The following is a 138,314-nucleotide window of genomic DNA, read 5'->3' as shown; positions in this document are numbered from 1 at the left end:
AGCTAGGGTGTATAATAAGTACGCAAAGGTCAGGTCATTTCAACCCGGTGACCGAGTGTTAGTGCTGGTGCCGACGGTTGAAAGCAAATTTTTGGCAAAGTGGCAAGGCCCCTATGAGATTAGGGAAAAACTAAATGAGGTAAACTATAGGGTGTATCAACCAGGGAAAAGAAAGCCACTCCAAATTTACCATGTGAACTTGCTTAAGCCTTGGAAAGACAGAGAGGTGCTTACTGCTGGAAGTTGGCCTAGAGATTCACCTAGTCATGAACTACCATCAGTCCACATATCAGGGACCTCGTCTGGTGTACAGGTACAGGAGGTCAAGGAGTTCCTACAGAGAAATAGAGAGACTTTTTCTGACCTGCCAGGATAGACCAATGTCATACAGCACGACATGGTGACAGAGCCAGGCCAAAAGGTTAGGTTGAGACCTTATAGGGTACCAGAGGCTCAAAGACAGACTATTTCAGAAGAGGTGGGAAAAATGTTGTCTCTGGGGGTTATAGAGAAGTCTAACAGTGGTTGGTCAAGCCCCATAGTTACGATTCCCAAACCTGATGGCAGTCTTAGGTTCTGCAAAGACTTTAGAAAGTTAAATGAAGTTTCAAGATTTGACGCCTACCCTATGCCACGAGTAGGCAAACTGATTGAAAGATTAGGCCCAGCAAGATACATTACCACTTTGGATCTGACCAAAGGCTATTGGCAAGTGCAACTTATTGAAGCGGCGAAGGAGAAAACAGCATTTTCCACGCCTGATGGTCATTTCCAATATGTAGTTCTCCCGTTTGGTCTGCATGGTGCGCCGGCTACATTTCAAAGACTGATGGACCTTATTTTACAGCCCCACAAGGAGTATGTGTCTGCATATTTGGATGATGTGGTTATCTTTGGCCCAGACTGGGAGTCGCATTTAAAAAAGGTCCAAGGGGTGTTCGACTCAATTCGAGAGGCGGGCTTGACAGCCAACCCATAAAAATGTGCCATAGCTCTGGAAGAAGCTAGATATTTGGGATATACCATTGGGCGAGGTGTCATTAAGCCCCAAATGGATATGGTTGAGGCTATAAGGAATTGGCCTAAACCTGTTTCAAAAAAACAGGTAAAGGCTTTTTTTAGGAATAGCAGGGTATTAGAGAAGGTTTGTGCCAAACTTTGCCACAATTGCAGCACCCCTCACAGACCTTACCAAAGGGTCAAAATCTGCTATGGTCAAGTGGGATGAGAAAGCAGACAAAGCGTTCCAACAGTTAAAGGAGGTGTTGTGCAAAAGGCCAGTGTTGATAGCCCCAAATTTCAGAGAAGAATTTGTGGTCCAGGCAGATGCCTCTAATGTCGGTTTGGGAGCTGTCCTCTCACAGATAAAAAACAGGATGTTCTTCTCCATTGACTGAGTAGGAAATTGTCCTCTGCAGAAAAGAATTATGCCATCATTGAGAGGGAAAGTCTTGCGCTTAAGTGGGCCATTGAGTCCCTAAGATATTACCTACTAGGGAGACAGTTCAGGTTGGTGACAGATCATTCTCCCTTAAAATGGATGGCCCAGAATAAAGGGAAAAATGCCAGGGTAACCAGCTGGTTTTTAGCCTTGCAGGACTATAAGTTCTATGTGGAACACCGCCCAGGGTCTAAGCAAGGCTGATGCGTTGTCCCGTGTCCACTCTCTAGGGGCACAAAGTGCTCCTCCCCACAGGTCTGAGCAGAGGGGGAGGGTATGTAAGACAGCGGCTGGAAAGGTAATAGATGGCGTATATATTCCTTTCAGGTTACTTCCTTACCTGGGGTAAAGGGTTAATGCACTGACCAGAGACTGCACAGCCCTAATTACCAAGTGCAGCTGGGAAAAGGGGTTATAACCCAGAGCTGCATCCTGGGCTGGAGCACTGTGTGAGAGATATTGCTCTGGAAGGCTTGCCAGCCGTGTGTCACTAGCTGCTGTGAGTACGCTGTTTTGCTAGAGAGGGACCTGCTGATGTACAGGTAGTGCTCAGACGAGCCCGCTTTTGTTTTCCGCTTTGTTTTATTTTACATGCCTGTAAAGCTGCATTGTTTTGGCTGCCAATAAAAGTCGCAAGGAAACCGCATTTCTGCCGTCAAGCCTGTCTGTGTCTCTGGACTTTATCACATTAAAACTGACCCCGCTACAGGAGGCAGTATGAGTCTCTTTCTCTGCGCTGTACATGTTGATTTAGACCATCTATAAACAGTTGGTGTGGAGTATAGTAACTACACCCACATCACAGGGTCACGCCTACTTGTTTTGACCCTGCCCACAGAATGGGGCCACTTTTACATTTTTTTTCAAGTGCCACTTTAAATTCCCAGTCCGCCCCTGGCTATACAGGTTTTGAGTTTATGTATAGTGCATCCCACATAATTGTAGATTCACAATTAAGGTATTTGTTGATAAAAAAAAGTAGAGTTGGTAACACATAATCTAAAAGAGAAGGTTTTTGACATGTAGCGACAGTTATTAAACCTTTTATCTCCACAGCACACATTACCTTTATATACTAGCACGGTCAGACTGGGGTGCCTGGGGCCCACCAGAGAAATTTATTCTGGGGGCCCACCATACTGCTACCTGGAAATATTACATATTTCACAGGCGTTAACAGTGGCTGCATTGATGAATTTATGCCAAGGCTTAAATATTAGGGATGTAATTGTCAGTGCTCAGCACTAACTTACCAATAAGAATAACTAACAATAACCCTTCATCTTCCCCGTATTCTCGCTGTACCACATAAAGAAGACTAGTCACTGACACTAAGGAAATAGTCTAGATAGTTAGTCAGTAATTACAGTTATTAGACTAAGAAGTGGGATTCAGTACCTTACATGTCACAAGTCTTCTTCTTTGGGTACTGAACTGCAGGACGACTTCTCCCTGTTTTTACTTATCTTCAGATATCTTCAGCTTCGTGTGGCATATCTCCACACTGTGCAACTAAAAGTATCACAGTCACTACAATATAAAGTCGCCTGGATAACAATGTCCCACACTATGCTCCTAAATAATATTTACCCATTACAACACAACTGACCACACGCCCACAAATATACCCCCATAACAAAACCATACTGCCCCCTTTTCCATAAATCAAATATTACATTGCAACTTCTCAGTATACTACAATACACACTATAGCCCTTGAGTAAATAATACTGTAATATCTAATTTCCAATTAAACATTTATACAGTCTTTTAGGGCTCCTACTTATTAATTGTGTTTTATATAATGCCCTCTTTAGTTATTTTTCTTCTTTTGTGTTTCCCTCTTATGAAATATTTTATATATTATATATTGTTTGTAATTAGAGATGAGCGAACATACTCGTCCGAGCTTGATGCTCGTTCGAGCATTAGCGTACTCGAAACTGCTCGTTGCTCGGACGAATACTTTGCCCGCTGAAGAAAATGGCATCTCCCGACGTTTTGCTTTTTGGCGGCCAGAAACAGAGCCAATCACAAGCCAAGAGACTCTGCACTCCACAAAGCATGACGTGGTACCCTTACACGTCGATAGCAGTGGTTGGCTGGCCAGATCAGGTGACCCTGGAATAGACTAGCCCCTGCCTGCGCTGCTCGGATCATTCTGTGTCTGGATGCCGCTAGGGAGAGAGCTGCTGCTGGTCAGGGAAAGCGTTAGGGTGTTCTATTAGAATAGTGTTAGGCAGGAGTGATTCTACAAGAACCCAACAGCCCTTCTTAGGGCTACAATAACGTTATACTTTTTTTTTTTTTAATTTGCTTGTGGCTGGGCTTGCTGGCACTAGTAGTGCAGCTAGTACCATACTGTGAGGAATTTGCTGGGAGACCTGCGACCGTTGTGTTTAGCTCTTAGTGACATGCATATCCACCTCAAACACCAAAGTGGGACAATTTATTAGGGGTTTGAGTAGAATTAGGCAGAGTCTGCTGATTTTTTTTTTTTTTTTTAGCTGTATTTCATTTTATAGCTCAAACTCATCTTGCAAAGCAGTGTGCTTTCATTGTAGGCTACAAAATAGCCATAGGAGAACCCCAACGGCTTACTTAGGCCTACAATAGCGTTTTATTTTCCTTTTTTTGGTTTGCTTGTGGCTGGGCTTGCTGGCACTAGTAGTGCAGCTAGTACCATACTGTGAGGAATTTGCTGGGAGACCTGCGACCGTTGTGTTTAGCTCTTAGTGACACGCATATCCACCTCAAACACCGAAGTGGGACAATTTATTAGGGGTTTGAGAAGAATTAGGCAGAGTCTGCTGATTTTTTTTTTTTTACCTTTATTTCATTTTATAGCTCAAACTCATCTTGCAAAGCACAAAATCCAGTTGTGTGCTGTCAGTGTAGGTTAGAAACTAGCCATAGCAATAGGATAGCTTCGTTTTGTTAAAAAAAAATAAAAAAATAAAAAAAAATAAACACAAATTTTTTTTTTTTTCAAGTTTACACTTTAATTTGGAAAATGTTTAACCCGAGGGCTAGGGGTAGAGGACGAGGGCGTGGACGTGGGCGTCCAACTACTGCAGGGGTCAGAGGCCGTGGTCCTGGGCGGGGTGAGACACCACCTGCTGATGGGGGAGCAGGGGAACGCCGCAGAGGTACACTCCCTAGGTTCATCATGTCTCAAGTTACTGGGACTCGTGGTAGAGCACTGTTGAGGCCAGAACAGTGCGAAGAGGTGATGTCGTGGATTGCGGACAATGCTTCTAGCCATTTGTCCACCAGTCAGTCTTCCACGCAGTCCACCCATGTCACCGAAATCGGCACTCCTCCAGCTCCTCCAGCTCCTCCACCTCAGCCTCCTTCCCCCAGTCTGCCCCCTCCCACCAAAATTTGGCATTTGAACCGGCATACTCTGAGGAACTGTTTTCTGGACCCTTCCCACAGTCACAAATCACTTGTCCTGCTGCTGCTGAGCTATTTTCCGATGCCCAGGTTTTCCACCAGTCGCAGTCTGTGGGTGATGATGACATTATTCACGTAGTGGAAGAAGTGTGTAAAGAGGTGTCGGACGATGAGGAGACACGGTTGTCAGACAGTGGTGAAGTTGTTGTCAGGGCAGGAAGTCCGAGGGGGGAGCAGACTGAGGGATCGGAGGATGATGAGGTGACAGACCCAAGCTGGGTTGATAGGCCGGGTGAACACAGTGCTTCCGAGACGGAGGCGAGTCCTATAGCAGAACAGGTTGGAAGAGGCAGTGGTGGGGCCAGACGGAGAGGCAGGGCCAGAGCTGGTGCATCAGCGCCAAATGTTGCCCGTAGTCAAGCTCCCGTGGCGAGGGCTAGATTTTCAGAAGTCTGGAGGTTCTTTAAAGAAACACCGGATGACCGACGGACTGTGGTGTGCAACCTTTGCCAAACCAGGATCAGCAGGGGTTCCACCACTACTAGCTTAACTACCACCAGTATGCGCAGGCATCTGAATGCTAAACACCCCACTCAATGGCACCAAGCCCGTTCACCTCCGGCCGGGCACACCACTGCTCCTTCCCCTGTGTCATCTGCTAGTCAGCCCCCTGCCCAGGACCCCGGCCCAAACACCTCCCGTGCGAAAACCCCATCTTCGCCTCCACGATCCTCTACAGCATCCACCAGCATTCAGCTCTCCATACCCCAGACGCTGGAGCGCAAAAGGAGGTATAGCGCAACCCACCAACACGCCCAAGCCCTCAACGTCCACATCTCCAAGTTGCTTAGCCTGGAGATGCTGCCCTATAGGCTGGTAGAGACCGAGGACTTTCGAAACCTCATGGCGGCGGCCGCCCCTTGGTATTCGGTCCCCAGCCGCCACTACTTTTCCCGATGTGCCGTCCCAGCCCTGCACAAGCACGTGTCAGAGAACATCCTCCGTGCCCTGACCAACGCCGTTTCTGACAAGGTCCACCTGACCACGGACACGTGGACGAGTGCTGCCGGGCAGGGCCACTATATATCGCTGACGGCACATGGGGTTAACTTGGTGGAGACTGGGACCGAGTCTGACCCTGGGGCTGGTCAAATACTGCCGACGCCGAGGATTGCAGGGCCTACCTCGGTCCAGGTCTCAAAGGCCTACTATGCCTCCTCCTCCTCCCACCCCTCCTCCACCTCCTCCTCTGAATTACCATCCGTGGGCATGGCGCCATCAGTCGGTAGCTCTAGGCACAGCAGCAGTGCCATCGCTAAGCGACAGCAGGCGGTGCTCAAACTGCTGAGATAGGGCGATAAAAGGCACACCGCCCAAGAGTTATTACAGGGCATCACGGCGCAGACTGATCTGTGGCTGGCACCGCTGAACCTGAAGCCAGGCATGGTTGTGTGTGACAATGGCTGTAACCTGGTGACAGCTCTGCAACTCGGCAGACTGACACATGTGCCATGCCTGGCCCATGTGTTAAATCTCATAGTTCAGCGTTTCCTCAAGACATACCCCAATCTGTCTGATTTGCTCACGAAGGTGCGCCACATCTGTGCGCATTTCAGGAGGTCCAGCACAGATGCTGCCACTCTCAGGGCAGCGCAGCGCCGCCTCCAACTGCCCGCTCACCGACTGTTGTGCGACGTGCCCACGAGGTGGAATTCAACACTAACCATGTTATCCAGAGTTTACCAGCAGCGCCGAGCGATTGTAGACTGCCAGATGTCAACTTCCACCAGAACTGGTAGTCAGGTCAGTCAGCTTCCTCAAGTCTACAATGAGGAGTGGACGTGGATGTCTGATATCTGTCAGGTGCTGAGTAACTTTGAGGAGTCAACACAGATGGTCAGTGGTGATGCCGCCATCATCAGCCTCACCATCCCGCTGCTTGGCCTGTTGAAAAACTCTCTGGTCAGCATGAAGTCGGAAGCTTTGCGCTCTTCACAAGAGACGGGGGAAGAAGATTCCCTTGTTGATAGCCAAAGCACCCTTAGGTCTGTTTCTCAGCGCATATCGGAGGAGGTGGAGGTGGAGGAGGATGAGGAGGAAGAGGAGGAGAATGTTGGCGAGACAGAAGAGGGGACCATTGTTCAGTCCTTCACTGTTCAGCGTTAGAGATGAGCGAACACTAAAATGCTCGGGTACTCGTTATTCGAGACGAACTTTTCCCGATGCTCGAGTGCTCGTCTCGAATAACGAACCCCATTGAAGTCAATGGGAGACTCGAGCATTTTTCAAGGGGACCAAGGCTCTGCACAGGGAAGCTTGGCCAAACACCTGGGAACCTCAGAAAAGGATGGAAACACCACGGAAATGGACAGGAAACAGCAGGGGCAGCATGCATGGATGCCTCTGAGGCTGCTTAATCGCACCATTATGCCGAAATTATGGGCAACAGCATGGCCATGACAGAGTGACAGAATGAAGCTAGATAGCATGTAAAACATCCAATAATTGACCCTGACACTATAGGGGACGGCATGCAGAGGCAGAGGCAGCGGCAGCAGGCTAGAGAGTGGCATGGCGACATACCCTAATTGGACTCAGGCTTCAAACCAATGGGTGTCAGAGAGGAACCAAAGGAGGTGAGCAAGAAGCGCTCAAATAATATCGGTACATGATAAAAGTTTGCCAGTATATTTTGTGGATTACACAGCAGGGTGGCGACAAAGTTAACATGGAAGCCATGAAAACAACCCAAAATTCTGCCTGACACAGCTCGTTTGATAAGGGGACCATGTATGCTTACAGTTCATGCCAGTCGCTGCACTGGCTGCCAGTCTCCTTTCGAATACAGTTTAAAATAATAATAACCCTCATCCATAAAGCTCTGTATAATGCTGCACCCCCCTACCTCTCCTCTCTTATCTCAGTCTATCGCCCAACCCGTGCTCTTAGATCCGCCAGTGATCTTAGATTAACCTCTACCCTAGTGCGGACCTCCCACTCGCGTCTCCAAGACTTCTCTAGAGCTGCACCAATTCTATGGAATGCTCTGCCCTGGACTATCAGACTAATACCTAACCTCCAAAGTTTCAAACGTGCTCTTAAAACCCATTTCTTTAGGCAAGCCTATAACACTCATTAACTGCATGAAGTTTTAACTCTTCTACTAACCCGTCCTGTGTCGTCCTCCCATCTGTTATCCAGCAACCAACAGGCACCAGACTTCTCTGCAGTCCCATTCACCCTGGACCTGGTATATAAGATGACGGCTGAGTGGTTCAAGCGACAGCAATTCCATTTATTATATTTTGTTCTATTCCCTAAGAAGAATGGCTTGACCGTTAAATATTCTTTTACCTCGTGTTACCCCATCATCTTCATAAACCGTAAGCTCTGGCGAGCAGGGACCTCACTACTGTTGTTCCATACAAATGTTGTGCTCTGTTACAATACATTTGTATTTGTTTCCTATGATTTGTAAAGCGCTACGGAATATGATGGCGCTATATAAATAAAGATTATTATTATTATTATTATGGAGGCAGTGAACTAGTAGTAGATTAAAGGTGCTGCAACTATGTTAGTTGGATCTTGGGATGGAGCTGGCGCTCTGCAGCCAGGCGAGCTTTTGCCAATCCAAGCCCCTGTCTCTAGGCTACTCCCCAAACAGCACTTCTAAGAACCTTTTGTATAAGATCAAGTGTAGTAGCGTTCTTATAAGTTTAGGATATGGCGGGTGAGGGGAATGTAAACAGATGCGCAAGAAGCGCTGAAATAATATCCCTAAATGGTAAAAGTTTGCAAGTATATTTTGTGGATTACACAGCAGGGTGGCGACAAAGTTAACAACTTTGATGTGGAATGCCCTGTAATAGCTCTTGGGCGGTGTGCCTTTTATCGCCTAGGCTCAGCAGTTTCAGCACCGCCTGCTGTCGCTTAGCGACGGCACTGCTGCTGTGCCTAGAGCTACCGACTGATGGCGCCATGCCCACGGATGGTAATTCGGAGGAGGAGGAGGTGGAGGAGGGGTGGGAGGAGGTATAGTAGGCCTTTGAGACCTGGACCGAGGTAGGCCCCGCAATTCTCTGCGTCGGCAGTATATGACCAGCCCCAGGGTCAGACTCGGTCCCAGCCTGCACCAAGTTAAGTGTAGTAGCGTTCTTATAAGTTTGGGATATGGCGGGTGAGGGGAATGTAAACAGATGCGCAAGAAGCGCATGATGCGCATGGAGCTGGCGCTCCGCTGCCAGGCGAGCTTTCGCCAATTCAAGCCCCTGTCTCTAGGCTACTCCCCAAACAGCACTTCTAAGAACCTTTTGTATAAGATCAAGTGTAGTAGCGTTCTTATAAGTTTAGGATATGGCGGGTGAGGGGAATGTAAACAGATGCGCAAGAAGCGCTGAAATAATATCCCTAAATGGTAAAAGTTTGCCAGTATATTTTGTGGATAACACAGCAGGGTGGCGACAAAGTTAACAACTTTGATGTGTAATCCATGAAAACAACCCAAATTTCTGCCTGACACACCTCGTTTGATAAAGGGACGATGTATGGAGGCAGCTATATGGACGACTTTTGGAGGTAGCAATGGAGACAACGTGTGGAGGCTGCTATGGAGACAATTTAATTTGGATAGTGCCTGTATGTGGCAGTCCCAAACATTTTTCAAACCAGAGGAGCAGGTAGGTGGCCCTCCAGTAAAATGGAATAGATTGAGTGCCTGTATGTGGCAGTCCCAAAAATGTTTCAAACCAGAGGAGCAGGTAGGTGGCCCTGCAGTAAAATGGAATAGATTGAGTGCCTGTATGTGGCAGTCCCAAAAATTTTTCAAACCAGAGGAGCAGGTAGGTGGCCCTCCAGTAAAATGGAATAGATTGAGTGCCTGTATGTGGCAGTCCCAAAAATGTTTCAAACCAGAGGAGCAGGTAGGTGGCCCTGCAGTAAAATGGAATAGATTGAGTGCCTGTATGTGGCAGTCCCAAAAATGTTTCAAACCAGAGGAGCAGGTAGGTGGCCCTGCAGTAAAATGGAATAGATTGAGTGCCTGTATGTGGCAGTCCCAAAAATGTTTCAAACCAGAGGAGCAGGTAGGTGGCCCTGCAGTAAAATGGAATAGATTGAGTGCCTGTATGTGGCAGTCCCAAAAATTTTTCAAACCAGAGGAGCAGGTAGGTGGCCCTCCAGTAAAATGGAATAGATTGAGTGCCTGTATGTGGCAGTCCCAAAAATGTTTCAAACCAGAGGAGCAGGTAGGTGGCCCTGCAGTAAAATGGAATAGATTGAGTGCCTGTATGTGGCAGTCCCAAAAATTTTTCAAACCAGAGGAGCAGGTAGGTGGCCCTCCAGTAAAATGGAATAGATTGAGTGCCTGTATGTGGCAGTCCCAAAAATGTTTCAAACCAGAGGAGCAGGTAGGTGGCCCTGCAGTAAAATGGAATAGATTGAGTGCCTGTATGTGGCACTCACAAAAATTGTTTCAAACAGAGGACCGGGTAGGTGGCCCTCCAGAAAAATTAAATGCATGAAGTACTATAGCAAGAGCCAGTGGGCCCTGTCAAAAAATAGCCATTTTCCTCTGCTTTACTGTACAAAGAGGAGGAGAAGGAGGAAAATGAGGAGGAGGAGGAGTGGATCAATTATTCAGGTTGAGCTTCCTTCACCTGGTGGAGATTGGAAATTCTGAGAAATCCAGCCTTTATTCATTTTAATAAGCGTCAGCCTGTCAGCGCTGTCAGTCGACAGGCGTGTACGCTTATCGGTGATGATGCCACCAGCTGCACTGAAAACCCGCTCGGACAAGACGCTAGCGGCAGGGCAGGCAAGAACCTCCAAGGCGTACAGCGCCAGTTCGTGCCACATGTCCAGCTTTGAAACCCAGTAGTTGTAGGGAGCTGTGTGATCATTTAGGACGATGGTATGGTCAGCTACGTACTCCCTCACCATCTTTCTGTAAAGATCAGCCCTACTCTGCCGAGACTGGGGACAGGTGTCAGTGTCTTGCTGGGGTGACATAAAGCTGGCAAAAGCCTTGTAAAGCGTACCCTTGCCAGTGCTGGACAAGCTGCCTGCTCGCCTACTCTCCCTCGCTACTTGTCCCGCAGAACTACGCACTCTGCCGCTAGCGCTGTCAGAAGGGAAATACTGTTTCAGCTTGTGCACCAGGGCCTGCTGGTATTCATGCATTCTCACACTCCTTTCCTCTGCAGGGATGAGAGTGGAAAGATTTTGCTTGTACCGTGGGTCCAGGAGAGTGAACACCCAGTAATCGGTGCTGGAATAAATTCTTTGAACGCGAGGGTCACGGGATAGGCAGCCTAGCATGAAATCTGCCATATGCGCCAGAGTACCAACGCGTAAGAATTCACTCCCCTCACTGGCCTGACTGTCCATTTCCTCCTCCTCCAACTCCTCCAACTCCTCTTCTTCTGCCCATACACGCTGAACAGTAAAGGACTCAACAATGGTCCCCTCTTGTGTCTCACCAACATTCTCCTCCTCTTCCTCCTCATCCTCCTCCACCTCCACCTCCTCCGATATGCGCTGAGAAACAGACCTGAGGGTGCTTTGGCTATCAACAAGGGAATATTCTTCCCCTGTCTCTTGTGACGAGCGCAAAGCTTCCGACTTCATGCTGACCAGAGAGTTTTTCAACAGGCCAAGCAGCGGGATGGTGAGGCTGATGATGGCGGCATCGCCACTGACCATCTGTGTTGACTCCTCAAAGTTACTCAGCACCTGACAGATATCAGACATCCACGTCCACTCCTCATTGTAGACTTGAGGAAGCTGACTGACCTGACTACCAGTTCTGGTGGAAGTTGACATCTGGCAGTCTACAATCGCTCTGCGCTGCTGGTAAACTCTGGATAACATGGTCAGTGTTGAATTCCACCTCGTGGGCACGTCGCACAACAGTCGGTGAGCGGGCAGTTGGAGGCGGCGCTGCGCTGCCCTGAGAGTGGCAGCATCTGGGCTGGACTTCCTGAAATGCGCACAGATGCGGCGCACCTTCGTGAGCAAATCAGACAGATTGGGGTATGTCTTGAGGAAACGCTGAACTATCAGATTTAACACATGGGCCAGGCATGGCACATGTGTCAGTCTGCCGAGTTGCAGAGCCGCCACCAGGTTACGGCCGTTGTCACATACAACCATTCCCGGCTTGAGGTTCAGCGGTGCCAGCCACAGATCAGTCTGCGCCGTGATGCCCTGTAATAGCTCTTGGGCGGTGTGCCTTTTGTCGCCTAGGCTCAGCAGTTTGAGCACCGCCTGCTGTCGCTTAGCGACGGCACTGCTGCTGTGCCTAGAGCTACCGACTGATGGCGCCGTGCCCACGGATGGTAGTTCGGAGGAGGAGGTGGAGGAGGGGTGGGAGGAGGAGGAGGCATAGTAGGCCTGAAACACCTGGACCGAGGTAGGCCCCGCAATCCTCGGCGTCGGCAGTATATGAGCAGCCCCAGTGTCAGGCTCGGTCCCAGCCTCCACCAAGTTAACCCAATGTGCCGTCAGCGATATATAGTGGCCCTGCCCGGCAGCACTCGTCCACGTGTCCGTGGTCAGGTGGACCTTGTCAGAAACGGCGTTGGTCAGGGCACGGATGATGTTGTCTGACACGTGCTGGTGCAGGGCTGGGACGGCACATCGGGAAAAGTAGTGGCGGCTGGGGACCGAATACCGAGGGGCGGCCGCCGCCATGAGGTTGCGAAAGGCCTCGGTCTCTACTAGCCTATAGGGCAGCATCTCCAGGCTAAGCAATCTGGAGATGTGCACATTAAGGGCTTGGGCGTGCGGGTGGGTTGCACTATATTTGCGTTTCCGCTCCAGCGTCTGGGGTATGGAGAGCTGAACGCTGGTGGATGCTGTGGAGGATCGTGGAGGCGACGATGGGGTTTTTGTGGCAGGGTCCTGGGCAGGGGGCTGACTAGCAGCTGACACAGGGGAAGGAGCAGTGGTGTGCACGGCCGGAGGTGAACGGGCTTGTTGCCACTGAGTGGGGTGTTTAGCATTCATATGCCTGCGCATACTGGTGGTAGTTAAGCTAGTAGTGGTGGAACCCCTGCTGAGCCTGGTTTGGCAAATGTTGCACACCACAGTCCGTCGGTCATCCGGTGTTTCCTTAAAGAACCTCCAGACTTCTGAAGATCTAGCCCTCGCCGCAGGAGCCCTCGCCACGGGAGCTTCACTAGTTGACACATTTGGCGCTGATGCACCAGCTCTGGCCCTGCCTCTCCGTCTGGCCCCACCACTGCCTCTTCCAACCTGTTCTGGTCGAGGACTCTCCTCCGTCTCAGAAGCACTGTGTTCACCCGGCCTCTCAACCCAGCTTGGGTCTGTCACCTCATCATCCTCCGATCCCTCAGTCTGCTCCCCCCTCGGACTTCCTGCCCTGACAACAACTTCCCCACTGTCTGACAACCGTGTCTCCTCATCGTCGGACACCTCTTTACACACTTCCACTACGTCAAGAAGGTCATCATCACCCACAGACTGTGACTGTTGGAAAACCTGGGCATCGGAAAATTGCTCAGCAGCAACCGGACAAGTGGTTTGTGACTGTGGGAAGGGTCCAGAAAACAGTTCCTCAGAGTATGCCGGTTCAAATGCCAAATTTTCCTGGGAGGGGGCAGACTGGGGGGGAGGAGGCTGAGGTGCAGGAGCTGGAGGAGTGGCGATTTCGGTGACATGGGTGGACTGCGTGGAAGACTGACTGGTGGTGGACAAATTGCTCGAAGCATTGTCAGCAATCCACGACATCACCTGTTCGCACTGTTCTGGCCTCAACAGTGCTCTACCACGAGTCCCAGTAACTTCAGACATGAACCTAGGGAGTGTAGCTCTGCGGCGTTCCCCTGCTCCCTCATCAGCAGGTGGTGTCTCACCCCGCCCAGGACCACGGCCTCTGACCCCTGCAGTAGTTGGACGCCCACGTCCCCGCCCTCGTCCTCTACCCCTAGCCCTCGGGTTAAACATTTTTAAAATGAGAGTTATAACTTTATTTTTTTTTTTACTTTTTTTTGTTTTTTTTTGTGTGTTTTTTTTTTTTTGTGTTTTTTGTTTTTTTTTGAGTTTTTAAAACCAAACAATGCTATCCTATTGCTATGGCTATTTTCTAGCCAAGTATCAAAGCACACTACTGTCAGATGAGATGACACTGAGTTAGTGCCTAATTGAAATCCAACCCCTACTAAATTTTCCCACTTCGGTCTTTGCTATGGATATGTGCGTCACTAAGCGCAGAACACAGCGGTCGCAAGTCTCACTAAAAATTGCTCAGAATTGGCTAGTACATGCACTGCAGAAAGTACAGCCACCAGCAGATCAACCAGAAATCAAATATATAGAACGCTACTGTATGCGTAAGTAAGCTCTTTGTATTCTCCTATGGCTATTTTCTAGCCAAGTATCAAAGCACACTACTGTCAGATGAGATGACACTGAGTTAGTGCCTAATTGAAATCCAACCCCTACTAAATTTTCCCACTTCGGTCTTTGCTATGGATATGTGCGTCACTAAGCGCAGAACACAGCGGTCGCAAGTCTCACTACAAATTGCTCAGAATTGGTTAGTACATGCACTGCAGAAAGTACAGCCACCAGCAGATCAACCAGAAATCAAATATATAGAACGCTACTGTATGCGTAAGTAAGCTCTTTGTATTCTCCTATGGCTATTTTCTAGCCAAGTATCAAAGCACACTACTGTCAGATGAGATGACACTGAGTTAGTGCCTAATTGAAATCCAACCCCTACTAAATTTTCCCACTTCGGTCTTTGCTATGGATATGTGCGTCACTAAGCGCAGAACACAGCGGTCGCAAGTCTCACTACAAATTGCTCAGAATTGGCTAGTACATGCACTGCAGAAAGTACAGCCACCAGCAGATCAACCAGAAATCAAATATATAGAACGCTACTGTATGCGTAAGTAAGCTCTTTGTATTCTCCTATGGCTATTTTCTAGCCAAGTATCAAAGCACACTACTGTCAGATGAGATGACACTGAGTTAGTGCCTAATTGAAATCCAACCCCTACTAAATTTTCCCACTTCGGTCTTTGCTATGGATATGTGCGTCACTAAGCGCAGAACACAGCGGTCGCAAGTCTCACTACAAATTGCTCAGAATTGGCTAGTACATGCACTGCAGAAAGTACAGCCACCAGCAGATCAACCAGAAATCAAATATATAGAACGCTACTGTATGCGTAAGTAAGCTCTTTGTATTCTCCTATGGCTATTTTCTAGCCAAGTATCAAAGCACACTACTGTCAGATGAGATGACACTGAGTTAGTGCCTAATTGAAATCCAACCCCTACTAAATTTTCCCACTTCGGTCTTTGCTATGGATATGTGCGTCACTAAGCGCAGAACACAGCGGTCGCAAGTCTCACTACAAATTGCTCAGAATTGGCTAGTACATGCACTGCAGAAAGTACAGCCACCAGCAGATCAACCAGAAATCAAATATATAGAACGCTACTGTATGCGTAAGTAAGCTCTTTGTATTCTCCTATGGCTATTTTCTAGCCAAGTATCAAAGCACACTACTGTCAGATGAGATGACACTGAGTTAGTGCCTAATTGAAATCCAACCCCTACTAAATTTTCCCACTTCGGTCTTTGCTATGGATATGTGCGTCACTAAGCGCAGAACACAGCGGTCGCAAGTCTCACTACAAATTGCTCAGAATTGGCTAGTACATGCACTGCAGAAAGTACAGCCACCAGCAGATCAACCAGAAATCAAATATATAGAACGCTACTGTATGCGTAAGTAAGCTCTTTGTATTCTCCTATGGCTATTTTCTAGCCAAGTATCAAAGCACACTACTGTCAGATGAGATGACACTGAGTTAGTGCCTAATTGAAATCCAACCCCTACTAAATTTTCCCACTTCGGTCTTTGCTATGGATATGTGCGTCACTAAGCGCAGAACACAGCGGTCGCAAGTCTCACTACAAATTGCTCAGAATTGGCTAGTACATGCACTGCAGAAAGTACAGCCACCAGCAGATCAACCAGAAATCAAATATATAGAACGCTACTGTATGCGTAAGTAAGCTCTTTGTATTCTCCTATGGCTATTTTCTAGCCAAGTATCAAAGCACACTACTGTCAGATGAGATGACACTGAGTTAGTGCCTAATTGAAATCCAACCCCTACTAAATTTTCCCACTTCGGTCTTTGCTATGGATATGTGCGTCACTAAGCGCAGAACACAGCGGTCGCAAGTCTCACTACAAATTGCTCAGAATTGGCTAGTACATGCACTGCAGAAAGTACAGCCACCAGCAGATCAACCAGAAATCAAATATATAGAACGCTACTGTATGCGTAAGTAAGCTCTTTGTATTCTCCTATGGCTATTTTCTAGCCAAGTATCAAAGCACACTACTGTCAGATGAGATGACACTGAGTTAGTGCCTAATTGAAATCCAACCCCTACTAAATTTTCCCACTTCGGTCTTTGCTATGGATATGTGTGCCACTAAGAGCTAAACACAACGGTAGCAAGTCCCCCTGCTAATTCCTCACAAAATGGTACTAGATGCAAATTAAAATAAAAAAAGTAGAACGTTATTGTAGCCCTAAGAAGGGCTGTTGGGTTCTTTGAGAATCACTCCTGCCTAACAGTAAGCTAATAGAACACCCTAACGCTTTCCCTGACCAGCAGCAGCTCTCTCCCTAGCGGCATCCAGACACAGAATGATCCGAGCAGCGCGGGCAGCGGCTAGTCTATCCCAGGGTCACCTGATCTGGCCAGCCAACCACTGCTATCGACGTGTAAGGGTACCACGTCATGCTGGGTGGAGTGCAGAGTCTCCTGGCTTGTGATTGGCTCTGTTTCTGGCCGCCAAAAAGCAAAACGGCGGGAGCTGCCATTTTCTCGAGCGGGCGAAGTATTCGTCCGAGCAACGAGCAGTTTCGAGTACCCTAATGCTCGACCGAGCATCAAGCTCGGACGAGCATGTTCGCTCATCTCTATTCAGCGTGTATGGGCAGAAGAAGAGGAGTTGGAGGAGTTGGAGGAGGAGGAAATGGACAATCAGGCCAGTGAGGGGAGTGAATTCTTGCACGTTGGGACTCTGGCGCATATTGCAGATTTCATGCTAAGCTGCCTATCCCGTGACCCTCGCGTTCAAAGAATTTATTCCAGCACCGATTACTGGGTATTCACTCTCCTGGACCCACGGCACAAGCAAAATCTTTCCACTCTCATCCCTGGAGAGGAAAGGAGTGTGAGAATGCATGAATACCAGCAGGCCCTGGTGCACAAGCTGAAACAGTATTTCCCTTCTGACAGCGCTAGCGGCAGAGGGCGTACTTCTGCGGGACAAGTAGCGAGGGAGAGTAGGCGACCAGGCAGCTTGGCCAGCACTGGCAGGGGTACGCTTTACAAGGCCTTTGCCAGTTTTATGTCACCCCAGCAAGACACTGTCACCTGTCCCCACTCTCGGCAGAGTAGGGCTGATCTTTACAGAAAGATGGTGAGGGAGTACGTAGCTGACCATACCATCGTCCTAAATGATCACACAGCTCCCTACAACTACTGGGTTTCAAAGCTGGACATGTGGCACGAACTGGCGCTGTACGCCTTGGAGGTTCTTGCCTGCCCTGCCGCTAGGGTGTTGTCCGAGCGGGTTTTCAGTGCAGCTGGTGGCATCATCACCGATAAGCGTACACGCCTGTCGACTGACAGCGCTGACAGGCTGACGCTTATCAAAATAAATAAAGCCTGGATTTCTCCGCATTTCCATTCTCCACCAGGTGAAAGAAGCTGAACCTGAATAATGTATGCACTCCTCCTCCTCATTGTCCTCCTTCTCCTCCTCTTTGTACACTAAAGCAGAGGAAACTGGCTATTTTTTTGCCAGGGCCAACTGGCTCTGGCTATAGTACTCTATGTATTTAATTTTTCTGGAGGGCCAACTACCCTGTCCTCTGTTTTAAACAATTTTTGGGAGTGCCACATACAGGCACTCAATCTATGTAATTTTTCTGGAGGACCAGCTACCTGCTCCTCTGGTTTGAAAACTTTTTTGGACTGCCACATACAGACACTCAATTTATTTAATCTTTTTGGAGGACCAGCTACCTGCTCCTCTGCTTTGAAAACTTTTTTGGACTGCCACATACAGGCACTCAATCTATGTAATTTTTCTGGAGGACCAGCTACCTGCTCCTCTGGTTTGAAAACTTTTTTGGACTGCCACATACAGGCACTCAATTTATTTAATCTTTTTGGAGGACCAGCTACCTGCTCCTCTGGTTTGAAAACTTTTTTGGACTGCCACATACAGGCACTCAATCTATGTAATTTTTCTGGAGGACCAGCTACCTGCTCCTCTGGTTTGAAAACTTTTTTGGACTGCCACATACAGGCACTATCCAAATTAAATTGTCTCCATAGCAGCCTCCACACGTCGTCTTTTTAGCTGCCTTCACACGTTGTCTCCATTGCTACCTCCACACGTCATCGCCATAGCTGCCTCCAAAAGTAGTCCATATAGCTGCCTCCATACATGGTCCCCTTATCAAACGAGCTGAGTCAGGCAGAATTTTGGATTGTTTTCATGGCTTCCATGTTAACTTTGTCGCCACCCTGCTGTGTAACCCACAAAATATACTGGCAAACTCTTATCATTTACCAATATTATTTCAGCGCTTCTTGCGCATCTGTTTACATTCCCCTCACCCGCCAGAACCCAAACTTATAAGAACGCTACTACACTTGATCTTATACAAAAGGTTCTTAGAAGTGCTGTTTGGGGAGTAGCCTAGAGACAGGGGCTTGGATTGGCGAAAGCTCGCCTGGCAGCGGAGCGCCAGCTTTATCCCAAGATCCAACTAACATAGTTTTAACTGCAGCACCTTTAATCTACTACTAGTTCACTGCCTCCATACATGGTCCCCTTATCAAACGAGCTGTGTCAGGCAGAATTTTGGGTTGTTTTCATGGCTTCCTCATCAAACTTGTTAACTTTGTCGCCACCCTGCTGTGTAATCCACAAAATATACTGGCAAACTTTTATCATTTACCGATATTATTTGAGCGCTTCTTGCTCACCTCCTTTGGTTCCTCTCTGCCACCCATTGGTTTTAGCCTGAGTCCATTTGGGGTATGTTGCCAAGACACTCTCTAGCCTGCCGCTGCTGCCGCTGCCTCTGCATAGTCCCCTATAGTGTCAGGGTCAATTATTGGATGTTTTAGATGCTATCTAGCCTCATTCGGTCACTCTGTCATTGCCATGCTGTTGCCCATAGTTTTGGCATAATAGTGCGATTAAGCAGCCTCAGAGGCATCCATGCATGCTGCCCCTGCTGTTTCCTGTCCATTTCCGTGGTGTTTCCATCCTTTTTTGAGGTTCCCAGGTGCTTGGCCAAGCTTCCCTGTGCAGATCCTTGGTCCCCTTGAAAAATGCTCGAGTCTCCCATTGACTTCAATGGGGCTCGTTATTCGAGACGAGCACTCGAGCATCGGGAAAAGTTCGTCTCGAATAACGAGTACCCGAGCATTTTAGTGCTCGCTCATCTCTATTTGTAATACCCCTGTTCTGTATATATGGGACCAGCACAGTACTACTACCCCTATCCTGTATCTATCATTATAGTAGACTTCTACTACTCCTATCCTGTATATATGAGACCAGCACAATACTACTACTCCTATCCTGTTAATATCAGTATAGTACACTACTACTACTCCTATCCTGTATATATTGGTACAGTACATACTACTACTCCTATCCTGTACATATGGGCACAGCACTTTACTACTACTCCTATCCTTTATATATGAGACCAGCACAGCACTTTACTACTACTCCTATCCTTGATATATGAGACCAGCACAGTACTACTACTCCTATCCTGTATATATGAGACCAGCACAATACTACTACTACTCCTATGCTGTTAATATCGGTAATGTACACTACTACTCCTATCCTGTATATATTGGTACAGTACATACTACTACTCCTACCCTTTACATATGGGCACAGCACTAATACTCCTATCCTGTATATATGGACACAACACGGTACTACTACTCCTATCCTGTATATATGGACACAACACAGTACTACTGTTCCTATCCTATATATATGGGCACAGCACAGTACTAATACTCCTATCCTGTATATATAGGCACAGCACAGGATTTCTACTCCTAACTTGTATATATGGACACAGGACAATACTACTACTACTATTCTGTATCTATGGGCTCAGCACAGTACTACTATTCCTATCCTATATATATGGGCACAGCACAGTACTAATACTCCTATCCTGTATATATAGGCACAGCACAGGATTTCTATTCCTATCCTGTATATATGGACACAGCACAGTACTATACTCCTATCCTTTATATATGGGCACAGCACTACTACTCCTATCTTTCATATATGGACTTTTATATACATTCCTCCTTAATATAAACAATCCTGCAATGGTTTCCCTTATAATTTATAGTACTGTAGTGCCCCCCTTAGTATATATAGTCCTGTTTTGACCCTTTACTAGTATTTATACAATCCTGCCATCCTTATTAAAAGTAGCGCCCCTTTTGTAATTTGTAGTCATCATATAAAGGCCCCACATATTGGCACATTTCGAAACCTATAGCAGCACTCCCATGTCCTTCGCTTCTCTTCTCCCTGCTGCACTGGGACTGTTCACTGAACAAGAGTGCATCATCACGCTGCCGCGCGTCAGGGGTCACAGTCCGACATGTGCTGGGGAAAGTTCCCGGCCGTGTCGCACGCACCGCTGTGCTACATCAGCATTAGGACTCAAGCGGCCGCTAATGCCCGTTTCGAGTACCAATGCTTTCACTGGCAGGGGCCTCTGCTGTAGCAGAGGTACCAGGGCCCACCGGAGGATGCACCGGTGCTCCGGCAGGCCAGTCCGAGTCTGTATACTAACCATGTGGTGTTATTATTCTTGTTTTCAAAACAGCTGAGTGATAATATTTTTCCCAAGGTGGGTGCTTTTTCTTTTTCTCATTATTTCATGTATTTTCATAAACTATAATACATATTTTCATGATTAGCATTAGTATTCTCATTATGGGGCACATTTACTAAGGGTCCGAACGCCGCATTTTCATCGGGTTTCGCAATTTTTTTTTCCGTTTTTCCATAAATTGCCCTGGGTTTTTGGGGCACACAATCGGATTGAGTCACATCGGCCCCGGCTTGCATGCGACACAAATCGGGGGTTTGGTCGTCGGACAAACCGACTGATTCGGACAAACTGCAGAATTTAAAAAACAAATTGGGGCAGATTTACTTACCCGGCCCATTCGCGATCCAGCGGCGCGTTCTCTGCGCTGGATTCGGGTCCGGCGGGGATTTATGATGGTAGTTCCTACGCCGTCCACCAGGTGGCGCTGCTGCGCTGAAGTCCGCTGGAATGCCTCGAAATTAACCAGCCTATCCTGGATGAAGGTGAGTGAAATTTGCGCGACACAATATTTTTTTTAAATGCGGCGGTTTTTCCGAATCAGTCGGGTTTTTGCTCGGCCACGCCCCCCGATTTCCGTCTCGTGCATGCAGGCGCCGATGCGCCACAATCCGATCGCGTGCGCCAAAATCCCGGGGCAATTCAGGTACAATCGGTGCAAATCGGAAATATTCGGGTAACATGTCGTGAACACGTGAATCGGGCCTTTAGTAAATGACTCCCATTGTGTCACAAGATCAGCACTCAAATGCACCGGGAAGAAGAAGGTGAACTCCAGCAGGCCTCAGCGGGGGAAGCGACAGATGCAGGAAATTGGACGCACGATCTTAGTGAATCGTGGCAGACCCAAATCCTTGTCGGACAACGCACGGCGGGGATAGCGTCATGACGGATAAGTAAATGTGCCCCTATGTTTCTTTATACAAACACACACTGTCAGGATTCGGGATGCGTGAATACACTGGACCACCACAGGTGGTGGTACTAGCCGACACCTGGGACCGGAGTCTAAGTGGCACCTGGTCTTCACCAGAGCCCGCCGCAAAGCGGTTTGGACTTGCTGCAGCAGGGTACCACCAGGTCGTTTCACGGGTGGGACTACCCCGTGGTGGCAGCCGAGGTCGAGGTACCTTAGCAGGAGTCTCATGGTTAGGTCCAGGCACAAGGTCAGGGCAGGCAGCAGAGATGCAACCAAGTCCAATCTGGGGTCAGCAACTGGAGGTCCAGGCAGATGGGAACGGGAACACAGGCACACGGGACACAGGACACAGGAACTCAAGAGCAGGAACACACGGGAGCAGGAACGCAGGATACACATTTTTTATAATTTGGCAGAAGGAGCATTTTGGGACGTGGTGTTATCTGACATGTTTATAATTTTTACTTTTTATTTATTTTTATTTATGTTCTAGAGAAAGGTGTTGAAATGTGGTGATTTAAACTTTATACTTTTTATTTATTTATTTTTTACAGTTTTTTTTTTTTTCAGGCAGTACCCCCCCCCCTAAATAAAATAAGTGGTCCCCAGTTATAAACAGCGCTTGTGGTAGCATCCCCATATGTAGTGGCAGGGAAGGAAAGTGGCCCCCAATTATAAATTACAATCACAGTTGTGTCCCACTAAATAGTGGCAATAAAGGAAAGTGGTCCCCAATTCTAAATAGCATTCATTGTAGTGTACCCCTAAGTAGTTAGAGGGAAGGAAAATGCCCGCCAATTACAATATAGGACCCATGGTGACTACCTAAGTTGTGTCAGGGAAGGAATAAAAAAAATAAAATCACTTACCTTCAATGTCGATCCAGCGGCCGCTTCCTCCTACCAGGAGCTTGGGAGCTTCTTCAGCCCACGCAGCACAGCAATCACAGCCTGCAGTGACATCCTGGGGCTTCTCTCCTCTGTACAGGCGGCTGCGCAATGATGATCTAACAGCGAGGTGGATGGTATTTAACCCCTTATCACCGACACTAGTTTTCAGCTCAATGACCAGACTCGATTTTTCAAATCTGACATGTCTCACGATAATTGGTTATAACTTCGGAACGCTTTAACATATCCTGGTGATTTTGAGAATGTTTTCTCGTGACACATTGTACTTCATGTTGGTTATAAAATGTAAGTGATAAGTTTTGCGTTTCGTTCTGAAAAAAAAGTGAAAATTTGGCAAAAGTTTGTAAAAATTCTTCATTTTCCAAGTTTGAAATGTTCTGGTTTCCAGACAGGAAGTAAAACTACCCAAAAAGTTTGATAATTAACATTTACAGAATATCTGCTTTATGTTGGGATGATAATTTATGCTTCCGGTCATTTTTCTAGGATGTTATGAGGTGCAGAACTTTAGGTGCGATTTTTCTTATTTTCATGAAAATTGCCAAAAAGCCATTTTGAGGGACAACTCAGCTTTCAGGTGACTTTGAGAGGCCTAAATAATAGTAAAACCCCATAAATTACCCCACTATAGAAACTTCACCCCTCAACGTATGTAAAACAACTTCTATTAAGTCCATTAACCCTTTAAGTGTTTCACATGGGTTAAAAAATATGGACCTGCGATTTAGAAACTAGAATTTTTTTGGAAATACATTCATTTAGGCCAAAACTGACATTTTCAGAATAAATTAAATGATGAAACGCACTGCAACGTTTGATGCCCAATTCCTCCCGAGTGTACTGATACCCCATATGTGGTGGTGACTGCTGTACGGGCGCACGGCCGGGCATAGAATGAAAGGAGGCGCCATTCACAGCAGATTTGTATTGTCACATTGTACGACCTATAAATTTTTTTTTTTTTTTTTGGTAATGCGATCATATGAGGGCTTATTTTTTATGGGATGAGATACAATGTATAAATAATTTATTTTGGGAGTCTAAAGCTTATTCATGAGATTTTATTAACTATTTCAAGGGGGACACAAACAAAATCATCAATTTTTATTTTGGATTGTTAGCATTTTTCCCCCCCGCTCACTGTAATGTAAAAATAATATTTTATCTTTATTCTCTGGTTCACTACGATTGCGGTGATACCTCATTTATATAGTTTTTCTTATTTTTGCTCAATTTTCCTGAGCAAAACCAATATTGGAGAAAATCGCATTGTTTTTACTATTGACAACTTTTCAGGGCCATAACTTCTGTATTTTTCTGTTGTCAGAACTGGTTGAGGGCTTATTTTTTGCGAAAACAGTTGTTCTTTTCAGTCGTATCATATTAGCGTAACTTTTTTTGATCACTTTTTAGAACATTTTTTGTGATGGTGTTTGATGAAAAATTGTATATTATGGGAAGTTTTTCGAGTTTTTTTTTTACGTAGTTCACCGAGCGGGTTCAATATAGATTTAGATTTATTGTACAGATTAATACGGACGCGGTGATACCACATATGTACGTGTTTTTGTGTTTTATTTACTTTATTTGCATGTTATGTGTTACTGGGGAGATTATGGGACTTTTATTTTATTTATTTATTTAATTATATTATAAAAAGATTAAATTTTTTTTTTTTTACTTTTTTACATTTTCTACTTCTTGGCTTGAATAAGCGATCATCCGATCGCTTATTCAAGCCTTTACACTGCAATACACTTGTATTGCAGTGTATAGTGAAAGTAAGGCCCCTTCCACACTAGCGAGTGTGATGCGATGAACTCGCATCACACTCACAACGCAAGCTGCCGGGAACGCACGGCCCGAACCCTGCACCGCGGGAGTGAACTGACATGCTGAGTTCACTCCCGCGGTGCAGCGTTCGGGCCGTGCGTTCCCGGCAGCTTGCGTTGCGAGTGTGATGCGAGTTCATCGCATCACACTCGCTAGTGTGGAAGGGGCCTAACTGAGCATGCAGCGTGCAAGGGGTTAAACACCCGGGATCGGAGTTTTTCCGATCCCGGGTGTTAGTGCCGGGTCTGGGCTGTGATATCACAGCCCGACACCGGCACCAGCGAGACCCGGTGTCCCGAAAACTTCTTCTGATGCGCCGCCGTAGAAAGGCGTCGCATCAGAAGAAGTACCCTTAATGACCGCCGTAAAAACCCGATAGGGCGGTCATTAAGGGGTTAATAGAGAGGTCACAGCATATAGCTAATACAGGGTGCACAGTATAAATTAAAAAGGGGGACTGCATGTATTCATTCATTATGGGGGTACTGTATACATGTAAATTAGACGGCTCTGTACTTATGTAAAATCATTTGGGGGAACTGTATATATATATACATGGACCGGGAATTGATTCTGCTGTGTTTCTGTACAAAGCTCAGATCTAGTACTGTATTTATGTATTGAACTCCATACTGGTGCTGTATTTATGTACTAAGCTTTGTTCTGATTAAGTATATCGCTATAATAATAATTCATTACATGCACAATATTTGAAAGACATTATACATTTTAAATAAAGGGGGAGACTGTCTATGTTACAATTAATTGGGGGGAGCAATGTATTGTCACAGGTGCTCCTGCGACCCATGTCTCTGGTCACAGGCGCACCAGGGGTCCCTCACTGCGGAAACTGCAGGGTAACTCACCTCGTCCCACTCCAGCAACGGCTCCTGTGGTCTGGGTTGTGTCCCCGCGAAAACTTTGTGAAATTTAAAGGCCCAACCAGCCACTATTTTGAGCTGGTCGGGTGCTTCCTTGATATATAGCCTGCCTCTTCCTTTGTTCCCTGCCAGATTTTTGTGCCCTGTTGCCAGAGAGAAAGCATGTATTGAGACTATTGTGATTTCTCCGTTGTGACCTCTGCTTAGTTTCCTGACCTCGATTCTCTGCTGCCTGTTTTGACCCGCTGCTACATCCCGGACTCTGATAATGTGCTGCCTGTCCTTACCTCCTGCCTGACTACGACTCTAATTGTGCCTGTCGTTTCTGTACTTCTCCTTGGCCACTAACGCAAACAAGTTGTGCCTGTGGAGCGACCTGGTGGTATCCCGCTGCAGAAAGTCCATCCCGCTTTGTGGCGGGCTCTGGTGAATACCGGGTGCCACTTAGACTCTGCTCCCAGGCATCAGCTTACGTCATTGCTCTCAGTGGTCAGTGAGTCCACCACCTCTGATCCTGACATGTATAACCTAACATAGTGGGATAGTGTGGCATATACTATAATCCATACATAACTGCATGTCTCTAATATTAAGTTTAAAGGGGTATTCCCATTTCAACAAGTAATTGATATTTTTTAAATAATGAAAAGTTCTACAAATTTCCAATATACTTTCTGTATCAGTTTAGTTTCTGTGTCACCTTAGGGTTTTCTAGATCTCTGCTTACTGTTCATACTATAGAAAGCTTAATTTTTATTTATTGTTATTCCCAGTGGACAGAAAACTGACCATTGGTCACGCAGCTGCAAGTCTCGTTATAACACACAGCTCTGATTACTCTCTATTATACTAACAAACTGTGCACCTGTGTGACCATGGTCACATTTCTGTCCACTGGAAGTAAACAAGCTGTCAGAACTGGCAAATTGTTCTGATGGGATCAGATTTCAGGCTTCTGTGCTGGAAAACCGCCAGTGTTCCCTAGTGCTCTTGCTATTCTGTGTATTGACCTCTGCTTTGCCTACCGACCATTCTATTTGCCATACGATCCTGTACCTTTTCCACCATCTTGGTTTTGACCCGGTTTGTTTGACCCCGCTGGATTGTCTGAATCTGTTGTTTGTCCCTCGGTGTCATTTATCTCCCAGTTTTACCCCACTTCACTGTCTCAGACTTGTGTTGGTTCTGTGTATCAGTGTGAACACTGGTCTATTTCTGTATTCCGCTTACCTGTCCACTCCACCATCCAGCAGCTGCCAGACGAAGTAAGTCTTCCCTGTCACCTTGTAGGGTAACTCAGGGACCACAAGTTTCCTGATAGCGGGGTCGCCCTTATCAGGGAGGTATCTGCTTTAGGCAGGGCCTTAGCCCGCAGGGATGTCGCAGGGTGAGTTTGCCTCCATTTACCTAGTCTGACTGCTAGCGCTAAGCCTGGTTGTGGTTGCACGGTTGCTGGACAGGTTCTGACAGAAGCTTTCTATGGGAGGACAGGAAGCAGGGATATAGATACAGAGAAAGTATATTGGAAAATTGTAGTATTTTTCATATAAACAATAACATTAATTTGCAGAGTGGGAATTCTCCTTTAGGACGCAGCCAATTTATAGCTCAATCCCATTTTTTGTAATTTGAAATGTGTCACTTTATATGGTTATAACGTTTGAACACTTTAATGTATCAAAGTGAATTTTGAGTTTTTTCCACATGTTGTACATGTAAAAAAATTTTAAAATTGAAAATTTTTGGAAAAATTTGCCATTTTGAGTATTCTAATTTATCTCATTTTCAGACAGATAGTTGTACCACCAAAATTAGTAACGAAATAACATTTCATATATATACATTCATAATTTTTTAAATGTTATGGATTATTTTGATGTTACACCGCTTACAAATCGATCATTGGTTTTCTGTATTTTCAAACTATCAGAAACAGCTTTTACAACTTCATAGTAATTAAAACAAAATGCTGGTGTAACTTAGAATCATCCAATTTTGTTGGTAATATATTCATTTAGCCCTACAATTTACACACAAACGCTAAAAAGAGAAAACCCATCTCAGAATTTGTTATGCAACTTTTTCCGAATTCAGAGCCACTCCACATGTGGATGTTACTTGCTGTATGGGCGCACAAAAAGGTGCAGAAGGGAAGAAGGACCATGCATTAGCCAGTTTTGCCCTATAGAATTTAGTGGTTTTTAGTTGGTTCATGGGCGCACTTTGGTGAGCTATAAAACAATGTGCTTTATTTCATTAATGTTGCCAGGTAAGAACTTATTATTTACGGAATGAGATGAATTTTTCAGTGGTTTTATAATAGGGTGGCTATGCCCTATTTCTGAAAATGTATTAACTTCTTTTTGTGTGTTTGGGGGAAGAGGGGCTGTAGAGAAAACATAAATTCTGTAATAGATTTTTGACTTTTTTTTTTTTTTTTGGTGTTCGCTATTTACTCTAAGTAACATTAACAGTATTTATTCTATGGGTCAGTACAATTACCGCAATACCAAATTTATGTATTTTTGCTTACATTTTACTATAATTTTTGCATCACCAATTTCCAAGTAGCATACCTCTTTTAATTTTTGGTCTATATAGCTGGATGAGAGTATGTTATTTGCAGGACATGTTCTGCTTTACAACAGTGCTATGTTTGTATTTATCCCTTTTTATTGCGTTTTATGTGGAACAAAAAAATCATAATCCATAATTGTATGGTAATTTTCAACTTTTTGAAACTATATGTAAGTGTAATATGTGACGGGCTGACTCTCTGCCTGTAATGTCTCGGCATTTACGAGGGCTGTTCAATAAGTACCCATGTTTGAGGACAGAGGGCGTTCCTGAGGGAAGTTGGTGTTATCATCTTGTGCTGCCATCTATCAAACGACGGCAAAACAAATTGCAGACTGATTGATTGGTTAATTTGGATTTGGCAGCCATTTGAGTAAGACGTGTTTCTAGATTTTCGCTAAGATGGAAATAGACCAGTAGTGTTCGGTAATTCGCTTTTTGTTTTTGAATGGGAAAAAATGCAAGGACATAAAAGCAAAGTTGGATGCTGTTTATGGGGACACTTCCTGATCTATGACCACAGTTAAATAGTAGATAGGTAGTCTCAGCACAAGCCTCCCAGTAGATAGGTAGCCCCAGCACATACCCCCAGTAGATAGGTAGCTACAGCACATACTCCCAGTAAATAGGTAGCCACAGCACATGCCCCCAAGTAAATAGGTAGCCACAGCACATGCCCCCCAGTATATAGGTAGCCACAGCACATGCCCCCCAGTATATAGGTAGCCACAGCACATGCCTCCCAGTAGATAGGTAGCCCAGCACATACCCCCAGTAGATAGGTAGCCACAGCACATACTCCCAGTAGATAGGTAGCCACAGCACATGCCCCCGAGTGGACAGGTAGCCACAGCACATGCACCCAAGTGGACAGGTAGCCACATCACATGCCCCCAAGTGGACAGGTAGCCACAGCACATGCCCCCAAGTGGACAGGTAGCCACAGCACATGCACCCATGTGGACAGGTAGCCACAGCACATGCACCCATGTGGACAGGTAGCCACAGCACATGCCCCCAAGTGGACAGGTAGCCACAGCACATGCCCCCAAGTGGACAGGTAGCCACAGCACATGACCCCAAGTGGACAGGTAGCCACAGCACATGCCCCCCCAGTGGATAGGTAGTCACTAGAGATGAGCGAGCACTAAAATGCTCGAGTGCTCGTCTCGAATAATGAACCCCATTGAAGTCAATGGGAGACTCGAGCATTTTTTAAGGGGACCAAGGGTCTGCACAGGGAAGCTTGGCCAAACACCTGGAAACCTCAGAAAATGATGGAAACACCACGGAAATGGACAGGAAACAGCAGGGCAGCATGCATGGATGCCTCTGAGGCTGCTTAATCGCACCATTATGCCAAAATTATGGGCAACAGCATGGCGATGACAGAGTGACCGAATGAGGCTAGATAGCATCTAAAACATCCAATAATTGAACCTGACACTATAGAAGACGGCAAGCAGCGGTAGCAGCGGCAGGCTAGAGAGTGGCATGGCGACATACCCCAAAAAATTCCTTTTGGCGAGGATAACGTGTAGCACTGTATGTATCAGTATTTTGCCTAGTTAAGGCAGCAGAGAGGAACCAAAGGAGGTGAGCAAGAAGCGCTGAAATGATTTCCTATGTGAACAAAAGGTTGACGGTATATTTAGTCGATAACACAGCATGGTGGCGACATAGTGACCAAGTTCCATAACGTATCTGATGACACAGCTTGTTTGATCAAGGGGACAACATGTGGAGGCAGCCATGGAGACGACTTCCATGACTAAGAGTGACAGTATGGGGCATCCATATTGCGCTGCTATGATTGAAACTTCAGGTCTCCAGCATGGCGGCGACAGATGGGCCGAGTCCATTATGTATCTGGTGAAACACCTAAAAATTCTGCCTGACACAGCTTGTTTGATAAGGGGATGATGTGCTGTATATCCTCTCGCGCTCCAGCGTCTGGGGTATAGACAGTTGAAAGTTGCGCATGGAGACATTGGTGGACGCTATGGAGGATAGTGGAGGCGAAATGGACAGGAAACAGCAGGGGCAGTATGCATGGATGCCTCTGAGGCTGCCTAATCTTGGGATGGAGCTGGCGGTCCGCTGCCAGGCGAGCTTTCGCCTGTCCAAGCCCCTGTCTCTCGGCTCCTCCCCACCCAAAATGGGTCTGGGGGGCAGAAGCGTTTACTTTGAAAAAAATTATCATTTTCAAAGCAGACGGGGGCTACAAACAGCACTTCTAAGAACCTTTTGGATAAGATCAAGTGTAGTACTGTTCTTATAAGTTTTGGTTATGGCGGGTGAGGGGAATGTAAACAGATGCGCAAGAAGCGCTGAAATAATATCGGTAAATGATAAAAGTTTGCCTGTATATTTTGTGGATAACACAGCAGGGTGGCGACAAAGTTAACATGTGGAAGCCATGAAAACAACCCAAAATTCTGCCTGACACAGCTCGTTTGCTAAGGGGGCGATGTATCGAGGCAGCTATATGGACGACTTTGGGAGGCAGCTATGATGTTTGGAGGTAGCAAATGTGTGGAGGCAACTATAAAGACGACGTGTGGAGGCTGCTATGGAGACAATTAAATTTGGATAGTGCCTGTATGTGGCAGTCCCAAAAAGTTTTCAAACCAGAGAAACAGGTAGGTGGCCCTCCAGAAAAAATTAATACATAGAGTACCTGTATGTGGCACTCCCAAAAATTGTTTAAAACAGAGGACCAGGTAGGTGGCCCTACAGAAAAATTAAATACATAGAGTACTATACCTAGAGCCAGTTGGCCCTGGCAAAAAATAGCCAGATTCCTCTGCTTTAGTGTACAAAGAGGAGGAGAAGGAGGAAAATGAGGAGGAGGAGTGCATACATTATTCAGATTGAGCTTCTTTCACCTGGTGGAGAATGGAAATCCTGAGAAATCCAGGCTTTATTCATCTTGATAAGCGTCAGCCTGTCAGCGCTGTCAGTCGACAGGTGTGTATGCTTATCGGTGATGATGCCACCAGCTGCTCTGAAAACCTGCTCAGACAACACGCTAGCGGCAGGGCAGGCAAGAACCTCCAAGGTGTACAGCGCCAGTTCGTGCCACATGTCCAGCTTTGAGACCCAGTAGCTGTAGGGAGCTGTGTGATCATTTAGGACGATGGTATGGTCAGCTACGTACTCCTTCACCATCTTTCTGTAAAGATCAGCCCTACTCTGCCGAGGCTGGGGACAGGTGACAGTGTCTTGCTGAGGTGACATAAAACTGGCAAAGGCCTTGTAAACCGTATCCCTGCCAGTGCTGGACAAGCTGCCTGCTCACCTACTCTCCCTCGCTACTTGTCCCGCAGAAGTACGCCCTCTGCCGCTAGCGCTGTTAGAAGGGAAATACTGTTTCAGCTTGTGCACCAGGGCCTGCTGGTATTCATGCATTCTCACACTCCTTTCCTCTCCAGGGATGAGAGTGGAAAGATTTTGCTTGTACCGTGGGTCCAGGAGAGTGAATACCCAGTAATCGGTGCTGGAATAAATTCTTTGAACGCGAGGGTCATGGGATAGGCAGCCTAGCATGAAATCTGCCATATGCGTTAGAGTCCCAACGCGCAAGAATTCACTCCCCTCACTGACCTGACTGTCCATTTCCTCCTCCAATTCCTCCAAATTCTCTTCTTCTGCCCATACACGCTGAACAGTGAAGGACTGAGCAATGCTCGCCTCATCCTCCTCCGATATGCGCTGAGAAACAGACCTGAGGGTGCTTTGGCTATCAACAAGGGAATCTTCTTCCCCCGTCTCTTGTGACGAGCGCAAAGCTTCCGACTTCATGCTGACCAGAGAGTTTTTCAACAGGCCAAGCAGCGGGATGGTGAGGCTGATGATGGTGGCATCGCCGTTGACCATCTGTGTTGACTCCTCAAAGTTACTCAGAACCTGACAGATATCAGACATTCCCGTCCACTCCTGGAAGCTAACGGACCTGACTACCAGTTCTGGTGGAAGTTGACATCTGGCAGTCTACAATCGCTCTGCGCTACTGGTAAACTCTGGATAACATGGTTAATGTTGAATTCCACCTCGTGAGCAAGTCGCACAATAGTCGGTGAGCGGGCAGTTGGAGGCGGCTCTGCGCTGTCCTGAGAGTGGCAGCATCTGTGCTGGACTTCCTGAAATGCGCACAGATGCGGCGCACCTTCGTGAGCAAATCAGACAGATTGGGGTATGTCTTGAGGAACCACTGAATTATGAGATTTAACACATGGGCCAGGCATGGCACATGTGTCAGTCTGCCGAGCTGCAGAGCCGCCACCAGGTTACGGCCGTTGTCACACACAACCATGCCTGGCTTCAGGTTCAGCGGTGCCAGCCACAGATCAGTCTGCACCGTGATGCCCTGTAATAGCTCTTAGGCGGTGTGCCTTTTATCACCTAGGCTCAGCAGTTTGAGCACCCCCTGCTGTCGCATAGCGATGGCACTGCTGCTGTGCCTAGAGCTACCGACTGATGGTGCCATGCCCATGGATGGTAATTCGGAGGAGAAGGTGGAGGAGGGGTGGGAGGAGGAGGAGTCATAGTAGGCCTGAGAGACCTGGACTGAGGTAGGCCCCGCAATCCTCGGCGTCGAAAGTATATGAGCAGCCCCAGGGTCAGACTCGGTCCCAGCCTCCACCAAGTTAACCCAATGTGCCATCAGCGATATATAGTGGCCCTGCCCGGCAGCACTCGTCCACGTGTCCGTGGTCAGGTGGACCTTGTCAGAAACGGCGTTGGTCAGGGCACGGATGATGTTGTCTGACACGTGCTAGTGCAGGCCTGGGACGGAACATCGGGAAAAGTAGTGGCGGCTGGGGACCGAATACCGAGGGGCAGCCGCGGCCATGAGTTTGCGAAAGGCCTCAGTCTCTACCAGCCTATAGGGCAGCATCTCCAGGCTAAGTAGTTTGGAGATGTGGACGTTGAGGGCTTGGGCGTGTGGGTGGGTTGCACTGTACTTCCTCTTGCGCTCCAGCGTCTGGGGTATGGAGAGCTGAACACTGCACATGGAGACATTGCTGGATGCTATGGAGGATCGTGGAGGCGAAGATGTGGTTTTCGCACGGGAGGTGTTTGGGCTGGGGTCCTGGGCAGGGGGCTGACTAGCACAGGCAGCAGATGACACAAGGGAAAGAGCAGTGGTGTGCCCGGCCGGAGGTGAACGGCCTTGGTTCCATTGAGTGGGGTGTTTAGCATTCATATGCCTGTGCATACTGGTGCTGGTTAAGCTGGTAGTGGTGGAACCCCTGCTGATCCTGGTGTGGCACAGATTGCACACCACAGTCCGTCGGTCATCCGGTGTTTCTTTAAAGAACCTCCAGACTTCCGAAAATCTAGCCCTCGCCACGGGAGCTTCACTACGTGAAACATTTGGCGCTGATGCACCAGTTCTGGCCCTGCCTCTCCGTCTGGCCCCGCCACTGCCTCTTCCAACCTGCTCTCGTCGAGGACTCGCCTCTGTCTCAGAAGCACTGTGTTCACCCGGCCTATCAACCCAGCTTTGGTCTGTCACCTCATCATCCTCCGATCCCTCAGTCTGCTCCCCCCTCGGACTTCCTGCCCTGACAAAAACTTCACCACTGTCTGACAACCGTGTCTCCTCATCTTCCGACACCTCTTTACACACTTCTTCCACTACGTCAACAATGTCATCATCACCCACAGACTGCGACCGGTGGAAAACCTGGACATCGGGAAAGAGCTCAGCAGCAACCAGACAAGTGGTTTGTGACTCTAGGAAGGGTCCAGAAAACAGTTTGGCCGGTTCAAATGCCAAATTTTCCTGGGAGGGGGCAGACTGGGGGGAAGGAGGCTGAGGTGGAAGAGCTGGAGGAGTGCTGATTTCGGTGACATGGATGGACTGCGTGGAAGACTGACTGGTGGACAAATGGCTAGAAGCATTGTCCCCAATCCACAACATCACCTGTTCGCACTGTTCTGGCCTCAACAGTGCTCTACCACGAGTCCCAGTAACTTGAGACATGAACCTAGGGAGTGTAGCTCTGCGGTGTCCCCCTGCTCCCTCATCAGCAGGTGGTGTCTCACCCCGCCCAGGACCACGGCCTCTGAACCCTGCAGTAGTTGGACACCCACGTCCTCGTCCTCTACCCCTAGCCCTCGGGTTCAACATTTTCAAAATTAAAGTGTAAACTGTAATTTTTTTGTGTGTTTTTGTGTGTGTTTTTTTGTGTTTTTGTTTTTTTAACAAAACAATGCTATCCTATTGCTATGGCTAGTTTCTAACCTACACTGAAAGCACACAACAGGATTTTGTGCTGTGCCTGATGACTTTTAGTTTTGAAAAAAAAAAAAAAAAGAAAAGAAAAAGCAGACTATGCCTATTTCAATCAAACCCCTAATAAATTGTCCCACTTAGGTGTTTGAGATGGATATGTGTGTCACTAAATATAACGTTCGCAAGTCTCCCTGCAAATTCGTCACAATATGGTACTAGCTGCACTACTAGTGCCAGCAAGGCCAGCCACAAACAAACAAAAAAAAAATATATAATTCTATCCCTAACAAGGGCTGTTGGGTTCTTGTAGACTCACTCCTGCCTAACAGTAAGCTAATATAACAGCCTAACGCTATCCCTGCAGCAGCAGCAGCAGCTTTCTCCCTAACAGCATCCAGACAGAGAATGATGCGAGCAGCGCGGGCTAGTCTATTCCAGGGTCACCTGATCAGGCCAGCCAACCACTGCTATCGACTATCTGCTGGCTTGTGATTGGCTCTGTTTCTGGCCGCCAAAAATCAAAACAGCGGGAGATGCTATTCTCTCGAGCTGGCAAAGTATTCGTCCGAGCAACGAGCAGTTACGAGTACGCTAATGCTCGAACGAGCATCAAGCTCGGACGAGTGTGTTCGCTCATCTCTACTAGTCACAAAAAAAAAAAATGAATATTCACTTACCAGCGCTCCCTGCAGCCAGCTCCTCATCGCTCCCACGCTCTTCTCTTTGACCCAAGCTTAGACGATGGCGGCGATAGCACCTGGGTCGTACAAAGGAGGTAGGCAGCGATAACATCGCTGCTTGTGTCCAGTGATCAGTCTAAGAGACACACAGCAGCCATCATTATTTATTAAAGATCTGTCTGAAAGCCATATGCAGCCAACAAAAGAGCCATATCTGGCTCCCGAGCCATAGGTTCCCTACCCCTGGTGTAGCACATCCTAAAGTAGTATAGTGTACTGTATATGTCCCCTGTAATTCCACTAGGAAATCACTTTTTTTACATGAAAAGTACAGGCTTCTCACACATACAGCACAGCTTTAATATGTTCCTGTGGCTATTGGAATAATATAGAATGGATTTTTGTCCAAGAGTTGATTCTGTATGTTATCTGTAGCTTCACGTTAGGCAGTTCCATTTTTGGAACATTTCTAATATTGGAAGAAAAACCTTGCACAGCTCAATACATACAAATTATTTCCAAGATGTGAAAAGGCCCACACACAATGCTAGCAATTAGTAGAAAAAAGGAAAAAAAGGGACGTGTGTATAAGGCCAAAAAGATATACAAAGTTTATTTAACTCCTCTCGGACCGCCCGCTGACTTTAGACGTCAGCGGGTGCAGGTCCGGAGTCTGCAGTGACGTCTTTAGACGTTTCTGCTGCTCCCACGCTCAGAGGCACCCGGAGACCCTAGGGAGAAGGGAGATGCGGTTCGTTACTGAATGAGCGCGATGCATAGAGGAGCTGAGCGGCGCGGCTGCTGGCTCCATAGACTCGGCTGTCACGTGACCACCAGGTCTAAAAGGGTTAATCAGAGCTGCTGGGTCTAGACCCAGTAGACCCAGTACAGCTCTGATCACCTGTCCCCAGTGACAGGTGGGCATTTACCCTATAACTGAGGCTCTTATAGATGCCTCAGTTACAGGGGAAAACTTGTAATAGAAAAAAAAGTTAAATGTGAAAAAAAAAAAAAAAAGTGAAAATGTCCCCCAGGGGTCTTTTATGACCTCATGGGGGACATAAAGTAAAAACACACTCACACACACACACACACAAAAATTATCCCCTTCACGCTCTGCATCCGATATATCTGACGCTGAGTGCAGTGACTTAACGCTCAGCGTCCGATATATCGGATGCGAGCGCTACTTGCATGGCATGGCAGCAGGCGTAGTGTGGAGGAGCAGGCGTAGCGTGGAGGAGCAGGCGTAGCGTGGGGGAGCAGGCGTAGCGTGGGGGAGCAGGCGTAGGCGTGGGGGAGTAGGGGTTCTGTGGAAGAGTAGTAATAGGATGGAGGAGTAAGCGTTCTGTGCACGAGTAGGTGTTCTGTGGTGGAGCAGGCGTAGCGTGGTGAGCAGGCGTTCTGTGGTGGAGCAGGCGTAGCGTGGAGGAGTAGGCGTTCTGTTGAGGAGTAGTAATAGTGTGGAGGAGCAGGCGTAGCGTGGAGGAGCAGGCGTAGCGTGGAGGAGCAGGCGTAGCGTGGAGGAGCAGTAATAGCATGGAGGAGTAAGCGTTCTGTGCAGGAGTAAGCGTTCTGTGGTGGTGCAGGCGTTGCGTGGGGGAGCAGGCGTTGCGTGGGGGAGCAGGTGTTGCGTGGGGGAGCAGGCGTTCTGTGGTGGAGCAGGCGTAGCGTGGAGGAGTAGGCGTTCTGTGGAGGAGTAGTAATAGTATGGAGGAGTAAGCGTTCTGTGCAGGAGTAAGCGTTCTGTGGTGGAGCAGGCGTTCTGTGGTGGAGCAGGCGTAGCATGGAGGAGTAGGCGTTCTGTGGAGGAGTAGTAATAGCATGGGGAGTAGACGTTGTGTGGAGGGGCAGGCGTTGTGTGGAGGGGCAGGCGTTGTGTGGAGGAGTAGGTGTTGTTCTGTGTTGTTCTGCATAGGTTGTGTACTACCCCCCCCCCCATGTCCCAGAAGTCATACACTGACTTGGAGGTATATAATTATATGGCCTCCGATATGGAGTCTGCTAGTGGGGACGAGTGTGGGGACGTTTTGTTTGTGTACCTCTGAGGAACCCCCGAGAAGTCGCTTTCGTAGTAGTGCTGAAGTACCTAGGTACAAGGACAAGAGAGAGGTTGCATCATGATTCTTGGGGTGTTTGTCTCCCGTGGCAGGAGCTGGGCACAAGATGACATAATAGATATTTAGTACTATCCATTATGCATCATCCTTGGGGTCCACCTGTGGGGTTAAAATGCTCACTACACCCCTAGATTCATTCATGGAGGGATGTCGTTTTCAAATAGGGTCAGTTCTCAGGGGTTCCTACTGTACTGATCCATAAGGGCATCTACAAATGTTTCATGGTGCCAAAAAAAATGTAAATGTCGGTACTCCAAATGCCATTCTCTTCCGAGCCCTGCCCTGTCTCTATCTTTTAGATTATTGGCATGTAGCCGGGAGAACTTGCATGATGATTTTTGGGGTGTTTGCCTCCAGTTGCATGAATTGGGTAAAATACTTTTAACAATACAATTACAAATTTAGAGTAATTGCAAATTTTCAATTTGTGTTACATTTGAGCCAGGATCTTATGGGTTAAAATGCTCATACAACCCTAAATAAATTCTTTGAGGGTTGCTCTTTCCTAAAATGGGGTCACTACACTGGGGTTTCCATTGTACTGGTACCTCAGGGGCACCCCAACACCAGTCTAGTGAAATGGGTGCTCCAAAAGCTAGATTTTGCTTGTCCCTTCTCCGGCCTGCTGTGTTCCCAGCCTATAGACTATTCCTACACATGGGGCATTGCCATACCCGAAGTAACCCACTGAATGATTTTTAGGGTGTTTATCCACAGTGGGATGAGTTTGGGCTGAATACATTTCTTCCTATTTTGGCACATTTGAGAAAACAATGCAATTTTTACACTGCCCCCATCATTTTGTATTACATTTGACCCAGCATCTCAGGGGTTGAAATGTTCAAACAACCCTAGATAAATTCTTTGAAGGGTGCCCTTTCCTAAAATGGGGTCACTACTTGGGGGTTTCTATTGTACTGGTACACCCCAACACTAGTCTAGTGACAAGGGTGCTCCAAAAGCAAAATTTCGCTCCTTCCCTTCTCAGCCCTGCTGTGTGCCCAGCCTGTCAATTTTTGGCACATGTGTGGTATTACCGTGCTCGGAACAACCCAAAGAATTATTTTTGTGGTGCTTGTCTGAAGTATACAGTATATTAGGTGCTAAAATGACATTTTTGAGATAAAAACTCAATTTTAAAATGCACCATTTACTTTGCATTAAATTTTGACCATCATGTTGGGGGTTAAAATGCTCACCACACCCCAAGATAAATTAAATTCTTTGAGGGGTGTAGTTTCTAAAATGGTATAATTTCTTGGGGGTTTCTATTGCACTGGTACCTCACGGGCCCTGCGAACATGACATGACCCTCTAAATCCAAACGTGTGAAAGCGGAGCTGCAAAATCAAAATTTCGCTCCTTCCCTTCTCTGCCCTCCCGTGTGCCCAGCCTGTCATTTTTTTGGCACATGTGTGGTATTGCCATACTCGGGACAACCCAAAGAATGATTTTTGGGGTGTTTGTCTAAAGTGGCATGGGTTGGGCACAGTATATTAAGTGCTAAAATGACATTTTTGAGATAAATACGCAATTTTTAATATGTACCATTTACTTTACATTCAATTTTGACCATCATGTTGGGAGTTAAAATGCTCACCACACCCCAAGATAAATTCTTTGAGGGGTCTAGTTTCCAAAATGGTATAATTTCTCAGGGGTTTCTATTGCACTGGCACCTCACGGGCCCTGCGAACATGACATGGCACTCCAAATCCAGACAGGTGAAAATGGAGCTTCAAAAGCAAAATCTTGCTCCTTCCCTTCTCATCCCTGCTGTGTACCCAGCCTGTCAATTTTTGGCACATGTGTGGTATTGCCGTACTCGGGACGACCCGTATGATAATTTTTGGGGTGTTTGTCTAAAGTGGCATGGGTGGGATACAATATATTAGGCAGTAAAATTACATTTTTTAAAAACACATTTTTTACTCTGCACCATTTACTTTGCATTAGATTTTGGCCAGCATGTTGGGGGTTAAAATGCTCACCACCAACCCCAGATAAGTCTTTGAGGGGTGTAGTTTCCAAAATGGTATAATTTCTCGGGGGTTTCTATTGCACTGGTAACTCACAGGCCCTGCGAACATGACATGGCACTCTAAATCCAAACGTGTAAAAAACTGAGCTGCAAAAGCAAAATTTCGCTCCTTCCCTTCTCAGCCCTGACGTGTGCCCAGCCTGTCAATTATTGGCACATATGTGGTATTGCCATACTCGGGACAACCTGCAGAATGACTTTTGGGGTGTTTGTCTAAAGTGGCATGGGTTGGGCACAATATATTAGGCACTAAAATGACATTTTTGAGATAAAAATGCATCTTTTACTCTGCACCATTTATTTTGCATTAGATTTTGGCCAGCATGTTGGGGGTTAAAATGCTCCCCCCCCCCCAACCCCAGATAAATTCTTTGAGGGGTCTAGTTGCAAGAAAAGATGCTGAAAAATAACATATAACTACATGATAGGAATGAAAGAGATGGGCTAAATAGGTAGAAGGCAATGTGTAGGAATACCCCACGCATTCCGTCGCAAGCAGCAATTGCGTTCTACCTATTTAGCCCTTTTTGGCCCCATGGACCTTACGTTTTTGATGTGGTAATTACAATCCAAAGCGAAGTGCTAGATCTTTTTAGGTTGTGCCATCTCTATCATTCCTATCATGTAGTTATATGTTGTTATTTTTCAGCATCTCCTCTTGCACATTTATGGGGCTTGTGGCAATATCTATTGAATCAGTTATTATTCATGCAATGTGATGTGTCTACTTATCATGGTGAGATACACTGATCTTTGTAACATGTACTTATGTACTTTTTAGATGGTTTTAACTGTGTTTTGTTTGGTACTGTGTTATGTAATTAAATAAACTTTGTATATCTTTTGGCCCTTATACACACGTCCCTTTTTTTTCCATTTTTCTACTATTTTTGGAACATTTGTCGTTAAGCCTCCAGCGAGGGTTCGTCTACTTTCTTTATCTCAACAGTGTGCCACACAGAATCAATGAAGTGATGACTTTCTTTCTGCACGCCAGAATCATCCCTTTATCTATTTGTGTATTAGCTCTTTGAGGCCATGGCATTTCCCACACATGGCGTTGCAATTGGGTTTTTAAATGCAGTTGAAAGGCTCCATCCCCCATCAGACATGGAATTAACATTGTGTTTCCTGCATGTTCACTAAATGTTTAAAAACGCAAAGCCCCATATGTGAATGCAGCCATAGGGGCAGGCATCTCTAGTACAACACCTATAGGGGCACATTTACTAAGCTGCATTTTTCTGTCACACTTTGCACGTTCCTTCTAGTGCAAGCTGCTTGCACAGGTATTTAAGTGCCTGTGCCACACGTGTCGCACGCAACCGTTTAGTGGTACAGATGCACTAGGAATCATGCAACACAAATTAGAGGACATTCCGGTGCTCAGTCTAACCGTGCGCCAGATTTAACATGTAAAGTCCGATAGAATTGCGTTGCACACCCCATGTTAAAGGTGCACCAAAAAAAATGTTATGCACTTTGTCGGAGTTATGTCGGAGCAGTGCAAGGAGCGCCAGATTCATGAAGAACTTTCTCCAGAAATCCTGAATCTGTGCAGTTTGCCCTGTTAGTCAATGTGCCCCACTATGTACATAAGGTTGTAGTATTGAATGCAGTACTGCAGCTCTGACACCAGAAGCTTTTGGTTTTATGTAGGCTATTGCAATTGTTCTATATATAGTCTTAAATGGTAGACAAGAATTGTATTCCCATTCTGTCACACAGCCCCAACCCAATGAATTCGCAGTAGAAATAAGACATAATAAATGAGATAATTGAAAGTTCTTGGTTTATTACACGAGCAGCAAAATATAATTGTAGAAGGCAATAACTGACAGAACTCGGCCCACACGCTGATCTGCCCTCCTCCACTACGAGCAGCCCCTCTTCCCCCGCCCGGTCATGTGACTTCGAGGCAGATTGAGGAAGTGGACAACATGCAGAGGAGATTCAGTCTGTGAGCACAGTGCGGCTATGGCAGCTGTCAGGCTCCTGCTCCTCTCAGAGCTGCTGCTCAGTGCCTACGGGACTCCATGGTCAAACCTCACGAACGTCTTTGTGTTTAGTCTGAACGGGCAATGGACTCTCCGTAACTCGAACAGCTCTATACAGCTGCACAGTGCAGTGCCTGGATGTGTGCACACCGCTCTATTCACCTGCGGCATCATAAAGGTATAGTATCTATCATGGGTGCCATTAGGGTCCCTATGGGAATTGATACATGTGCCCAATCTCATACCTTCTCAAAATGGTTTCTTTTAATAAGGTTTTCTGGAAATACACGTTTTTATTGAGGGTTTATGAACATTGTATATAATTATTATATTTCTGCTGTTCTTATTTGAGCCACACACTTTGTTGTTAGAGAGACTCATACTGCCTCCCTTGTACAGGAATAAAGCCATTTTTACTGACATATATATTACTACAATACCTTCTCTGATAAACAAGAATCTAACTGCTATAATACTGCCACTACGTTAAATATACTATGATACTACATTTTATGTACAAGAATATAATACTGTCCCCTATATAGAAGTATACAACTACTATAATACTGCCCCGTGTACAACAATAGAACTGATTATATTACTGCCCCCTATGTACAAGAATATAACTACTATAATACTGCCTCCTATGTACAGGAATAGAACTACTATAATACTGCCTCCTATGTACAGGAATAGAACTACTATAATACTGCCTCCTATGTACAGGAATAGAACTACTATAATACTGCCTCCTATGTACAGGAATAGAACTACTATAATACTGCCCCCTATGTACAGGAATAGAACTACTATAATACTACCCCCTATGTACAGGAATAGAACTACTATAATACCGCCCCCTATGTACAAGAATAGAACTACTATAATACCGCCCCCTATGTACAAGAATAGAACTACTATAATACCGCCCCCTATGTACAAGAATAGAACTACTATAATACCGCCCCCTATGTACAGGAATAGAACTACTATAATACCGCCCCCTATGTACAGGAATAGAACTACTATAATACCGCCCCCTATGTACAGGAATAGAACTACTATAATACCGCCCCCTATGTACAGGAATAGAACTACTATAATACCGCCCCCTATGTACAGGAATAGAACTACTATAATACCGCCCCCTATGTACAGGAATAGAACTACTATAATACCGCCCCCTATGTACAGGAATAGAACTACTATAATACCGCCCCCTATGTACAAGAATAGAACTACTATAATACCGCCCCCTATGTACAAGAATAGAACTACTATAATACCGCCCCCTATGTACAGGAATAGAACTACTATAATACCGCCCCCTATGTACAGGAATAGAACTACTATAATACCGCCCCCTATGTACAGGAATAGAACTACTATAATACCGCCCCCTATGTACAGGAATAGAACTACTATAATACCGCCCCCTATGTACAGGAATAGAACTACTATAATACCGCCCCCTATGTACAGGAATAGAACTACTATAATACCGCCCCCTATGTACAGGAATAGAACTACTATAATACCGCCCCCTATGTACAGGAATAGAACTACTATAATACCGCCCCCTATGTACAGGAATAGAACTACTATAATACCGCCCCCTATGTACAAGAATATAACTACTATAATACTGCCCCTATATACAAGAATATACCGTATATTCCGGCGTATGAGCATATTGCAGCAAAGGCTTACCGGTAACACCCGCAATCGGTGCTAGCAAAGCTGCCGGCCTCAAAAAGATAGCGGTGCCAATTTTTGTGTCTCGCACTGCTTGCTTTCTTGTGCCCATGTCAATGCACAAGCACTTTTTAACTTTGAAGAATAAAAATTTTGCAATTACTTTTTAAACAGTCGTCTACCTTGAATTCTCTGTGTACGGATGCTGGATTCCCCGCTTTTCTTTTTGCTTTTTAAGCCTCTTGCCAGAACTACTGTAATACTGCCCCCTATGTACAAGAATATAACTACTGTAATACTGCCCCCTATGTACAAGAATAGAGCTACTGTAATACTGCCCCCTATGTACAAGAATATAACTACTATAATACTGCCCCCTATGTACAAGAATAGAGCTACTGTAATACTGCCCCCTATGTACAAGAATAGAGCTACTGTAATGCTCTCCCACCATGTACAAGAATAGAGCTACTGTAATGCTCTCCCCCCATGTACAAGAATAGAGCTACTGTAATACTTCCCCCTATATACATGTATACAGCCAGCCAGCCCCTCTAGTATATTACCAGTGTTGGAAAGGTGAATACATTGTTTATTATTTTCAGACCAGCCCCAGACAAGTTGGCCCACCGTTATATGGTCAGTCCGCCCTTGACAGTTTGCCCACAGCAGTGTCGGTGAACATTTTAAAGAATCACTGCCCAATGCCCACACTGAACAGAAATCAAGCTTTTCATAGGTTGCCAATGAACCATGCCTCCTTCTTTTGACTGTCGGCTCTGTGACTCTTTAAATCTCTTCCTGGAAGTCTGTCTCTTTCTGTCTTTTCCAGAATGCTGTCACTCTCACTTGCATGGTGAATTTAGCAGTGAGCGCTAAAGATCCTCAGGTGATGGTGAGGTCCTCAGGTGGCCATGGCAAACATAGACTAAGGCAAAAAAAAGTTTGGGGAACAATTTAATTAAGAATAGTTTACCACTAGTTCCACTCATAAATGCATATCTGATTATAGTCCGCTTACAGAAAAAACTGTATAGTAGTTTTTGCACAAATACCATGTTTTCCCATAAATAAGACGTTGTCTTGTATTAATTTTTGCTCCCAGAGATGTACTCGGTCTTTTTTCAGAAGATGTCTTACTTTTTCATCAACAAAAATGTAAATTGGACAAAAGCAAAACTTGAGTTAATCAGCTCACTTGCGTATCTTCATTCACAATCAATGGCGTGGTGGAGGTTGCACGGGAAGCGATGAAGCTGTGGCGATCAGCTGAAATAATCCAAAGGAAGGGAGAAACTAACTTGGCATCCAGCACTCCAAAGAAAAATATTAGTTAAAAAGTAATTTTTATTCCATCCATTAAAAGAGGTAAGATCGTCAGATGCGTCCTTCTGTAATGACCTACATGTTTCGAACGAACCTATCTAGTTCTTAGTCATGGTCTGACTAAGGACACATCTGGAATAAAAATTACTTTTTAACTAATATAGGAATTTTTCTTTGGAGTGCTGGATCCCAAGTTCGTTTCTCCCTTCCTTTGAATAATTGTAAATTGTTACGTTTTTTTATACTTGAACTAAAGAAACCACAATATTTGTTTATATATAGTAGTCAGTCACCACATAAAGTGGATAAGGAAAGTTTTCAGACCCCTTTACATTTTTCACTCTTTGCAGCCAGTTGGTAAGGTCAAAAAAATCAAACAAGAAAAACTGAAATAGTAGGTATTCTCCTTAAGGAGACATTGCCAACTAAGGCCACCTTAAAGGCATGTGGAGACTTAAAGCCATAGATGCCCCACTAGGGAATTCTGGGAAGAATGCAAATAAGTTTTCCAAGGTGTTGAATGGAAAACCATACCTCCTTTTGCTACCTTGAAAGGCAGCCCCCTTAACATCAATTATGATTTACAAGAAGTCTAAAAACATGATGTGGGATTAAGCCAAACCAGTAGACTGCCTTTCAAGGTAGCAAAAGGAGGTATTGTTTTCCATTTAACACCTTGGAAAACTTATTTGCATTCTTCCCAGAAATCCCTAGTGGAGCATCTATGGCTTAAAGTCTCCACACGCCTTTAAGGTGGCCTTAATTGGCAATGTCTCCTTAAGGAGAACACCTAGTCTGACCCTAGTCAATAGCCTCCCACATAGCCAAATCAGTTTCCTACGCTGTACTGACGAGACCCAACCAGGTTGAAACAGTGCTGTCTACAGTTGGGAGTCTGTGTTTTTTTTTATGGAATAGATATACTGGTTTGGCTAAATCCCACATCACGTTTTTAGACTTCTTGTAGGTCATACTTGATGTTAAGGGGTTGCCTTTCAAGGTAGCAAAAGGAGGTATTGTTTTCCATTTAACACCTTGGAAAACGTATTTGCATTCTTCATAGTCATAAGTATTCAGACTGTATGCTATGACACTTGTATTTAACCCACATGCTGTCCATTTCCTTCTGATCCTCCTTGAGATTGTTCTACTCCTTCTTTGCAGCTGATTGGACTTGATTCAGGAAAGCACACGTCTGTCTATAAAAACCTGAGAGCTTACAGTGCATGTCAGAGCACATGAGAATCATAAGGTCAATGGAACTGTCCAAGGACCTCAGAGGCAGAATTCTGGCAAAGCACAGATCTGGCCATGGTTAAAAGAATTTCTGCAGCACTCAAGGTTCCTAAGAGCACAGGGGCCTCCATAATCCTTAAATGGAAGAAGTTTGGGACGACCACAGCTCTTCCTTTACCTGGCCGTCCAGCCAAACTAGGCAATCATGGAAGAAGAGTCTCGTTGAGAGAGGTAAAGAAACCCCAAGATTACTGTGGCTGAGCTCCAGAGATGCCATAGGGAGATAAGATAAAGTTCCACAAAGTAAATTATCACTGCAGCCCTCCACCAGATGGGGCTTTATGGCAGAGTGTGCAGACGGAAGCCTCTCCTCCGTGCAAGACATATGAAAGCCCACAGACAATCTTCAAGAAAACGTATGAAGGACTCCCAGACTATGAGAAATAAGATTCTCTGGTCTAATGGGACAAAATGAACTTTTTTGGTGTTTATTCTCAGCAGTATGTGTGGAGAAAACAGGCATTGCTAATAGCCTGCCAAATACAATCCCAACAATGAAACATGGTGGTGGCAGCTTCAAGGTATAGGGGCAAGAACAGATTGGCTGGTTGCAATTGAAAGAAAGCTGAATGCAGTCAAGTATAGAGAGATCCTTCTTCCAGAGTGCTCTGGACCTCTGTCTTCATCAAAGGTTTAGCTTCTAACAAGACAAAGACCCTAAACACATAGCTAAAATATCAAAACAGTGGCGTAAGAACATCTCTGTGACCATTCTTGACTGCCCAACCAAAGTCCAAAGCATAATTGAGCTGTTTACCAACGTTCAACTGAAGAGGAACTTGAGAGGATCTGCAAGGGAGAATGGCAGAGGATCCCCCAAATCCAGGTGTGAAAAACTTGTTGCATCATTTGCAAGGAGACTCATGGCTGTACTAGCTCAAAAGGTGCTTCTACTCAATACCGAGCAAAGGGACTTAATACTTATTACCATGTGATATTTCAGTTTTTATTGTTTAAAAAATTTGCAAAGATATTTACATTTCACTTTTTTTCTGTCAAGATGGGGGTGCAGAGTGTACATTAATGATCAAAAAAATGAACATTTTTGATCTTACCAATGGCCTTCAATGAAAGAGAGTGAAAAATGTTAAGGTGTCTGAATACTTTCTGTACCCACTGTACATCAGCATTATCATCTTAATTCCATCAAGAATGTCTTGTGACTCTATTTTCATGTACAACAATCTATGGTACATTTAATAATCCTGGTACCGTGTTTCCCCGAAAATAAGACAGTGTCTTATATTAATTTTTGATCCTAAAGAGGCACTAGGTCTTATTTTCAGGGGATGTCTTATTTTTCCATGAACAAAAAGTAACATTTATTAGCGATTAAATCTGGTTCTGTATCTGTGGTGCTGCTGCAGCACATATGTACTGTGTCACCTCCCGCTGCCCTATCGCTAAACTTGGTGGCTGGATCTGCTGCACAGATCACTGGCGCGGTGGTCATGGAGGACTGCCGGCAATGCTTTTCACCCGTGCAGTGTCGATCCGTAACGGGAGCTGCTCCCACACGGCGTCCACCTGAAGCAGCCGCGACATTAGAGCTGCCAGCAGTTCAATTTTCCCGGGCAGCCACTGGGAGGGGAGGAAGTGTCAGCTCCCCCTTACAGTAGCAGGCACACAGACACCGGGGAACTTTCTGGGAGATGTGGCAGCTGCCCGAACATCTCCTGCAGCGGGTCACTTCAGTGGCAGCTGCCTCCAACAAAAGGTAACAGACATACGGGGATGGTGGGGGCGGGTGGTCGACGGGGGACAAGGTTTGGGAGGCGGATCGGTATCTGACTGCCACTAGGTCTTACTTTCAGGGGAGGCCTTATATTTGCAAACCTACTAAAAACGGCAGTAGGTCTTCTTTTCGGGACATGTTCTATTTTCGGGGAAACGTTATTTATGAAGAAATGTCACCATTTTTTATGTAACTCATTTCCGTTCTAGGACGTACTATTATGACAGGGAGAGTGTCAGGTCACGCTCAATGTCATGTTAAGTACGTAATGGACCCGATGACGGATCAGTTCTGAACCTTGGTAATCTAAACCTGACTTTCCTGTGTAACACCCACAGTCGGAGAAAGCTCCAATTACGGGTGTTAACCTCAGGGCCGATTCTTGCATTGAAAATGCTGCCCCCCCCCCCACCCCGGTGCCCAATGATGCTACCTCACACACTAGTAGTCACTCAATAGACACAGACATTAGTGACCTCTAGTAGTATCAGGTATGATCTGCTCCATCAGAAAGAGGACTTCTTTACAATAACTCCCAGGTTTGGTTCATCTCTGTTGAATTCAGAAGCGTTCAGCCTCCACGTAGCACAACTCCACACTGCATCCATAAAAAAAAAACACAGTCACTTACAATATAATGGAGCGTGTCCCTAATATATATTATCCTCACAACACAACTGAACACACTATTTCCCACATAAAGCATCCGTTATATTCCGAATAATTTATATTATCTACAGCTCCCACAACTTGTTATGTATAACAGTGCATGAGAGGGCATGGAGGTCCCAGTGCATGGAGAGGGCTCGCGGGCCAAGGATCGTCACTCCCCGTGACGTCATCGGGGAGCGTCGATCCGTCGCCATGACAGCCTGGGGTCTTCAACATTCAATATTTCAATATTTGCAGATGATACTAAGCTGTGTAAAGTAATTACTACTGAGGCCCATTGTATAGCATTACAGAGGGATTTGTGGAAGTTTGAGGAGTTGGCGGAGAAGTGGTTGATTAAATTTAATGTACTGTAGATAGATATAAAGTTATGCACTTGGGCCATGGAAACAAAAAGTATAATTATGTTCTAAAAAGTCAATTAGTTACCTGCCCCGATGTCTCTATCCCGGTAGGCAGCCCGCTCTCGCGATGGAAACCTCGTGGTCACTGCACAGAGTATGTCAATACCAGTGAGATCTTGCGGTATGTGACATCACTTGCACGGGATTTTGATCCCGGTGCACTGAGTGATACTACCAGGACGCATGTGTTTTCCCAGGCATTATGCATTACAATTAATTTAATTTGGCTTTGTGATAGGTTGGTATGTACGTAAATTAGTGATGTACTGTTTACTTGGCACTCCCACAGAAGAAGCCTTGGTGGTGAAGCACATGTCGGGGTCCGTGTACATACTTTGGTCTATATTTGTTACTTGCGTTTTCTCTGGTTTTACCAGCATTATTTAACCCCTGCCAAACCTCCAACTACCTTGGGGTGTTTAGGTTTTTATGATGCTGCTACGCTCCATTATGTGATTTTTGTGCTGTAGTTAAATAATGTTTTGACTTATTGTAGTCCTTTATCTTAATTAGCACATTTTAATTCTCTTTTAGAGATTACGCAACTAATGATTATGTTTTACATCCGGGCATTGTATGTTAGTCTGTCTGTTGCTCCTGTGTTGTCTATTTTATCCCTATGGGAAGTTTTCAGTCACTCAATAAAGATCATTTATTTGTTACCCATTTGTATTACATTTTTTATACAAATTTAGTAGGTGTTTTATATTGAAGGGGGTGGTTGTGCTTAGCCCAACGCGGTCATCTCCACAATCTGTTGGTGCACAGCCAATTAGTTGGTAAAACTGATGCTGAAAAAGACTTTGGGGTATTGGTGGATGGTAAACTTAATTTTAGCCAGGCAGCTGCCGCTAAAGCAAATAAAATTATGGGATGTATCAGGAGAAATAGATTCTAATGATAAGGACATAGTTTTGCCCTAATTTAAATCACTGGTCAGACCACACATGGAATATTGGGGCATATTTATCAAGCAGTCTGAAAGTCAGAATATTTCCAGTTGCCCATGGCAACCAATCACAGCTCCCCTTTAAAATACTCATGAGTACTGGTGAAATGAAAGCTGAGCTGTGATTGGTTGCCATGGGCAACTGGAAATATTCTGACTTTCAGACTGCTTGATAAATATGCCCCATTGTGTAGAGTTTTGGGCACCAGTGTATTTACCGGTTAAGGACCCAGGCCCTTTCCTGTTTTTATTATTTCCATTTTTCACTCCCCACCTTCAGAAATCTATAACTGTTTTATTTTTACACATAAAGAAGTCTGTGACAGCTTATTTTCTGCGTATCAAATTGCACTTCATAGTGATGGTATTGAATATTCCATGCCATGTACTGGGAATAGGGAAAAAAATCCTAATGCACAACATTTTGATCACTTTTTATAGCTTTTTTTCGACTTTGTGCCATTTTCGACTTTGGGCACTATTTTCCGTTACGGGGTTAAATGCAGTGAAAAACTTTTATTATATTTTGAAAGATCGGGCATTTTCAGTGTCGATACCTAATGTGTTTATGATTTTTACTGTTTTTTTATTTATATTTAAATCTGTTCTAAAAAGGGAATTTTTAGGGGTTTTTTATTACAAAATTTTTTTTTCTACTTTTTTTTTCTTTTTAATATTTTTCAGGCATTCTAAAGTATAGCACTTTGTAATGAAAGGCTTAAAACGAGACAGCCTTGGGTGTTCGGAAGACCCGAGGCTGTCATGACGACAGATCGCCGCTCCCCGATGACCTCACAGGGAGCGACGATCACGGGTGTTACTGGTAAGTCTTAGCTGCAATATGCATCGGGACCCGATGGTCATGAACCCGTTAAAAGAAGATAGTAGAACTGGAACTGGTGCAGAGGAGAACAACAAATATTATTCGGAGAATGGGGGGACTAGAATACAATGATATATTACAAAATTTGGGATTATTCAGTTTGGAAAAAAGACGACTGAGGCGAGACCTCATTACAATATACAAATACCTGAAGGGGCAGTACAAGGATATCTGCAAAGATTTTTTTTTATACCTAGGCCTGTGACCAGGACAAGGGGACATCCTCTACGCCTAGAGGAGAGGTGATTCTACCATCGCCATCAACAAAGGTTCTTTACTGTAAGAGCAGTGAGACTATGGAACTCTCTGCCGCAGGAGGTTGTTATGGCGGACTCTATGTACATGTTCAAGAGAGGCCTGGATACCTTTCTGGAGAGCAAAAATTTCACGGGTTATGGGGAGAAAAAATTTGTTTAATTCTTAGATTGTACTTGATTGACTTGAGTCTTTTTCCAGCCTTATATACTATGATACAATGATCCTTATAACTGTCCAAACTCTGAATTTCATGCTGAATTTCTTGTGACTCCATTTATAGTACAAATATTGGCCCCAATCTCTCATGTTTGGCACTTTCTTTCAATGAGCACTTTTTGTCCGGGTAGCTTATTGTAGCCCATTTTCAGTGCAACTGTCAGTGATCCTGATGAGATTCTGATCTTAAATATCATACCTTAAAGGGCATCTACCACCAGGATGAAGGACTGGATGCAAATAAGCCTGAGGGGCTCCAGGCTACATTTGCATACAGTCTTTCATTCTGGTGGTAGATAGGGTGTCTAAAGTAAACCCCTTCAGCCTCTGAGAGTGACTCTTCTCAGGCAATGAAAATCTGCAATATGCTGAAGATCATGATTTTTTGAGATCTATGGTACTAAAGTAGTAGAAGCAGAGTTCAGGCAATTTTCATGTACAGCCTCCAGAAACTAGTCTTAATGTAGACAAAGGTCATGCATATTGTCTTGCTTGAACTTGATTGGAGTCTTTGCTTTGCCAGGGAATCCATGGCCTGAGCATACTGTTACGGGCAGTATGTCACCTTATAAGTTTGGCTTTAGGCTAACATACAAGTGTTTCACATCACTTTTAATCTGATCTTTGCTTTGATAAGAACACAAGGTTGCTAGATCTCCCCCCGAGAGTAGTCTAGCTGTAGGTGACTTTTTAAACTAGGCAGGTCAAAAAACACAACGACACGTGTAGTAAGGCAGATAGTATTCAAAAACAGTCTATGTAGGGCGGCGGAAGGCAGCGCTGAAACCATAGCTCATGGTAAGCAGCAGACTTCAAGGTACAGGCAGATGTCAGCCAGTAAGATAGAGATTAGTACTGAACCCTCAAAGTCAGCATGGAATGATTGAGAGTCATGTTACATTGCAATTTCATAGTGCATCTAAACTTATTTTACAAATTTTCAATGATGTGGAATTTCAGTGTATTCAGCGTTTAAAAACACAGCAAGGTATTCTACAAAAATATTAGCAGAAAATTTGTGCTGGGGAATTCTTTACAAATGTTAGCATCACTTAATTTCACTGCATTGTTCCTAGGAGCCAAAAGTGCCAATTATTAAAGCAACGAATGGTAAAGTCCTTTCCTAATTTAACCCTAAACATTGCACGCAGTAATATTAGACTACTATAGTGCAAACAGTAATAGACCCTGATGGAGTCAAATACCAATGCACTACAATACAGTAACACTTTGCCTTTTTTTGTTTTATGAAGGATCCTTACATAGGATTTAATGACATCAATTACAAATGGATCGTACAAGATGAATGGACATACAGCAAGAGCTTCACACTTCCTTCTGAAATGAGGTATTCTGTTTTTCTAAGAGGTGGTTGATTTGATACTATATAAGGGAACTCTTTAACAGTTTTTAGCCCACAAGGTAGGGTATGAAAGTTTAAAAGGGCTTGTAACATGTTTCCATCATTACCTCTTTTATGTTAAATATAACCCTTTTACCCTTAAAAAAAAATCTCCTCTACTCATCTGCATATGGCTTTGAAAGAAGAGTCACTTTTGGCGTATCTATTTTTTTTAAAGGGTCTAACATGGGAGCATAACTTAAGATACCCATATCTTTCTATAGTCCATAGACGGTTATGAATTCAGCTCCTTCGTTTGTTTTTCCACAGCTCACATTCCCAGCTGTTTCTTTATCTACCCAGTTCTGTAACTCGCATAACCACAATCCTAATGTAAGTTGATGAATCATAGATGAAATGCGAGATTCTAATCTTAAATGTGATACCATAAGCACTATAGGGCCCAAGCAGAGATGTCCTAAAGTGATGCTTCCCCTTACCCTGGGTTCTTGGGCTCTCATCAACTCTTCATTTCTCATTTGCATCTGACTTTGGAGGTGACTTTTTGAAACATAAGCAACAATTAACAAAAAAAGGGAATTCTCAAAAGGATATTTTATACCATATCAAAAACTGTGTCCCTTTTTAGTATGCCATTGAATAATGTTATTTAATCAATGTATTTATCATAGACTTTAACAGTGGCTGCATTTTCTGTTTCATAGTAAATGAGATAGACCAGTCACAATTAAGAAAGTTGGACTTGTTGGGTACTGTACTGTACAGGGCAGAATTCATGTGTGAATGATGATCTCAGGTGTTTGAGGTGTGTTATGAGCCTAATTACCACATGTAACCATGCTGTAACATGTCAACTGTCAACAATTTTTACATTCACAGGAGTAGATGTATTTACTCTGTAACATTAGAGGATATTGTATATAAGGATAAGAGGATAAATGTGAAACCTATTTAGACACCTTTGGCTTGGGCGCTGTTCACACCTGTCTCTGATGTTTCCCTCCATCATAGAAGAGTGTAAAGGAAACAAAATGCTAAAGCTGAACTAAAGAAGGTCTTGCTGCTTTTAGCTACTTGCAGCTTCTCCTTCTGCATCACCGTTCTCGAAAGAAATAAAAAGACAGAGGCCCAGATTTACTAAAGGCTGTGCACCAGTTTTCTGTCTGCCTTTGCATGTTCTTTTATGTGCAAACTGCTTTCATATGTATCTAGGATGTGTTCGCAATATGTATGTGACGCATGCGAGGCTTTTATGTCGCAGCTACACTATACCCAACGTGACACAAATTTCTCCACTGAAAAGAAGGTTCCAGTACTCGGTCGGACCATGCGGCACATTTAACATGCAGAGTCAAGCAAAAGTGTGTCACACACCCTTTGTCAAAGGTGCACCAAAAAAAAGTTAGTCCACACTGTTGAAGCAGTGCATTGGGTCCCAGATTCATGGAGAACTGGTGCCACAAATCGTGAATCTGGTGACCTCTGCACACTACACAGGCATTGTAGTGTTTTTAGTAATAATGGGAAAATCGGAAGAATTATTGTTGGTCTTATGAATATATATATATATGTATATGTGTGTGTGTGTTTTATTTTTGTAATCTATTTTCCTGCCAGGTGTACCTCACCACAAGTTAGCTCAATTTTATTATTCAGGACGAGAAGGGGAAGAGAGGGGAAAAAGTGGCAGTAAAAAATAACATTTCTTATTTTAAAAAGTAATATTTCATATTAGGTATAGTAGAAAATATTAAACTCAAGAACTGATAGTGAAAGTTTTGGGGATATTCTTCCCCTACATGCAAATATAGACCCCTATAATTTGGTTTGCATGTGATCCCCTAAATTGAGGGATTTGTAGGAAGGTTGGCTATGTTCTTATTCCACCATTCTTTGTATTAGTAACTCATACAATGTGTAACCTCTATTCTTTTTGTTCTGTACGCACTTGTATTTATATTGTTTGCCTTTCTTGTTTAGAGATCAATCATGTTTGCACACATCAATAAAGAAACAATGTTGCATTTCCATTTCGTCACCTTGGAGGCCCCACTGAAGGTTGCTTCCCCTTCCTCTGTAGGGACAGGAATTTGAGAGCATTAAATAGCCCCTCCCTCAACCTCCCGGGTTACGGAGCGCGAACCGGAAGTGACGTCAGAGACCTCAGCGTCTCGGCCTAGGAGACAGGCCATTAAAGATGACGTCAGACGCCGGAAGGTAAGCAAGGAGAAAAACTTCCACCAAGTCTGCAGGTCTGCTGAGGTCTATGTGGAGCAGTGAATATCCCAGCATGGATGAGGCTGAATTCTGTTCCTTAACCCTGGGCTCTGTAAGTAGGACATTAGCTGAACGCCAATAGGTTTTGGCACTATATGCTGTGGGGAGTCAGCTTCTAATAAGCAATACTCCTTTTTCTTTTTCTAAAACAACAGGAGAAGGATATCCCTGTAAAAGAAAAAGAAAAAACCAAAGTGTGTGATAAAGAAAAACCTAAGAAGGCACCATCCAAACGTTGCCACATTTGTAATACAAAATTGGATATTAATAATTATAAGAAAAGTTTATGCAAAGATTGTTTGGATAAAGTGTTAAAAGAGGAAAAGTCATCATGTTGTTATGCGTGAAGAGATTAGGGCATCAAAGAGCCCACCGCATAAAAAAGTCAGGCAGAACCCTGTATGTCTGGATTCAGATGATGAACAGCCCTCTTGTTCTTATGAGCTAGACATGGAAGAACAGGATATGGTGACGCATCAATCGATACCAAACGACCCTAGCCATATGAAATTTTTTACCAAAAATTGTCTCAAATTTCCATAGGAACCAGGAAATAATCTTACCTACGTTTTGCCATCATCCAAAAAATCCTGTGGAAGAGAAGTGCCATCTACTGGATGTAAGACGTACTGTTCTTAAATATCTCGAAGCATCCAATCCTTGGAGAAAAGATTTAAATTTATTTGTTCAATTTGCAGGAAGAAATAAAGGCAAGAAAGCTTCAAAAGCCACTATTGGATGCTGGATTACAGATACCATCAAAGAATCAAAGGTGTTCCACTACCTCTCTCCGTTAAAGCCCATTCCACTAGGGCCATGTCTACATCTTGGGCTGAGAGAGGAGGGGCATCCATTGAAGAGATCTGCAAAGCCGCTACATGGAGTACAAATGTCACATTTGCAAAGCACTATAGGCTAAATGTCTTAGCTGCCAAAGATCTGGCATTTGGCCGAAAAGTGCTTCAGGCTGTAGTCCCTCCCTAAACTGGGCATAAATTTGGTATGTCTCCAGTGGGGTCGTCATGGTGACGAAATGGAAAAAAGGAATTAGTCCTTACCGGTAATTCGATTTCCATAAGTCCACCATGACGGCCCTGATATTTCCCTCCCATATATATAAAAGTATTTTCTTTTTTTGGATCTTTGCCTATGTATGTGAAATTTAACATACTAAATAAAATTATGTTGCAACCTATACAGGTGTAGTTATTTGATAAACACTGGTGGGAGGTTGAGGGAGGGGCTATTTAATGCTACAGAGGAAGGGGAAGCAACCTCCAGTGGGGCCGTCATGGTGGACTTATGGAAATCGAATTACCGGTAAGGACTAATTCCTTTTTTCATTGTGCTAAGTGTGTCTTTTCATTCACCCCTAGATGAAGCCGCATCAAGGCGGCGAAACGGCCGTAGGGTTTAGTAGGGAAAGTTTTACAAATGAAAATGAGGGATAGATAGTAACTCTGTGTTATGAGTAACCGCTGTCATGAGCCAGTAAGAGCGGCGATAAACCCCGCTAGTGTGGGGAAACTATTGAAGCGCAACGCCTTAGAATATAGACAAACCTGAGAGCGCTCTTCTGTCACCACGAGATACGTGGATGGTGACTACCTGCTAGCGTACATCCCGCTAGTGTGGGGTAACAAGTGAAGCGCTACAGCGTCTCATAGTTTAGACATAACCTGTGAGCGTTCTTCTGTCATGAGATCCGAGGATGGTGACTACTTGACCCGCTAACTGATCGCGGGACTCTCGAGCTCAGATAAGACCACAGAGACTCTTGTAAGTAGGGATAATATAGCCACAAAAAAAGAAAAAAACAGAGACTTTAATAAATGGTGATCAGACAGTGCTATAAGTAATAAACATACATATATGCCTGTGACATCAAATCTTAACACTCCACATCGTACTCCGCTAAGTGAGAAGAATCAGCCTAATGTGTATGTGAATGAAAAGACACACTTAGCACAATGAAATGTAACATTGTTTCTTTATTGATGTGTGCAAACATGATTGATCTCTAAACAAGAAAGGCAAACAATATAAATACAAGTGCGTACAGCACAAAAAGAATAGAGGTTACACATTGTATGAGTTACTAATACAAAGAATGGTGGAATAAGAACATAGCCAACCCTCCTACAAATCCCTCAATTTAGGGGATCACATGCAAACCAAATTATAGGGGTCTATATTTGCATGTAGGGGAAGAATATCCCCAAAACTTTCACTATCAGTTCTTGAGTTTAATATTTTCTACTATACCTAATATGAAATATTACTTTTTAAAATAAGAAATGTTATTTTTTACTGCCACTTTTTCCCCTCTCTTCCCCTTCTCGTCCTGAATAATAAAATTGAGTGTTTTTAGTAAATGTGTCCCAATGCTATGATATCCAATTATATTTTATTCTTTCAGAAAAAACTGAATTGAGCATATATCAATCAACTACAAGATGTAGCAGTACATAAGATTCACAAATCACATATTATTATTATTATTAATAATCTCTTTATATAATGTCATCCTATATCATAGGACTTTACAAACACATAAATAAGTTAACACACTAAATGAGGTGTGGTTTTTTTCTTGAATGACATGTCTTTGTGCCAATGAATGGTCCAGTTGTGACTTGCACAATGAAAACCTGTTACTTAAACATTGCTGCATTTGAGTTTCACAACCCCTTTAAATGATATTGAGATTTATTTGATTAATTAATACAATTATATTGTTCTTCTCTAACCAACCTTATTGCCTTTTATTTTTTAGACATTGGCAGAAAGTCATTTTGGTTTGTGAAGGGATTGACACAATTTCTACCATTTTACTAAACAGAATTCCTATTGCCAAAACCCAGAACATGTTCAATAGATATGTGAGTATAAAAATTACATGTATGTTTCCTGTTAAATTGAACAAGGAATGCATTAGATGACTGCAGGCCTGAAATTAACTAGTGACAAAAGTTTAGAAGAAGAATTGTCAGGTTGATTTGGGGTCCTAAATCAACTACAGGTCCTTATGGTATCCCCATGATCGCACTGACCCAAAATATAAAGTAGACGTCATTTGGGGCGCACAGTGAAAGCTGGACAATCCAAGCCCACAAGAAAACAGTGCAAATGCGTTTTTTTTCACCATTTTTACTGCATTTGGAATTTTTTTTCCCGCTTCCCAGTACACGGCATGGAATATTAAATACCGTCACTATGGTGTGCAATTTGTTACGCCGAAAACAAGCTCTTATACAGCTCTTTACATGAAAAAATAAAAAAGTTATGGATTTTTGAAGGTGGGGAGTAAAAAATGGAACTGCAAAACGGGCCCCTGTGGGACGAGGTCAATGGATTTACTAGTTTAGCAGTCATTTAAGCTACGTAAATAACTTTAACATGTACAGTAGCTGTTAGACAACACTGAAGCAAGGTTTGGATTTTAAATTGTCTTCCAATGTTTTGAATTAAAAAAATGTGTAATGCATGTATTTCTGCTTTTCTATGTACAGACTCTAGATGTAACCAAAATAATTAAAGAGGAAAATGACATAGAAATAAGGTTTCAGTCTGCTGTGAATTGGACAGAACAGAAGAGCACAAAGCATGCCTACGCCATTCTTCCAGACTGTCCGCCAAAAGTACAGAAAGGAGAATGTCACGTCAATTTCATAAGAAAGGTGATACCCTATCGTCATAACATTCAGCTGTTATGTACAGGCATTCATTTAGTTTTATTGTGGACAATAAATTAATTTGCCAAGTTCACTTTTACATTGTGTTTTATAGAATATCTTGAATACAATTTTATCTGAGGCAAGAAGACCTGTATATTGTAATGAAAGATCTTCACTATGATGTGCAGTGATCACTTTTAGACATATTCTTGTGACTGCTTTAGCTCATCTCTTGGCTGTTTTCCCCTTTTTATCTTGCCGCAGGCTCAGTGTTCATTTAGTTGGGATTGGGGCCCTTCATTCCCTACACAGGGCATCTGGAAAGATATAAGAATTGAAGCATTTAATCTAATTAACCTTAACTATATTGCTTATACTTCTGTGTTTGGTAAGTCTTTTTGACATGTCATGTAAAGTTTTTTGCTTTGTCGAAGCATAATGTCCAATTTTGTATTTGTATAGGAAACATATTATACTATGTTCAAACAGAACCGAATTCTCAGAATTTGAGTAGCATGCCTTATGGAGCTATATGTAGAAGCCTAGAAATCATTCATGGGTTTTTCCCACAAAGACTAGTTAGGCCCTATCCGTGGGATAGGGCCTAAATTGCTAATCAGTGGGGGTCTCAGTATCGAAAACAAGGAGTCCGACCCACCCCTCGCCGCTCCTTAGACTAATGGAGCAGACGGCCGTGCATGACTGTTCTGCTCCATTAATCTCTTTCTCTCTGCTCAATTAGTCTGAGGAGCGGCGAGGGATCAGTCGATCTGTGGGGGTCTCAGCACTGAGACTCCAATGATCAGCAAGTTAGGCGCTATCCCGTGGATGGAGCCTAACTTGTTTTCGTGGGAAAACCACTTTGAGTGAGTCTAAAGTGAGGGAAACAAATGTGTGAAAAACGTGAATGATTCAGTAGTACACTAGATATGGGGTGAACTCTGATGCTTAATGGTCTTGCTTTCACTTTAATTTAACATTTTGTCAACCTTTTGTTGATGTCTGTGAGTTGTTGGTTACTAATAGACTCTTTTGCCAGGGAAACATTCGGAAGGACCTCAAGAAGGGACTTTTTTCACAAAAAATATCTTATCCATATATCTGTCTCCATCACACCGGTGTCTACGCGCCATTGATAGCTGCCCTCTCTGGCTTTCCTATTCAGTTGCATCGGCGCCTGTTAGCGACATTCTCTGTATGTTTACCTGGTCCTGATAAGTTTGTTATATTTGAAATTGCCTTTTCTGTTCAGATAGTTCCCAGTGGTCTGTTGTCATTGAGCCTGTGTTTGATGCAGTCACCTTGAACATCCTCCCAGGACATGTAGTCATCAGGATACCGCAACTTCAGATTTACCAGTCTCAGGATTTAAGTATTGTTCCTGGACAGCAGTCTTATAGAATTATTGTAAAAATTAATAAGGTAATTCTGATAATATAACATGCTTTAGTTTCAATGCAGATAAATTTTGCAGTTAACATGTTTTCTTTGAGCTGCTCCTTTGACATCTGATACTCCTAACACCCTAACGCAACTGTACATCATGGTGATGTTTGGAGAGGGCTCTCTGTGATTGTACTGACCCACAAAATAAAAGGGATGCACAGTAAAATCGTGCAAATGTGTTTTTTTTTCCCAAAATTTCATTTTTTTTTTCATTACATAGGATATTAAATACTGACACTAAAAAGTGCAACCCCCAATAACCAAGCCCTAGTACATCTCTGAAAAAAAAAACAGTCAAAAAGTTACAGTATGTTGTGTTTTTTTTTTCCCCTTCAAATATATCACTGCTGGTCACTTAACCCCTTATCACCGACACTAGTTTCCAGCTCAATGACCAGACTCCATTTTTCAAATCTGACATGTCTCACGATAATTGGTTATAACTTCGGAATGCTTTAACATATCCGGGTGATTTTGAGAATGCTTTCTCGTGATACATTGTACTTCATGTTAGTTATAAAATGTAAGTGATAAGTTTTGCGATTTGTTCTAAAAAAAAGTGAAAATTTGGCAAAAGTTTGTAAAAATTCTTCATTTTCCAAGTTTGAAATGTTCTGCTTTCCAGACAGGAAGTAAAACTACCCAAAAAGCTTGATAATTAACATTTACGGAATGTCTGCTTTATGTTGGGATGATATTTTATGCATCCTCTCACTTTTCTAGGATGTTATGAGGTGCAGAACTTTAGGTGCGATTTTTCTCATTTTCATGAAAATTGCCAAAACTCACATTTTGAGGGAAAACACAGCTTCCAAGTGACTTTGAAAGGCCTAAATAATAGTAACACCCCATAAATGACCCCACTATAGAAACTTCACCCCTCAACGTATGTAAAACAACTTCTATTAAGTCTCTTAACCCTTTAAGTGTTTCACATGGGTTAAAACAATCTGGACCTGCAATTTAGAAACTATGGAATTTTTTTGGAAAATACATTCATTTAGGCCAAACTGACAGTTTCAGAATAAATTAAATGATGAAACGCACTGCAACGTTTGATACCCAATTCCTCCCGAGCGTACTGATACCCCATATGTGGTGGTAAACTTCTGTACGGGCGCACGGCCGGGCACAGAATGAATGGAGGCGCCATTCACAGCAGATTTGTATTGGCACATTGTACTACCTATACATTTTTTTTTGGTAATGCGAACATATGAGGGCTTATTTTTTACAGGATGATATACAATGTATAGATAATTCATTTTGGGGGTCTATAGCTTGTTCATGAGATTTTATTAACTATTTCAAGGGGGACACAAACAAAATCATCAATTTTTATTTTGGATTTTTAGCATTTTTTCCCCTCGCTCACTGTAACATAAAAATAATATTTTATCATTATTCTTTGGTTCACTACGATTGCGGTGATACCTCATTTATATAGTTTTTCTTATGTTTGCTCAATTTTCCTGAGCAAAACCAATATTGTTTTTACTATTGACAACTTTTTAGGGCTATAACTTATGTATTTTTCTGTTGTCAGACCTGGTTGAGGGCTTATTTTTTTGCGAAAAGAGTTGTTCTTTTCAGTCGTATCATATTAGGGAACGTAGCTTTTTTTTTTTTATCACTTTTTAGAACATTTTTTGTGATGGTGTTTGATGAAAAATTGTATATTACAGGAAGTTTTTTTTTCGTCGTTCACCAAGCGGGTTCAATATTGATTTAGATTTATTGTACAGATTAATACGGACGCAACTGGGGAGATTATGGGACTTTATTTTATTTATTTAATTATTATTATAAAATGATTTAATCTTTTTTTTTTTTTTTTTTTTTACTTTCACATATTTTCCACCATTTGGCTTGAACAAGCGATCATCCGATCACTTATTCAGGAAGGCAGAACCCGGTGAGAAGAGGAGCCGGAAGCCTCGGGTCACTCGCTGGACCCGGGGGGCAGCGTCGGGAGGGATCGGATCCCCCGGTAAGCTCACCGGGGGGTCCGATCCACGTGGGACACGCTTGCACGCCACTGTCATACTTGACCGCGGCGTGTAAGGGTTTAAACACCCGGGATCTGAGTTTTTCTCCGATCCTGGGTGTTAGTGTCGGGTCTGGGCTGTGATATCACTGCCCGACACCGGCACTATACTGATCCGATGGCCCGAAATCTTCGTAGAAAGGCGTCGCGTCAGAAGAAGTACCCTTAATGACCGACATAGATTCCCGATAGGGCGGTCATTAAGGGGTTAAGAGAGCAGCCTTTGTCTACTGTATCAATGCAAGGTACAAAGCAAAGATCATTATTTTATCCTCATTTATGTTCTACTTAAAGCAAATAACAAATTTTGAACAGATTGTACTGTACATAGTAATGTGGTTTGTTACAGATCAGTACCGATATAAACAGTGCAGACAGAGCTTTGTATGAGTCACTGCATCCCCCACCTCCATCACAATGTGTATCACAGTCCAGACAATTACCAGAGGTCCATTTGTAACTAGGGGTCGTCTGTAAGTTGGGTGTCCTTAAGTAGGGGATTGCTTGTATATAATATAATCGGTTATGTTGTAAATCGCCATTACTTAGTGATAATTAATCTGTAGATCATTAAGAAAGCTTTTCATCTTTTTTATATTTTTTTTTTTTTCATTTTTATGTGGTTTCAGAATACATCTGTAGATTTGTGGTGGCCAAATGGTTATGGACTTCAAACCGGCTACAATATGACCACCACTTTTCACTTTGATGAATACATTATTGAAAAAACAACTAAGGTTTGTAGAAAGAATTATTATTTTCTCCACGTCTTCTCCACAATCTCAAACATTTTCTGCTAATCTCATTCACTATTTAATTTTATATACTGTGCCCCAGAGTAGAAGCAGTTTGCCGTGTAAACCAGAATGCATTTTTGTATATATTTTTGAATAAAATTCGCAAAATAATAATAATGTGTATACTGTACATTAGTTTCTGAAAGTGCTGCCCTTTAAACAAACTTTGAATAAATCCTTAATCCAGTCTGTACATACATATACACCTATTGTTTTAAGCTGATCTCTTGGCAGTCTTCCACTGTGGACTCTATCTATAATTGACAGTCCTCACTGTGCTGGTAGGAGTAGGCAAAGAACAGGTGCAAGGCTTTCCTTTACACCATACCTCCTGTGTGGTCACTGGAAAGACTTGAATCTGTTGAACCACACCTAATTTTAGATTAAAATAATTGAAGGAAATGACTACAGACCCAGATGTGAACTGGGCCTAAGCAAACTGAATCCAGAGAGAGACGTAATCTATTATTGACTGAGGAAGGATAATAAGGGAAAAGTGAGAGAAGCTATTTCCTTTAGTAGGTTAGTACAAAGTTTTTTTTTTGTGTGTGTTCAGTTCTTCTTTTGGCTTATGCAATATGTATTGAAAAGTTAAGTGGCAGTTTTGTGTAATGTGACAATGCATACATTTCCATATAAATTCTGGTAACAGAACAAAACGCAGACCACAAAAGGTCATAGCATTTGCCATCTTTTTCAAATACTCAATAAATGGCATCTGCCGTTACCTCCAGGTGGGTTCAGAGGCCTCAGATATTTAGGTGCGAATCAATGCCATTGATATACTACAGATTCGTATATCCACAGCATGCTGCTTATTTAGAATTAATGCTGCAGACTGATGTGCTATGTGTAGCTGTTGCTGAAGAATTGATGCAGATTTGATGCAAGATTCATGGTTGAAGAACCATTTTGGACATATTTATTCCTTCTTGCACAGTGGCATTGGATGGAACCCACAAAATGACACTAAACAGTTATATATATATATATATATATATATATATATATATAGTTAATAATATAGATTTTAAATTTATTTTACTCATTCAGTGTGAAACCTGGGCCTGTTTCGATAAACACAAAAGGGATATCCTGGCAGGAATGGTGGAAAGACACACAGGAAGCTCTTCCCCAACAGTTCTCAGTTTCTCCCTGTTTTTAGTATTTGGTGCTGATTATTATGTGGCTCATATACTGCAAAATAAAGGGGTACAATGAGAAGTACTATGGCCATGAGCATATGAGCTGGTACTTGTAGTACTCCAGCCTCATGACTATAGTATTTCTCATTTTACATTTCTCATTGTTATATGCAGTATACTGCTGGAGTACTAAAAGTACCAGCTCATATGCTGAGTATTCTGCCAACAGTTCATATACTCAGCCAAAAGCTCATATAGTCAGCATAATTGGTGGGCATTACCTTGGCGGTGGGCAAATGCCAGAGTCTCTCCGCTCTCAGGATGATGCGCCGGCCTTGGTGACGTCATTTTGTTGTGCGAGGTTCAAAGCTTGTGCATGTGTTATTGTACACGTCTCCTACATTGTAAGAGGCCATGGCTGCGCATCGCTGCGAAACAAAACACCAGGGGCACCATAGTTTGGGGAACTTTCCCCGCGGCACACCCGACCATGTGTCGCGGCACACTAGTGTGCCACGGCACACTGGTTGAAAATCACTGGTTTAGAACACTTGATTTATTATAAATGCATTTTTTAAGTTTTTTTTTTTTTTTTTGTTTCCCTCTAAATTATAAGTTGTTTATTATCTTTCTTTGCAGATTTATTTTCGCACTGTTGAACTTGTTGAAGAACCAATTGATGGCTCTCCTGGATTGTCTTTTTACATTAATATCAATGGAATTCCCATTTTCCTCAAAGGATCAAACTGGATACCAGCTGACTCGTTTCAAGACAGAGTTACTCCTGACAAGTAATTATCTTGTTTAATATAATGCTAAACTATTTGGATACATTCAAGGCATGGGCATTTGATTGATAAATTTGTACCTTTTAATGAACACATACATATGTATATATACATAATGGAGCTTATTTACTAAACGTCCGCGGCCGCAGTTTCGTCGGATTTTGCAACGTTTTCGGGATTTGTGCCGCTGTGACGGGTATTTAACTGGGGATTGTGTTGCACACAATCGAATTGTGGCGCGGCTGCGCTGGCTTTCATGCAACAGAATTCAGGGGGTGGCCCATTGGAAGGTCCGACTGATTCAGACTGAGCGCGGGATTTAACTTTCAAATTATGTTGCAAGATCAAGCATTTACATTCACCAAGAAGAAGAAGGTGAACTCCGTTGAACCTGAGCGGGAAGCGACACATGCAGGATATCGGGCGCACAATCTTCGTGAATTGCGTCAGAGTGCATTTCGGTCGGACGTTGCACTTTCCCCACTGTGTGTGTGTGTGTGTGTTTGTGTATATATAATATTGATGATTACAGTGTTTATATACATACAAATTTTTAGGTCTTTAAAACTTTCTCATATCTCTTCTCTCCTATGGTATTCTGTTGCCATTATTTTCTAACAAAGATCTTATCAATACCTGCGCATGCCATCGTTCCTTATCAAGCTAAAAGGGAAGGTAAAGGACAAGGAGAGAAATAATTCTGTTTTAAAATACTGCTTCTAGAATCAGGATAGTGTAAACAGAGGGGGAGCAGAAAGAACCCCCTTTGTCTGCCTGGAAGAGGGATGTTCCTTATCTACACATAGATAAAAAGCTGTCACAGAGGAGCACTTTGCAGCCTCATTCTTTATAAACCAAGCAGAATTATGAAGTATATTAGAAAAATGTACACTACAAATTACACAAACTCTTAAAAATGATTTGAAATGAAAGGTAATCTTTAGTTGCTGCTGTGCATCATTGGGCAAATTAGCGATATAGATGTAATTGTATTTCACCAATTATACAATCCTTCCCATTTTACCATTTACACCAATGTATTTTACAATAGGCTTCATAACTTACTACAGTCAGCGGTTGCCGCTAATATGAATACTCTTCGTGTGTGGGGTGGAGGAATATACGAAAGCGATGAGTTCTACAATATTTGTGATGACTTGGGAATAATGGTAACCCTCTTACTTGTTATATAACAGTATTGACTTTAATATTTAAAATATAAGCCATTAAATAATTCTGCATTTGATGGCCCCCAAATACTTGTTAAAGTGTAAACGTCATTCTGAGCAAAAAAAACTAAAAAAGGTGTCCCTGGGAATCATTCCTCAAAGTATGCCTCTCAGTCCTCATTTAGTACCTTTTTTGGACTTGGAGAGTGTCTCCTGCTGTGGAGTGTGAGGTGAAGCGGGAGGGGGAGCTGTGATCGCTCTGCAGTTTGTGTCTGTGTGGATTATTTGTTTATATACAAGTGTAGGGAAAGCTGAGGGAGAGATGAGTCTAGGTGTTTTGTTTCTACTTTAGTTAGGGCTTCTCTCTGCACATGACTGACTACTGGAGCAGTGAGACATGAGGTAATCAGCTGTGAGCAGAGGATAGGTGGGTGTCTCTCTCCCTCTGTAGTCAGCTAATCAGTGAAGACTGAATGTGCCCAGCAACAGCAATATGAGTGATAACTGACATCTAGGGGAAGTCTGCAGAATACAAGAGGAAGGAGCAAGATTTGGGTAACTAATCCAGTTGCAAAAGGGCTTAAAATTACCTGCCCTACAACATATCAAAAGTTTTTTGAAATGGCGATTACACTTTAAAAGGAAATCAAGCTCTGAAGAAATTTGCTGATTGATAAATCTGCCCAAATATATTTTTAATCTGTTTATTTGCACCAAAAAACTGCCTCTGCAGAATGTTCGATGAAGGGTTATGTAGGTTTACAGGTTTACAACCTTTGTATTCATGTACATTTTATATATGTATGTGTATTCTTTGCAGGTCTGGCAAGATTTTATGTTTGCATGTTCTCTTTATCCTACTGATGATTGGTTTCTCGATACAGTCAAGGAAGAACTTATTCAACAGGTACATTTTCACATGTGAAATCAATCTTTTGAAACCTAAAAAAGTAAAATTATCATCTTAACCCCTTGCCGCAATATGAAGAATCATGGTGCAGCAGTGGGTGTATGAAGTAGACTCACAGATTCCACAGTCACCCCTTCTCTAGGGCATTATGGAGGTTCGTGCAAATATCCCCATATAATTCAATACAGTAGTAATGAAGTATTTGTTAGTATTGATCAGACCCCCTAGGGTTCAACCTTTTAGATGGTCTAAAAATAGTAAAATAGTAAAATAAAAAGGTTGGAAAAAAAATAAAAAATTTTACCCCCCTTTCCTAAGAAGTGAAATCATAAACATGTATAGGTATCGTCACATCCAAAAATATCCTCGGTGATAGAAAAATGGAGCCAAATGTCCACTCCAATTTTTTTCATAAAATTTTAGCACCCAATTTTATTAAAAAGTGATCAAAAGGTCGTACAGTCCCAAAATGATAGCAATGTGAATATCATCTCATACCGAAAAAAAAATACCTCTCCATACAGTGATGTATGAAAACGTTATAGGCCTCAGAATATGGCAAAACAAGAGTTCTTCGGGTTGGTACGAACAAAAAAGTTTTTGGTGTTCAAAAAAGAATAAAGGGGAGGTGTCATTTGTAGCTTAAAAGCAGAGCCCAAAATATAATGGTGCAAATGTGTATTTTCAATCCGTTTCAATTAGGAAGTACAAATTGTTACGCATAAAACCAGCCCTAATACATCTCTGCACGTGGAAAAATAAAAAAAAGTTATGGATTTTTTGAATTGGGGAGTGAAAAATGGAAACCCAAAAAAGGCTGTGTCCCTAAGGGGTTAATCTTGATTGTAATGTTATATATTATTGCTATAAAGTTTATATTGCCGGTACATTAGGAGACCAGTTAGCTAATTCAGTTCAAGAGGGAAAACTGAATAACCACTAACACTAAAAACATTAAGAAGATGGGAGGGAAAAAGGATACCGGAACATTTTTCTATGTATTTTTATAATATTATGATGATGATCATCATAATCATCTGTAATATTATATTGAGTTGTAGTTTGCCTAACTGATTTTTGGTAGATTTTCTCATGGCACCCAATGTAGATGGTTCATTTTCAAAGAAGGGTGCGTCATCCAGGCCATGTCGTATTTGATTTTGGAAATTGACCATCCAAATATTACAAAGATTGCTTGATTGCCAAATTTTACCACCTTGACTAACAATGCCTGAGGATAAAGGGTTACACGTCCTCCCCATATCACCTTAAGATGCAATACCTCACTGGCAGCTAATTTAATTACAGACGTTTTTCTGATATGCAAATTTAGCTTTCTGACTCTTTCTGACTTTCTCGCTCCTAGGCTGCCAGTGAACCACGCCCCATTATGCTGATAGCTCTGAGTCTCTTCAAATCACTGCTCTGCCTCCTCGTACTTAGGGACTGTCTGCTAATAATTAAGTACAGACATATAAAGCTCTACTTGTCTAATTTTTTTTTTACAGTTTAGTGTTAAATTCATGTCATATGACCAGAGTGACATAATCGCAGATCCTTTAGCCTTCTAACAATAGCAAGTTGTTCACCATGTACGTGATCAAATGAAATCACATCAGCCTCCATGGAGGATTAGGAGGAGTAGAAATCCCTGGAGGCTGCTGTGACTTCATGTGGTCAGATACATACATGGTGTACAGTTTGCTAATGTTAAGAGGCTAAAGGGTCTGAGATGATGTTACCCTGGTCACATGACATGAATTGCATGAACTGAATAGTAATTAGGCATAAGGACTAGATGGGAGGTGCCAGCTGAGCAGGACACTCCCCCCTCTAATGCCAGCAAATATAAGATAGATGGTGAAAAGGGAAACAATTTTAAGCTAAAGGAAAGGTGTCCATTAACCCCTTAAGGACGCAGGGTTTTTCCGCTCATTTCTCGCTCTCCAACTTAAAAAATCCATAACTTTTTCATTTTTACGTGTACAGACCTATGTGAGGGCTTATTTTGAGCGTAACAAATTTTACTTTCTCGTAATGTTATTTATTTTAACATGCCATGTACTGCGAAGCTGAAAAAAAATTCCAAATGTGGAAAAATTTTTAAAAAACCGCACGTCACGTTCTTGTGGGCTCAGTTTTTAAGACTTTCACTCTTCTCTCCAAATAACACGCCTACTTTATTCTTTGGTTCGGTGCAATCGCGGTGATACCAAATGTATATAGGTTTTATTGTGTTTTAATACATTTTCAAAAATTAAACGAATGTGTACAAAAAAGAAAAAGCCACTGGCTCATTGTAACGAATCTCCTGAAGCCATGTAGCCTCGTATCAAAAGAATACCCGAGGCTACCATGGCAACCGATCGCCGCCCCCGATGGCGTTCGGGGGTGCGGCGATCGTAATAAAAATGGCGGCGCCCAAAGTTGCCGCCGGCGTTGAGAGGGTTAATAGCCGCGATCGGTGCAAGCACTGACCGCGGTTATTAGCGGTGGGGGTTTTCTGCAAAATGCAAAAACCCCCACCTTTGTATGAAGAGGACTCGTGAGCCCGTGAGCCCTCTTCATACACTCCTTATACCTCTGCGCCGTAGAGCTACGGCGCAGAGCGTTAAGGGGTTAATAGGGCTCTATAGGAACCTGTCACTGGCTGCCTTTTAAGGTTTAGCTCTTCTCTGGCAACTCCTAGTACTCTTTCTGCTCATAGGGGCTCTCTCTGCTTCTTTTTTGCGGCAACAGGAGTGTGAAAAATTTTACTTCTATTGTAGCTAGACTTGCAGTACTGTGCAGTGAGAATAAGTTTTAAGAATTTAAGACATTCACTATCTATATTCCCCAGTAAAAGATAACCTTTTCTTAGCTGATTCTTAACAAGCTAGTTAAATAGTCACTTGGATAAGTGCCCTTGTATCTTGCCTGCTCACAAACCTTGGTCCCACACATTGAACAGCCATTGTGCTAAATATTAGTGGGGCTCTTTGTATTGATGTCTTGCTGATCTGCTATTGATTACATATCAGTGGATTGATAATCCTTCTTTAAATCCTGGAAAGCCTCTGTAAGGCTATAGTAGAAGGAAATTGTCCCATGCTGAAGCTGGTCATGAATTTTAAGTCCTATGAATGCGAAAGCAGGTAATTGAAAGCGTAATTCTGATTTTAGCCAAATTGTCATATGAGATTCCCCCTTTAACCCCTTAACGCTGAAGCCACTTTTCACCTTCCTGACACGGCCCATTTTTTCAAATCTGCCCTTTGTCACTATAAATGGTTATAACTTTGGAACGCTTTAACATATCCAGTTGATTTTGAAATTGTTTTTTCGTGACACATTGTACTTCATGTTCGTTGAGAAATTTAATCAATATGTTTAGTATTTCTTTATGAAATAAATGGAAATTTGGCAAAAATTTTGAAAAAAACTATGTTTTCCAAATTCAAAATTTTCTACTTTTTGGAAAGTTGGTCATATCACTAAAATAACTTGATAACTAACATTTTCCATATGTCTGCTTTAACTTGGCATCATTTTTCAAACATCTTTTCCTTTTTTTAGGATGTTAGGAGGCTTATAACTTTAGGTGCAATTTTTTAGATTTTCACAAAAATCATCAAAACCTACTTTTGGAGGGTCAATTTAGTTAGAAGTGACTTTATAAGGCCCACATGGAAACCCCCACAAATGACACCATTTTAGAAACTACACCACTCAAAATATTCAAAACAACCTTTGGGAATTTTGTTAACCCTATGAACGTTTCATGAGGGTGAAAGATAAATAAAAGTGAAATTACAGAAATGTAATTTTATCTTGCTATAGATTCATTGAACACAAAAATTTGCACCTTCACAATGGGTTAAAAAGGAAAATGCATTTTACAATGTTGAGGGCAATTCCTCCTGAGTATGCCAATACCCATTTTGTCACTGTAACCTGCTGTACGGGCACAGGGGGGCACTTGGAATGGAAAGAGCGTTGTTTTGTTTTTGGAGGGCAAATATGGCTGAAAAAGTTTTCATGTGACAGGATGCATTTGGAGAGCCATAATGGTACCAAAACAGAGGAAAGCCCCAACATGAGACACCATTTTGGAAAGTACACCCCTTGGAGAGTTTAGCAAGGTGTAATTTGTGTATTTGCCCCAACAGGTGTTTGATTCAATTAGGCCCCAAAAAGGAAAAAGGTGAAAATTTTCTCAAAAAAGTCACTTTTACCCCAAATTTTTGTAAGCCACAAGGGATAAAAGATGAAACAACCGCATAAATGTGTAAAACTATTTCTCCTAAGCACAGAACTGCACCACTTTTGCATATAAAGTGTTGTATGGGTATGCAGTGAAGCTCAGAAGGGAAAGAGGGGCTTTGGCCTTTTAGAAGCCAGATTTGACAATCATCCTTTACATGTGTCAGGATTCATTTGGAGAGCCCTAGTGGTACCAAAACACAGGGGAACCCCAACAAGTGTCACCATTTAGGAAAGTGCACCCTTTGGAGAATTTAGCAAGGTGTAATATGTGTATTTTCCCCTACAGGTGTTTGCTTCAAATAGGTCCCTAAAAGGAAAAAGATGAACATTTTCCCAAAAAAGTCACTTTTACGGCTAATTTTTGTATCCCATAAGGCATTAAAGATGAAACAACCCCAAAAAATGTGTACTAGCATTTCTCCCAAGTATAAAATTGCCCCACACATGCAAATAAAATGTTGTATGGGTACGCAGTGAAGCTCAGAAGGGAAAGAGGGGCGTTGGACTTTTAGAAGCCAAATTTGACATACATCCTTTACATGTGTCAGGATGCATTTAGAGAGCCGTAGTGGTACCAAAACAGAGCGCAACCCCAACAAGTATCACCATTTTGGAAAGCACACCCCTTAGAGAATTTAGCAAGGTGTAATATGTGTATTTGTCCGTAAAGGTGTTTGATTTAATTAGGACTTAAATAGGAAAAAGGTAAAAATTTTCCTATAAAGGTCATTTTACCCCTAATTTTTTATAGCCACAAGGGATAAAAAAATGTAATAACCCCACAAAATGTGTAAAGCTATTTCTCTCGAGTGTAGAAGTACCCCACATGTGTATATAAAATGTTGTATGGGCGCACAGTAAAAGAAAAGGGGGATATTTGCCTTTTAGAAACCAAATTTGACAGAAATGTTTGACATGCATTTGGAGAACCCTAGTGGTATAAAACAGATAAGAATCCGAAAAGTGACCCTAATTTTTGAATGCACACCCCTTAGAGAATTTTGCAATGTGTAATATATGTATTTGCCCCTACAGGTGAATGATCCAATTAGGCCCTAAACATTAAAAAGGTGAAAATTTTCCTATAAATGTCACTATACCCCTAATTTTTGTAAGTCACAAGGGATAATATATTAAATAACCCCGAAAAAGGTTTAAAACTATTTCTCCCGAGTGTAGAAGTACCCCACGTGTGCATATAAAATGCTTTATGGGCGCACAGTAGAGGAAAAGAGGGATGTTTGTCTTTTAGAGGCCAAATTTGACAGAAATCCTTCATATGTGTCAGGATACATTTGGAGAGCCGTAGTGGTACCAAAACAGAGGAAAACCTGAAAAGTGACCCTAATTGTTGAATGTACACCCCTTGGGGAATTTAGCAAGGTGTAATATGTGGTGTAGTGTAATACACGTGGTGAAATGAGCATTTTGAACATACAGGTGGTTTCCAAATATCATGTGCAATGGAGTCCGAGATGGAAAATGCAATTATTTCTGGAAAGTTCAGTGCCCGTTATGTGGCGCCCTTATGAAATAATCGAGGGGTATAGGGAGCAACGTGACCCAACAGTTGTTACAATTATTCATTTTACCGAAATTAATTTACAACAGGTTGGGCGTGAATTGTGAATGTGTTGTGTATAAGGAGGTAGTATATACCAAGGGACCAACTAAACTTTTGTCACTCTGGAGGTGTCGCAGGTCTTTTAGTAGTATGTAGTGTCCATCCTTAGTATATAGTGTCCATCCTAACTCCTCTTTTGGAACAGACTCTTTATTGAGTCCTACTTTTAGAAGCAGCAGAATTCACCGGGAAAATGCTGTCCTGGCAAAACACAGGAACATCTAAACCAGAGCGACTGGGGCCCCGTCCTTCTTGTCCCAATATTAGTTTCCTAATGTCTTCCTCTTGAAAAACGGAGAAATGATACGGCAGGACCTGCACATTGGAACAGCACGTAAGAGTTGTATACCATAATCTGTACAATGTGCACGGCCAGCACTTTTGTACCAAATCTTGGTTTTTTGTAGGGAAATTATCGCCAAGTGTTGCTCTTATTCACCCTAGCGATGCCCATTGTGACGAATATTGCTGCTTTTGGCTGGACCAAATCGACCAGCCAATAGCGGCAAACATGGACAGAGGGGGGCAACAAAACCCCTCTGGACCGCAAGGCAAAATTGGTGGCTGTCAGGAACAGCCGCCACCCTACCCCGATCACCGTGTCTACAGACATGGTGATCGGTATTACTGACGTCATAAGTAAATTCGCTGCTATTGGCTGGTCTGAATTGATGAGCCAGTAGCAGCGATCATGTGGGGGGGACGTAACCCTTCTGGTCCATGGGGCAGGATGGATGGCCGTCGGGAACAGCCGCCATCTTGCCCCGATCACTGTCTGAACCGTGTTGGCAAGTCACTACCCGCCGCACCGTTCTAAAACAACGTGCGTTGGGAATAGGCTATACAATCTTTATTTATTTTTTAAGCAATTTAGACACATAAGGGCTTATTTTTTGCGAGATGAGATGCACTGTAAAAAAACTCTTCATTTTAGTGGGTTTTTAGCTTATTGAAGCAATTTTATTAACTTTTTACGTGTGGAGGAAAATAAAATCATCAATTCTTGTTTTGGATTTTTAGCATTTTTTGGGGGGGGTGTTCACTGAAGCATAACAATAATATATTATCTTTATTCTACGGATCACTACGATTACGGTGATACCTCATTTATATAGTTTTGTTTATATTTGTCCAATTTTATTGAAGAAAAACTAGAATAGAAAAAATTGCATTTGTTTTAGTATTTCCATTTTTATAGCAGCATAACTATAGTATTTTTTGGTTGACTGAGCTGGTTGTGAGCTTATTTTTTGCGTGACAAGTTGTTCTTTTCATTGGTATCATTTTGGTGCTTGTAACTTTTTCGGATAACTTTTTAGAACATTTTTTGTAAAGCAATTTGATAAAAAGTTTACATTTTTGGCAAGTTTTTGGGGTTTTTTTTTACCACGTTCACCGAGGGGGTCCAATTATGTTTAGGATTTATTGTACAGATTGTTACGGACGCAGCGATTCCAAATAAGTGGGTTTTTTTTTGTGATTTAGTGTTTTTTATACTTTATTACTTGTGTACAGGGAAATGTGGTGTTTGGGGGGACTTTCACTTTCTTTTATTATTTATTTTTATTTTAAAAAACCTTTATTTATTTATTTTTATTACAGTTAATGACATCTAAGCTTGAACAAGTGATCTTCTGATCACTTGTTCAAGCTCTTTTACAGCTTACACAGTGCAATACAGATGTATTGCTCTGTGTAATGTAAGGCACTGAGCATGCTGCGCATGCCCAGTGTCTTACAGCCGGGTCCTGCCAGAAGGCAGGGACCCGGCTTCCGGATGAAGATCCCGCAGATCTGCGATCGGAGCAGCGGACCCCCCCCCGGTAAGCGCCGCGGGGGGGTCCGATTCACGTTTACTAAACTTTAAATGCCTGCTGACCGCGGCGTGTTAGGGGTTAACACCCGCGATCGGAGAAATCTCCGATCGCGGGTGTTAGAGGCAGGTGTCGGCTATAATATATAGCTGACACCCGCAGCTTCTGGCCCCGGCTCAGTTCAGGAGCCGGGGCCAGAAGCTTGACGTAATAATACTGCATTTTGCAGGAACGCACCTCCCGCCATGCAGTACTATTACGTCAAATGTCGGGAAGGGGTTAAAAACAAACAATAACCATACTATGTTCCTCACCCTTTTCTATCCAGAGTTATGGCATTCTCTATTCTGAAGCTGCATGTCAAAAATCTCTCACCAGCAGTGGAGCTGGCAGATACTACATTTTTTTCTGTATTATCCCTGAAGCTGAGTCAAATGTATTCTGCCCTTACTTCCCATGATACTTTGTAAAAGGGAAAAGCGTTAATGAACCGCATCCCCCTTCTCCCTAGCGAGACACCTGGAGACCCGGTCCTACTAATAACATGTATCCCTGATCTTTATATGAATTGCATAGGTTACGGCTACGGTACACAAATGCCACTTAGGTCAGTATTTGACTACAGTGGTTGTACGCAAGGCGTCCCCACTTAACCTCTGCATACTAAGTGAAATTGCCATACAGGGGGTATTGCGCTGGACTGTTGATGAGTACAGAGGTTCCTTAGTTTTCTTACAGCTACCCCTGCCACTAGTATAACAATCATTTATCCCGTATAATGTATACTGATAAATGCTATAGCATAAATTGTATAAATTTGTATATTTAACTTATGCTTACTCTTACAGATCAGAAGACTTAAATCTCACCCCTGTATTATTGTTTGGAGTGGCAATAATGAAAATGAAGCTGCCATTGCCACTGACTGGTTTTCAATTCCAAGCTACATGAAGGAGGTTTATGTAAAGGATTATCTGACACTTTATATTACAACCATCAGAGCGTTTGTCCTCGAAGTAAGTGATTAGCTTATTAGGGGCTTGTGTTAATAAAATAACTTGCAAAAATAAAGAAAAAAAAAGTGATTTACTTATGTTTGCAGTTTTTCTTATACCATTCCATAATTTGCCTTTCATTTTGTGTTGTGTATCAAAATACAGTGTAACTACTGGAGTTTTGACATTGTTCGGCACAAACAGATCGATCCAGGTCAATTAAAAAAATAGGATCATCATTCATAGTCTACAGCAAAAGTACAATTTACAATTCGCCAAAAAGACCTACCGTTTATACTTGAGTATAAGCCTAGTTTTTCAGCACAAAATTTGTTCTCAAAAGCCCTAACTCTGCTTATACTCGAGTCAAGAAAAAAATAGTCAAAACTCGCCTTTCCGACGTCACCCGTAGGTCCTATGCTTTATTTGATGCTCCGGTGCTGCCGCTGGTCCTTCAGATCCTCTTCGGGTCCCCTCGCGATGCCGGCGGCTCACAAACAATGAGGTCGGCAAGCAGCTGACGTACTTCTGTGTGCTGGCAGACACTGACTGTGGTAATATTCTTATATTTGTTATCCATGCTTCCTTCCGTCCCTGTAGAATAAAGTTTTAATACTATGCTAATGAGCCTGAGGAGCTCTGATAAGTGTTTCTAGAGCCCCTCAGTGCTGCAGTGTCACAGGCTGTTAGAATGAACAGAACATGTCTCCCTTCTTCCTCTGCCTGTGTAATCTAGCAGCAGCAGGAAGTGTAGAGGGAGGGGAGACCTCCATATTCTGTTGGATCTGGGCATCAGAACCCAAACCTTTCTTAACTGTAGAATATGGCTTCCAGTTTTGGCTGTAATTTACTACAGTACATATGGCTATGGATGGCCTGGGGTGCCAAAGACTAACTAGTAAATGATAGGGCCCACTACATTCACATTTAATGTAATTTATATTCCTTGTACATACATTTTTTTTTCAATCTCCTTGTTTCCTAATCTGATTTATTTGCTTGTTTAATAATTTATCTGGTTTATTATATGGCTGCCTCGGCTGATAGAGTTGCTTGGTCTATTTGTGTGACGTACAGTGAGTGCATTGTGCCTTTCACAACTTATGCAGGGGTCAAGGGGGCCACTGTGGTTGAGGGGCTAATCGGTAGCTTCCCATTTTCCCCCTTCCACCATTCACTGCTAAGAGGAAGTCTTGATCCACTGATCAAAGCTTTATATAGTTTTAATGATGGATACTTTTTAACTATTGTCCTTTTTGGCCAAACTAACTCCTAAGTACGCTGTTTGCCAATATGTTTATATCCATCGCTGCTTCATCCGTCAGTCTTTCATTTTCTTCTCAATATTTTGTTTGTTTTCTTTTTAGATAGATGGAACACGTCCATTCATTGCTTCAAGTCCTACCAATGGGAAAGAGACTGTTGAAGAAAATTGGCTTTCCAAAAACCCCTATGACAATCACTATGGTGATATTCATTACTACAACTATATGACTGATTGTTGGAACTGGACATCATACCCAAAACCTCGCTTGGCTTCAGAATATGGCTTTCAGTCTTGGCCATCCTTTAGTACAATACGTAAGGTACAGCATTCTTACAACTATCTAAAAAAGGGACTATTATTGAAAGCTCAAGGTTGTAGGTTTAGAATTTGTTTTTACAATCATCAGAAAGATGACATATTCTGATAATTAATGGTTTAAGGGGAGGAGAAGGAACAAATTGATTCATTTAAGTCATATAAAAATGTCTGTCTAATTTTCTAATCCCAGAACATCCTGCTGGCAAAGATTTACTCTACAAATTACACAGATAAGATAAAATCTTTATAACAGGGGAATGAGGTATAGCAGAGCTGACTGTTCGTGTTATAGCTGAGATGTAGCTGTGCATCTTCTCTTATCTCTGCTCTGTGTTATCTCTCTTTTTCTGTGTGTCAGATAGTAGTAAATGTTCAGAAGCTAAATGAAAATGTAGTTAAACCTTGTGCCCTGATAATCTAATCACTTTGGTAGCACACAGCATCTCATAGCCCAGAGCAGGGGTCAGGAACCTTTTTGGCTGAGAGAGCCATGAACACCACATATTTAAAAATGTAATTCTGTGGGGAGCCATACAATATGCACTTGCCCCCCAGTAGATAGGTAGCCACGGCACTTGTCCCCCAGAAGATAGGTAACCACAGCACATGGCCCCCAGTAGATAGGTAGCCACAGCACTTGCCCCCCGTAGATTGGTAGCCCAAGTACATGCCCTCCAGTACATATGTAGCCCCAGCACATCCACCCACATAGACAGCTAGCCCCAGCATATGCCCCCAAGTAGATAGGTAGCCACAGCACATGCCTCCCAGTATATTGGTAATCACGGCACATGCCCCCCAGTAGATGGGTAGCACCATCACATGCCTGCTAGTAAATAGGTAGCCACAGCACATGCCCCCTCCAGCATATAGGTAGCCACAGCGCATGCCCCCATTAGATAGGTAGTCATAGCACATTCCCCCAGTAGATAGTTAGCCTCAGCACATGCCCCCTGTAGAAAGGTTGCCCAAGCACATGCCCTCAGCACATAGGTAGCCATAACACATGACCCCCCTGAAGATAGGTAGTCACAGCACATGCTTCCCAATAGAAAGGTAGCCAAAGCACATGCCCCCAGTAGATAGGTAGTCATAGCACATGCCCCCAGTAGATAGGTAGCCACAGCAAATACCTCCCAGCAGACAGGTAGCCCCATCACATGCCCCCAGGTCCCAGTAGATAGGTAGTCACAGCAAATGCCTCCCAATAGATAGGTAGTGCCAGCACATATTTCCCCAGTAGATAGGTAGCCACAGCACATGTTCCCCAGTAGATAGGTAGTGCCAGCACATATTTCCCCAGTAGATAGGTAGTGCCAGCACATATTTCCCCAGTAGATAGGTAGCGCCAAAACATGCCCCAAGTAGATAGGTAGTGACGGCAAAAAAAAGCAACTTGTGTGTCTTAGATGTACACACTGCCGATTACTATTAATCAATGATTTGTCTGAGAGCCAGATGCAGCCATCAAAAGAGCCACATATGGCTCCCGAGCCATAGGTTCCCTACCCCTGGCCCAGAGGGATCATAATGTGTCTGCTAAGAGAGTCCCCAGACTTACTCTGTAATCTTAGACTTAGCTCCTTTCATTCAGTAATGGTCAAACACCAATAAAACTGAGTAAAATTGTAAAGTAAATAGTTAAAATGATCTTTATTGTGTGATCATAACTAGAGTATTAAAATTTGAGAACTTTCTTTCATGGGCAAACACCTTCAAAGGAAATCTACCACTTATTGGCTAGTAGGGTTAATCCACCACTAAATAACAGCCATGTCTAGTAGGTAGAGGACTCCGTTTGCCAGATTGGCTGCACAGCTGGCAATATATCAGGGTTGCGCACATCGGCCCTAAACCCTGGATCTGAACTTCCAATGGAATCCCTCTCCTCTCTAGTAGATTTTCTAACAAATAACAACAGCAGGTTAGTTGCTGTCATTTTCATTTCAGGGGAATCTGTTGGAGCTCTGGTTTAGCAATTATGTAGGGCATCCCTACTCAATTTCTGGTGTTGGAATTAAGGGATATGATATTGTCTTGCTATGTTAATATTTAAAATGTGTCACGAATGCGTTGAAGCAATGCAAGATCTGAAAAGACACCTGCCAAAAGTGCATGACAAAATCACAGTGCACTAACTTTCAAGGACAATCACAATGCAAAAATGTCATTTATTTACAACTATTTACATATGTAGCTTTTCTGTAGCCCCTTTATTTATTTATTTATTTTTTTAATAAAGACAGACAACAGAAAAAGGGGCTACAGAAAAGGGGACACTATAATACTATATATGTATACATATATATATATATATACACACACACATACATACATACATACATACATACATACATACATACATACATACATACATACATACATACATACAGTATTATAGTGTCCCCCTTTTCTGTAGCCCCTTTTTATAAAGACACACAACAGAAAAAGGAGAACTATCAGGAGGGGGCTACAGTAAAGGGGCATTTCATGAAAGGGGGCATTTTAGACCGAGGGCTAGCATGGAGCACGTGTGACCAGCTGTTTGTGTACCTCAATTGAATATTACCACTAAAAACAGTATATACCTCTTTGAACATGGGGTTGGGGGCGCCTTTCGATAATCCGCCTCAGCGGCAGAGAGGCTATACTGATTCCATTGAGATATTACAGACGTGTCAAGATCTTGAGCTGTATCTTTAGTTGTCTCCTTTTGAAAGTCTGTAAAATCTGAATTGATGAAAAAGGATAACCTATAGCAAATCTTCCCACCTGTAGGCATATGGAATGTCTTGGTTAACTTTGCAGGGTTGTGAACACAGAAATGTTATCAGACACAGATTCTAAGTATTTTATTTTTCCTAAGGTGTCAGCACCTGAGCACTGGTCTTATTCTAGCAACTTTAGTGGCCATCGTCAACATCACGATTCGGGAAATGAGCAAATGATGTTCCAGGCTTCACTCCACTACAAGATGCCAATGAACATGGATCCCTTGAAACAGTATTACGATACTTTGTACCTGACTCAGGTATTCCGATTTTTTTTCTTCTTTCTCTGACTTTTTGTGAGGGGGACTTATTAGTGGATGTACATTTTCAAACATAATTTAGATGTTTAAATCCTAATCCTGGAGCACCCAGGATGGACTCAAAAGTTTGTGGGACTGATTATTTTTGGAAGGGGGGTTTCTGCTAAGCATACCTCTTTTTGACCCAAATCTCCAAAATTGGTTTCTAGACAGTTCTGGCAAATTCAGGATACTTAGCAAGTATGTATTCAAAAGGAATGAATGTATGTATTCTTATAACAGTTTCCAAGAGCAAAACAAAACATTTATACTTCGCCTGTTGGACCTAGACATTATCTTTCAGGGCCCAAAAATATATTTTCGGGGAAGATTTATTATGCCGTGTCTGCCAGTTTTCTGGTGGTGAAGGCACATCTCTGCCAGTTTGGAGAGTTTTTTTCATTCTTGCATGCCTGTGACGGTTTGGAGAACAGGATGGGCAGTGATGTGAATCACCTGGCCCGCAACATTTACCATAGCCTTTGTCAGAATGACTGAATTTTTTAAGGAATATTCTTTATTTAGAATCAAAAAGGAATATACCCATCTTTGGTATTTTTATCATTATTAAGTTGTCTTGTGGGGTAAACAGCACAGAATGTATCTAGTTGGTGTTGTGTTTTTTGCCATGGTATCTCCAGGGATGTTATCATTTGGATTTTCTGAGAAAAAAAGAAAAAAAAGTTCCCAATGTTTAGAAAATCCATTCTGGATTTGACTTTTTGTTAGATTATGCATTACAGTTGCTGGATTTTAGTTTGAAGTGGAGCTTTTAAAGGTAGCCTATCGCCTCCACCAATCTTATAATCTTCTTGCAGCATGTTGTAGAGAAATGCACTGTGATTTCAAACAAACCTGTATTATTTCTGTTTTTCTAAGATATTCCCTATGAAATCTATATGCTGATGAGGCAGTTGATGCACCTAGGTCGTGTTCTAAGCACCTGAAGCAAATTCACTTCACCCTACTAAGACAGATATGCTTATCTTTTCTTGTTCTGGATACATGACCAGCAATCTGCACAATTCCAACAGATTATAATGCTTTGTGCTATTGGTATACTCCATTTGATGATAATTTCAGTTAAGATATTTTATAGGGGTTTTTTGTCTTTATAGCAAGAGGTCCCATGCCAAGAAAATCCCATGCCAAGAAATGTCATTGAATGATAACGTTATGCATTAGTTATTTCTGTGGTTTAGGATGATTTATGGAGTGATAGATTACAGATGGTATACTTCCTGATTGTCCTAGTAATGTACACTCAGGGTCACATTGCCCTGTAACATGCTAAATGTGGCCTATCCTCATGGAAGTAATTAAATAAGGTTATTCTGCAGACCTTAACAGATAAGAATAGAATTAACTGTTTTACTCCTTTCCAGGTGATGCAGGCTCAGTGTGTGAAACTGCAGACTGAATTTTACAGGCGCAGTCGGGGTGAAATTGTAAATGGAGAAGGTTTAACAATGGGTGCTCTCTACTGGCAACTAAATGATATCTGGCAAGCTCCTTCTTGGTCTTCAATAGGTATGTTACAGTTTGATAAAGGAAGCAAAACGAAACATGTGAGGGTTGCAGGCTTTTGCATCTTACAGTTGCCCCTTGCTTATCATTGGTAATATACCCAATGCAACATTCCCACCAGTGCAGACAGCATGTTGGGGGCGGCAGGAGACTAGGATCCAGAGTGGCTTGCTAGACAAAAGGGGTCACGGTAGCCTGGGTCCCTTGATAGGCCTTATTCATATCAGTCTGGGGCTGCAAGAAGCGAGGGAGGCAGTTTAGCTATAAGGTTATCTTGTGCATGAAAGATTGTATTTGTACTTGATAATTTCTCATAATAACTTTGGATACTTCTATATTATGTGATGATGAACTTAAAATACCATTTCATTTTATTTTAGAATATGGAGGCAAGTGGAAAATGCTTCATTATTATGCCAAAGACTTCTTTGCCCCTGTAGCAGCCAGTGCTGTTGAGGATAATAATACTTTAACTATTTATGGAGTGTCTGATTTGCTAACTGATTGTTCTTTGAAGCTAACCGTAAGTTTTACCAATAATCTATGTAACCTGACTAAAGCATTTAAGTGAAGATCTTATGGAAATGTGAACTCGGTCTTATTGTTTGTTTTTAAGAAGACTGCACTACTGAGCAACACATTAATACATCTACCCCAAAAAGTAACAGTGTAGATCTAGACCAGTCTAGTACTGTGCCAGATTTATAGTATAATTTTTGGTACTATAACACCATATTGGTGCGGATACATTTCTTCTTTTTCTTATTTTCTGACTGTTCTGGCAGCACAAAAACAAGCAGGGACAATTGAATTCCCTGTCTGTTGTAATGCACTGATCGGTTGTATTTAAATATTGTGATGCAAAAATGCTAGTCACTTTTGAAATGAGAATGTAAAATGAAGATATATGAGATAAATTTAAAAAAATTTGTATAGAAAGAGGCACTATTCATTACAAAAGGAAAAAAACACACACACACACACCAAACTTTATCTTCAATTTTATTGTAACCTCCTTGCACAGGTAGTGCACCGCACACTTTAGTACTCATTAACACATACATGTCCGTTGCATTCATTTGTAGTCCATATTGTGTTTTTGGCCACATTTGTGTGCATCCTTCACCCTTCCATGGCTGCCAAAAAAATTCTGATCTGCAATCATGGTCGGTCCCTTTTCCTTTGAAAATCAGCTGTTGTGACAAAGTCAGAAGACCCTCTTGCTCATTAGAAATATTGGCTGTTATGTTTTAGTCTTCCAGGATACTGTAGATAACAAATGGTTTGATTCATTTTGAGGTCAAGTCAATTGCCAAAGACATCTCTTAACTTGTAACTAACTAATTTATTTCAGATTAAAGTCTACAGATGGGACTCCCTGGTACCAGTCTGTGAAAGGGTGACAGATGAGTTTGTTTTAGATGCAAGCAGTTCTAGAGTCATCTACAAGGAATCTGTCTCAGAACTTCTCAATAGATGTGGGAATATCTCTAGGCAGCACAGTGTTGTTGTCTTCTATTTGTTACACAATGGAAACCTATTTGGGTCAAAAAACTGGCATTATTTAAGCTCACTAAAAGATGCACAAGGACTAATAAAGTCGAATATTACTGTAAGTACTACTTAAATGTAAGCACTTTTTCCAGGTCAGATTCAAGACCTGGAATGGATTCATACCACTTTTAAGTCATTTTGAAGATATTATCAGGTTTTCATATGTGAATAATTTGGGCAGTCAATCAAATTTTTTTTTTTTTTTTTTCTATATACACGTCATTTCTGATTTTATTTTATTTTCTCTTCAGGTTTTTATCTCCAAGGATGATGCAGTTTATGTGTTCACGCTGATGAGCCCCAACCCAGCTGCTTTTGTTTGGCTGGATGTCTGGGACATAGCAGGAAGGTTCAGTGACAATGGCTTTCTTCTCACTGAGGAGAAGACAGTAGTTTATTTCCATGCCTGGGAACCTACAACTGTTGATGAGCTGAAGAAATCACTCCAAATATCCACCATACGGGACATTTATGAAGAATAGTGACTGTGTGTGAAGGACTACAGATCATCTAAAACAGTGATGGTGAACCTTTTAGGGTGCCCAAGCTACACCAAAAACCCACTTATTTATCACAAAGTGCCGAAACTGCAATTTATTGCTCCCTGTTCTGTCATGGCTTTCTATCGTATTGGTGTCTTGAGGACACCAGTACTGTTGAAAGAAGGAACAATTTTTTTTTACTTCCCACCAACACCAAGAATCGTGAGGCAAGAGCTCCAAAAATTATCCAGCCCTGTCCATACCCCCTTGAAACGTTCTGAAGTGCAGAAGGAGGCCTTGAGTCACTCAACCTGTATGGTAAATTCTGTGCCATAGGTTTGCCACCACTGATGTAGCAGTACATTGGAGAAATAGCCATGGTCATGTGGCAAAAAGTGTGAAGGAAGGCTTAATTTTACCACAGGTCTGTAATTTTGTGATTTATACATGTAAATATGTAAATTGGATGATCACATTGTCAAAATATAGAAGAAACAATGCCGGCGGGGTTTTACAATTTTATTATAAAACGCACAATAAAAAAACCTTTCTGAAAATGTATAATATTATGAAAAAAACAAGGACATGGTTACAAGGTGTCAGCCTTGGTATGTATTCCACTGCAATGTGTATATAATTAAGTAGCAAACCCTTCTACTGACGGGTAAGTGGAGAAATTGCATAAAATCCTCAATCCTTTCATTGTTAAGTGCAACAATTCCTAAAAGGTGCAACTGTCCCTGCTCTATGACAAAAACATAGAAATGCCAGACATTCATAATCTTTGGTTACACACTTTGAAGTGCTATATATAACAACAATAATAATAATAAATCTATACATTGACTCCATGCCTGCAGCCTTTTAGTGGCTCTAGCGTTTCCAGTGTAAATCGGCCGCGTTCAGAAAGCACAGTTATCTTATCCCTAGTTATTGCAGAGTAGATGATTGTCAAGTTCAGAATGGAGTTCAGAGAGTTCTGAACCTTCTTTTTGGAAATCACAATGTGTAAGGTTCAGCTTTCTAAAGGATGTTTCCACCCCACTGTCACACATGCTTTCATGGTACTGCTGCTTGTATTCATCAGGTGTTGCTGACTCGGGATCTGCAAAAAAGAGAATGAAAAAGGAATTCAGTGCTCAGGAAAAAATAAATCTAGAACAAAGAACCATAAAGGGGTTGTTCAGGTTATGGCACAATGTAGCCAAATCAAGGAATTTGTTGAAATAACCAGCAACTATCTAACAATCTCCAGGATTTGTTGTTATTTAGTCATCACCACTGACGATCACTGGCCTCAACCATTTGTTAATGAGGCCTGTAACCGGGTTTTAGCAGTGGTGTGTATAAATGGACACATCAACACTGAACATATGAAGAAGGTGGAGTGGTTGTATTCAGTCATCGTTTACATAAATATAGCTTAGTTATAAATGCATTATGCATATCAATGTAATATCCAATAACATCACAGTTCACAAGTATTTAAGGAAATTTTAATTAAAACAACACAAAAAACGCTGGTTTTTACTTTTAAATAGTTTCCAAAAGTAATGCATTCACAGATGTTAAGGACTCTTGGGGGGAAGGGAAGTCTGTCTATAATAAACGTTTTGCTGCCCAGAAGATAAGGCCTTGCTAGAGGTTTCTAGGAGTGTTTTACTCCCCTCTTCCCATTAAAAACCTGCAGGATAAATGCCAGAGTATACATGTGTATACCAAAGTGTATGTGTTTGGCCCACTGCTGATAAAGGTGCATCTTCACATACTACACAACCTGCATGTTATCAAGGACTGTGGAGAAACGCATTGCACAACCTATAAAATAAATTGTTTGCAAGTTACACCACTGAAGGTAAAGTATCCACTATTGATGTAGTCTTAACCCAGCATCAGTGATGGTTCATTATTGTTGCCCTACAATCCATCAGTATTCTCACCTGTTTCCTGTGTCTCAGGTATAGAATCAGAGAATTTATGTGTAGGTTTATTGCTTGGCTGTGACTCCTCAATGACATCAATAGCTTCCGTAAATGACATTGTTTTCAGGGCAGAAATAAGCTCTGCGACTGTTCCTCCAGAAACCTGAGACAAAAATTGATTTGGGTAACAATAGTTGTGGAGCATACACAGATGTTTAAAGGCATAGGGGGAGATTTATCAGAAGCATCTGAGAGCAGAACTGTTCTAGTTTCCCATGGCAACTCCTCAAAGCTTTGCCTTCATTTTACCACAGCTATTTATAAAATGAAAGCTGAGATCTGATTGGTTTTCATAGGCAGCTAGAACGTTTCAGCTCTGACACTTCCTGTTTAATATACAGTACATTAAGAAACAGTGGGGATGTATGAAATGGACTGCACAAAGGTACATTATATTAAATATAGGATAGGAAAGATTTATGAAAAAGAAAAATGTTAAAGGAAACCTACCACTTAAAAGTGGTAGGTTTATACACATATACATGGCACAAGCTCAGGGTGAGCTGGTGCCAGAGGATATTTTTGTTAGGTGAACAAAGCTCCTATCGCAGAATTCTAAGTTATATTAACTTATAACTCGGCGCACCGCACTTGAGCACGGCGCACCATGCGCGCGCCGGATTCTAAAGTGCTGGAGAGCCAGTGACGTCACCAAGCTCTCCGGCACACGCGTGCCTGCGCAACTTAGCACGGCCTGTTTCCCCAGTGCTAAGTTGCGCAGGCACGCGTGTGCCGGAGAGCTTGGTGACGTCACTGGCTCTCCAGCACTTTAGAATCCGGCGCGCGCATGGTGCGCCGTGCTCAAGTGCGGTGCGCCGAGTTATAAGTTAATATAACTTATAAATCTGCGATAGGGGCTTTGTTCCCCTAACAAAAATATCCTCTGGCACCAGCTCACCCTGAGCTGGTGCCATGTATATGTGTATAAGCCTACCACTTTTAAGTGGTAGGTTTCCTTTAAGTTGTAAAAATCCATGACTGTAAACCTGCATTTGTAATATAAGCAAACACACTACATTTTGCTGTGTCACTTAATTTTTGAAATAAGAGGCCAAACGTATGCCGTTCTCACCTCAAAGTTGTCCAGTAATGTTTTAGAAGGGGCAGGGCTTAACCTGAAAGCATTGTTTAAAATTCCCAAACCAAGGTGCTGTGCTAGTGTAGACCAGTTCTTGTCTGCATCTTCACTTTGTAACAACGAATAAAGTTTCTGCTTGGAATCTTCACAGATGGTGTTCATATCTCCTAGACAATACAAATATTTGTCACTCAACAAAAGAAACCATTTGAATATCACACTCTTGTCTACCAGCCATAGCAAACTGTGGCTATATGGTCTGCCATGTACTTGCAATTGATGTGATTTTACATTGTCAATGCTTTGGAATTCCCCATCATATTTTAACTACTCTGTAAGCAGAAAGATACAGTGTAATTGGCTTAGCCCCGGGGCCTTTCAATATTCGTGAAGTCTGGAAAACAAGGCATGTAGCCATACACTATGCAAAATGTATCTTTTTGTGGTTTTACAACTTTGTTTTTTGGGTTATCTGTGATGAAATAGAAATGGGTAAAATTTTTGCAGAATCCAAAACGGCCAAAAATAAATATTGAACTGTTGAAAACACCACCCACCAATGCTTCTACTCTCATGCCCCCTGGTTTGTTTTGATATCATGCTGGCAACATTTAAAGCAAATAACCTCATGACAAACTGTAAGGAAAGAAGCTGCTGGAGGAATTAAGAGGTAAGTAATGCTTTCTTTGTTATCTTTTACCCCATTATGTCTTTGCCCTGATTTTATTCGATCTTTAACATACAGTTATATGGTACTCTACTACATAAATTATATATGCATCCTTTAAATAAAAAATAAAGCACTTTTTTAGAAAATACATTATTCTTTCCAATCCCTTACACATGTCTTGATTTCTCATGGGCTACTTGCTTACCATGTGTAGTCTGATCCTAAATTCTAATGTCTCTCTAGAGCCTTTTCCCCCTCTTCTACTGTTTAAAGTTTTAACTAATTTATAGCAACCACTGAAATTCTGGCGTATGCATCAGTGTTGTAGTGTTCTTATGTTTGATTACAAAACATACCTTGTAAATAGTTGTCTTCAGAATTAACTGGTGATAGATATGGCTTTCCACTGAGTATTTCAAACACCTATGGTACATACCGTGTGAGAGACCAAATCAATAAAATAAAAAAGCAGATATCATTCTACATTTAGGTCCATACTTCAAGCTGAAGCCAAGAGAATTGGAGTTGGCAACTTCATGATAAACATGCTTCGCCATTGGGTTTCCATTTCTATATAAATGCATATAGATTTTCCCCTCACATCCCAGTCTTTGAGTTTCGGATACACAGGCAAGATTCTTTTTTCAATTACACCCCGGCTGATCATACATAAACCAGTCAACAAAAATCTACATTGTCAGAGCGTTCTTTCCATGACCAGAAAGCCTCTTTAGACTTTTGACTGACCTTTCTAATTTGCATAATCAGCTGTAGGACACAGGAAAATTTCTATAGTAAATAGTTGCCTTTTACAGCATTTCCACAAAAAACTATCACTTACCTCTTCACTTGTAGCCATGTCTAGGGGCTTTGTCCCATGGACAATTCCTTCATCTATGTCATTTCCATCTTCTCTGTTCCCATCAAGGTACAGGGGTTCAAAATTTTCAATGAAAGAGTCAGCGCCTAGACGGAAAAAAAAAATGTAAAAAGAAACTATAGCAGAATTTGAGAATTCAAAATAAGAAGTAACAGTAAGACTTCCATGGAGAAGATCTTCTTGAGTCCATCAATCCATCACACTTTGGTAAGGGCTGTACATTCCTGTCATTGAGACCATGCAACCACCATTTAAGGACCCTGTTGCCATGCTTACTGCTTGTCTACAGTCTCTACTCTACGGAACTCTATTCCATCTCTTTGGTGACATGTCTGCTTGATTGATGTGTTGCCTGTTAATTTACTACTACAAGGTTGAGTTAACCCTCCAAGAGACTAAAACATGTCAAACAGTAGACAGAAAATTGCCATGAGCAACCAGAGCCGTTTTGTGTTCAGACACCACTGATAAATCTCCCCAGCTTTGTGTTTTGAGAAAATTTAGCACCTTCCACGCTCTGGACCAAAGAAATGGGCGCATGTGGAGGGAAATAATGTGATGCCACCTGGCTGTTTGCCTGTTTTCCCTCTATGGCTTTTACCAGCATCCCCCGTGTTACAGAACCACTATACTTTCATGACTATGATCTGACGGCTTGCCAATTACACAGGCAACCATGGATATCACTCATAAAAAAAGTCATATATGAGACTGCCCGGCTGTACCTGCTGCTTTCAAGAGTGCAGTTAGTTTTGTGGAGCCTCTCCCAGCTGCTATGTGGAGAGGTGTATTTCCATCATAAGTTGTACTGTCCACGCAGGCATCCCCCTATTAGAAAATAAAATACAGTAATATCAATAAAAGAACCATCATACAGGGTCTGCACATTTAGGTAATTTTAGGGATATAATTAATCCCATTGCTGAAGTTAATCATAGCAATAATTTATTAGCATAATATAATAGAAATATAATAGAATTGTTTAGTCTTGTTAGGTTTGACTGTCTAGTAAATAATTATCTACATCATGACTAGCTCCATCCACAAAAAAATTTAGATGATAAATTCTGTGTACAGAATGCTGAGAATGCTAATCATTAATAATTTGGGAAACTCTTTAATACTAGAAGCTTTATTTAAACTCAAAAATATCAAATCAGAGACAAATCGCTAAATCTCACCTCAAGCAGAAGACAGCCTGCCAGAGAAATGTTGTCCTGCTCCACCGCTAGGTGGAGGGGGCTTCTTCCAGACTTTTTCTCCTGTGCATTCACATCTGCTTTTGCTGATATCATTAGTCTAAGACATGCCATACTATTTGCCATAACTGCTTCATGAACTGCATTCAATCCTGCATGCAAACAGTGTATGTTTATTAAAGTCATAATAAAGCATCACCTAAGTTACCTGGACAAAAATAGTTTGAAACGAAGGGTCGGGCGTATGCCTCTTTGGCTCAAATTTTTTAAATGAAAAGCGCTGTTTTACTTTCATACTTGTGAGTATAATAGAAAGAATTTTATACTTTTAAAACTAAGATCTATGCCATGAATCTCCTTTTATCCCATTTTAAAATCTTGGAGATCCGGCTGACACGGAGAAAGTTTGCTGCTCGAGTAGTGTGAACAGGACACGAAAGAAATTATACCGGAGAAGCGAGGGCAGATTGGATACTTGTCTGTGTTATATTTGCAACATAAGGAAGACACTGTGGTTTTTTTCTGTGATTAATCTGGACAACAATTGGAGGTAGTAGCTTGTTTTTTTCACTATTACATAGCTAAAACAACTTTCTTAATGCTTGTTGTATTTGAGTAATCTCCGCAGTAAATATGCACATTGCCTTGTGTGTGTTGAAATGCAACATGCTCCATACTTTTTTTCTATAACAAAGTCCAACAGGCCTAACTTGCTGTTGAGATCATCAGCAAGTTAGGCCTTAAAGTGTAACCGTCATTCTGAGCAAAAAAAACTAAAATACATAATTCTGCTCCAGGTGTCCCTGGGAATCATTCCTCAAAGTATTTTCCCTCTTGGTCCTCATTTAGTACATTTTTTGGACCATAGCAACCAGGGTTTCCAGCTCTCAAAAAACCTACAATCAGCAAGATGGAGAGGCGGAGCCTGCCTCCTGTCACCTCATCACAAGCACCTGCTGCTGACCAATGAGACCATAGCTATCCATCTCATATCTATCAATCTATCTCTTATATCTATCTAATATCTATTTATCTTCTATCTATCTTATATGTATCTATCTATCTATCATCTATCTTATATCTATCTGTGTATATCTAATCTCTCATATCTATCTATCTATCTATCTCCTATCTATCTAGTATCCATCTATCTATCTATCTATCTATCTACCTAAGTAATACTCCAGCAGAGCACATGAGGGCACAGCTTGGAGTCTCTCCTCTCCTGCCATTTCCTGTGTGTGTGGGGGGAGGGGGGGGCAGCAGTTTCTGTGTGGATTATTTGTTATACAGTATACAGGTGTAGGGGAAGCTGAGGAGAGATATGTGTTTAGGTGTTCGGTCACTATATTAGTGAGGTCTTCTCCCTGCACATGGCTGAGTGCTGGGGCACTGAGCCATGAGGTAATCAGCTGTGTGCAGTGAGCCATGAGGTAATCAGCAGTGTGCAGGGAGAGAGATGTGTCTCCTGCCCGTAGTCTTCTTTATGAAGACTGAATGTCCATAGTAACAGCTATCTGAGCATTCACTGCCATCTAGGGGAAGTCTGCAGAATACAAGAGGAAGGAACAAGATTTGGGTAACTAATCCAATTGCAAAAGGGCTTAAAATTACCTGCCCTACAACATATCAAAAGTTTTTTGAAATGACGGTTACACTTTAAGTACTTGGGTACCTGTGGGTAGCTATCATTCAGATTTATTGGCTAAAAAGAAAGCTTCCTTTTGCCAAGAATATTTTCCACTATTTGGGTATCTCATGTTCCTTTCAGGAAGTATTGTGGTAATAGGTACTCACCCTCATTGTTTGGATGATCAATGATCTCAGTTGTCTTTGGGTGTTTAAGGAGAGTCCTTAGTGTCTCTGCATCTCCTTCTTTGCATGCAAGTTGCAGAGCAGAATTTCCATTGCGGTCTAGCATTAATGGGTCTCCTCCTGCTTTTAGGATTTCTTGAACAATATCAGCTTGATGAGTGATGACAGCCAAATGTAATGGAGTCTACAAATGTTCAAAGATTTATATAACTGACTTTCCATTTAAGCTTTATTTAAAAGTAATGTAATTTATAGTAATGCTATCATATTTAAAGAGGTTCTAACAAGTTAGGAATTTATCCCCTATCCACAGGGGATAGTTGTTGAGGGTCAAACTGCTGGGACCCTCCAATCAAGAAAATAGGCCACCAGCAATCCAGAAGACAGGGGTCCCGTTCTCGGTACCTTAATTGATGGAGCGGCAGGTCAAGGATGTTTCCTGACGCTACATTCAATAGTATGGGAATGTGGAAAAAATCGGATATTGTCGAGCACTATGCTCGCCTATGTCTGAATGCTGCTCAACCCTATAGTGAGAACAGAACCTCCATTCTCTGGATTACTAGGGGTTCATTCTCATGATTGGTGGGGTTCCTGTAATTGGACCTTCACCGATCACTTTGTTATCCCCTACTCTGTGGATCTGGGATAATTTGCTAACTTGGTCCAACACCTTTAAAGTGTATTGTTTTATATCTTTAACCTCTTTCTTAATATCAGATTTGTGATATTCCAACTCCCAGCAACTCCATCAATCAGCTGATTAAATGGCCCATGGCACTCTGATAAGCATTGGGATCTAGGGCTGGGTACTGCCTAAACTGTTGTACCTGGTACTACAGCTTACTACAAACCAGATTCATTCAAATGAATTGGATTGAGTTACAGTGGGTACAGAAAGTATTCAAACCTCTTTCTAATATTCACTACTTGCAGGTGCGTAACTACATGGATAGAAGCCCACAGTCAGAGAGCCCTGGTATCTGGGGTATTGGGTGTGCTGTACGTGTGTAAGCGCGGGGTGTACATACTGTATGTGTGTGTATATGGTTCTGTGTATATGCTCTAGATGTGTTTGAATATGTGATGTGTATATGCTGTATGTCTTTATACACCTATTCAGGTGCATACAAAGTAGTGTGTGTATGTTGTTTATATGCTGTATGTACACTGTATTTATATTTGGTGTGTATATATTGTATGTATGCTTATGTTGCATATGTGGAAATAGTGTGCATACATAAGTATATAAATGTGTGTGAATGTTACTCACATGTGTGAGTATACAAAAAATGTCTATTTTGTTAAGTGGAAGGGGGGGACTGATTTCAGAAGTCTGCTGATTGGTGTACACTCTGCATCCCATTTTGACAGGAAAAAAACTGAAATGTATATATTTTTGCTAATTCATTTGAACAAGAAAAACTGAAATATCACATGTTCATAAGTATTTAACCCTTTGCCCAGTATTGAGTAGAAACACCTTTTGAGCCTTGAGTTTTCACACCTGGATTTGGGGATCCTCTGCCATTCTTCCTTGCAGTTCCTCTCCAGTTCCGTCAGGTTGGATGGTGAACTTGGTGGACAGCCATTTTCAACTCTTCCCAGAGATGCTCAATTGGGTTTCGGTCAGAACTCTAGCTGGGCCAGTCAGGAATGGTCATAGAGTTGTTCTGAAGCCACTGCTTTGTTATTTTTCAGCTGTGTGCTCTGGAAGAGGTGTTCATCCAGGATATATTTTGTACTTGGCCACATTCATCTTTCAGTCAATTTCAACCAATTGTCCTGTCCTTGCAGTTGAAAAAAAACCCAGAGCATGATGACCCCATGTGTTTGGCATGTTATGAGCAGTGCCTTGTTTTCTCCACACATACAGCTTAGAATTAACACCAAAAAGTTCAATCTTCGTCTCATCAGACCAGAGAATCGTATTTCTCTTAGTGAGGGATTCTTTCATGTGCCTGTTTGAAAACTCCAATGAAGGAGTAGAACCATCTCAATGAGGATCAGAAAAAAAAATGGACAGCGTGAGTTAGATGAGTGTCACAGCAAAAGGTCTGCATATTTACGACCATGTGATATTTCAGTTTTTCTTATTTAATAAATTGGCAAAAATATCCACATTTCAGTTTTTTTGTTATTTTTTTTTTGTGCACAGTGTACTTTTTTATCTTACCAATTTGCTGCAATGAAGCAAAGAGTGAAACATTTTAAGGGGTCTGAATACTTTCAGTATCCACTGTACCTGTATGACACTATGACATACAAGTATTAAAACAACAATTTACATTTAAAACCGTCACATACTGTATTACAAAAACATTTCATTTTACAAAACCCATATAAAACTAATAAATAATGCCATTTAACATGCAAGCAGGGTGTATATTTGTAATATTTTATTTAAAAAATATGAGAATTTTTCAATCATTTACATATTCTTTGAATGTTCCCTGTATTGAGTACTTAAAATCTTTGCACAACATGATTAGTGTCCGCCAGATCACATAATTCCATACACTTTTTTTTTAAATTGCCACCTTTAAGCACATATGAATGAAAATAAGTACTTAACTGGTTTGTGTTGAACTGGTAACATACCTGATACAGATCATTTCGTACATTGATAATATCTTCACATAGAACTCCTGAAGTTATTTCTAGGAACATCTTAACAAGTGCAGATTGTAGATGGATGACAGCCAGATGAAGAATACTAAAACAGAAAAAAATCACAGTCCGTTTCTGAATACGCATAACCGCCCACTAGAAAGCGCAAGCATAAATTTAAACTCATTGTCGTAGGGGGTCATCTATCTTAGATTTTCTTTTTTTCTCTTTCTTTGTGCCTTTTTGTTTGCTTTGCACCTTATTTGCACCTATTTCATAGGTTGTTTAAATGTAAAAAAATTTCTTTTGCTCCCTAAGGTTTACCTTGTTTATATTAGCTTTGCAGATAGATGCTCTTATTAGTTTTGCGCAAGGTGGTTGAATTGCGCCAAATTAAGTGCAAACTAAACCTTTAGCATTAGAAAGTTTCTTTCATGGAAAGAAGAAAAAGCCACAAAAAGGTGAAAATTGCACCAAATGAGAGGCAGGAATGGAAAGATTTAACACAGTAAAAAAAAAAAACTTGATAGTATTTAATGATAAATTAGACCAAAAAACAAACCGGAAAAAAAGAAACAAAAACAAAGAGAACTATCTATGATAAATGGCCCCCATGATGGTATTTTCTTACTTGTCTCCGTTCTCATCTTGAACTGAAGCTAGATGGCGCTGCACTGCCAGTAACTTTCTAACATCCCCTGTTACTGCATAGTCAAAGAGAGAAGCTGCATGGCGCTTTGCAAGTTGCACAGTCTTTTTGAATAATATACAACCTGAGGGAAAAAGCATAGACGTCATCCTCTCTGATCTCTGTGAGCATTTTGTATCCTTCCTTTTACAAAGTCACAGTACCCTACCCTGTGCCCTGCTACTCCTGTGAAACTGGAAAAGAGAGGCGGTACACCAAAATGAATATATTTGGACATAATTAAAGGGAAACTGTTATCAGGAGCCCTTTTTCTGGCTTTCCCACATCCCCATAGAGAATAGTGTACACATTGCTAAAGTGTTTTTATAGTAAAACTGTCTTTTTCCAAAAAAAAAGATAAGTTAGATGAAAGTTTACCTTTCTGTATGTAGATCTGTGTCCCTAGTGCCATGGGAGTGGCCAATGAGGAGGGGACTAGGGACACAGTTCTGCATGCAGAAAAGTTTGATCTAACTTTTTTTTTTTTTTTTTGGAAAAAGCCAGATTTACAATAAAAACTCTTTGACAATGTGCACACTTTTCTCTATGGAGACATGGGGAGCCTGAAAAAAAGGCTCCTGATGACAAGTTCCCCTTAAGATAGGACACTTCACCTACAATTACTATATATTTATTGATGACCCTTGAGTTGACCGATTCCTGTCGAGGACATAAAGAGAAAAATAATCACATTTTTCTCTAGCAGACCATGTGATGCTGTGCTGAGGCATAATGAGAAAGATGACAGATTACACCAGATTTGTCATACCCTGTGCACCATTTTGACACATTTGGTACCTTTGGACATATGTTATTTCTACTGAAAAGTTGTTCACTGTGTACATATGCGTCTATATAAATGCTGCATACAACATTTTTTCCTCTGGATTGGAGACATCCTGTGCAATAGTGGATGCCACTGACATCACAGGGAATTAGAGGGGCTTTGCAGGAGGCTGTTTACTATATACTTTATCCATAGCTCCCAACCGTCCCGATTTTGCCGGGAAAGTCCCATCGGCAGCAGTGAGCAGGGACCACGTCATCAGGTTCAGATCAGCATCTGACCATATATGGTCTCCAGGACTTCCCCAGACACAAGCTCTTTATTTAATTAAATTAAATAAAGTTTTGCCCAGGCTGAGATTCGAACCTGGGACTCTCTGCACTGTAGACAGGAGCCTTAAAGAGGACCTGTCACCTGATCAAACGCCGCAGTGTTAGAGTGATAGCGTTACCGGAAACCTCCGGTAACGCTATCAAACACTGTGGTGGGGTACAATGTAATTGTTGGACAGCTCAACGTATTCATGAGGGGGCGGGGTTGGGGCGTGGCCAGGGGCGGTGACTGCCGCCTAGCATGCGGGGCGGTCCGGGGAAGAGGCAGCGCCTCGGACCACCCCCTCATGAATACATCGGACAGCTTTGCAAGCTGTATGATGATTACACTGTACCCGCTGCAGTGTTTGATAGCGTTACCGGAGGTTTCCGGTAATGCTATCACTCTAACACTGCAGCGTTTGATCAAGCACTAGGAGCTGCTTACTTTAGTAAGCAGCTCCTAGTGCCGAAAATTTAGGTGACAGGTCCTCTTTAACTAACTGAGCTATAAGCCCAGTGATACTTAGTTACCAAAAATCCTTTATTAAGAAGTGTTATCTGCCACTGTTACACTGTGACACAGACTTAATGCACTGATAGAGAGGGATCTTCTCAGAGATTATTATTGTAATTATTGAGACTATTATTATTATTATAAATTTTATTATTATGGAGACGATTATTAATAATAGTAAAAATAATAATAATCATGCCGCCATTTTGTCCCTCTTTCCCTTTCACAGATGTTGGGAGGTATGCTTATCATATTTGATTAAAAGCAATAGTCTCTCCAACAAGCATGGAACTGCATTCTGCTTACACCACAATTCATGGAATGTATTTGCATATCAGACACAGACACACCCAGAAACATTAAAGCAAAATGTTTTTTGGTAAGAGTTGTGTACCCTGGTAAGAGTTAACATTAAATCAAAGTAATTTCTACTGATTTGTTTGCATTTACCAGGTACTTTGCAGGTTTCTACTTCCTCCCTTTGTGAGAGTGACGCCTCCATGTGCTCGCAGCTAGTTTCAGTCTCTTTTAACATGGAGAGCTCAGATTCCACCCCTTCCTGGTCTCCACTACAAAAGGGCTGTGAGGCTGTGTAGACAAATCATTTGCATATTAGATAATCCAAACACCAGGACTTCCTTATGTTTAATAACAGGTTCAACTGTATTTAGCTGACAGTGTCAGTACTCTGTTAGGACGTGCAGGAATGAATATGGAATTCAGAACATACAGTAACAGGAGTGTGTATATATATATATATATATATAGAGGAAATAGCGCAGCACACCGGATGTAGTAATCTTGTAGTTTTATTCCATGTTCAATAACACAAGCGACGTTTCGGCTACAGGTAGCCTTCCTCAAGCTTGTGGGCTTGAGGAAGGCTACCTGTAGCCGAAACGTCGCTTGTGTTATTGAACATGGAATAAAACTACAAGATTTTTTCACTTCATCCGGTGTACTGCGCTATTTCCTCTATATATACTACTAAAGGATTTAAGGCCCAATCCTTAGACGCTTGCACCCACCAACAAGACCTCTCTGAATGTGCTGCTTGGATTTTTCTATACGTATATATATATATATATATATATATATATACACACACAAATAATTTGGAATATTTAGTGATAATATGTAACTATATGCTTTGGCCACATGTAAAGCATAATTTGTTCACTTATCTCCCTGTACCTGTCTTCCACAAACTCCAGGTCAACAATATCAAAAAAGTAGCGGTCCTCAATGACAGCACATATTGGGTGCTATGGAATCATCAATTTACTGTATCTATAATCAGACAGTTCTGGACAGAACTGAGTGATAAAGTCCCTACTCCTCCAGCACCAATGGCCTCCTGATGTATCCGGCAGGGCAAATGTGCCTGGGGTAGAATTCCCCTACAGCCAGTGAATTTTCACTCATGAAACTTTGCAGGGTGCAGCGAGTGCACAGGTGTTGGACAGGAATGCCCCACGCCGGCCCACCCCACCTCTGCCTACACCCCACCTCTGCCTACACCCACCCCTTGGAGTGGGAATGGCGTAAAGGGGATAATTATTGCAATGCCTGGCAATATACAAGATATTGCGATTATTTCAGGGCTTGTACGCTAGAAAACTGGTGTTCAAGCCCTGATGAATCTCCCCCTGTGTATTGCTGTGGTGGAATACTGCAGCTTAGCTGTGTCCGCTGAGTAGTAACAACGCCACAGGGTGTAGCCACACGTTAAGTTTTTCAGATGCAGTTTTTGGAGCCAAAAGCAGGTGTGGATGATAATGTGTTGAGACAAATAATATAAAGGTGCTTCCCCTACTTTTACTCCATTCCTGGTTTGGGCATCAAAAACTGCATCTGAAAAACTGATCGTGTGGTCGCACCCACATCTCCTGATATAATTTGATGTGTAGGGGTGCTTGATGTCAGATTCCCAATGATATTTATATTTGTCTATTTATCTTTTGCCAGTAAAAAAACCTATTTTTACTATATAAACATGTGTCCTTACAAGAAAGAACATATTACTATACAAAGCTATATTTTTTGTAAATCTACCATCCACTGTGACTGTGGTGATCTACTTATATTTGTTATCCATGGCCTCCTTCCTTCTAAAATCGACAGTTAAATTTATGCTAATGAGCCAGAAGGGCTCTGGGTGGTGTTACCAGAGTCCCTCCGTGTTGTAGCATCACAGGCTGTTTTTCTGTCTGCCCTTTCTCCTCAGCACTTCCCCCCACCCTATGTCCTATTAAATATCACTGCAGCAGAGGATGTTGCAGCACACAGTGTAAGGGGCGGGGGTAGTGCACCACAGTGCATACTGTAACAGCCTGTAAGCTACTGTAAGGAGGGGCTTTAGTATTAGCATTATTAGCATAATTTTAGAAGAAAGGAGGACATGAATAACAAAGAACATTACCACAGTCACTGTGCCTGGAACTAGTGTCCCTAGTTTATCATGCTTGATATATTGGACGCAGAGCTGATGCCGATTTAGCTCGAGATTCGAGCTGAGCCGGCATTGGAATATACTGGGTGCAGCTGTAGCCAACGGCTGATACCCCAGTGTAACACCCGCGGTCGGAGAGGGCGTCGATTGTGGGTGTTTATCCCAAACAGTGTCAGCCTATGCATGGTAGCTAATACCCTGCAGTATATCTGTATTGCACGGTATTGTCATGAACAAGCAATCTGATGATTGCTTGTTCATGTCCTATGGGTGAACTGATCGAAAAGTAGAAAAAAAAATTGTTCTTAAATAAAAATAAATTAATAAAACTGCCCATAAGCCCCATAACCATATAAAGAGACATATAACGCAAAAAAAAGGCTAAATCATAACACAAACCCAACATATATAGCATCACCACATCCAAAACGACCCGTAGATTTAAAAAAGATCATTATGGAACCCGCTTGATGAACACAATCGAAAAAAATCTTTAAAAACCCACCAAAAATTATGATTTGAACCTATTTAATCCCACAAATAATGCAATAAAAAGTGATATAAAAAAACATATGTACTCCAGAATGATACTGTTACAAAGTACAACATGTCCCGCAAAAAACGAGCCAACAACCAGCTCCGTAGCCAAAAAAGTAATAATGTTATGCCACTTGGAAGACTGCGATGCAAAAATGATAGATAATTTTTCTTACGTTTTAATAAATTTTCCAAATAAAACCCTAATGTGGGGAAAAATCTAAGTAAAATGTGTCATCGTATAAATAAAAAGACGAAAAAAACAGTACTCGAATTGATGCTTTTCTGATCCCGCTCTCAAAAAAAGTTCATCAATTTTCAACAATAGGGGATACCAACCCCAAAATGGTAACACTGGAAAAAGCATCTCACCCCGTAAGAAAAATGCTGTCACATGGCCCCAATAATGAAAAAGCTAGATTTTATAGCCTACAAGTGGTGTCAATGAGGAAACTAAAATCCTGGCAGCTGCAGGTCCCTCCTTCCCTCTTGCGCCTTGCTGTGCGCCCATAAAACAAGTAACGGCCACAAATTGCATAACAAATTGTAAAATGGCGTTTCTCTTTTTATCTTTTGGAAATGAGTAAATTTTAGGGTAAAAGGAGCGTATAAATTTTACCATTTTGATTTAATTACTATAAAGATCTCAATGGGTTAACAATCTTCCTAAAATCTGTGTCTGATAGTTTAAGGGGTGCAGATCTGAAAATGGGTTGATATATAGGGGATATTTAATGTAAAATTTTCATTGAAAACAGTAGTTATCTCCAAAATAGTCAATTCTGAAAATATGGAAAAACGATATTTGATTTGTAAGCTGCGTGACCTCTAAATAAATTATGCAGTCATTTAAAAAATTATGAAAAATGTAGACATATAAAAAATGTTATTTGCCAACTTATTTAGGTGATAAATCCATCTGCCTGAAAACGCAATGATTTTAAATTTTAAAAATGGCAAATGTTTCAAAAAATTCATCATTTTTTTATCTTTAAAAAAAAACGTAAAACTTATCAGCCAAAATGTAACACTTAAATGAAGTACAACATGTGAGCAAGAATCTCATTATCAGTGTTCAAAAGTTATAACCATATAAATCGACACATGTCACAATACAAATAACGGGGCTGAGCATTAAGCTATAAACTGGTCGCGTCCTTAAGGGGTTACAAGAGCTGCTAGACTGAGATTGTATCTTACCTGTGTTGGAGTTCATTGTGCCATGGAAATTAAGTCCTCCATAACTATTTGTATAGTTGAATGAGGGGTAACTGTAACCTGCAAGTAAAAGTGAGTTCAGTGTTTATAATGTTTCTTGTATTTGCTCTGAAATTAGTTTTGTTTTTTGCTCATATTGAAAAAACATTGACACCGAAACCTAATTATGGTCTGCTAATTACAGAGGATTGTTCAGGTAAAAGCAATAGCATTGTTTTGTCGTCAGTATGCTATGTTACAATTCACATACATGATTAAAAGCATAGTAAATATATTTGTTTTATTTATAATAAAATTGAAAACTTCTGCACATTACATGTAATGTCATTCAATAGATTCTCCATTAATTGTAATGTTCCATAAATTGCTTAACATGTGAAGGGATAAGAAAAATAATATAAATAAAGTAGTAGTATGTAATAGTTAAGGAATTAGGAAAAGAATAAAGTGCAAGTCGTCATTGATAGCTATTTTAATGTGCATTCTTCAGTTACAAAATACAAGCTTAGACATGTATAAGACTGGAGTTTGAGTAGGAGAGAGCTATGTATCATCTTCCTACAATATTCCTGTGCTATGATTCAGACTTCTGGGATTTTATACTGTGTTTCTAATGTAACCACAAGCCTTACGATAATACTATATGAATACACACAAAAGGGGGATTCATCAGAATTGTCTGAGAGCAAAGCTGTTCTAGTTGCTCATGGACACAAATCAGAACCCAACTTTAAGTTCTGATTGTGCGTAAAAGTTTGACCAGACACTTCAGATAAATCTCCCCCAAAGAGTCAAATTTATTAACACTGGCTTGTATTTCTAGCTTCTTGGTTTACTTTGCTCCAAACTTTTGTTACACGCTCTTGCATTTAAAGGAAACTTGTCAGCAGAAATGAACCTAATAAATCCCTTCGAGCACCTTATCAAGCAGAATACATTCCCCAGATCATGTTCCTTATTTGGCCCCGGATGGTGATATCATACATAAACTGAACATGGAAGTGCTAAGGAAATTAGTAATGTAAAGGAGGCAGAGTGTTCCATACTAAAGTCAAGTTCTCCCTGCTGCCGTACACCTTCTCTGACTCAAGAGAGTCTGGTATTGTCATCTAAGGGAACAGAGACATCAGTCACAGCAGAGGAGAGGCTCTGAAGTAGGGAGTGCTTGACTTTAGCGTAGAGCTCTCAACCTTCATTACTTTATAGAACTAAGTTACATTTATCTTTTAAGTTGATATTATAGATGATACCACCATTATGGGTCATGAAACATGACAAGGAATTTGTAATCTGCTGGAAAAGGTATTCCCTTTAAGGCACAACCTTTCCATAAAGTCACCATTGTCTAGGATAGAACAAAAAGTGTCTTAAATATAAAGTTGATCATGTATGTTACTTTTTGGGTATGGAATATGGAATACATCATGATCATCAGGATCCTAAGAAATTAAGTAGTCACATTTATATTGTACAACTTCTGGCTGTTAGCTTTGCACTGTTACTAAATGTGTGCAAACATTTCCAAAATTTCTTCAGATTAAAAATGTTTTTCCAGTATATGCTACACTTCTTACAAAGTTTCTGAACATCTTATTGAAAAAACACGATCGAGACACAAAAAGTAAATATATGGCTTTCATTAGGTTTCCAGTACCTCCTCCTGTGCCCGAACCTCCAGCTCCACTTCCATAAATGCCACCAACACCCCCTCCTCCTCCTCCAGTTCCTGTCCCACTTCCACCAAAGCCATCAGAGAAGTTTGGCATAAGTTTCAGGCGCTTTCGTTGAACTTCTTCTTTGTCTAAGTTAGAAAGTGATAATAGAACAAAAGTCTTAAAAGCCGAAAACATAAGAGCGAAATATGAAAATGACGAAAAATTAGGTGTGCATGGCTGTATAAGAAAATACCAGTTATTGATTACACCGGTAAATGGTGAGACAAAGATGCTCAGTATTTTATAATAAGAGTAGTTTATACCAAATTAATTGGTATTTATATGTCAGAATCATTTGCTCCTCTTACCTTTTATTTCTGGATAGTAAAGAAATGGTTTGGGTTCACTAGTTTCATAATCAGATTTTCTTCGAAGCTGTACAAATACAGAGGCAGGCCTTATAATGTTCACATCCTTGTACTTAGGAGTTTTGAATACAATGGCAAACTAAAAGAAAAATAACAACATGTGGGTCTGATTTAAAATATTCTGTATATCACATCAATTTATACTGTACGTTAGATGTTGGTTTGTCATTCATAGACATGAGACCAAGAGCAAATATGAAAGCCATCTTATCAACTAATAGGGACAACTGTAGTCTGGATATTTCTAGCTTAAGAAAATCATTATTTCAGATAAAGGAGTCATTGGGGGTCATGTATCTTATCTCTGTTTGTTTTGGCCAGTTTTTGCCTGTCTTTTTTCCATCTGCTATTTGGTAATTTAATCAATCTCATTTTTTCCTTGTGTTAAATGGGATTTTTTTAGATCTCTTTTTGAGACATTTGTTCACATGTCTCAAAAATCTCACACAAATGTCTCAAGTCAATTAATTAAATTTTCTAAGTTTTCCTTAAGTATAGTTTCCTCTGGAGTTTTTTGCGGCAAAAAATTTTTTTGCTAATTTTTGACAATTTGAATTAATAATGTTATTTGCGACATTAAGCACATGTGGAATAGAAGATAAATGTTCTTACTGACGAAAAACAAATATCCGGCGGACATTGCATTTTTCCCCTTTTGGGGACATTATGAAATGTACCCAAAACAGTGTAAAAAATAAAGAAAAAACAGGAAGAATAAAGATAAATGACTTCCACTGAAAGCAGTTCTCTCCATCATAGACCATGTTTCGTAGCCACCAATCACTCGCCCAGTGGGATTATCTATTTATTATCTATCCTGTGGATAAGTGATAAATATTGTTTGCGGGGGAACCCCTTAGTACTATGCATACCTGTCTGTGCACATCTGTAGGTGAAAAGTCGCCAAATCCTTCCCAGATATGTCCATTTTCATCCTCTTCATAGAAACGTACTTGAATATCATCTACAGCATGCAATATGCAAAAATATTATAATACATAATATTTGTGCATTTTTTTGTTCATTAGAATGCCTTCACATTCCCTATTCTTTGACTACATGTAATTTCCTTTTTGCCACAATGTCTCTAGTGTACCACAAACATATAAAACTTTCAACCTCTCTCCCAAGCTTTCTGGGAAAGCTTGCTTGTCTCTTTGCATAACACTTATATACAGATATGTGCAAGAACTTTCACTTCTCTCTAAGTTTGTTTTAGGAATCTGTCCATGCTATATGGGCATTCTATGACCCTGTAGAAAAGTAATGGAGCTCCCTGGATATTATGTGGCATTAAGTAGGCAATCTGGGCAACATTTGCCTCTTTGTGGGTATAAATTGGCATTGTTTTTCTGAAAAATTGGAAATACACTGATTTATGTGAACTTTTTGGCACCATTTCAATATGAAATTTCATAATTGAGCAGCATGTTTGTTCAATGGTTTGGTATACTGTCTCTGGGTGCAATTTTTGCCATATTTTCCAGAGCAGTATATTGTTTTATGGTATGGAATAATGTCTTTATGTGCAATTTTTACTAGATTTCATTAGGTTGTATACAGATAAAGTTGGAGTTTACAGGTCACCGTTAAGCTATAAACATGACATTTTACTTGACAACACATTAAATTAAAATGTGTCTGATTCAAGGAAAACTTGTTACATATCTTTAGTAATATTCCTTTTTCTTCAAGCTATTCTTGCCCTATATTCTACCCTTGTAGCTTATTAAGAAAACTGTTAAAAAAATGGTGTTTATTTTGTGTAGCATTATAGCACCTTGGAATGTTCGTATTGACGAATATCACCTTCAGAAGATTTAGCATGAGTTCTTGTGAAACTAGAAATATGTACTTACCTTTTTGAACTTTATCACACAGAAGATAAATCTCTTCGCCTCCTGTAACACAGCCAGAAGTTCTATCCATCCGCACAATTTTTAAATTGGATGCATTGGGTGCTTCTATAAAACAAAAGGGAGGGAATAAGTTTATACAGTTAAAAGAATAGGGATATGAGGGACATTTATAAGGGCTTGTTTGCAAATTTTCTGGTGTACAAGCCCTGAAATAATCGAACTCGACAGGCATTGTGATCATTTTTCCCTTTACGCCACCTCCATGGGATTGGAGGGATGAGAAGGGGGGCACGGCCAGTGGTGGAGAGGGCTGGTGCGGGACATTTGTGCCCTATGTCTGCACACTCATTATAGCCTGTGACTGTACAAGCCATGAATGGTCGCTGATATTGGTGCAATTCTACACCAGGCAGGGCCTGGCACAGAACTGTACCAAAGTGCTGCCAAATTCATCAGGAGGCCAGTCTCCTTGTGTATCCAGTGGTGTATGATAAACGGCTACCTTAATTGCTAAATCCTCTGTAAGGAAAACTCTTACTTCTTTACCCTAGTCAAAGGCCTCTCACTCAGCCCAAACCCTACACTGTACTGAAGAGGAGCAACCACATTCAAACAGTGCCATCTACAGTTGTGAATCAGTTCCTTCTGGAATGCCTTTTTGCTCAGGGCCTGTTGAAAGCCCTGGAACATGAACTCCATCATTCTGTGCCAAGGAACACTATGATTTGCCATGCGGTTCTTTATGGACTGTTCCAAGGCACCCACACAGGGGGCTATCTAGGATGCCTGGTGTCTTTATGAACTGCTGTGATGAAATTAATTCATGTCCCCTAGATAAGGTATTATACCTACTCTGTTGAGGGCTTCTTAATGCTTATATACATAGGTATCATTATTCAGAACACTGAGGTCTCAATGATTGTGTCAATGATTGCTACCACAAATAACCTTCTCTAGGGACATACTTTATTTATGAATTATCTAAAACAGTAAATTCCACAAGTTTGACTGAATTTTACATACAGTGGAGCTATGGTATATACATTATATCCCATTCCAAGCTCTATATGCAACTACTTTATGAAGTAGTTGGCAGGCAGCTGGCAAGGAAAGTCAGACTAGGCATGGGAATGAGGAAATTGTGCAGAGGATGATGGGATATAGAGTTTTCACGAGCCAACTGGTAATATTGGTACTACCCTGTAGATAGAAATTGCACTTCTACAACTTCTATCTACCTATACTTGTAGAATTTAAATTTCAGAAATAATCAAGGATCAATTTTGCAACTGATCCAGAGACAAGTATTTCTTTTTTTAAGTGTGTGTGTGTGTGTGTGGGGGGGGGGGTGTAATTCCCATATGTCTGTCTGCATTTATGAAATGATTCTATGTTTAATTATCCAATTTACCTAAATGTGAGATATGCCATCCAGCTTATGATAAATCAATCAATTCATTCTATTGTTTCCAAACTGTATTGGCACACATATAGTATAGCATACCAGAATGCTACTTACTACTGTCAAATATGGGAACTGAGAGGACAGATTCAAGTCGTCTTGTAAAACCCCCGTTGCTGTCTGGCAAGAAAGCTGTGAACATCAGGCGTACCACACTGAGGTCAATGTCCTTCGACTGTTGGTACGCTGCTTGTCGAATCAGGTCTCTTTCCCGCTCTGTGACACAAAACATACAATATAATTAAATGAGTAGAAAAACAAATACAAAACACATTTAACCCCTTAAGGACCCCTTAAGGCCTATTTAGGCCTCTAAGACAGGGTCCCATTTTTCAAATCTGCCTTGTGTCACTATAAGTGGTAATACATTTAGAACAATATAAGATATCCAGGGGATTTTGAGACTTGTTTCTTGTGACAATTTGTACTTAAAATTGGTTTAAAAATTTAGAGGAAATCTTTAGTGTTAAGTTATAAAAAAAAAAAATGAAAATTTTTAAAATTCTTAATCTTCAGAATTCTCCACATTTGAAGCATATTGTTATAGCAGCCAATTTAATTCATAACTTACATTTCCAAAATGTCTACTTTATGTTGGCATAGTTTTCTAAGATTCTACGTATTTTATTACAATGTTATGAGGCTTAGCATTTGGGTGCCATTTTTCACATTTTTTGGAAAATGAATGAAACCTGTATTTAGATGGACCTGCTCAACATTCAATCGACTGTGAGAGGCCCAAATAATAGTAAGACTCGTAAATTACCCCATTATGGAAACTACACCCCCTCAACATATGAAAAAGCAAGCATGTTAATTAACCCTTAAAGTGTTTTATAGAGGTTATAACAAATTGGAGGTGCGTTCTACAAATTGTAGAATTATGTATTTTTGGACAATACATTAATTTTGGGCAGAAAATTAAACATTCACAAAGTATTAAATGACAAAAAGCTCCACAAAGTTGAATACCCAATTTCTCCCGAGTGCACTGATACCCCATATGTGGTGGTAATCTTCTGTACGGGCGCATGTGTATTTGTGTTTTTTATACTTTATTAAGTCTTGGGAAAGTATTAAGTATGGGAAAGTGACATTTTAGGGGCTTATATTTTTATTTATTTTTTATTTAAATGTTTTAAACTTATTTTTTTTAAACTTTGTTGTTACTAATACAAACAGAGGCACAGGGGATCCGATCTTTAGGGGGAAGACCGTTGCTTCTGGTGCCAGCTCTGTTAGTGAGCTGGTGCCAGAAGCAGGACGTAACATAACATCCTGGTGCGGGAAGTACCTTCCCGTAGGGACATACTATTATGTCCTTGTGCGCAAAGGGGTTAAGTAGGAATAAGTGTGGCAAATTTATTTAGCTAAAATATATGTATTATACTGGTTACTATCAATAAATTGAAAGCCAAATAAAAATTTTATTAAGTGAATACAAATTTCATTTATACATAGTGTAGAGGCAGTTAGATTATATTTCATTTAAAGGAAATCTACCATCAAAATCAAACATGGATAAACCAGAGACACAGAGACAATCATAGACCAACTTACTTCTAAAATAAACTTTTACACTTATGCTACTGAGCCTGAGGGGTTACGGTGGGTGTTTCCAGAGCCCCTAAAGTGCTGCAGTGTCACAACAAGCAAAATATGTTTTCCTTCCCCTGCTCTTTCCGTCCTCCTTCTGCAGGGGGAGGGAAGTGCAGGGGGAGGGGAGACCTGCTCTGCTCATTGTAACAAACAGTGGAAAGACATCACTGAGAGGCCCTGGATACACCCACCAGAGCCCCTCAGGCTCATAAGCATAATTTTAAAAGTTGATTTTAGAAGAAAGAAAGCGATGGATAACTAATGTAAGAAGATTACCACAGTCATGATGGATTTTCTATACATTAATTCCAAAAGGAAATATACTGTGGATTTGTGATAATGCATTTTGTTATTCCAGTTGTGCTTATTCAAAAACTTTACTTGTTTAATGGCGTAAAAAAAACTGCACAGCGGACATGAACTGCAAACTTTAGATCAAGGGAAAACCCTGGGACTAGTTGGGTGCGGGGAATGTCAGTCAGAAGTTGGGATTCAGATTCAGCTCAACCCAAACCCCCCCCCCCTGGCAAATAACACCTGCGATCGGCTTTGCCTTTGGAATTTAATGGGTTAATATCGGTTATTGGTGCTAGAAATTATTGCGGAACCAACTGGGATGGGTGGGAGGGCTGGTTCCATTGTAATATATGTTAATACAGTTTTGACTCTAAAGTCTAAAAGGGTTTATCAAGGTTTTTTTTTTTTTTAATACTACCCATGAACTAAGAATGTTATAGCCAAACATAAATATAATTGCCTCTTTAAAGTGTAACTGCAGTTTGATATTTTTAATATTATGTTGGTTGGAGCGATGTAAACATTTTTCAAATAAACTAAGCTGATAAAAAAATCAGCTTAGTTTGTAAAGAATCAGTTCCATAGAGCATGTCTATGGAGGCTGACTAAAAGCTTACATGTAATTTCCTGTGCTTGTTTATATAGTTCTGAGCAGTGAGGATTAACCCTTTCTGCTTCCCGTCTCACTACAGGATTCTACAGTATGTGCACTATTTTCTAACAGAAGATCTTATCAATCCATGGTCAGCCATGCTCTTTCCTTATGTGAAAAGTAAGTGTAAGTAAGAGGCAAGGAGAGAAACAATCATGTTAAATAGTAATACTCATAGAAAACTTTAGCCGGAGAGATAGCAGAAATGGTTAACATTTACTGCAGGATTTCTTTATAAAGTATATTAGAAAAATGTTCACTCCACCCTACACAATTTTAAAAATTATCTCAGGTGACAGTTACTCTTTAACCCCTTAACGACTTGGCCTTTTTTAGTTTTTTCACTTCCATTTTTCACACCCCACCTTTAAAAATCTATAACTTTTTTATTTTTCCACATAAAGAGCTCTGTTATGGCTTATTTTCTGCGTAACAAATTGCACTTCGTAGTGACGGTATTTAATGTTCCATGGCGCGTACTGGGAAGCGGGAAAAAAATTCCAAATGCAGTGAAAATGGTGAAAAAACACATTTGCGACGTTTTCTTGTGGGCTTGGATTTTACAGCTTTCACTGTGTGCCCCAAATGACAGGTCTACTTTATTCTTTGGGTTGCTACGATCACAGGGATACCACATTTGTACAGGTTTTATAATGTTTTCATACATTTAAAAAAATTAAAACCTCCTGTACAAAAATTTTTTTTTTGATTTTGTCATCTTCTGGCGCTAATAACTTTTTCATACTTTGGTGTACGAAGCTGTGGGTGGTGTCATTTTTTGCGACTTTTGATGGCGTTTTCATTGCTATCATTGTTAGGACTGTGCTACCTTTTGATCACTTTTTATAAATTTTTTTATATTTTCCAAAATGGCAAAAAAATGTCATTTTTTACTTTGGACGCTATTTTCCGTTACGGGGTTAAACGCAGTGAAAAACCGTTATTATATTTTGATAGATCGGACATTTTCGGACGCGGTGATACCTAATGTGTTTATGATTTTTACTGTTTATTAATATTAATATCAGTTCAAGGGAAAGGGGGGTGATTTGAATTTTTAGGTTTTTTTAATATAATTTTTTTTTTTTAAACTTTTTTTTACTTTTACTTTAACTATTTTTCAGACTCCCTAGGGTACTTTAACCCTAGGTTGTCTGATCGATCCTACCATATACTGCCATACTGCAATATGGCAGTATATGGGGATTTTACTCCTCATTCATTACAATGTGCTGATAGCACATTGTAATGAATAGGTTAAAACGAGACAGCTTCGGGCCTTCGTGAGGCCCGATGCTGTCATGGCAACGGATCACCGCTCCCCGTGACGTCATCGGGGAGCGAAGATCCGCGCCAAGATGGCGGCGCCCATGCGGCGCCATCTTTTTGAAGCCTCCGGCAGCATTGCCGGAGGTGATCGCGGTGAAAGCACCCGCGATCGGTGCTAGCACCGATCGCGGGTGTTACCGGTAAGCCTTTGCTGCAATATGCAGCAAAGACTTACCGGCTATGGAGAGGGCTCGACCCGCGAGCCCTCTCCATGCACCGGGACCCGGCGCGCGCCGTACTAGTACGGCGCGCGTCGGGAAGGGGTTAAAGAAAATATAACAACAAAATCAAGCATGGATAAACCAGGGGCACATACTCATAGATCCAGGTAATCTATTAGTAATCTTCTTATTTTTGTTATCCATGGACTCCTTTCTTCCAAAATCAACTTTTCAAAATTATGCTAATGACCCGGAAAGGCGTATGCAAATGGAAAATGAGGTTCAATGTGGATAAATGTAAGGTTATGTACCAGGGGCTAATAATCCACAGGCAACATATGTCCTTGGGGGAGTAAATCTGGTAGAGTCTCTCGTAAAGAAGGACCTTGGTGTACTAGTAAATCATAGATTAAATAACAGCATGCAATGTCAATCAGCTGCCTCTAAAGCCTGCATGAACTTGTCATCTATCAAAATTGGTATGGACTCTGTACAGGGATATAATATTACCACTGTACAAGGCATTGGTTCGGCCTCACCTGGAATTTGCCGCCTAGTTCTGGGCATTAGTCCATAAAAAGGATGCCCTGGAGCTGGAGAGGGTTCAATGAAGAGCCACAAAAATGATAAGGGGTATGGAGGGTCTTAGTTATGAGGAAAGATTAAAATGACTGTCAATCTGTGGAATAGGCAGCCTCAGGCGCTGGTCACAGTAGGGACAGCAAAGAGTTGCAAGAAGGGCCTAGATGCCTTTTTACATCTAAATAACATTGACGGTTATGTTATATAGAGTTGTTTCCTTAATCCCTTCCTCATCCAATCCCTCCCCTGACCTTGATGGACATGTCTTCGACCATATAAACTATAAAACTAGATCATTTAAAAAGTTGATTTTAGAAGGAAGGAGGCCATGTATAACAAATATAAAATTACCACAGTCGCATTGCCGGGATCTATGAGTAAGTGTACATGGTTTATCATGCTTGATTTTGATGGTAGATTGTCAACAATAAGTCATTATTGACTGCTTTGATGGACCTCAGAAGTTTACATTTGCTGGTCTGCACCCAATCAGGCCATAAAGGTCATATGCAATAAGTGTGAGCACCACTGCAAGGCATAAGTACTCAGCATAGATTGCAGAAGCAGAAACACAGTAGCGTGGGATTAAACAGTTATATACATCCTTGTTCTACTTATGGTGAATAAAAACAATAATCAAATGATTTTTCACTAAGCAGTGCTGACACAATATAAAATATCAACTATAACATGATGATAACCATAAGTCCTCTATTTACCATCTGTTCCTCACCTGTTAATGGCCTTTCTGCTGAATATGAATAAGTTAACTCAGGGTGAACCAAAAGACCAGCATTATATCCCTTCTTAAAAGCATCTATCATACGCGTCTCCAGTACCTCCATCACCTTTTTCTTTGTTACATGAAGAATTCCTAAGTTGGGAAACCTATTGATACACCAACATAAAAATAAAATATTTACTTAAATTTACTGCTATCAATACAAATATAACATAATGTACCGAAAATATAGCATGTGCTTTATCAATATATAAATACATTTTTTGTAGTATGTGTTATTCATTCATGCAGTTTTTTTTTTTTCTACCCCAATTTTACAATAGCTACCAAAGTAATAGTTCTGCGGTAAAGAAAAAAACTATTGCAACCTTCTCCTTCATGATAAATAAAATGACATACATTATTCATTTAATATCACCGGCCATAAACAATTTGATATAGGCATCTAAAGGAGAATTTGAAGGAGATTTTGTACTGGGAAAAGATGGATGTTTCACACAAAATAGGTTATTCTAGAAAGTACATTTCATACTCTTCCTGAGGGAGCTTATAAATCTGGAAAAATCTGGTGGCAGGCTCCCTTTAAGGACCTAGCAACAGGTGATCAATCATTTTTTGCATTTTCAAATCTTTTATGAGAAATAGGTTTTCATTGCTTGTAGACGGTTTTCACACAATTCAATTAAGTGTACTATTAGTTTTGTTCCAGGCACGTCCTATTCAAATGCTAAAACAATAACAATTTAAACATAATCATATTTATGCCAGCACATGCACTGTGACAACAAATACCACTGTGAGATGGAATCCATATAAAACACTTAAAACACTGCTATATGTACACAGGCCTTAACATTTCAGAAATTGGGTGTGTAAATATCAGCACTTGCAGTCATCTAGTGTGGGAAGTGTGATGTCACAGCACAAAAACCTCAAATGAATGTCATGCATATGTGAAACGTGCTGTGGTTTGGAATATCTGAACAAACCAAGCATATAGGCTTATTAGTTATTTCCTGCTGTCTTGTACTTTACATATTTGCCCAGAATCACCTGTAACAATACAGTAAAATAAAGAACAGCTCACCCAACAATATTGTCTTTAGGTCCCACATTTACTGAGCAGATTCCATCTTCACAATGTTTTCCCACTAAGCTGTGCGCATGTAGCCGGACATCTTTTCCATTGGTTACCAGCTGTACTATGATTTTGGCTTGGCCAACGTAGTTGTTTATCTGCAAGAGTTACAAACAATAATTTATAGACCACAATATAAAATAAGTAGGAAATCCTGTAAATCCGATTAATAATCCTGTAAGACATTTTCTCTCAGGGAAATCTGAGAAATAGAGAATAGCTTGTAAAATTTTGTGCTGACCTTTTTAATGCTGTTGTTGTTAGCAATGTACCTGCAACCGTAACTACTTTGTCAGCAAAGCTCGCTTCCACAAAGGTGTTATACAAGCAAAATCACTGTTTTTCACAATCCAACCCCTATACAAGGATCACTAGGCCACTTTCTTTGCTTCTTGTCCAGGAGTAGGTGATGACCTGCCTATGACCAGGGGAGTAACTAGGAGAGGCAAGGTCCCATAGCAGACTTCCCATATATATATATATATATATATATATATATATATATATATATATATATATATATATATATATATATATATATATATATATATATACACACATATTTATTCACTCTTACACACATACGCATATATATAGAGTATATCATATATGCACAGACATACAGTGCCATATACAGAAGTACAAGCAGTGAGACAAACAATAATAGGAAGGCATAAGTATATTCCTTTTATTATTTTTAAAGTTCCCCTCCCCCAGCTATATATAAAAAGTTTTATATACATGGAAACCCCTTTTAAGTTAAGGGTCACGCCAAAGGTCAGGGAAGTAATTCAAGAGCATAAACAAACAACAAGCCAGGGAAACAATCAGCAGGTAGAATACACAAAATACTTCTGCAGGTAATAATGAGCGACTAAACTTTATTTTTCAGGCACCTTTCCAGTGTGATTTATAATTACTTTAACTGTAATTTATGTGGAGGAGAGGGCAGAAGATGCGCAGGCACGTGGGAATCGCTGTTCACCAGTAATGGTGAGGAACCTTTTGATCATGGCCAGAGGAGGGAACAGGAAGCTGTGGTCAGAGCTACAATACATCCAATCATCTACCACCATACAGCTAAAAAAATGAAAACATGGAGAATTTCATTCAGTTTTTCAAACTATTTTTGGGATTTATATATTCCCATTCTATTCTCCAGTACCGTACAGATCATTGTATAAATATACAAATAAAATAATTGAACCGCACTCCACAAAAGAAGCATGCACGCTTTATTTTGGTGATAAGGTTATCTCTTATTCACCTATAGAAAAAGTTACTTTATCTAAGGCTGAATAAAAAAAAACACTTCACCATCACAAAGATAATTTGGGAAAGCTTCTTTATTACACTGGAGGGCTGCTGGATTATTTCACACACAGGGATTCTTTGGTCAGGTCTGTTGAAAGATCCAACTGCATTGGGATTGGATCCCTTTTTTAACCCTACCTGAACCTTTGTTTTCCAGAGTAGAAAATAAAATATTACAGAGTAATATGATAACAAAAGGCTTGACGGCCCTGCTTACAAGATCTTACCATCTATTAGACATCTCAGGTATTTGGTATTTTTCTTTAACTGTTACTCTTTATTTACAAACAATACAACAGTAAAATGCTGAAACAAACAAAACAATCTGCAGCAATTCCAATTACTTATAAGCAAAACATCTCATGCACTATAAAATAAGAAATGGTACAGAAATAGAAATAACCCAAAATCTCTGCACACTGACATGTGTAAACAGTAGCTTCAGAATAAATTGGTGCATCTGGAAGGCAGCCAATGCATTTCTAGTTCTCTGTAATGGAAAGTACACTAACCGGTCCATGGAAATTCCCAAATCAACGTGCAACAAATGAAGCTGTAAGTAATAAATGCTCTGGCCATAAATATGCTCTAACGTGAAAGGGATTCCATTAGATATATTAGGGAGAACTCTACTGTTACACTGCATATTTCCCTATTATTACAGACCAGCTGTAGTACCTGGTGTCTCCCAGGATAATATATAATAAAAGTAATTTGCACATGAGAATTACAAACCAAAGATAGAAATTGTATTATGTAAAATCAAAAAGTAAAGTATTAGAATCATTTCACATCAAAAATTCAGCACCACAGATATGCAACACAGATTAACTGAATGATTACCCAAGTAATGTGAAATACTTTATTTGCAATTCCGGAGGCCTAATGTTAAATGACACACTCAGCTTTATATATAAGTTGATAGCGGTGTCCAGCGCCACCTCAAGACAGCGGGCCTGCTGCCTTGGGGTTAAGGTGATCTCACAGAGATGGTCACGGTTGGGTCAGTTAGTAGATTAGTATTAAAAAAATTAAGTTTCAAGAAGAGAGAGGACATGATGTTAGAGACAGAGAAGGTCACTAGTCGATGTTACGTGCAGAAGTATACAGCTGGGTGTCATCAGCATAAAGATGATACTGGAAACCAAAACTGCTTATGGTTTGTCCAATGGGGGCAGTATAGAGGGAGAAGAGAAGAGAACCTAAGCCCTGAGGAACCATGATAGTAGAGGAGAAGAGAGAGAAAAGGAAACACTGAAATTGCAGTCAGAGAGTGGTCAACAGTATTAAATGCTGCCGAAAGATCCAGAAAAATTAGGAGAGAATAGTCACCTTTGGATTTAGCAGAAAGGAGATCACTGGAGACTTTAGAAAGAGCAGTTTCAATAGAGTGCATAGTATGAAAACCAGATTATAGGGGGTCAAGGAGGGAGTTAGCAGAGAGATAACCAGTAAGATGAGAATAGACCAGGACTTTGAAGATGAAAGGTAGATAGGAGACTGGTCGGTAGCTAACAGCATTGGATGGGTCCAGTGAGTTTTAATAGGAATGTTAAAGTCTTCAATGATGATGGTTGGAATTTCACAGTATAGAAAGTGAGGGAGCCAAGAGGCTCAGTGGTCAAGGATTGATCGGGTGAGGGCCAGGAGGACAGTATAATACAGCCACACAAAAAGAAAATGGGCAGAAAAGCCTGTGGGTGTGGATCTCAAAAGATGGGAAGATGAGAGAGTATACAGGAGGAATGATCAGGAAAGCGCATTGTGGAGAAAGGAGTATGTCTACCACTCCTCCCTGCCTATTCTCAGCTCTGGGGCAGTGAGTAAAGTGTAAGGCACCATAGGACAAAGAAGCAAGGGAGGCAAAGCCATCCATGTTTCAGTAATGGCAAACAGGTCAAAGGACTTAGAAAGAAAGAGGGCATTAACAGATTCCAGTTTTTTGCATTTATTGCATTCCATAGGGCACATAAAAAAGGAGTTATGGGAGGAGGAGAAGTTGAACAGGAATGGATATAAGAGAGACAAAAGACGCTTCGGAGATTTATAATAGGAACTGTTTTATCTTTGCCATTAAATGATTTAATACTCCACTCACTTCCAGAGTAGTAGTCTTTTATCTGCCACTAGATTATCTCTAATACTCCAGTCACATCCAGAAATGTTATATAATTTCTGCTACTCCAGCTACATCCAGAGCGGCAATATTTAATGCTATATCATCCCTAGTGACTGCAGCTATAGATTTTTCTGAAGTATCAATCTTCTGTTATATCAGCTTTGTTACTCCAATCACATCTAGAGCTTAAGTCTGATAACAGCAAATAATTCTTGAGTCACTTGTGATGTAGAAGAAGTGACATCCTGGTACCAAGCCATCAGTGCTGAAGACTGGAAGCCTAAGAACACATTCATTTTTTCGGTCAACTCTGCTTCAGTGCTGTGGGGTTTCTCCAAGATTCACCTTTAGATCTTACCTTCATTTAAGTCTATCAACAAAAATCTAACCTTAATTTGTGGATAGGATTTCTTGTTTTTCTCACTAGAAGCTCCAGGAAGTCCACCATGTGAAGGTCCTTCACACACATATCGAAAACGAAAGCCTCTCTGCAAAATAATAAAAATCTAATTTTAAATACAATAATTATTACTAATGATGTATATTTTTTAAAATGTAACTATTGGTTTTCAAAAGTGCTAATGACAGGTATCATTAATCACTAATTTTGCATTGCTAATATAAGAGGGATCTTTAAAAAGTTTCTGCACTTTATTCAGTACTTCCAAAGGTTAAAACCTTGTGGCAATGAATCCAGACTATCAATTGGTAGTTCCTTAAACTCCCATTTCATTTGTCTTAGGGCTTTCAATGTGTGGGCTGCAGTGTGGATCCAGGCATTGTTGTACAGCACAATTCACTTCAATAATTTTCTTTTCTGTTAAAGAGGATTTCAGGTTTCAATCTCTAGGACTATCTGCTCATTTTAAACAGTATACTATCGGTTTATAATTGTCCCAAAATCTTTGTAATATACACTGTCGAGCAAAAGGGCAACTAACTTTTGAAATTTTGGCTTTCAGGTTCCATATCTCACCATCCACTAAGTCTTTGAACAACAGACTATTATCATGGTAAAGACAAAATTCTTGTCTATCTCATACATAAATTTTTTTTGCAACCACCGGTATTTGGCATATCCTTAGTATACAGGTTCTTGTCATGTAACTTCATTGTTAAACTTTTGCTCCTGGTGGCAAAACTACAAATTACAACCTGTCCTCACATTACCAAAAATCTCTGTGTTTTTGTCACGGGTACTTGGGCTCACCCTTGCCCTTCTCCCCCCATCAGCACAGCGCCTGTGCCACTCACCTGTCCCCGTTCCTGTTCCGGCGGCAGTGTGCGCATGTCCCCGACTTCTAGGGCCCGCGCAGTGTGGCTCGCCAGTTCACTGCTCATTGGTGCGGATCTTTGTGCTCTATGCCGTTGATAAAGCTTGTGTCCCTGTCTTGTGCTTGTTTGTCAATTTCCCGATGTGAGCCCGGTTCTGCCTGTCTCCCACTCCAATCCCGTGGTTCCCTTCCTGACCTCCTGCCTTTTTCTGACTACGATTCTGCCTGACGTCTGTTATAAACTAGCAATAGTTATAAACTAACATTTCTCCAATACACATTCATACACTATATTGTGGCTGTTTCTCTGCTAATCCTCTGCTTTTATCCTCTATATCCCTTGGCATGCTGGTGGCTAAGAACAATCTGTAGAGTGAAAGAGGAAGGAACAGGAGATGCAGGTTTGGACTAAGGGGTCACTGAAGGGAGAGGAGTTGGAGCTATGCACCGTGCTAGTTCCGGTCTCTGTTCAGTAATTACAGAAGCAGCTTGATCATGTCTGCTCTGTCTACACTCAGCAATTATGTTTCCACACACAGAGAACCTCCTTCACCTCGTGCTACTCAATTTAATAAAGAATCTGTTACCATCTGTAAACATTCCCTGCACACAATCAATTTCTCTCCAGGTTTTAACAAGGCTATATTCTGCGGTCAATGAAAAAAGGGGTTTGCACAGCAGTGTGATACATATGATAAACAACATTTACTTTTGTGTGTACTATGTCTTCTCTGTTCTCTGTACTCCCAATATCCCAGAGTGATAGCATCTGCTGAATAGCTTGGCTGACACATCCATTATAGTAGGTAGTGTATATAGTAGTCATAAGGGTGTAATATATGTCTACCTGTGTAACAGTGCATAGATGTATACATGTGTGCTTAATATTCTGTGTGCTAGAACTGCAAGTGGTAGAGACTTATGGAGAATTATGGAAAGTGAAGGAAGCTACTCTGGCCTCAGTGCTCTTGCAATCAGCTGATGTTGCAATCAGAAACTGCCCGCCCACTTCAGGAGAAGCTGAAGATGATTTTATTGGAAGGGCTTATAGATATAACAGGATGGATCTCAGGCTAGGACGAAGCCAGCAGCATGACATAGGTATATTTGGATTTATTATCAAAGGCTTTCTCCAGCTGTACTAAAACTGTTTTCAGTCAGGTAACTTTATAGCTTATTAAATTTGCTTATGACAAGCCATAAAAAAAGAAAAGAAAAATGCACAAAAATTGTTATTTCTTTACCTGTTTAGGTTGCTCTACAATTTCGAGATATGGTCCATCAACTTAAATAAAAAAAGATAACATTTAGAAGCATCACAGTACAGGCGGTCCCCTACTTAAGAACACTCGACTTACATACGACCCATAGTTACAAACGGACCTCTGGATGTTGGTAATTTGGTTGGTAATGTTGGTGTTAATATTGATTCTTATGACAACACAACATTTTTAAAATCCAATTGTCGCAGAGACCAAAAAAGTTCTGGCTGGAATTACAATGATAAAATATACAGTTCCGACTTACATACAAATTCAACTTAAGAACAAACATACAGACCCTATCTTGTATGTAACCTGGGGACTGCCTGTACCTTGATTATCATACCACCATGATACCACTATGAATACTGATGTGCTCATTTGGATTATACATTAAATAAATAAATAAATAAATGCTTATTATGGTCAATTCATTTATTATCTAACAACACAGAGATTTTGCATTGCAATCCTTTATTCACTCTACCCTGTAGAGCTTGGTAACATCAGAATTTAGCTGGAGTTACCAGAGGCAGATTATATTTTTGTTAGCTTTTTACTGGGATACATTTTCAGTGCACCTGGAACAAAAAACATAGAACTTTGTACTAGCCAGTTGAAGGACATCATAGTGTAACTTTGATGGATCGCATTAAATCAATGTCCATCAGACAGCGTTCTTTTCCATAATACAACTGATCTAGTGGTTCTGTTATTTTTATTGTTCACAAATATATGATGGACCATAACAGCATAAATAAATAAAGATATAAACTTTAAATGATGGGATTTAAATGATGTTACAAAACAATTTAGTTACAACCCTCTGTTTGTAAAAAATTTTTTACATCAATTAATAGGAATAACTTCATAGTTTAATGCAGATCATAACACTGCCATCAAGCAATTGAGCATTCTCAATAAAAATCAAGAATCCACTATATTCTATCAATACTGCAAACTGTGCCCCATCCCAGGAATCATATGGGCATCCATTTCTCCCAGTATCTTACTAACCTGCCAAATCTATTTAGCAAGTATAAGAAGACAATTGGATGATAACATCAGTGAACACACTGGTTTGTTTAGACAGTAACTCACTCCCAGAAATAATCTGCTTGTTTTGAACCAAGGCTAGAGTTATCGTTTTGTTTTGAGTTGTGCAACTACAACTCATCTAAACCAAAAACCTTTGCAAATATTCAATTAAGTAACTTTTGACCAAAGCAATTCAAAAAAACATTTAAGATGCATTTCTCAAAAATGTAATTCTTAAAAAATTCCAGTCCTTTAAAATATTGAAAACACAACAACAGAATCCAGTAGTGAAAAATTAAAGGGGTTGAACATCATTAACAAACTTTACTAGGGTAAGTAGAAGATCCTAACAGAGTCAACCATGTTGTATATACCTCGAAAAAGTCTGTCTGTAGCGACCTGTCAGCAGCAGGACTCGGGACTTCCTGTGATGTCCTGGGTCCTACTGCCTTCCAGCAGAGGAGGGGTCGTGCAGTCATTACTGTGAGGTTGTGCATACATAGTATTCTCTATGGGGACAATGGGGGAACCAGAAAAAGGGCTCCTGATGACAAGTTCCCTTTAAAAGTTAAAAATTTACTTTGTAGGACAAACATAACCAGGCTCATATGCCAAAGTATGATGTGAAAGATATTTTTAGATACTGTAATAACATATATTCTATACCAGAAGTTAACTTAGGTACCATATTTCTTACCATTCCTATGTGGTGTATCGTGCGGTATGATTTGTTCATCATATAAATAGGCAGAACCTGTTGTGAAGTAGGCTTCAAGCATCTGCACAAAAGAATAAAAATGTAGGAGGATAGTCATTCCCATTGAAGTTTTAGATTAGTTTTCCATTATTTCTTTTTTTAGAACCTGTGACCAGGTATAACTTGATGTATTGTTTTTAAAGGACCATCAGAAATTATAGCTCTACCTATTAATGTAGAGCTGATGGTAGCAACCTTCTAAGCCCTAATCAACATTTACCTAATCCTATAATACACTACACTTTATCTACTTAATATGTTAATTTACGGCAGAGGCTAGTGGACCATGGCCTTGCCTCTCCGGGCAGAGGGAGCAAAGGTTACTGCAACCCCCAGTAGTCTCTGCAATCCCCCCATAACTGTGTGTCCTCACATTGCTGCTGTGGTCCTAGTTCCTTCAGAGTTCTGCACATGCATAGTAGCTCTGATGGTATCGCCGTTATACGTGTGTGCACCAGCTACACTGCGCATGGGCAGAGCTCCGAAGCGCTATCATACTTTTCAAAGAAGGGGAATGAAGGGAAAAGGGCTGCAGTGTTAGGGAGGTTTAAGGCAAAAAAAAAAAACTGACAACACTACAATGATACATCCCCAATGTTTTTTTTGTTGTTCCTGGTGGTACATATGGGATTCCTACATATCATACAATTTTTTTTGCTATCCAACCAGGTGCACTTAAACCTGTGTATTCTTGTTTTTACACAGTGTGGTCTAAAGCTTTATGTTTCACTTTTAAATTACTTCCTCTTTAAACATCCCGCATCACTTTCACAGCAGTTTACCTATGTCACAGTAAATCATATATAACACAAGCCATACAACTGTATATTTTTCAATGTGGTTTATGACTGTTCATCAGACTCATAAGAACATATACTCACAGGGTCTCCCATGTCAAACACGTGTTTCGCCATATTTGCCTGCAAAACAAAAGTTCATTGTTGTCTATCAGATCATTCTAAAATACAGCAGCAGTAATGACCCCAAGTTGTGGGAGGAGTCTCATTCATGCATGGAAGGCGTGATCACTTATCAAATTGAATCATGTGAATGTAAAACATCAGAGGATATATTACCTCCTCTACAAACTAAGACTATATTCACACTGCCGTTGCCCGCCCGTACCGTACCGTAGCGGGCAACGGCAGTGTACGGGGAGAGGAGGAGGAGGTGAGCGCAGCTCACCCCCGCCCCTCTCCATAGCAACCTATGGCGCACGGCGCCGTATTACGGGAAAAGATAGGACAAGTCCTATCTTTTTCCTGGGTACGGAACGGTACGGTGCCGCACGTGTGCTGCACCGTACCGCTCCCGTAGGGTGCCGTGCGCCCATAGAAGTGTATGGGGGACGTATATCGGCCGTATATACGTTGGCCGTATATACGTCCCCCATACGTTAGTGTGAATGTAGCCTAAAGAGATGGGTAGCAGAATGGCAGGAAGGCGATATCACTGTGTCAGAAACCGGAAATGCAGTAAAATATCTACGGAGGACATAACGTTGCAGGAGTGCCCCATGTTTCATTTGTACACCATGTTTCGGATGAAGAAGTATGTGTTACTTTTTCCCGGTACTGAAGATTGACTGCATTTCACTAAAATGGGCTGTATTGCAATTCTATAATCTGCCCATTGACAAAAAAATCTGCCCATTTTTTCTGGAAAATGAAGTATTATAGAATCCCCCTAAAGTACAGTATTTTTTTCAAAGAACTCATTGAAGTTCACTGAGAACTCTAAAGATGGATAAGTGTGAAAATTGTGAAAAAAAAACTTGGACTCACTCACTGGACGGCATTTCTCATTTATCTTTCATTGTACAGGCAGTCCCCGGGTTACATACAAGATAGGATCTGTAGGTTTGTTCTTAAGTTGAATTTGTATGTAAGTCGGAACTGTATATTTTATCATTGTAATCCCAGCCAAAACTTTTTTGGTCTCTGTGACCATTGGATTTTAAAAATGTTGGGTTGTCATAAGAATCAGGATTAACAATGAAGCTTCATTACAGACACCTGTGATAACTGTTATAGCTGTTTATTGTAGCTTAGGACTAAAGTACAATAAATTACCAATATCCAGAGGTCCGTTTGTAACTAGGGGTCGTATGTAAGTCGAGTGTTCTTAAGTAGGGGACCCCCTGTATATCTTGATCTACTGGTGTCTGGACTCTCATATTTGCCTTGTTTTATTTCTGAAATAGTTACTTGATATTGATACATTTGTGCAAAATGTTTACAAAAATCAGCTGAACTTTGCGCAATTGAAGTGGAGTTAATCTCCTCACTTGGAATCTAGGAGAGGAGACCTTCAGTGTAAAGATTCTATTAAATAAAAAATATGCCACATCCAGTTTTTTTAGACAAAAATAAAAATATTAGGCATAAGTCAGAAAAAAAAAAAAATTATGCCAAAGCCATCAAAGTTTTTAAGTTCACCTGATAAATTTTCCCTATTGTCTTTAAGTTCTATTCATATACCTTACCTTATATACCTATACTTTTCCACATATTCCTATGGAAACATTTTAATAACTTATTATACTGCATGATGAAGTCTGACATACAGTTATGGAATAAATCAAGACCACAGCTCTCTAGTATAGAACATATAAAGGTCCCGTGCTCCTAAACTGTTTTCCATTAAGCAGTACAGTGCATTTTTTCCCATTTTAAATCTTTTTATTTATCAAAAACAAGACATTGCAAGCCATTAATAAAACCTTCTGCAATAAAATGCTCACATATCATTTCCAGTATTAGGCATTACTTTATTTTACAAGCTGCCTTAAAGTCACAGGCCACGATCTAAAATATTTTCCTGTATTATGATATTAGAAATAAAGGAAATCTACCTTCAAACTCAATCATGATAAACAAGGAGCAATTACTCATAGATCCAGGCACCGTGCCTGTGGTAATCTTCTTATATTTGTTATCCATGGCCTCCTTTCTTCAAAAAAATCTACTTTTAAAATTATGCTAATGAGCCTGAAAGGCTCTGGGGTGTTTCCAGAGCCCCTCAGTGCTGTAGCTTCACTGCAATGAGCAGAACAGATCTCCCCTCCTCCTGCACTTCCTGCTGCTTGTAGATTAAACAGGAAGAGGGAGGAGGGAGAGAGCAGGCGGTTGGGTCCCAACAAGCCAGAGAGTTGAACTGATCCTTCAGAGTTTAGTTGTCTGTGAATGGGCTTTGGCTGTGTGTCGGGGGATGGGCAGCTTGCACTGCCTCATGATCTGTATTTATTTAGGTGAGTGATTGTGGGACAGAGCTTCTTTGTACTATAAAGACACTATACACAGTTGCACCCGCAGAGAATATAGCAGAGGTAGACAAATCACATTTTTTCCAGAGGCCGAGGTTAGAGGGACCAACTGATGCACACAAGCAATATATGTTAACAATCTATATGTTAATGCTTTCTTGTCTAACAGCCACTTAACAGCAAAGAAGCAATCTGATTTCTGATTTTTGCATTTATTAAGGGTGGCGTCACAGGGGGCGAATATATTGTGTTTAGAATTTGTTTACATTCAAAACACCGGTTGCTTGTTACCGATCGCACATGTTTCAATGATGAGACAGAGCCCGGTCCCTGAAGGTTTGCATGGTGTTTCTAAATGCAATGTAAAAGCAGCCTAAACATTTTGAAGCCGACCCGAGTATAAGCCAAGACCCCTAATTTTAACACAAAAAACTGGAAAAACATATTGACTCGAGTATGAGCCGAGGGTAGGAAATGCATTGGCGACAGCCTCCCCAGTATACAGCCTGCCAGCCCCCCGTTGTATACAGCCTGCCAGCCCCCCGTTGTATACAGCCTGCCGGCCCCCCATTGTATACAGCCTGCCGGCCCCCTGTTGTATACAGCCAGCCAGCCCCATGTTGTATACAGCCAGCCAGCCCCATGTCGTATACAGCCTGCCAGCCCTCTGTTGTATACAGTCTGCCAGCCCCCCATTGTATACAGCCTGCCAGCCCCCCATTGTATACAGCCAACCCACAGTAGTAAATAGCCTGCCAGCCTTTAAAAATAATAAACTCAGAACTCACCATTCCGACGGCCCGGGCAGCTCCGCTTCCATCTTCATGTCCGCAGCGGGTGCGCGGCAGCTCCGTCTGCAGCGCCTCTTCTTCTTCAGGCCGGCACTAGGACCACAACATCTCCGTGTGCACAGCACGGCCGGTACACAACTGTGACACCACAGTTGCTGACAGCACCGCTGTGTGCCGGCAGGGCCGTGCGCACGGAGATGCCGTGGTCCTAGCACCAGCCTGAAGAAGAAGAGGCACTGCAGACGGAGCTGCCGTGGACCCACCGCGGACATGAAGATGGAAGCGGAGCTGCCCGGGCCGCCGCAATGGTGAGTATTGAGTTTATTTTTTAATATATCCGTGTATATACAGTATAAGCCGAGTGGGGAATTTTCAGCACAAAAATTGTGCTGAAAATCTTGGCTTATACTCGAGTATATAAGGTAATTCTTTTCTTGAAAGTATTGTAGAAGTTTGTAGTATCATGATACTACTCCAGATATCATATTACACTCAAAATTCTGATATCAACGCAACCCATAAGCTAGATAGCATATAGACCCAATGTTTGTGATGTGTCTAATAACTTGCTAAGGGCCATAACCCTTCAAGTTAGCGGAATTTTGGGTGGCCAGAAGAACCAGAATTAACAATAAAGCTTATTGGCAGACACTTATAACTCCTACAGCTGTTCATTGTAGTCTAAGCCTAAAGTACAGTAAATTACCAACATCCAGACGTCCGTTTGTAACTAGGGATCGTTTGTAAGTCGGGTGTTCTTTAGTAGGGGACTGTCTGTACAATATAACTTGCTATACAGCATAGAAAAGGCATGGCATTGTGAGGCTTACTCAGAGCTATAAACTGGGTAACACTTATAACCTTTGTTGCCCTTTGTGCTTAAACTAAAAGCAACTAGGCTGAATATAAAGGGAATGCCAAATGTTCTGCATTCATTTTTTTCCATATACATAAAATAGTAACAAACATATCTCATACAATACATAACTCTGTCTTTTTCATCTCTTCTTCCTCTATCTCTTATTGCTAGGAGACTGGGGGTCTCCACAGTCTATATTTGCTTGTATATTTAAAAAAAATAAATAGAACAATAAGAAAAAAAAATAGGAAACAAGCTTTTTGAAAATGACTGCAATTCTTCTTCCCTCTAGTACTTTTGATACAGAGAGAAAACATCTTTCTCAGTATTAGAATATTGACCACAAACACGTAAGTACTACATATGCATTGTTCTCAGCCACTCTGAAAGCAAATAAAATGGAAAGTGTTTTCTGTAGACATCCACTGTAAAGCCAACAAGCAATAGAAAAGAAGGAGTATCATGCTTCTTGAAGGAAGCCACAACTATGAGCATTTGTCAACGATAGTAGTCCAAGTGCAAAGCATATACCCTCTGGCAGCAGGGCAAATTGCATGCTTCAAAAATTGTTACAAATCTAGTACTTTCTAAAAAATGTAATTCTTTACTGTACCGCCGCGGGGCCGCCATTGCCGTCTATGGGGATGTATATGTGGCCGCATATACATTCCCCCAGACGGCCGTGTAAATGAACCCTTAGAATGCCACACTTTGCTCTTACAGAACGATACAATTACCAAATGCAGCGAAATATATATAGAATATGCCTCTGAAGGGCCAAATAGTTCTCATATGACTTATAGCTAAACCAAGACTACAAAGTGACACACAGATTTAAAAATTTGTTCTCACCTGCACCAAAAGTTAAGGTGTGGAAAACATCTTGCGCTACATTAAACAAGGGTTTAAGATTTTTACAATTTCCTGATTACAGTTTGGGGGAAGGGGGGAGACTGCTTTCATTATACAGCGGGTCCCCAGAATACATACAAGATAGTTTCTTTAAGTTTGTTCTTAAGTTGAATTTGAATGTAAGTCGGAACTGGTGTATTTATCATTGTAACTCCAGACAATATACCTTATATACTCGAGTATAAGCCTAGTTTTTCAGCACAAAAAATGTGCTGAAAAACCCAAACTCGGCTTATACTCGAGTCAAAAAAATAAATAAATCAAAACTCGCCTCTCTGGCAGCACCCGTAGATCTTCTGTGCGATCCATCCGGTATTGTTGTGCTGCACGACAGGGAAGGCTGGCGGGCTATATACACTGGGGCAGGGGCTGGCAGGCTATATACACTGGGGCAGGGGCTGGCAGGCTATATACACTGGGGCAGGGGCTGGCAGGCTATATACACTGGGGCAGGGGCTGGCTGGCTATATACACTGGGGCAGGGGCTGGCTGGCTACATACTGGAGAGGCTGTGACCAATGCATTTCCCACCCTAGGCTTATACTCGAGTCAATAGGTTTTCCCAGTTTTTTTGTGGTAAAATTAGGGGCCTCGGCTTATACTCGGGTCGGCTTATACTCGAGTATATACGGTACATTTATTGTCCCTGTGAAAATAGGATTTTCAAATTTTGGGCAGTTATGAGAACAAGGATCAACAATTAAGCTTCGTAACAGAGACCTTTGATATAACCTATATTCAATAATTGCAGCCTAAGGATACAATGGACAGAGAGGTCTGTATGTAAGTAGGGGTCGTCTATAAGTCTTGTATATCACTATGAAGCACAGAATCCTGGCTTCTGCACTGTGGACAGTCTGTAAGTCTGACGGCCGTGTGCACGCCCATTTATTTGAGAGCTGCGCTATTTCAATAGCTCCTATTTACCTCTACGCAAATAGTGTAAAACAGCTGTTCCTGTCTGTTATTGTAATTCTCAACAAGTGGTCAGAAGCTGCAGCTCTTAATACTATCTTGCTGAAAAATACTGCCATGTAAATAGAGGCTTTATTTTTTAGGGATTTTAATGTTTTCGTGGGCTTTTTTTAAGTGAGAACAAGTGGCAACTCTTAGGGGGGTGAGCACTAATCCCCCCTCAATTGCAAGCTGAGCAGCTGCCTGGCAAGGTCATGGTGTAGTGAGACACTAAGTGCTCAAAGCATGACCAGGTGGCACTGGCCTGAGGGAAGGATTTTGCAGCCGTATGACCTGCCACCATGTGGTCATGTGCATGGGGCCTAATTTAGTTCTGAGTGTGGTATATTTCATCTTAACATTACTGCTTTAATGACTGAAATCTAAGGAATCTTAACGGATATAACCAGAGCAGTTTTATTTTACAGATTTATTCCCAATAAAATAAAGCCAACAAGACCATGTGCTCAGCATCATATATATATATATATCGCAGGTATTTAACCGCAGCATTTAAACTGCCTTCAGGGGGTCTTTTCCCCCACGATCAACAATAAGGGATACAACCCCAAAATGGTAACAATGGAAAAAATCTCATCCTGCAAAAAAAATGCCGTCACATGGCCCCCCAATGTACTATGCAAAATACTGAATACATGTGGTAAATATTGTGACAATTTGGTCCCCTACTTAAGAACACTCGACTTACATTCGACCCCTAGTTACAAACGGACCTCTGGATATTGGTAATTTATTGTACTTTAGTCCTAGGCTACAATAAACAGCTATAACAGTTATCACAGGTGTCTGTAATGAAGATTTTTTCTTAATCCTGATTCTTATGACAACACAACATTTTTAAAATGCAATTGTCACAGAGACCAAAAAAGTTCTGGCTGGGATTACAATGATAAAATATACAGTTCCGACTTACATACAAATTCAACTTAAGAACAAACCTATAGACCCTATCTTGTATGTAACCCGGGGACTGCCTGTAATACTAATACATTGGCTATGAACATTTGTACCTCAATTTGGTCCTACACTGTTAGGTTGTTTAGATTGTGAGCCCCATGGGGACAGGGACCAATTTGACATGCTTTGTGCAGCGCTGCGTAATCTGTGGGCGCTATATAAATAGAGAATTATTATTATTATTACACTGCTTTTCACCAGTTTCCACCATATCTTGTTCCTCCAGTAATAGTGCTAAGTTAACAGCTGGTAAATCATGTTACCTGCTAATCTGTGTCTCTAGGATTTCCAGATGTTGATACCTTTGGTCTAATGCGCAACCGCCTGAATTGTGCATTCTAGTCACTTGGAGTCAGTATTCTTTTTGGAGGCAGAATCCTGGAGTGCAGGGATACAAAAGTCTACATCTCATCAAGAGTCTTATATTTCACAGCAGGACAGTACTTCTCATAATATCCTGTATGATCCTGCTGAGTGAGCACAACCTCTAGTCTTTGTGTTCTGTCTGTAGGATGCATCTTAACAGATAGTTATACAACTGAGAATTAAAGTGGTCATTTATGAATTCATGTGAAGTCTTTCATGGACTAGGTTTTGAAATTTATGTGCACAGTTCTGTGTGACTTTATGGATAATACACTATATTAATAAAGTGCAATATTTCTCATCACAAATTGTCACAAATAAATGCCACCTCCACCCTATCTTCAAAGACCAGTAATTTTTTAACACCATATCATGTGACTTTTTTGTGTCATTTTGTAAATTCTGTTACTTCTCATGTAATATTCAGTTTGTTAAAACATTAGGCACACTTTAAAAATTATTTATGAGCTACAGAAAGTAAACGGATGTGGATAAAATAACTGTCATGTCATCTATATATAAATCACAATACTTTAGCAATACTTTTAGTAAGTATGACACAATAATGTGTGAATAATGTATCAGCACCAGAAACAGCTATACTAAACTGAGTAAGGGAATGGCTCAGAAATTACATACACCAGAAATGATGTGTCGGTACCAATCTATAATTCATTTTAAAAGCCAAAAAGATACTGCACATATCAAAAATATACAGAAACTAAAATGTATTTTAAAACCATTAAATCCTGAGGCGCCCGCTTCCCAAGAAGTCTCCCTTACCTACTTTGTAGGCCCAACCCTGTTTAGCTTCCAAAATCAGATTCAGGGCCAATAATGTATCAAGGAATTAATGAAAATAAAGTCTCATGTAGATCCAAAGCAGGGTCACAAAAAAACTATAATACAATATTGATAGCTAGCACACCATATATTTTGTGTAAAGATAAATCTTAAACACTCAGGAGGTAAATCAATAGCACTGTGGGATTAGACCAGAAGCACTACAAGTAGCCTAGATACCAGTCCATTTCAGACTATGTAGTCTTATGTAGCACCTGGAAAGTAACCACTGATATGCACAATAAAGTTTATACGGTACACATGTCCATCAAGTTCAACCAAGAACGGGAAGGGATCAGATGAGTAAGGGAAAACAATGCTATATTGTAATATAACCGTCAATGTTATTTTGATGTAAAAAGGCATCTAGACCCTTCTTGAAGCTCTCTGCTGTCCCTCCTGTGACCAGCGCCTAAGGCAGGCTATTCCACAGATTCCACAACTGTAAGTTGTACTCCCGCTCTCCGGCATTGAGTGCAGCACCGACCATCATCAGGCGCCTATGATTGTATGCAGAGTATTAGGGGTTCAGTATCATCAGCTGCACACCCACTACAGCATGAAGCAATATGCTGTAGCTTGTGTGTGGCAGTCAATGTGACATCACGGCTGAGTCTCTGTATACAAAAAGAGGCCGCCGGTGCCAGGCAAGGTGACTTCAATTGGTTTGTTATTTTTATAAACCCCCCTGGGCCCTTTTTAAAATGAAGTTAAAAAGAACATGATCCCGGACAACCCCTTTAAAGATCAAGATTTAACTGCAAAAGAATCCTTTCAAAACATAAATCTGAACTAAAAACTAAAGCATCCCCAAAGTGTAACATCACACACTGCAAACTATATAGGGTGATCACAGCTTTACCCCAGTGAAGCACAGCTGGGGTAAGTTTGTCTAAAACCACACCATATTGCTTACCTATTGGTGAAAAATGTAATAGAATTGCTAGATTAAAGTAAAACAATACTACTGTATCTTCACCCTAAAATATGGTCCTAAAAACTGAGCCGAGGGAGCGGATGTTTACAGAACCGATTTGAGAGACTATGAACATTAGATTCATAGTAGTGATCTGTGTATATTAGATATGGGTAGCACTGTCAACTATCAAAGACTTCTGACAAACATAGTACACTAAGAGGAAGTACTAAGTATGGTGACATGTTCAATGAGAAGTTCCAGGGGAATTTCACATAAATGACATTTCTTGTCTCTAACAACGGATTAATAGAATCAATATTACACTATGGGATAGGGGTGTGCTCCCAGGACTATGGCCCTAAGGGCAAATGCACATGAAAATACTTTTTTTAACAAATCAGGACCCAAGACCCTTATTTTAATGGATCTTGTGACCAATCCATTAAAGAGAAGAGCATGTCCTAGCCAGGACAGCTATGCAAGGATTACTCTAAACTATAATTTATGAGGATAGGTGAAAAATGGATGCAAGACTAATATGTTAGGTAACATCCATTTCTCATGGCTCATTTTGGGCACCTGTGTGTGCAGGAAGCCTTAGGGGTCCCTAAAATGCCTCTTCCCTACATGTTAGAGCGCCGTGCTATGGTTCCAAGGCAGCAATTTACGAGTTAAGAGTTGAAATTCATGTGGCCTGTCTAATACAGTAGACACCAGCCTTCCAGGGAGAGGGCTCAGCTCCCCTGTGATGTAATGACACATCGTCACGTACATCATTTAGTGTGTATATCACATAAAGTGTCTAAGTGCCTGGCAGGAACAGAAGCATTCCACCAGGCACAGATTTGTCAACACTTCTTTTAGGACGTCTACGGGATGCAAGTTGGCTAGAATGGCTTTATTGAATATTGTTTCATAACTTTTATAGACTCATAGTGCCATGCTACTGCAGCTTTAGAGAAAGAGATATGACTGAGAAAGTAGCCTGTTGTGTTATTCTGCAACGTGGTTACACAAAGAACTCACTAATGACTTTATCTCACTACCGGGCAGGGCTGTAGAGTCGATCAGAAAAAACGTCAAACTCCTCAATTTCCCCAACTTCGACTGCGACTCTAGTTCAACTAAAAATCCACAACTATGACCCCACAGTCCTGTTTTCTTGGCCACTCTAGCATTGCTAAGATTCCTTCATGGTGCCTTATTCCTCTACAAAGCATGAACATAAATTCCAGCACACATACATCTCAATAAAATGCATGTAAAGGATGCACCACCAATACCGACAGGCCACATGCAGACTCTCAAGCCATAAATTGTGGTCCGCACCCGGCTGACAGTCAGAGTTCAATGAACGCTTACATATCTGATGAAAGCATTCAATGATACAGAAGGCTGGGTAGTGGTGAGTACAGATGAGTCCTTACTGTTCCCCCTGATCTTTTCATGCGGCTCTGCTTTGTACCCTAACTCCTGACACTAGTTTTATGCGTTGGGCTAAGGACACTGAGCCGAACAGCCTCAGGAGCAGGAAAGAACAAAGGAATTTTGTGCTGTATTGTGGTTGTTGGGGTGCCAATTACTGATGCAGTGTCATAAAAAGTTGGACTCCACCAATATGGTCACCAACTGAAAATCCACAGCCCTGCTATCAGGATTTCAACAGTTTAGGACAGAAAGAGATTTGCAGTTGGTTGGCAAATCAAAAGAGGGAGGACAAGTGTTAATTTACTGGCTATGTTACAGTAAAGGAAAGGTTCTAGAGTAATAATATAGAAATCTTATTGGTAGACCCTTTTTTTCCTACTAATAATCCAAGAGAGTTTGATATTACCTATGTACTATCAGTTTATGTTCCACCCTCTGGGAACTCAATCACTGCTGGTGACATGTTAGGGGTCAGAGTTAGTTATATCCAGAGCAGCATGCACATTTCTGAATTTCATACTTGTGGAACTAGTGGCCCTAAGGTCTTAGATAGAGTTTACATGAACCGAAGCAGGCATATAAATTTTCTGCTTTACCCACCCTGGGAAATTTAGATGACTACGCTACACGGCAATGTGTGTGTTATTTTCTTGTGGTTAAAGGAAATCTACCACTGGTTTATAGCTGTATTCACTTTTAATGCTGCTGGGTAGCTCCCAACAGGGTGAACATGACCGTTTTTTTCACAGGGCGGGGCGTGCAACTGTCTGGGCACCGACCATGTGCATCAGGTGGGGGTGCCAGTCTCCATCCTACACCTACTTCAAGTTGCATAAGAATCAATATCATCGGCATCTTTAAGACGCGGATGCCATTCATAATTAATGCACAGCATGTGTCTCTGAGCTCCTGTGTTTCGCACTCTCTGTGGCATCAAAACACTGTATGAGTCATCAGCAGATACCGGGAGATGGGTGGCAGCAGCAGGAAGAAGAGGAAGCCGGGGGAGCACAGGAGAGGTAAGATTTTATTATATATATATTATGTACCGTATATATACCTGAGTATAAGTCCAGACCCCTAATTTTAACACAAGAAACTGGGAAAACCTGAATATAAGCCGAGGGTGGGAAATGAATTGGTCACAGCCCCACCCCCAGTTTATAGCCTGTCAGCCCCTGTAGTATAGAGCCTGTCAGCCCCTGGAGTATATATCCTGCCAGCCCCTTGTAGTATATAGCCTGCCAGTCCCACTAGTATATAGCCTGCCAGCCCCTGTGGTATATAGACTGCAGCCCCCCCCGTATATATTCTGCAGCCCCTGCCACCCAGCATATAGCCTGCAGCCCTGCCCCCTCAGTATATATCCTGCAGCCCTGCCCCCCCCCCCAGCGTATAGCCTGCAGCCCCTGCCCCCAATATAATGCCTGTAGTGTACTGACCTTCCGACACCCCCTGGCTGGTCCTCTTTATCCATCGATGCTCCGCAATCGGCTCCGTGTCCCAGAATGGTCTGTCGCAGACATCATGACATCAGCCACAGGTGGACATCATAGTGTGTGTCAGGGTGCTGCTGAAATCAAGATGCCTGCGACGGAACACGCCAGGACACGGAGCGGATGCTGGAGCATCAAAGGATAGAAAAGGACTGGCCGGTGAGGTGTCAGAAGGTGAGTACACTTCTTTTTTCTTGACTCAAGTATAAAGCGAGTTAGGGCTTTTCAGCACAAACTCGGCGTATATTCAAGACTAAAAGTTTGGATACACCTTCTCATTCAAAGAGTTTTCTGTATTTTTATGACTATAAAAATTGTAGATTCACACTGAAGGCTTGTACCTCTCTGTAATGGGGCACAATAGGCATCCCTCTACAATGGCTACCGAAAAGACATGGATTATGGAAGGAGAAAAGTGAAAAACCGATACACAAAGACGCAAAAAACGTGCAGTCACTAGTGCACTGTTCTGTGTTGACCATATAAGATAGATCGGATATAGTATGGTTACTTTCTCAGCGTCTTACCATAATATCCCAGGCCCTTCCTTGAAGTGCAGGTCCCAAGGGGGAACATTTTCATATTATATGAGTAGAAATAGCGGGTATGCAAGGATAGGTTCCCCTTAATGGTGAGCAGAAAGTTGTCTAGCTAGCCAACAGAGAACAAGTTGACAGCTATAGCCTTGCTTCTTGCTTAATATCAAAGCTTGCCTTGCAGTGGTGGGGTCCTGGGTTCAAATCCCATCCAGGTCAACATCTGCAAAGAGTTTGCTCTCTCCATGTTTGCGTGGGTTTCCTCCCACACTCCAAAAACATACAGGCAGGTTGATTATATTGTGAGTCTCATGGGGACAGGGACTGATATGGCAAGCTCTGTGTATTGCTGCGTAATCTGTGAGCGCTATATAAATAGAGGAATTATTATTATTAAAGCTCCTTCCTCATAGTGCTTGCCTAAGAGGGATGCCTACTACATTTTTCTCATTAGTAGGCTAGACCTTGCCTCTGGTCCTCTGAATAGCCTGCTGATTGCTTCCTACTTTGGACTCGAGCCCCTTTAGATCTGTGAGCCTGAGTTACATACTCAAACGGGGCAGATGGCAAAAAATAATTGGCTAAGGGGTTCATGGAGTTACATCAATAAATCAAAACACATTGATGGATGATGCTGGCTGGACTTCCGCTGCTTGATGTTATCTTAACTGTAAAATGGTGTGTGGACATAATCATAAACTATGTACCATATTTTACACTCTGCCAGTCGCTCCTGCAGATGTTTAGTGGCAAAGGCCCAACAGGGGATCACCTGCGCCACTGGTGTAACCCTGCCATTACAAGAACACATGCTTTTTCAGACACAAAAACCGCATGCATTTTTTGAAAACACATGCATTTTTGACCAGTTTGAATTAAGGTAATTGGTCAAACTTGTCAAAAACGGATGCTTTTTCAAAAAACGCATGCGTTCTTGAAAATAGCATGCGTTTTTTGACGGACTGCTTGAAATCGGGCCAAAAACGCATTCAGAATGCCACGTGAGGCATCACCCTTATAGATGCCTCAGTTACAGGGGAAAACTTGTAAAAGAAGAAAAATAAAGTAAACATTTTTTTAAAAGTGAAAATGTCCACCAGGGGTCGTTTATGACCTTGAGGGGGACATATAAAGTAAAAATACACACACAAAATATTAAAAATATTCATAAAAATACATTCACATTTCTCCATATAATAAAAAAAAAAAAACGCTAAACTTCAAAAAGCATCGCCATAGTCACCCTGTTTGCCCGAGACTATACATATTATATATCAAAACGACCTAAACAAAATAGGGAATTCATTAATAATGTTCATTTTGAGTTAATTTGAAAAGTTAAAAAATCTACTATAAATTACAAAAAAGCCTTTTTTCCACTTTTAACCCCAAATAAAAATGAAAAAAAAACATGTTTAAACTTTCATTACCTTTTTAAAGGGGCTTTCCCACAAAATAAAATTCTCAAATTTCTATCCCCTAGTGATGTTAACACAATAAAGATAATTTTAACCTTTACCTTACAATTTTACAGTTTTATTGCTGTTTTAGCTCCTATCACTCAGTGCAAAATTGCAGGGTGTGGGCGGGGCCTCTCTAAGCAGACATTGCATGACCCATCTAGTTGTGTGGGGTGAAAATGTGGTTAGATTAGCACGGTACAAGGTGTATATGCACTTTCATCTGGCTTCTGACATTGTACTAACACATAGAGAGATGAGACAGATCAGAGATGCATGAGATCCATTAGATGCCTATTACAGAGTCAGCTTTGCTACATCTGTACATATTTGCCTGCATTCCCCTTCCCCCGGATAACTTATCTCCTTGTAGCTTGTAGTTTGCTGCTTGTCTCTCCTCACAATCTCCTGCCAGGAAGTGAATCAGTGTCTGTGTCTGTGAGCTACAGGCACAAGACACAGTAATCTCATCTGCACAATCTCATCCAAGATGGCGCCGGACCTTAAGTCTGCAGTTACAGGGTCGGATCTAGGGGCAACTAAAATCATGTACAGCAGGACTGATAGAGACAGGATGGACTATTAACAAAAATGCATCATTCCACAGATTTGAGAATGTGTTATTTAGTTATCCTGAGTACATATAAGAAACTTATCTTTGTTGGAATACCCCTTTAACTAGCACCACGGGGCACATTCACTATTGGTCGCGTGCTGCCCTTTTCTTCTTTCATGGCTAAAATGGATTGCACAGGAGAAGTGTGTGTGCTGCGAATGAGAAGCACCTGAACCTTTTGTGGCGCAGCTGTGCTAGCTTCCATGCGACAAATATTAGCGGACAATCGGATCGAGCTCCGTATTTCACTTTCAAATTGTGTCACATGCTCTATGTTAAAGATGCACCACAAAAAATATGGTAAACTCTGTCGGACCATTGCGGGAAAGCGCCAGATTCATGATTTCTGGTGCACAATCTTAATGAATTGCCGCTTTATAGACAATGGGGCAGATTTATCAAGCTGTCTGAAAGTCAGAATATTTCTAGTTGCCCATGGCAACCATTCACAGTTCAGCTTTCATTTTACCGGTGCTCATGAATATTTTAAAGGGGAGCTGTGATTGGTTGTCATGGGCAACTAGAAATATTCTGACTTTCAGACAGCTTGATAAATCTGCCCCAATTTACTTTTAGTGAACTTGAGTGACTTTGTAAGTAAATGTGCCCCAATGTGTCCCAAAAAAGACTGCAAAAAATGAAAAAAAAAAAAAAAAGATAGCATGCGAAAAAAAAAAAAACGTTATGGCCCTTAAACCTGCACTTACAAAAATTCGCTAAAAATGTTCGGTTACTAAAGCCTTTTCAGGCCACGTCAATGAGGGGGTTAATAAATATGGCCCATTGTTGGGTGATATTGGGAAGTGTGTATTGGGACATTACGTTGTGTGATAACATTAAGTGTGACATTGTATAGTGGAACAGTATATACACTGTGTATGGTGTGAGGCTGTATAGTAGAAGATTATGCAGTGTGATATTGTATAGTGGAACAGTATATACACTGTGTATGGTGTGAGGCTGTATAGTAGAAGATTATGCAGTGTGATATTGTATAGTGGAACAGTATATACACTGTGTATGGTGTGAGGCTGTATAGTAGAAGATTATGCAGTGTGATATTGTATAGTGGAACAGTATATACACTGTGTATGGTGTGAGGCTGTATAGTAGAAGATTATGCAGTGTGATATTGTATAGTAGAACAGTATATACACTGTGTATGGTGTGAGGCTGTATAGTAGAAGATTATGCAGTGTGATATTGTATAGTGGAACAGTATATACACTGTGTATGGTGTGAGGCTGTATAGTAGAAGATTATGCAGTGTGATATTGTATAGTAGAACAGTATATACACTGTGTATGGTGTGAGGCTATATAGTAGAAGATTATGCAGTGTGATATTGTATAGTAGAACAGTATATACACTGTGTATGGAGTGAGGCTGTATAGTAGAAGATTATGCAATGTGATATTGTATAGTGGAACAGTATATACACTGTGTATGGTGTGAGGCTGTATAGTAGAAGATTATGCAGTGTGATATTGTATAGTGGAACAGTATATACACTGTGTATGGAGTGAGGCTGTATAGTAGAAGATTATGCAATGTGATATTGTATAGTGGAACAGTATATACACTGTGTATGGTGTGAGGCTGTATAGTAGAAGATTATGCAGTGTGATATTGTATAGTAGAACAGTATATACACTGTGTATGGTGTGAGGCTGTATAGTAGAAGATTATGCAGTGTGATATTGTATAGTAGAACAGTATATACACTGTGTATGGTGTGAGGCTGTATAGTAGAAGATTATGCAGTGTGATATTGTATAGTGGAACAGTATATACACTGTGTATGGAGTGAGGCTGTATAGTAGAAGATTATGCAATGTGATATTGTATAGTGGAACAGTATATACACTGTGTATGGAGTGAGGCTGTATAGTAGAAGATTATGCAGTGTGATATTGTATAGTGAGACATTATTTTGGATGATATTATGTATTGGGACATTATTTAGTCTAACATTTGATCATTAGTTTGACAGTGTATAGTGGAACAGTGTACATGCAGTGTGTATGGTGTGAGACTGTATAGTAGAACATTATGTAGTGTCATAATATATAGAGAGACATTATTTTTGGTGATATTGTGTAGTGTGTATTGGGACATTATGTAGTGTGATAACATAAAGTGAGACATGTGATACATACAGTGTGTATGGTGTGATACTGTATAGTAGTAGAACATTATATAGTCAGATATTGTATAGTGAGACATTATTTTGGGTGATATTGTGTAGTGTGTATTGGGACATTATGTAGTGTGATAACATAAAGTGTGACATGATGTGATACATACAGTGTGTATAGTGTGTATAGTAGTAGTATGTAGTGTGATATTGTACAGTATAACATAGTGTAGTACATGGTTGTTGAGTGTGGCCCTCTGAATACTCCCTCACAACCTCATTACAAGTTATACAAAGTCTCTATAAATGACAATGTCTGAATGTATGACCCAGGAGCTGGTCCAGCGCTCACCTGACAGCTGCCCACTGCGCCTGTAGCATCCTATAGATGTATCACAGCCGCGCACCGAGACATCATTTCCTCTCCTCTTCCTCATGTGCAAAGTGTTTGAGGAAGTGTCTGTAGATTTAGCAGCATGTCCTGGGCATACAATGTGCTAGGTACAGACATTGTACAGCTATCCGGACATGCTGGGCTTAGTAGTTCCACAGCAGCTGGGGAGCCACAGGTAGTAGGCAGCTCCCTGAGGGTTAAGTGTACTTACCTGTCAGCTCTTCTCCTCTGGTCACATCCAGGTCCCGCTCAGTGAGGCAGACCCTCAGGAGACAGTCTCTGTCCCTAGCTGTCCATTGCCCTGGGGCTCCTTTCAGTTTCCTTGTTTTCTCCGTGCTCTGGGCGGGTGTTTGGGTGAGCTCATCACTTCTCTGATGGTTCCTCCTCCTCCCAGGCTGGAGGTGTGTAGATTCTGCTCTGAAGAAGTCGCTCTTGTTCTCACTTCCTGACTGGAAATTCCCATTCAGTGCAGTGAGAGGAGGCCGGGTGATAGACTCCTCGCTGTCACTAGTGACACGACGTCATGGGGATTTTAGGTGCTGTGGTCTGCCACATTGACTGTCTGAATAGATGCCCCGTACTTTTTAAGGATCCTGATATCATCAATATCATTCTCTAAGCAAACCATATGAGCTGTGGTAACTGAGGAGTAAGAAGAATTACATTTCTTATAAAATACACTGAGCTGTAAGGCCTGTCCAGACTGGTCCTGAGCCATAGCTTCCTGCAGGGTCATATACAAAGGAACATACATACTGGTGTAACAGAAAGACTGGGTCTACACAGAGAAATCCCATGGTCCTACTTATACAAATTAAACAGATTTACATCTGGGGCCATCACAAGTTCTTATTGTTAAAGATACATATATAGTCTAGAGAGATACATATCAAGATATTCATGTTACAAAGTGACAAGGTTTACACCTGGGGCCATACCAATATCTTATTGTAACAGAAAGACCTGGTCTCTATAGAGACATATCAA

General features: G+C 41.4%; 2 protein-coding genes across 5 annotated transcripts; one reads left to right on the top strand and one right to left on the bottom strand.

The window, feature by feature from the left end:
* Positions 1–40,887: 40,887 nt before the first annotated feature.
* MANBA (mannosidase beta) lies at positions 40,888–83,518 on the top strand. 3 transcript variants are annotated; one of them, XM_072118674.1, is made up of 17 exons: positions 40,889–41,190; positions 51,700–51,794; positions 56,863–56,968; positions 57,599–57,766; positions 58,028–58,151; positions 59,016–59,185; positions 61,886–61,993; positions 63,838–63,989; positions 65,038–65,155; positions 65,976–66,062; positions 74,597–74,764; positions 76,111–76,329; positions 79,195–79,359; positions 80,784–80,928; positions 81,306–81,448; positions 82,280–82,537; positions 82,731–83,518. In XM_072118674.1, exons 1-17 carry the CDS (start codon positions 40,993–40,995, stop codon positions 82,959–82,961), a joined length of 2,655 nt encoding a protein of 884 aa, XP_071974775.1. In that variant the 5' UTR covers positions 40,889–40,992; the 3' UTR covers positions 82,962–83,518. The 3 variants fall into 3 exon arrangements, with proteins under 3 accessions (XP_071974785.1, XP_071974775.1, XP_071974794.1); XM_072118684.1 differs by lacking the exon at positions 74,597–74,764 and having other exon boundaries at positions 40,888–41,190; XM_072118693.1 differs by lacking the exon at positions 51,700–51,794 and having other exon boundaries at positions 41,102–41,190.
* NFKB1 (nuclear factor kappa B subunit 1) lies at positions 83,467–137,746 on the bottom strand. Of its 2 annotated transcripts, none has more exons than XM_072118651.1 (24): positions 137,539–137,746; positions 120,255–120,293; positions 119,314–119,395; positions 117,561–117,601; positions 115,432–115,530; positions 111,559–111,707; positions 110,463–110,617; positions 105,167–105,325; positions 103,648–103,752; positions 102,661–102,752; positions 101,729–101,867; positions 101,360–101,506; positions 99,688–99,765; positions 95,949–96,086; positions 93,827–93,968; positions 93,187–93,301; positions 90,568–90,769; positions 88,753–88,922; positions 88,297–88,399; positions 87,533–87,657; positions 87,048–87,114; positions 86,016–86,188; positions 84,902–85,046; positions 83,467–84,066 (listed from the first exon to the last, which is right to left on the bottom strand). In XM_072118651.1, the coding sequence occupies exons 2-24, from the start codon at positions 120,285–120,287 to the stop codon at positions 83,888–83,890; spliced, it is 2,838 nt and encodes a 945-aa protein (XP_071974752.1). In that variant the 5' UTR covers positions 120,288–120,293; positions 137,539–137,746; the 3' UTR covers positions 83,467–83,887. The 2 variants fall into 2 exon arrangements, with proteins under 2 accessions (XP_071974752.1, XP_071974761.1); XM_072118660.1 differs by lacking the exon at positions 137,539–137,746 and adding an exon at positions 127,396–127,500.
* Between the last annotated feature and the right edge of the window lie 568 nt (positions 137,747–138,314).

Source organism: Engystomops pustulosus, chromosome 1, assembly GCF_040894005.1.
Source record: "Engystomops pustulosus chromosome 1, aEngPut4.maternal, whole genome shotgun sequence".
In the NCBI taxonomy this organism is placed as follows: Eukaryota; Metazoa; Chordata; class Amphibia; order Anura; family Leptodactylidae; genus Engystomops; species Engystomops pustulosus.
This window is presented reverse-complemented; position numbering and strand designations above follow the sequence as displayed.

Excerpts from the sequence above, each read along its gene's own strand:
- MANBA (XM_072118674.1), top strand. The coding sequence starts at position 40,993 with ATGGCAGCTGTCAGGCTCCTGCTCCTCTCAGAGCTGCTGCTCAGTGCC. Across the intron at positions 51,795-56,862 it reads ACACTTCCTTCTGAAATGAG|ACATTGGCAGAAAGTCATTT; the intron begins GTATTCTGTTTT and ends TTTATTTTTTAG. Across the intron at positions 65,156-65,975 it reads GTGATGACTTGGGAATAATG|GTCTGGCAAGATTTTATGTT; the intron begins GTAACCCTCTTA and ends TATTCTTTGCAG.
- NFKB1 (XM_072118651.1), bottom strand. The coding sequence starts at position 120,287 with ATGGCGAAACACGTGTTTGACATGGGAGACCCT. Across the intron at positions 119,396-120,254 it reads TGTTTGACATGGGAGACCCT|ATGCTTGAAGCCTACTTCAC; the intron begins GTGAGTATATGT and ends TCTTTTGTGCAG. Across the intron at positions 110,618-111,558 it reads CCTAAAGACAATATTGTTGG|GTTTCCCAACTTAGGAATTC; the intron begins GTGAGCTGTTCT and ends GTGTATCAATAG.